Consider the following 144,179-nt stretch of genomic DNA (forward strand, 5'->3'; position numbering starts at 1 on the left):
CTGCGTTGAAGAATTTCATTAGTGATAAGAAAGTCATCATCACCACAGATGCCAGCAATGTTGGGTTAGGAGCTGTCGTCACGCAGGAACATAAGGGGCAAGAGATGGTGATCGCATTCGCTTCAAGACTTCTCAAAGGGGCCGAAAAATCGTATGCAGCTATAGAGAAAGAAGCATTGGCAATTAAGTGGTCAGCAGAAAAATTCAGGAGTTTTATTTGGGGCCGTGAAGTAGAATTCCGTACAGACCACAAACCATTGATTCATGTTATAATGTCCAAAGGGTTGGACAAAGTATCCAACCGAATCAGAAGATGGGTGATACTTCTTCAGGAGTTTAATTGTAATGTGCGATATGTACCAGGAAAAAAAAACATTGCAGCGGATTGCTTGTCACGGCTGACTAACGTTTCAGAAATTGTGGATGAAGATGATAATGCAGAAAATGTTCTAAATATTGAGTCCACGTCTATTTCAAGGATGGAATGGAGTGATGCTGTAAAGGATGACGATTCCATGAACAGTCTTAAGGAACTTATATGCAATCAAGATTCATGGAATAAGGCCATGTTTGAGAAAGCCAATCTTTCTGAATATTGGCTCATTGCTGATGAATTGCATATTCAGAATGATATAGTGATGAGAGGAGACAAAATCATTCCACCTAGTAGTTTGCGACGAAGAATCATCGAGTTAGGTCATGAAGGCCATCAAGGGATGGTAAAAACCAAGCAACGCATAAGAAATGATTACTGGTGGCCAGGTTGCGACCTGCAAATAGAGCGACATATCAGGGATTGTATCCTTTGCAACAATAATGACAAGAGCTGTGTGGGAGTGAAACAAACCATGGTGGTGACTGAAATTCCCGATAAAGCATGGAAAGATTTGGGAATGGATGTGTTGGGCCCAGTGTGCAGTGCGGGGATACAAAAGTATTGTCTGGTAGTGATTGACCTACTCACTAGATGGGTTGAAATACTTATAGCACCTAATATCACTGGAAATATTGTAATAAACTTCCTATCTAACATATGTGAGAGAGAAGGCTATCCTAATAGTATTTTGACAGACAATGGCACTCATTTTAGATCCAAGGAAATAGAGAATTTTGTAAAAAATATTCGATATTACACAAAAAAAGTGCCATTTACCACCCTCAAACCAATGGCACTGTGGAACGCTTCAACAAAGTGTTGAAACAGACCATCAGGTTGGCATGGTCCAACGGCATAGATTGGGAAACAGCTGTTAAGGAAAGAATTATTGCGCATCGTTTCACACCCCATTCCACTACGGGACTTTCCCCGTTTGAGTTGAGCAGGGGTAGGAAAGCATGCACTAAATTGGCGCCAATGTGGTTAAACAATAAGAACAGTGGAGTCAACAAGGACTTCGGGGTGGTATGTGACAATATCAGGAGCATGCAGTTAAAAAACAAATCTGTATATGATGAGAAGAGACCCATAGGCAGATTCGATAAAGAAACTGTAGTGGGGAAGATGGTAAGAGTTAATTTACCTCCTGTTCTTAGAGAAGGTCCCTGCAAGTGGTCCAAACCTATCAGAGTACTGGAGGCTTTTAAACATTCGGTTAGAACGGAAGATGGTAGGATCTGGAATGTTGAAAGAATATGGTTATGTGGTGATAGAAAAAACTCTGCCGACAACAGTGTTAGAGCGATGGTGAGACATGGGAATGAGAAAAAGAAAGGGCAAGGTGATGTAAGTAGTTGGAAAGATCAGAGGGCTGTATCCAGAATGAAAGACGTGCGGGATGAAATGTCCAATCAGGGCATTGTATGTAGAATGAAAGACGTGCGGGATGCAAGGTCTGACAAATCGGAAGTGATTTCCTTGCCAAGTCACATCAGCGAGATGCCTCGATGTTCTAGATCCGGGAGAGTTCATCGCAAGCCAAAAAAGATGGAAGACTTTGTGTGTTGTGTACATAGACGTTAATTTCAGTTGTTAGTTGAGTTTTTTGTTTACATACAAAGGAAGGGAGATGTGTAGCATCTGCGCTGCCTGGAGGAGAAAACATTCTTTAGAATGCAGCAGCCAGCCGAGAGCGTGCTTCAGCGAGAGGCAGGCGAGAAGTGACGTGACGGAATGTGGAAGGCTGGTTGAGAGTCAACAGCGGAGAGTCAACAGCCACAGCTACGGACATACGTCCTCTCCCTCCTCATTATATAGATTTGTACTTTTCAATATATAGTAAAATAATTAAAGCCATTATACTTTCTCCCCTTCGTGTTCCCTTATTTACCCACGTTCGGGCACTTCACTTTCCAACAGGATCATCTGATGTTTACTATAGATGTCAAAAGTCTATACACTTCTATACCACACGACCTTGGAATTGAAGCAGTAGAATGGCTTTTACTTCAATCACCGGATGTTCGAGCCCAAAAGGAATTTATTCTAACCCTTCTGCAATTCATTGCTGAAAATTCTTATTTTCAATACCATAACCAGTTTTTCCTTCAAGTCTCTGGTACATCCATGGGCGCAACTATGGCGCTGACTTACGCCAACTGTTTTATGTACAAATTCGAGTCGGACCACATTTTGAATAAACCCGAATGGAAGAAGGATATCTACATGTGGACTCGATACATAGACGACATTTTTGGCATTTGGACAGGCACAGATATAGCATTTGATGACTTCTTTGAGCACCTTAATAACATTGACCAACGAGTTCAATTCACTAGGGAATCATCACGGGACAAGATTACGTTTCTAGATGTACAAATAATAAAGAAAGACAATGGTTATAGTACCACCCTTTTCCGGAAGCCAACTGATCGCAATAATCTGCTACACCGCCTTAGCTTCCATCAGCCTAGCTTACTAAGGAACCTGCCATTTAGTCAACTTCTTCGAGTCAAAAAGATTGTAAGTGACCCCGAGGATTGTATTTCACAGCAACTGGCTATGAAAGAGAAATTTCTTGCAAGAGGTTACCATCAAGAAGAACTGGATTCTGCAGTTGAAAGGGTCAACAGTCTTGACCGTAAAACCTTACTATCCACTCCTAAGAAACCAACAAGGGACCTTAAATCACCAGTATATGTATCAAAATTCTCCACCCAGAGTAATAAAATCAAACAAACAATTAAGAAACACTGGAACATTTTCAAAAACGACATACGAGTACAAAACTTGTTTTCTGAATTACCTGTGTTTGCATATCAGAGGAGTAGGAATCTCAGGGACGAACTTGTACATACAAGACCTCCATTGAAAAAAATTATCACACAACGCACTGGCACGCTTCCCTGCCTACACTGCATTAATTGCAATTCCGTCATTAAAGGCAATGTAATCTTCCATCCACGCACAGGTAAGAAGATCATCCTCAAGACATTTGGCACATGCGACACTGCCAACATCATATATGGCATTAAATGTCCTTGCGGAAAATACTATGTCGGCCAGTCAACTAGAGCAGCCAAAATCAGATGGAACGAACACCGGTCATGTATCCGTAATTCCAACCCTAATTCGGCTGTAGCTCGCCACTGGGCCTTGAACAATCACAATCTTTCACAGATTAAGTTTCTGATTCTGGAGGTACTCACAAGAAATAATCCTCATGAAGATTTAGGTCTGCGCCTCAATCGCAGAGAGACATTTTGGATTGATAAACTCTGTAGTTTGGTCCCGAGCGGTCTGAATGAGGAGATCAATTACCATTGTTATATTTGATTGTGATACTACTGTTTTGCCTGTGTTAAAGGTGTATGCTTTGCCATGTTTTCACACATAAGGGTCTCTACTGTTCCTCTTGTGACTTTACTGTTTCTACTGTTCTTTCTGTGCTTGAGTTGTATACTTTAACATGTTCTCATACATAGGGGTCTCTTTGCCCTGTGCTCTAATTATTACTTTTTGATTGCATTGGCTACTCTATATGATGCTCAGAGTAATTTGTGAAAGATGTTCTGAACATTTGGATACTGTTCTTTTTACATTTCCACATGTTGACAGCCTTTGAGCTTAACTTGTTCGAATCACTCTACCTCATGTAGCCTTTTTTGCTTTATTTTCTTAATTATTGTCTGGCATATGTTTCCTTTTGTCTAATCATGTTTGGAGCATTCTAGTAACAGCCCTAGTGCATGTCCCGGACGGTCGTCTGGGACCCAAGGTGCCGCCCCTGGGCGACACCTTACGCACTGTGACTGTACTTCAACTGCTCATCTACGTTTGAATAGTCTTACTATTACCTTAGCTTAATTTCGTTAGGTCTTGCTGTCCAGACAGCTTAAAGACCTGTGACAGTATTTTTTATCTTTACTACTTTGTTATTTTATATATTTATTTGGAATTTTGTCATTACAATTATGGGCACCCATTGGTGATGTCCCATAAACACTTCATTTTTAATTTTTGTGGGCCCTGGCCGACTTTACAACAGTATTCGTGACCAGATAGCCATAGGACCTGTGACAGTATTTTTTCTATCTTCATTATTTTAATGTTTAATTTTTTTTCGGATTTTATCATCACAATTATGGGTACCTATTTATGATGCCCCATAAATACTTGGTTTGACATCTCTGTGGGCCCTGGCCTATTTTACATCATTATTTGTGACCACCTGCACAAATTTATCACTACTACTTTGTTTTTTCATAAATTTTTTAATTTGGGATTTTGTTATTACAATTATGGGCACCCATTTGTGATGCCCTATAAATACCTCATTTTTTATTTTTGGGGGCCCTGGCTGACTTTACAGCAGTACTTGTGACCAGACAGCCACAGGACTTGTGACAGTATTTTTTCTATCTTCATTATTCTAATGTTTAATTTTTTTCGGATTTTATCATTACAATTATGGGCACCTATTCATGATGCCCCATAAATATTTGGTTTGTCATTTTTGTGGGCCCTGGCCGATTTTACATCATTAATTGTGACCACCTGCATCTCACAGAAACGAGGTGGTAACATGCTAAACAAAAGAACCGTTGCCTAGACAACGGCTTCACACTGCAGTCTGAGTCACTGCCCTGCAGCTGCACAGTGGAGGATCGTTTCTCTCTGTGTATTACAAGGTAAGAATCTGATTATAATCCTTCTTTTTGACCAAGTATGAGTGTAAAACACAGTATCTAATTGGATCTTTTATGATCCACAGATTGGTTTCCTTGTAAGCACGAGTGGATTTTCTCCATGCCTTTGTGCATAATGTCATTTACAACCCACTGCTGAGTGGGCATGAACGCAGGACTTTCTGTTTTTCACCACTGACCACACCAATGAGGTAAATCCACACCTAATATTCTTTGGTTTTATTTATTTACCTTATAAACCACTTACGGCATTTTTCTTTTTCTTTTTCTTTTTTGCCATTGATATTTACCCATGATGAAACATCTACTGATTGGTATGTTTCCTTTCATTTTTTTCAATGTATGTTTCGTTTGAATTGTCACCATTATATGAATTTATGTTACATACTTGCATTTGTTATGTTATATACTTGCTTGCTGGACTTATACAATTAGACTCGCCCTGATGAAGGAAATAATTTCCGAAATGCATTGGCTTTTTTAGTCTAATACATGTGGATTGTGGCAACTGCTTCCTCACTAAGGATTATTAGTGATAGCTTTTTGTTTGAACTACTATGGATAAATCATTTTTGATATGAATCAGAAAGACTCATCTTCCTTTTTCTAAGAAGTATGGTATATTATGGATACTTGAATATATTGTCGTGAATCAGATATAAATACGTGCCCATCTTGGGCCCCATATGAGAGCGGTTGTGTGACCCAGTATTATTACTTGGTCTCCAGCGTGTGTTAAAAGAATGGAGCGGCGCCAGCTTTCAGGAATCTGCCTACTATCAATGATCTTGGCCCATAAAGGGGGATTTTGTATAATTACAATGTTTGGCAGGCAGTCGGAATCGGCAACTCTCAAGGGTTTGAGTTTATTGATGAAATGTGCAATGTCTTCCTCCTCACATGGTATATTACCAACCCTCCAGTCCTCATTTGTCTCACTATTTCTGTCAGCCTACTTTTTTCCCGCAATACAGCCTGCCGATATATCCCCGCCAACACTTTTCAGAGATACCGCAGAAGGTAAGCACATACTCTACACGCCACGGCGTGTTAAACATACTTACTGTTATAGGGCCGTTTTAATCGCCCGCCTGTTATTCATTGACAGACTCCGATTTCCCATCAAGATTGGAGTGTTTTTCTCATGCCCATGAGGTAACCTCTGCATACCGCGATCATTGTGCACATATATATTTGTTTTAATGATTCACATTGACATTGCACATTGGGTTTTGCAGATTTAACAGATGTTGACCCTTTGGTTATCTCACTCAGGTATTCATTATCAATTATTTTACCCACCATTTAGTCATATACTGTATCATTTACACTGCGTGTCATTTTTTTACTCTTTTCTCTTCTTTCCTTCTGTTTTTCTCCTACATGTACACGAATTTCTACCCAACCAGGTATGTATTTATCTACTACCTAGATATTCTCAATTGTTTTCTTGAATGATGAATTACATGTATTTGTGCATTTGTATTGCTGAATGTATTAATCTATGACTGTATCTAATAGGGCTCAGCCCTGACAAAGGAGTTTAACTCCGAAATGCATTGGCTAATGAGCTCTTACAGATGAGGCAACAGTTGGCCTCGCCTGTTTATGTTATTAAAACCTACACTTTAATGCAAGATGATCTTGGAATGTATTCAAAGGTTTTCAACGCAGAACGTATTGTCCACACAATTGCTTTAAGTGTGATAATCCTGTCTAAACTTACTTTCATACTACCAGCTCCATTGTGAGAGCAACTAGTTAACTGTGTGGTTTCCACTCAGTTTCTCTGTTACTATGGACCAACGTCTAATTTGCCATAAATGTTCCGAAAAAGTGCTGAGAGCCTGCGCGGGGGCAATTGCACAGGGAAAAGCGATGAAGAAGATGTGGAAGAATCCATATCTTGTGAGGGTGCTGCAGTGAAGTCCAATGGATAATCCACCATGGAGATACTGTCATGGTGATCAGCTGATGGATTGTCAAAAGATTTGGCTAAGAGAGATGATTCATCCTTCAGATAATATTTTTTGATGGAATTACAGCTGTAATAGTTGGCGTCCGAACTATGGAGGTAGATACCAAGTAAGAGCCTAGTGTACGAGAGATCACAGGAAAATATGCAGTCATTTGGCCGGCAGTCGAAATGGCATTCAGTGTTGAAGATTGACTGTCAGGGATGGAAGTGTCACAGCCTGTATGCTCAGAAACGAGCAGCAAGGGTAAGCCGAAAGGCAGAGAAAGCGGTAGAGGGATGTTTATCACTTGCAACATGTCCTGGTCTGTTATGGGAACAAGGTGGTGGGCAGGTACAGCGCCATTCGGTGCTCGCTGCGCAAGTCGTACATCAACGTGTGAGCAGAAGTAAGTTAAAAAAGGGAAGAGAAGATACAACAAAAAGTTCATCCGCTCACAGCGGTACTCACCCTTCAATAGGGGATGCTCGCCCACTGCAAACTTCCAAACTGCCCAACTGCACTGACACTCCTGTTGCACTCGCTTTTGTGCATGCTTTGCGCTAAGGCAGGTGTTATAAGGCTTTCAGGCAGGCAGGATTGGTGAACCCCGAGAATAATGATCCCAGGCTAGACCAATCTAATCCAGCACACTGAAAATAGGATTGAAGCCAGCAATAAAGCACAATGAAGATAGCCACAAAGCAAGTTCTCATAGACAGAGTACACTGTCCAAATGCACCGACACTCCTGTTGCACTCCCGTTTACGCATACTTCAATCTGAGGGAGGCATTATAAGGCTATCAGGCAGGCAGGATCAGTGAACGCCAAACAGACTGCTCCCAGGCTAGACCAATCCAATGCAGCACACCGCAAATAGGATTGAATATGGGTATAAATCAAGATGAAGATAGGCACAAAGCAAGTTCCCAGGGACAGGGTACACTGCCCAATTACACTGACACTCCCGTTGCACTCCCGTTTTAGGAAATGTCTTTAGAACGCAAATGAGTCTCCTAAAGGAAGATTATCTAGGCTTTAAGTTCAACCAAGCATCTCAGTATGGAATGCTGCTTCACAGGTGAATTTAGCCCCTGAACATGTTCAGTTTAACCATGTTTATATCAGCCATTCTCTAGGGGTTGTAACATTGTCAGTTGTGCTCCCAATGTCCCATCAGTCCTACTTCCCACAAGGTCTTAGCCATGCCACAAATAAAAATAAAAAAAAACTGCAAAATCTCAATCCCAACAACCAATAAAGGACCTGTACATATCAGGTAACGTCTGTTATTCAAGATCCCCTCCCTCTCCCCTTCGGACAAGGATGCTTTCGTTTCATCAGCGTTGCCTGAGCCACATCCTGAAACAGCATTATGGGGTAGTCACGAAACTTGACAGGTGCTGCTTTCATAATCCTTTCTTTTGTTTGAAAGAGGTGTACTCTTGTAAGCACTCCAGGAGTCCGATTGTTCTTCTGTTGATATGAGGTGTAAACTCTATGTGTTCAATCTAATATAATACTGTTACTCTTGGGGTCGTTCAGCTGATGTTAAAACAAGGCCAGCACATAGTACTTCAAGTCTGCGTCTGAGAGAGCTATGGGTATCCCTCAAAGTCTGATGTTGTTTCTTCTGGATCTGTTTTCGGAGTCCTCTTGTTTGTTTACAACGTATTTCATTTGCTGTTCAAGAGACTCCATTCTTCTGGCTAGCACCTTCCATTTGTGTCTCTGCTCACACAATGTCGTTTGTGTCTCATTGATCCGTTTTTCAACCACCAGCATTTGTTTGTTCAAGTCTGTAATAGATTTAGTTAGGTTGACTACGCAGTCTTTTATCTCCTTCTTGATCTCTGCCAGCCTGCCTTGGAGATCTGATCTCCTCGTGGGAGGGTCGTCCTCCTCCAGTTGTACATTCAAGTTTGGGGGCAAACTGATCTGGGATGCCATCTGTTGCGAACGCTTCAAAACATCCTGTCCCTGCATCATAGCTTTAATGTCACCATAAAGCAGGCCTTTTTGCTTGTCTGGCTGTTTGGCCATCCTCCCGGTCTCCTAGATTCGCACCTCAAGGCCCTTTCATCCTGTAATCGCCTTGTCACAGCATACCTTTTGGCTGAAGCTCAACTCTTCGTAACACCAGTGGTGGTCTGGTACCTGCTTAGGCCTGACTCTTTGCAGTGGGATGGGGTGTATATAGTGTGAAGCACACCAGGTTTTCAAAAGTGCAGTTCAGTAACGCTGCAGCATTTTTGGCCACAGCAATATTCATCAAAGTAGATTTTGAAGAATGTATTTTAACGTATTTTGATTAAAGTATATAGGGGAGGTGGGTTTAGGATAATAATGAATGTAGGGGGGTTTAAGGAGGGGGCTGTGGGTGGTCCTCCCCGCATATATTATTGGCAAAATCAACCATTAGAAAAAAAAAGAATTTGACCAAATCTACTCCGATAAAAAAAATTCAATGAAATCACACATAACGGTCCAGTAGCAAGGTGTCAGGTGCTGCGTCCAATACACTAAACCAATTAGTCAAGGTAGGTGTCTTTATCTCATCCGCTCCCCCATCCACCCGAGCGGTCACCAGCTCCAAGCCGCAGCCACCTACACAAAAGTTCAGGTACGCTCCAAAGGAGCAAGCCAGTGGATGCTTTTGTGCACCTCCCCTGTGTACTCCTGCCGCACTGCATCCCTTCCATTGCAAGTGCTAGCTGTCTGCTAGGCGATGCCCCCAGAAATAATGGAGGGGAGACAGGTTCTTCGACTCTCCTCTGATCACGGGGCCACGAGGACCAACCACTACCTTGTCCTCCCAGACATGTTCTTTGCCTACTGCTGATCTTCTTTTCAGCATGTTGCACTCCCTTCCGCAGCAAGAACTGCATTTATTTCAGTTGCACACGTAGCAGCTTATGCTGCTTCACTCACTGCGTATCGCGGGGAGACAGCCCACCTCGCTACTGGGGAACAGTGCACACATGTCCTTAATGGGAGCAATTCTGCTTCACCGCTCTACCGGGGAACCACAGCGTTCAACTGCTTTACCATCACAGGACCTTCATCCGCGGTCCATGAGCCGCAGCGTTCCCGGCCCCGCATCTGCATCCGCACCGGCTCCTTTGCGGACGCTATCCACAGGCAGGGGTGGAGGGGGGGAAGGTCTGCCTCGATGATCCGATGTGTGCCCAACGGTGCCCCACTCAGTGAGGCCCCACCACCACTCATCCAAGGGCTTAGAGACACTGTTGTCACCTTTGCTTGTGGACCCTGATAGCCATCCAACAATAGGGGTAGGAGCCGAATAGGGCATGTGTCATGTGCGAGTGGCACGTGCCACTGCCTGTCACTAGAAGTGACACATGCCATTGGCATGTGTCACATGCCATGTCAAAAAAATTCATAATTCAGAAAAAAAAAACTCAGATGTGCATGTCACTACATGCCAAACAATGTCATAAAAGAAAAAAACAACCTTAGATCTATCGTTTCAAAATGGTTATGCAAATCCATTGCTGGGACTCTCGATATCCTTCACCACAGAGCCACCACGTTTCTGTAGTAATGAAGCTGTCAATTTTCTTACAACCCATTTCCTTTGTGCACTGTCATGTGCTTCAATGTTCGTTCTTTTTCTGTTTTAAGTAAAATCCTCAATGTAAAGAACAGTTTCATACAAAATCTGTTACTGTGTAATGCTTAAAATGTCCAATTGTATTGTTTACATGTTTTCCAAAACAGTATGGTGACAATATTGAAGTGTGTGTTTGTGTGTGTATATTAATTCATACTTTTTACACTTTACTGTATGAAGTGTGATAAATACAGTACTACATTGTACTTAAAACATTTATAACTTATATTGCAGAGTATATGCAGATTCATGAAAATGTTTTCATTTGCAAATGTTGCAAAATCTTCTGATTTAGGTTAAACAGCACTTAAATATGATACATTCAGTCTTGCCCAATGAGTTTTCAGAAGCTCTGCAAGGTGATGTAATATAATTTTTCATTTCTATAGCACCTTTTCCCATTGGTATGGTCTCAAAGTGCTGTAGGTGAATGCCCTTGGGGGACTAAAGTCCATGGTATGAGAAATTTGTCAGATGAGTGTAGAATAGGCGTGTGCATTGTGGTGTGGTCTCCTTTAAGGTGCAAAGACGGGGTACGTCATTGCACCATTTCAATAAATACAGCATTGCATCAGCACGCATGGCAGTGCACAAGTGAAGACCATACACGCTCTGTTTGTGAGGAGAGGGCATTCGTGCATGCAGGCCTGCTGTTCGCATTGTGACACCACATGAATTATGGTGAATACGAAGGAGGTTATATGATATGATATATGATAAGGCATTTATAACGCGCCTATACACAACTGTTTCAAGGCGCGACGAGGCAAGGGAGGGGGAACAAAGGGAAGACAGACAACGATCCTACTAGGCCAGGTAAGGGTGACCAAGTCTCTACTAGCTACCCATGTCAAGCTAGCATGTGGATGACTGCTGTAGGATCGTCTGGATAGTATGCGCATGCAGTGTCCACCTAGACTGCATTTGTGTCATTGGGGATAGCTGCATTTTTATGGCAGATGTGTTGTGCATTGTGTCTTAAGAGTGGTGTGTGGTGTAGATGTGTGTGGGTGGGTGGTCTTGCCATCATTTATTTTTCATGAGCATGGAGTTTGATACGTACCCGTGTGCTCTGGCTTGTTTCCTGGTCTCGTAGAATTGGCGTGCATTCTGTCCTGTTGTCTGATGGAGTTTATTTTCTCTGGTCTCGGTACGTTTTATTTGCAGGTTCATTGCTGCCCCGGCCTACCTGAGAGGTTCTTGAATAACCCAATGCGAGGCATGGGTTTGGTGCCAGATCCAAGGTTTTGGTTGTGTTGGTAATGGAGTACTTTCTGTTGGAGGTATTCTGGGGCTTTCTGGTGGACTTTGAAAGCGACCCATCGCCCAACAGGAAGCCAGTGGAGGACACGGTGGGCAGGTGTTATGTGCTCTCTGGAGCCAAGGTTCAGGAAGAGCCTAGCGGCAGTGTTTGGGACCTGTTGGAGCTTTCTGAGTTTAAATGAGGGGCACCCAGGTAACAGGAATTGGCATAGTCAAGGCTGAAAAGGACGATGGCCATGATTGCGGTGACTGTGAGGATACGAGAGGTAAAACAAGATGCGTCTGAGAATGCAGAAGTGTAGATAGCAAGATTTGGGGACAGAGTTAATGTGGTGGGAGAGTGTCAGATCAGTGTCCATGGTGCATCCCAGGTTCTTTACTGCATTGGATGCAGCACAGGGAGGGCCTAGGGACAATGGGCAAGGGGTGGGTTCGGGGGAGAGGGCCGTCTTCCCGCAGATCAAGATTTCTGTTTTTCCTAGGAGGAGGTAGTTTCCGGAAGGTCTGTATGATCTGATATTTATTTGTATTTTTTTTGCATCACCCTCATACACAGGTGTTTCAGAGCTCGACGAGGCAACAGAGGGGAAACAAAGGAGGACGAAACAACAATCTTACTAAGCCCAGTGACATTGAGAATGTGCAAGTGCAGGGGCGAGGGAAGGGGGAAAGTGCTGAACATGTGATAGAACAACAACAGGTAGTGCAGCCAGCAGGTGATAAGGGCGAGAATAAGGTGTAGACAACAGGTGTGTAAGTGCTGCAAGGGGACTGTAGGGTTGCAGATACAGACCCAAGTGCAGGGATTACCAGGAGGCAGTGGGGTGTGTGGTGGGGAGGGCAGGGATCTGGCCCCGAAATCAGAGGGCAACCAGGTGCATGGTGCCAAAGCAGACAGATTAGCAGGGGAGAGGAAGAGCGAAAGCAGAAGCAAAGAGGAAGGTCTTCAGGTGCTTCTGGAACCGAAGATGGTCTCCTCAAGTTTCAGAGAGGCAGGGAGGCTGTTCCAGAGGGAGGCCCCAGCCGAGGAAAGATATCTACACCCAACTCGTTGCTTAGAGAAGCGAGTGACTCTAAGGGAGTTGGAGGTGAAGGAGCGAAGAGCTCAAGTAGGAATGTATTTACAGAGGGAGAGTTCAAGGTATTGTGGACCCAGGCCCCAGAAAGCCTTGTGGACAATGCAAAGGGTCTTGAATGTAATCCTTGCAGCCACTATGAAGAGATATCAGGGCTGGAGAGATACGATCCCAGGGCTTGAGGCCAAGGACAAGTCTTGCAGTCCTGTTCTGGATGAGCTGTAGAAGACAGTGGTTGAAGGCAGATTTAGAAAGAGACTGTTGCAATAGTCCAGCCTAGAGAGAACCAGAGCTCTGGAGACAGTGAGCTTCTGGGGGAAGGAGAGGAAAGGAAGAATACTTCTGAGGAGGTGCAGTTGGTAGACTTTTTTGAGAGGTCAGAGATGTGAGGAGAAAAGGAAAGTGTGGAGTCAAAGATGACCCGAGGTTCTTAGCCTCGCAAGTGGGAGCAGTGCGAGGGTCAAGGGAGGCCAGCCAGAGAGTGGCAGGAAAGGAAGGTGCAGGTGTCCCGATGAGGAGGATCTCTGTCTTACTGGCATTAAGGCAGAGGTTGTTAGTCCCTTGTCCTCCTTGCACTACCCAGAGCTGCGCTGCCCTGGCTGCATTTACTCAGAGCATTGCTGCCCTGTTTTCCCCTCCCCTGTCCCTTACACTCCCCTCCTCCCTTTCCCCTTGCTCTTCTCATTCTAGCACTTACACGATCTGAATGACACAAGGCCTAGTAAGGTAATTTGTCTTGTCCTCCCTCTGTCTTCCCTCCCTTGTCTTGTCCCGCCTAGAAACACTTGTGTACGACGCTTTATAAAGGATTTATCATATCAAATCTTACCATACTCAAAGATGCGGCTATATTCAGTACAGTGGCTATCCCCAAAAAATCTGTTAAAATTGCAAACAGTGGCGATAAGTCCTGAGCAGTGGCTATACTAAAAAATGCAGCTATATTCAACACAGTGGCTATAATCAAGATGCTGCCAAGTTCAACACAGTGGCTATACTCAAAGATGCGGCTAAATTCAAAAACAGTGACTATACTCAAAAAATGAAGCTAAATTTGACACAATGGAAAACTCATAAGTGCAGCAGGGGTTAAGGAAACTACTGTGGTAATACAATCGTTTTGGTAGATACAAGACAGTGTCAAGCGTTAAAAATGCTCCACTGGGAGGGCCACCGGGGGGCACAGAGATGTGGAAGTGTCCGTGAAGACCTCCTCCCCAAAGGGCCTCTTCGTGGATTGAGCCCCCCCACCACAGGCCCCCACCAGAGCACACTGACTAACCCATGGGACGCATAAGCACCTGCTGCACCCCCCGGTCCATTCCCCGGATCGGAGGGTGCATGGAAACGGATGAACGGCCAGAGAGAAGCCACAGCGAAAAACCACGCTGCTGAATGCCGGAACCGGGCACCGTGACTGCGACATATTGAAGGACGGGCTGATGCGGCCCGGCCCACAGGAAGACCCCAGTGGCCCTATCATTGTGGGGGGCCCCCCAGAGGGGAAGCAGCCGCCCCCCACAGCATAAACATCAACTGGGGTTGAATTGCTGCATTCTCCCCGCCGCGAGGAGGAGGAGCCCTGAAGGGTGTAGGAGGACCCGGAGGCTCTTTGAAAGAGTGGAGCTCTGGCCTGGCCCGTGGTTTGGGCTGGGGGCCCCCTAACATGCACACAGCAGCACACTCGCCCCCCCCCCCCCACACAGCGGAGCATAAGAGGCGCTGTGTGTTCTGGCAGGGCGGGGGGGCACTTGGAATAGTGATGAGGAGTAGTTCAGGCACTGGACAGCCTGCATGTCACGGACACGCTCCCCCCAACCCCCCACCGAGGACAGCTGTGGGAGACGGAGACGTATCTCCAGGAGCGCCAGGTACATGGCATTCAGGGTTGGAGGGCAGCGGGACATCCCCCCAGGTGCCTGGCAGTCGCTGCCCCCTCCACTTGGAGGGGTGAGTCGTGTTCCCCAGCAGACGAAGGATTGAGAAAAGCAGGGCCTACTAGCAGCAGAGGAGGCTGAGGAGGGGCCTAGCAGGAGGAGCCACCAGGCGGAGGGTGTGGGACTGCAAGGCAAGGGAGCAAGGTGTGGGCCCCCTGGATCAAGCAGAGGTGTGTGCCTGCCTCGCTCCGCCATAGACAAGAAGAGGACCTGCAGCACACTGAGCACCCTGTTCAGAGGAGCCCAGAGGAGCGCAGGGAGGCACCTTGACCCCTGGCAATAGGAACCACTAACAGGAGAGGGTGAATCACCAGGACACTTAGGGAGGGAGGTGGTGTGTGGGCCCCTCAGGCCAACACACTCACAAGCCCCAACTCCCACAGCAACACGATACCGGGCACAGACCCTGGCACTGAGGGAGGATGTAAATTAACAAGGGGGGTCCTGGGAGTCCCTCTGCCAGACATTAGTCCTGGTTACGATAGACTTACCCAGAGTCTTTAGCTCACTATCTTTCACAGAGAAGAAATATCCCAAACATATCAGTCTTTGTCCTGGCCTGGGGCAGTCCAGCACCGAAATGCTAGGTAATTCTCCTCTGAACAAGAGTACCAACTGAAACCCCAGACACGTGTTTCGGTCTGGTTGGACCTCATCAGTAGGGTGGATCTGTGCCTCTCTAAAAATAGTGAGCAAGGGGTCCACGTCTGGATTACCCTAGTAATTTAGGGTGAGACCCAAAGTTACTTAAATATGCCAATTAACAAGGGGGGTCCTGGGAGTCCGTCTGCCAGACATTAGTCCTGGTTACGATAGACTTACCCAGAGTCTTTAGCTCACTATCTTTCACAGAGAAGAAATATCCCAAACATATCAGTCTTTGTCCTGGCCTGGGGCAGTCCAGCACCGAAATGATAGGCAATTCTCCTCTGAACAAGAGTACCAACAGAAACCCCAGACACGTGTTTCGGTCTGGTTGGACCTCATCAGTAGGGTGGATCTGTGCCTCTCTAAAAATAGTGAGCAAGGGGTCCACGTCTGGATTACCCTAGTAATTTAGGGTGAGACCCAAAGTTACTTAAATATGCCAATTAACAAGGGGGGTCCTGGGAGTCCCTCTGCCAGACATTAGTCCCGGTTACAATAGACTTACCCAGAGTCTTTAGCTCACTATCTTTCACAGAGAAGAAATATCCCAAACATATCAGTCTTTGTCCTGGCCTGGGGCAGTCCAGCACTGAAATGCTAGGCAATTCTCCTCTGAACAAGAGTACCAACAGAAACCCCAGACACGTGTTTCGGTCTGGTTGGACCTCATCAGTAGGGTGGATCTGTGCCTCTCTAAGAATAGTGAGCAAGGGGTCCACGTCTGGATTACCCTAGTAATTTAGGGTGAGACCCAAAGTTACTTAAATATGCAAATTAACAAGGGGGGTCCTGGGAGTCCCTCTGCCAGACATTAGTCCTGGTTACGATAGACCTACCCAGAGTCTTTAGCTCACTATCTTTCACAGAGAAGAAATATCCCAAACATATCAGTCTTTGTCCTGGCCTGGGGCAGTCCAGCACCGAAATGGTGGGGAGGATGGCAGAGCACCCAGGGCTCCGAACATATAGCACGGGCCGGCACATCACTGAGACCCCGGAAGGGGGAAGAGAACCACTGCTCCACTTAAGGCATTGCTAAACCACTGCCCCAGCAAATACAGGCGCAGGGGGTTTGTAACCATTGAGGGGACTTCACCAAGGCGAGAAGTGTAGGACCGCACTTCACTGGACCTAAGTGGCAAAGGAGCGATGGTGGTGACCACCCACCGGGGTCATCAGAAAGGAGGAGCAGGACTGGGTGCTTGTGGACGGAGGTGTGGGCCCCCTGGGATGGTGCAGGGGCATGTGCCCGCCTCCCCCCCAACCGTAGTGAACCGGGGCCGCTGCAGCACTGCTCTCGGATGCGCCTCCCACGATAGTGGAGGGGAGGCACCGGGAGACACCTTTCATCCCGGGAGACGTGACAGGATAAGCCTGAGGTCACACAGGCCATCTTGCGGACCACAAGACATGGTAGAGGAGAGGAGTGGAGATTCATGGTGGACATAAAGCAAAAAAATGCCCCCTTCAAGTATCTCCCGCGAGCTCCGGAGAAGGGGACGCCCAACTGGCGCCAAGGCACGGAGATGGGCGAGGACGCTGGCGCCACCAAAAAGGACATGGCGGCCCTCCTGGAAGAGATGAGAAGCATGTGGGCGGACATTGGGGGACGAGTGGACAAAATCACCAATAGAATTGACAAGATGGAGGAAAAGCTGGTAGAGGTGGAACATAACCAGTCCTCCCTCAACACATTAGAGACCCAGATTGATGTGCGCCTCACTGAAGTAGAAAGGAGGGAAGAGGAAATCCTCCTAAAAGTGGATGACCTAGAGAATCGTGAGCGACGCAACAACATGTTAGGGAGAATTATCAGAAATGTGCTAATTTCCCTTAACTTTTGAGACCCCCAGCAACTTTGCTGGATTTCTAGGACTTACATTTTTATCTGGAAAGAGTGTGAGCCTTTTTTCCCCACTCTTTAATGTATTTTGATGTGTGTTTTACTTTTGTGTTCTTTGGATATGGAGTTTTTAGACAAACTCCATAGGCATCATCTTTTTTCTTGTTTGTCACACAGCACCTTCAGTGCAGTGGCACAGGGATGTCTTTCAGACTGCCCAAGGTTTAAATACCTTCTCTGGGACTGACTACTGTCTCCCAGTGTATGTAAAGTTAAATTGACTTTGCTAGTCTTTTTAAATTCATAGACCCAGCAGAAACTATCTTCCTATAGAGTGCTGGAGGGGTTGCCTAGCATCCCCTATGTCTAAACACTCATGTAACAGTCAAATGTTACCCTTTCCTCTTGAAATGGCTGGTGGCAGTGGTTTTAGAACAAACTACCATGATTTTCCCGACCACGAACACCGGTAGCTAAAAATCAGGTCAGCCATGTTTTTCAATATGGCGCCCAAGACCCCTCTGTAAAAACAGACTCCCGTCATCTTTTTTTGCAGTTTCTTTTAGGAAAGGTTCTTCTAGTGTTTGTTTCTGTGCGCCAAACCAGGTTTGGTCCCTTTGTTTGATGGCCTTTGGCGGACTTCAGTGCTGAAGCACTCCTCTGGTGCCTGAGTGTCTGGGTTAGATAGCATGTGAGGGAGGTGCCCGAAACTCCCCGTGCTTAGTCTCCAGGAGACCTGAATGCACTCTGGCGTGATTGGCTGGCTGACTGTTCGGCAAGAACAGCCACCCTGCTGGGTGAGTGACAGCTAGGCTGGAATGAATGGGAGAAAACTGTTTAAAAGCAGGTCTCTGGGACTTGAAAGGCAGAGTCGACCACTGGAACGAAATAACCGAAGACGAGCTGAAGGAAGACGACTGCTGCAACTCTCGGACCGTTGGCTTGCACGGTGAAGCCCTGCTGCAGGTCCGAATTGCCTGAAACTCCTTCAACATAGAAGCCCCTTCAAGGACGACTTCTTCCCTTGAGCTGGTTGAATTTTCTTCAGAGTGCTGTTGAAAACCGGAAAGCCAGTGAGAAGGATATTAGTTTGTGGACTTTAAGGCACTCACACCTTAAAACCGACATTTGGCCAAGCTTGCGGCTTCTTCCCTGGACAGTGTAGGAACCTCCCGACCTCCTCCTTGTCCCCACGACTGAAGCTCAGGAACAGTGATATCTGCAGAAACTGCAAGGAACAACATTGCTAAGCTACAGCATTTCTTCATCCATAAGGTACTGTGCAAATGCGGTTTGGAAATCCTTTCTGCCGTGGTGAAAGTTTGTGAAACTTTCCCAACTTTGGAGTCTTGTTTGCTCCTAATCCGACATCAAACTCTTTTTCTGGCAAACTACTTTAAGAACATTGGCAAAGACTTAAGCGTTTACTACCAGAACTGTGCTATCCTATCCAAGACACTGAACCATTGACTTTGGCCCAGGCCTATTGAATTGAATTGCCTCTTGTAGTGAACTGAAACTATTTGCCCTGCCTATGAAAGTAATTGTGTTTTGATTCTTATGACCTTTGTCTTTCTACCCCCTTTAAAAGTTACTGAAGTGCCATTTTGCTCCCACTTCAGGAGAGCCTAACTTGTTCAGAAACGTATTGGTTGTGTACTGTAGTGTATTATAGTGTGATATTGAGCTGCTTCTTGCTAGTGGAATGTTTTCTAACGAAATGTGTAAATAAATGTATATTATTTTACCAAGAAACCTTGAGTAACTGTTTGAACTACTGTGATTGCAAGTGTAACGTCTTGTACTGATCACATCCCTCTTGAGATAAATCTGGCTGCTCAGCCACTGCTACCACATAATTGTGTAGTACAGGCTTGTACCAAAGGTGAGATTGTGCTTACACCTTTAGTCTTAATTGTATGTAGTGTTCCCAAAGGGTACTGCATGTAATTCTGCCTAACACAACCTTCACTTATTCAGGGTCCCTGAGGAGGAAGGGGAGACCGAGGGAGACCTGCGTAGTGCCCTCTTCGCCATCACCAAACTGATCTTTGATAATGATGCCATCAACGAGGTCAAGATAGATCGGATACACGGGGCCAGGGTGCGACAAATGGCCCTAGATCAGTGCTGGTCTGCTTCCATAACTACAGTGATAGACTCGAAATCCTGGAGCGGGCAAGAAAGAAGAGCTCTTTGTTGTACGGCTCAGCAAAAGTGACAGTTTTCCAGGACCTGTCATCCCTTACCCTTGCCAAGAGAAGGCTCTGCGCACCTCTCACTAGGTGGCTAAACGAAAAGGGAATCAGGTACAGATGGGGGTTCCCTTTCTCCATAACGTTTGAAGTAGAGGGGTGCAAACACAGACTCTCTTCGGAGCCAGAGAACAGGAGGGTTATGAGTGAATTGATGGGGGAAGGAGAGGCCCCACTGTTAGGAAAGATTTCATATTGTAGGTAATTTTCCTTCCATGTGGTAACCCCCAAACTTTTTGCTGTTGTTTTACACCCTAATCTAGACTTTGCCAAAGAAGCACAGCCTTCCGCCGCACTCCTCTGGGCTTTCGCTCCATTCTTACGGGGAAACTAACATGCCCTTAAGACAGTCAGTACCGGGAAACGTTGTTTTCCGTAATTCTTTTCTCATGTTGCAGCTTTCGCGCAACATGGCACAAGAGGGCACTGTAAGCTAAGTTACTGCACTCTTGGGTCTCTAGTCATTCTACAGGCCCTAGAAACTCTCGATGGATTTATAACGAACTGTGCAAGTATGTCACGGACGGGACTGGTGGCAGCGATCGTTTCTTTGTGTTTTGAACTCCCTTTTGCCCTGTTAACCGCGCTTCTCACGTTTGGCCAAAATGGGTGGCCTGGCTTCCAAAATGGCCAGACCACGAGGTTCTTTGTCCTGTCCGCTGACCGTCTTGCCCCTCCACTTTCCCCAGGTCGAGCCGATCCGGGGCCATCCTTATTTGGGCATGTACTTTCCCGCGAAACACAGATGCTTTCGCGGGCTTCTACAGGCCTGTTGTGAGCCTCCAGGATGTGGGCTGGGATGTCTGGTCCCAATATACATCCTGGGTACCAGAAAGTCTGGTGTGTCTTGTGTGCCTGGGACCAACGTGGTCCGTGATAGGTCCACGTATGGTGTGAGTGTTTTGTGAGCAGATCTCCCATTGGGTCCTCTCAGTTTTGGCGCAAAGGGAACTCTGGATAAGAGGAGGCTGGAAACACCACTACCATGTCGATCTCCTGAGTTCTCACGAACGAAGGATAAAGGAGCCAAGTATCCTGCAACTAAGAAGCTGAGTCGAGGAATTGCTGGTGACCCGCTGAAGGTTTAGCACCCTGCACTGCTGTCGTCCTGTGAGACCCCTCTGCCTCTGATCGTACGAGGAGGCCTGTACTGGCGCTTCGACCCTTTAGAATAGTGGGAACAACTATTCTCGGCATCTTCACCAACTCCTGTACGTAAGCCTTCGGATGCATCCCTGGACCATCCAGCGGACTGACCAGCCTACACAGGACCTTGCTCTGTTACCGCCGTCTGGCTGCTGCTGAAATCCAAGGCCTCGACACTCTCACACGCTTCGTACACTTGGCGTTCCCAGGTCTGAAGTGAGACGTGTACATTGGGTCTGGAATACAAGCGGCTGCCGAGTTGCCCTGCTGTGGTAAAAACTGTGCGTGTTCGCTGCATTTGGGACACCCTCGACCCTGACTTCTGCTGCCGTGGCGCCAAGACGTCCCTCTGATCGCATCTGAACCTGCCAGCGAAGAAACTAACCCGAAGAAGCCTGGGTCTGCCTGCATCGGGGACCGGTGAGCAGTCAATACCCTGAACCGGTCTCCCTCCTGCAGGAGTCTGTGGCTTTCCCCCGCTGTTAAAAACAGCACCCCTTTCTCCGTACTCGCGCCCTGCTTCTGCCCACAAGTGGAGGCCGCGCTTGAGTAGCGGAGGTCTGTTCGCCATTGTCTGTTCACCTCTCTGAACTGCCCGATTTCTCCGAAGAGACACTCCTTGGCCCGTTGGCCCCCGCGTGTGCAGGTACTTTTGAGCACAAGGCTCCATTCTTCATAGGGCTCAGACTTCCTTCTAGTTAGGTGGCCTCTGATGTTGAACTGGGCCTAACGATTACTTGCACTGCCTGTTTTCCTCCCCATCTAGGTGGTCTGCATATTTTGTGCTTCTAACTCGTTAGACCCCTCGGTCTTGTATATATATTGTATTGATTGTGATGTGTTGGTTTACTTGAGTTTTATCATGATTCTTTACTATGGTCGATGTTACAAAGGCCTTGTAATAAATGTGTCTATATTTTTAATATAACACCTGCCTGGAGTAATTTGTAAGTGTCCTTGCTTTGTGTGCTCATTGCGGGCTTTCAGTTACCCTCACCCCTCTTGAGACCTAGTCTTGACCGCCGCCATCGCTACCCTGATTGGTCTGGCTTGTCCAGAGGTTACCCTGTTCCAAGAAACTAGGCTGGCCTTCTGAACCTCTGCCCCTCCAGGACAGAGTTCAGAAATCCATTTTAACACCCACACATCAAGGGAGAGGAAGCCGGACGAAGGACGGTGGGAAACACCAAGGGCAAGGAGGAGGCAAATCAAGGGCTCGCGGAAGATCAGGAAGCTGAACACTCCCCCGACAGAGGGGAACAGAGGCAACATGTGATGGCAGCCACCATGGGGTGGCAGAGTGTTCAATGACGAATGTCCTACGGTGCCCGGACCATGGGGCCCGGGTAACTTTCTCTGTCTCCACTTAAGGGTGGGGGCATCATATGTTATGGTTTCCGTTCTTTGAGGGGGCAGTTCATCTCATGTTGTACTTGGATAAAGGGGATGGGGAGAGTGGGGAGTGGGAAGGAACTTCAAGGGAGTAATTGACGTGAATGTTGGAAAGTAGGGGGGCTCAAGAATATGAGATTTGGACAGAAGGGGCCATCCCCAGGAGGGGGTTCCCACAGGTGGTTCGGTTTTCATCCGGTGATGTCAAAAGGGCGGAGCTGAGCGCCGGAGGGGGAGAAGGAGGGTTGAGGGTAATGGAAGGGGGAGGGAAGAAGGAGGGGGAACCCAACTGGTACTGGGTGTTACAGAGGTTGAGGCATGTATGTGCAAGGTTCAGGCCGATACAACGAGGTCCAAGCGGAGGAGGGCAGGCTACCCCTGTACAGAGATAACATGAGCATACAGCTGGGAAATAGACCGAGAGATGATTGCCTACGGATCGGCACCCTGAATGTGAAATGTTTGAATTCACCTACCAAACAATCTATGGTGGCAAAGGAATTCCGGAGGTAGGAGCTGGATGTTATGTTTCTCTAGGAAACCAAATACTCCACGGGGGAGGAAAGAAGGGTCCCTTGTGGGCGTGTAGGACGAGAATTCTGGGGCTCTGGCCCTCTGAGAAAGGCGGGGGTGGGCATTCTATTGCAGAAGGGTTTGAGAATGGAGGTCACCAAGGTTTGATCAGACGTCAATGGGAGAGCCTTACTGCTCTCAGGGGATATAAGGAAGACACGGTTTACATTCGCCACCGTGTACGTGCCCAACCAGGGTCAGTTACGTTTCTTGAAGGACACACTGGCAAAAATCCTTGTAGACAGCTTGGGGCATCTGATCACACAGGGGGACCTTAATACATGGGCAGTGGGGCTGTGTACAGTGGAGAAAGACTACCACCATCTTGCTTTTCTCTCCCTCTCCTTCCTGTCCCCTCCTCTTCTTCTAGAGCAAAGCACATTGAGTTTGATGTCAGAAGTGCAAAGTGAACTGATTTCGCAAACAGTGATTGGACCACTAAGGCAGGCTAGCTTTAGTCCAATCACCTGCAGACATTTACCTTTATGAGAAGGGGTTTCCCACTACTTCTTTGATTCTCTCTTGAACATAAACCTGAGGAAGAATTCCTTTGACCTCTTTTGGGAGAGTTGATGTCTCCAAAGTCCTCTGCCAGTGAGGTGAAAATTGAGCATCCAATGCAGCGGTGAGTGCTGTGTTCGAACCATTAGGGATGACATGCTGCTGAGATAAGACCTGCTTCTCTTCCAGCCAAGACAGTACCCATGACCTCACTGCATTGTAGGACTCCTGAAGATTTTGACCATTATCCCTCGTACTTGGGAGACAAAAAACAAGGTCCAAATCCTATCCTTGTGACCATAGACTCACAGCAACCAGAGGAACAAAACAGCCAGGAAACCTGCGTTCATAACTTGGAACCAATTAGAGCTGTGATTTGAAACCGTGCTGTGCCCTGAAACCCACACAAGCCATCAAGCTGCTGTTGGCACTCTAAGTCAACGAACCACTGTCCTGCATGTTTGAATCTGTTCATCGCCACACCACGTTAGTCAAGTGTGTCATTGCCTCCGCATGAACTACATGCTCAAAATTGCATCTGTCCCCTTTGAACCGCCAATCCAACTGTGAGCATTTTCGCTGCCAATTGACAACGCCAAGGACCCGACCCAGGTGGCTCATCGAGCCCTGACTAATGTACGCTGCCTAGAGTCGCTCAAACAGCACTGTGTATCCAGGCTCTAGCATCTTTGCCGTCAAACCAACCAACAAACTGACCCTTATGGCCCTTACCATCCACAGGTCCTCACGTGCCTGATCAAACTGATCCAACAGAAAAGCGAATCCAGGCCCGAGCATCTTCACAGTAGAACAAACAGTTGAACCTCTGCTGGTGGCACTTCTGATTCGCCCTTCTCAAGCATCATGTTTGAAATGCAGAGAGCCCTTGTTGAAACCCACCTGATCACCGCTCCTTGCTATAGAACAATGTGCCTGCTGCTTCCGAACCTCTGAACTGCATCCTCAAACCAGTTCACTTTTGCACTGCACCGGCTGAGCGTGTTACAGCCTGGCTAGAACATGACGCTCCTTGGTGCACCCACTGTCTTAAAACCTCCTTGTTCAACTGCAAGCATCTACACTGCAAATCTTCATAAGCAGATGACACTTACTGCCGGACTGGAACAAAACCACGGACTCAGTTGAACACAGTTTTTTTTTTTACTTGTTTATTTATAGTTCAACACACAGGATAACAGAGCATTAAAGATGCTTACATCTCACAGGGCATATCAGACCATAGTGTCCCGTCCCCCAGCCCCAAATTTCCGGAACGCAGTGATATGTGTCTCATTCGGCCTGGGCAGGCGGCGAGTCCTCCCGTAACGTGTGGAGGGCTCTCGCGATCAAGCGGGGTTTAAAGGTCAGAGCCGGGTAGTTCTGGTCATAGTCCAGGACCGGGGCCCAAATGTCGGTAAATCAGTAGAGCAGACCCGCTTTGGCTGCCGTGACCTTTTCTGCTATCAATATGTCCCATAATTTAAGCCACCGTAGGGTCATCAGTGGTCCGTCCGTGGACTTCCAGGTGCGGGCCACCGTGATTTTGGCGGCCAACAGAAGTAGGGGTATACGCCCGGGAGTGGAATTCCCAGGAGGACCTGCTCGGGCATCAAGGGGATTACGACCTGGGTGATGTCCCGAATGGTGGCCAGACACTGGGTCCAAAATTCCTTCACTCTAGGGCAAGACCACCACATGTGGAAGTAGGAGCCTGGGTTGCCGCAGAGGCGCCAGCAGTGGGGGTCCAAGGCGCTCTGAAAGTGGTGGAGGCGAAAGGGAGGGTAATACCAACGCAACAGGAGTTTGTGGGCGCCTTCCCGGTTGGTGACGCAGCGGGATGCCATGCGTGTTCTGGTCCAGACATCCACCCATGTGTGGTCCTCAATCGCATGGCCCAGGTCCGCTTCCCAGTGGCCCATATAGGAGGGCCTGACACAGAGGGGGTCTTCCAGCAATAGTTTGTAGAGGGCCGAAATCTTTCCCCGGGCTGGCAGGTCCTTCATTGTGAGCTCCAGTGGGGCCAGGGGCCTTGTTGCGGCTGCCCGGGTCTGGGGGTGGGAGCACCAGTGCCTCAGTTGAGCATAGGTAAATCTGTCTGCCTCCGTTAGCTGGAAGGTTGATTTACAGCGTTCGAAGGTGAGGGGGGCACCCCCTTCAAAGAGTTGCCCCAGAGTTTCGAGTCCTCCGGCCACCCAGTTCCTAAAATTTCATGGGCGAGCCCCCGGGGCGAAGGCGGGGTTGAGGAAAATCGGGGAGGATGCGCTGAAGCCTCCTGGGATGTCTCCCCGTTTGCAGGCCCACTCCCATGCCTTTATCAATTGCTTTGTGGCAGTCAGCACATCTGGCCAGGTGCGGCGTAGCGCAGTAGGAATGAAGGGGAGGAAGCGGAGCGGGAGAGGGGGGCAGGATTGTTCAATCTCTACCCATTTCGGGCATCCGGAGGCGAGGTCCCATCCTTGGAAGTGGGCCAGTTGTGCTGCTATATAGTATTTTTGAAGGTCCGGAACCCCGAGTCCCCCCAATCTCGTGCTGGCCATCAACGTTCTCTGAGGGATCCGTAGTTTCTTGCCCTTCCAGATGAAGCCACTGATTTTCCTTTGAAGCCGTTGCAAAGGGGGGAGGGTAATTGCGGTTGGGAGGGCAGCGCACATATAGAGAAAGCGAGGAAGGAGATTCATTTTGCTCGTCGTTATGCGCCCCAGCAGTGAGATCTCTTGAGTTTGTCAGCGGGCTAGGTCCTTTTCCAATTCCGCGAAAAGTGGGAGTAAGTTGACCTTGTAGACCTTCGTAGGGTTGGCGGGAATCCTGACCCCTAGGAATGGGATCGCTTGGATGCTCCATTGGAACGGGCTGTGGCTCTCAAGGGCTTCCCTATCGCCCGGGGGCAGGCCCACTCCGAGTGCAATCGATTTGTGGAAATTAATAGCGAAACCTGAGACTCTCCGAAGGCCCGGAATTCAGCCAGGGCCGCCCTCATGCAGTTTCTGATGTTTGTGATGGTCAGCAGTACATCGTCCGCATAGAGAGCAATTTTGTGGTGGGTCGTGCCGATCCTCAGGCCAGAGATCAGGGGATCCCAGCGAACTCGCTGGGCCAGCAGCTCCATGGCCAAGGCGAAAAGCAGGGGGGATAGCGGACACCCCTGTCGTGTTCCACATGTGAGCGGGATTGGGTCCGACAGGCGGCCATTGACTCTTTGTCGGGGCCTCGGGGCCTGGTAGTTCGCCAGAGCCATCCTCATAAAAGTAGGTCCAAAGCCGAAGGCTGCTAGGGCGAGAGACAGATAGGGCCAGTCAACCTTATCGAAGGCCTTAGTGGCGTTTAGCGCGATCAGGGCTAGCTGCTGGGAGTCCTTACTGGCGATTTCAATCAAGTCTAGTGCCCTGCGAATGTTGTCCTTCGTTGATCTGTGGAAGATAAACCCCGTCTGATCCGGGTCTATTATGCTTGGGAGAACAGGAGCAAGGCGGTTAGCCAGGACCTTGGAGTAGATGTTGGCGTCCAAGTTCAACAGGGCGATGGGCCTGTACAAGCTATTCTCTTGGGGGTCCTTTCCAGGCTTGAGAACCAACACCGTGATAGACTCCCTCATTGATGGGGTGTCTGTGCCAGAGGCCACAAACGAGTTGAATAGGCGGGTCAGAGGAGCCACCAGTTGAGGGCGGAAGTATTTATAAAAGCATGTGGAGAACCCATCCGGGCCAGGGGCCCTCGGCTTTAGACTCTTAATGGCCTCCTCCACTTCCTCATTGGTGATAGGAGTCTCTAGTTCCTCTCTCGCCTCTGGTTTCAAAAGCGGTAGCGACGCCTCCTGAATGTAGGAGTGCTGCTCATCTGGGTCCCGCCGGACAGCCGTCATTATTTCTGATTGGTGGGCGACCGCCAGCTGTAGTTTTTCGCCCTCCGTGTGGTGGATCTTCCCTTGTGCGTCGCGGAGACCCAGGATGAAGTTTCTGCTCTTTTCCTTGGCCAGCTTGCTCACCAGTAGTTTATTAGCTTTGTTGTTATGAGCGTAATACCACTGTTTGGTTCTGGTCAGCAGATTAGCTGTAGCATCGGCGTAATGCGCCTCGAGTCTTTTCCTTGCCATTTGTAGGACCCTATAGGACTTCGAGGACCAGCCCTTACGTTTATGGGTAGCTTCAGCCTCATGAACCTCCGCTTCCAAAGTGGCACGTGTTGCCCTCATCTGCTTGTGGTGCGCGGCTCCTTGGGCAATCAGCTCTCCTCTAAGCACCGCCTTCATGGCGTCCCAGGTATTAGCTGGGGAGGTGTCCTCGTCAGGGTTTTCCGCAAAGAAGTTTCTGATTGTTCTGGCGATCGTGTCTCTTGTCGCCATGTTCCCCAAGATAGGGTCGTACAAGGCCCATTGGCGGCGGGGAAGGGGATCCGGGTCATGCGCCCGCAGGGTCAGCGAGACTGGAGCCTGGTCCGAGAGGATCCGGGAGCCAATTATGACATCGTCCGTAAAGGTCAGGATCTGAGGGGAAACCAGTAATAAGTAGATTCTGGAGAAGGTATGGTGGACGTACGAATAGAAGGTAAAGTCTTTCTCCTCCGGTGATAGCACTCTCCAGGAGTCAACGATGTTCAGGGTGCGGAATAAGCAGAGCAGGGCTGTGCCAAGTTCAGGTCCCTGGCCATTGGGGAGTGAGATCTATCCCTGAGAGGGTCCGGGACCCCGTTGAAGTCACCGCCGACCACCACTTGCCCTTCGATAAATGGAAGAAGGGAGTCCTCCAAGTCCTGATAGAATCCCACCTGGTGCTCATTCGGGGCGTAGGCCGAGACGAGGGTATAAAGTTGGCCGAGGACAGAGCACTTGACCATCATAAAGTGGTCCTCGCAGCAACTCAGCGAGTCCAGGATCTGGGGCCGTAAGTCCTTAGCGAAAAGAATAGCGGTGCCTCCCTTCTTGGTTCCGTTGGAGGCTAGGAATTGGAGAGGATAGAGTCTACTTCGTAAGCGAGAGAAGTCTGCTGGGAGTAGGTGTGTTTCTTGTAAGAAAGCAATTGAGGTCCCCTAATTGTGCAGTCTTTGGAGGATGGATTTCCTCTTCGGGGGGGAATTCAAGCCTCTGACGTTTAAGGTGGTGAACTTTAATTTTAGGTGTGGGGGCTGATGCTCCAAGTCCAATTTCTGCAGGGGGGGGATGGGAACGGATTAGGTCGGCCATAACTGTGAGGAATATGCTGCATTGGGGTCTCCTGTGGCTGAGGGTTTTTTAGAAATGGTCTCCAACGGGAGATAGGAACTTCCAACGGTGGCCTCCAACGGGAGGGCCAAACTGTGACCGGGGGGGGGGCGATTTTGATCAGTCTGTGGCTCCCCCGGCCACTCCAGATGTCACAAAGTGACATCTCCAACATAGTTGAGAGTTTCTCCAGGGATAAAAAAGGTGACATCCACCCTGGAGGAGGGTATGGACCGCATTGGGTCTGCGGCGAGCTTGCAGGTATTCTGGTGGTTCCTGCGCTATGTGTGCTTCGGAGCTACAGCCCCTGTTATCTAGGTTTACGGTTTCTCTGCACCCTTGACCACGGGGTCCGCCTTGGCTTGGGCGAGGCGGCGTCTTGTCCAGAACTTGTCTGGCTTGAAGAGTGCGGTTCTGTAGTCCCAAGGGAGTCCGGGCGGAGGATGGATGCTGCGTCGTCCAGGTGACTAATGGGGCGCGGAGTGCCCTTATATGAAAACTGTAGTGCCGTGGGGAACAACCAGCGATAGCGGATCTGTTGGTCTCGCAGGAAGAGCGAGAGAGGGCGCAGCAGCCTGCGCTTCTGAAGGGTTAAGGGGGAAGAGATCCTGGAAAATCTGTAATGGGGAGCCCTGGAAGGAGAGTTCATCCTTTGAGCGGCCTATCGCTGAGATGGCCTCCTTGGTAGTGTAGAGGTGCACTCTTGTGATGATGTCCAGAGGGGGATCCGTATCCAATCCTCGGCGGGGGCGCAACCAATGAGTGCGGTCAAGCAGGAGCTGCGTCTCATCCAGGTCTGGCAGCAGGGATTGAAAAAAGAGGCTTATGTATCCGGGAAGCTCCTTATCAGTAATCGCGGAGGGGACCCACAAATTCGGAGGTTATTGCGCCGGGAGCAATTCTCCAAATCCTCCTGTTTAAACTCGAGGATTTCGGTTCTGTCCATTAGTGCCTGGATGTAACGCTGGACCTCTGTCAATGCATTAGAGTGATCCGTAGCCAGCTCCTCGGACTCCCCCAGCCTATGTTCGATGTTGCTGACTCGTTGTTCTCTTTGCTCCAGTTTGGTCGTTAATTTGGCCATGCAGGACCTGAATTCCGACTTGATGTCAGTCATGAAAGCCTGGAGGTCTTCTTTAGTTGCAAGCGACCCTTTGTCTTCGGTGGATTTCTGGGTGGTGAGTTTGGGGGAAGTCGGTCTTCTTCCCCCTCTCCGGGCCAGCAGCATGGTGGAGATGACACCAGATTTAGTGGTTTTTAAAGCTTTAGACATGGCTCCAAGGTGAAGGACCGCTTCAGGGGGCTCGCAAACTGCACACCAGGACTCCCGGCGCCAGCCGGAGGGTCTGGGGATAGCAAGGGCTAGAGAGGTGGAGAGGGCCGGGGCATCCCAGGAGGCTGTGCAGATAGTCAACGGTCAAATCCCCTCAGTAGTGGTCAAATACCTTGGTGGCGCCGCTCCCAGAGGCCGGGTGGTTGCAGGTCCGCAGGTCACCTTCCGTGGATTAGGTTGGATTGCAGGGGTCGTAGGTCTGCTCCCTTCGGCTGTAGGAACGGGGGTGGGCAAGTGGGCAGGGGTGCCCCAGGAAGTCAGTGGTGTAGCTTAGGCTGCAGGTGAAGGGGAGCAGCTCCTCTGGGCCACAGAGAAGCAAACGCCAAGCCGCACCGCTGGAGGGAGGCAGCGGGCGAGGGCCGGAAGATGGAGCCGGCCGTTCAGGCCCCGCAGGCAGGCTCGTGCGTGCGGAGGAATGCCGTGCCACCCCCGGGCCAAAAGTCCTGGGCCAGCCGAAGTTGAAGGGAGAGGCCGCTCAGCTAGGCAGCACCCGCATCGGCGTACCTCTGGTTGAAGCTGGAGGGGGTCCGGTCTCCGAAGCCAGACCCCGGCGGGCTAGATGCGGCCAACGAGCCGTGGGGGGAGGGGCGCACAGGAGCAGTCAGCATCTTGGGGGATCATCATGCCGGCGCCGGAGAGCCGCCCTCGCCGCGTTTCGGCAAGCCCGTGCCCGTTAAGTGCCCAGAGTGCGGACAGCGATGGAGGGGAGGCTTCCGCAGCACATCTCAGGTCGGTCAGGTGAGTGGCATGGCAGGAACCGGAGGAATCGTGTTAATGGCCGCGGACCCGTGCAGAGGCCATCAATGGAGCTGCCACATCGCTGGTGCTCCAGGCCACGCCCCAAACACAGTTTTAGCTGCTGGAACAACACACAAAAACCGGTGTGATGCTATCGAACCGACAAGAAACCTTAGAAAGTACAATTGACTCTTAATTGCACTCTTGGTTCAGTTTGGTCCCTAGAGACTGGTTAGGTCACTAAATCCTTTTACAAGAACATTGTGGTCTTCACTTACCTTACGCCCCTGATTCATTGGTTCATTTATGTAGCGTCTTTTCCCATTATTATATTCTCAATGCGCTGGTGGTGGGAACGGTCTCAGGGACTGAAGTGCAGAGTGTTGGAGGTCACAGAGTAGGATTAGAATGCGTGTGGGCAGTTGGACAAATAAGGCTTAGCACAGCTGGCCAGGCTCTGCTAGATAGCAACCCATGTGATCAGGCATGTGGATGGGTGCTGAGAGGAGTCAGGAGATGGCGTATGTTGTAGAGGCTCACTATGTGTCCAGCATGCCCGAATTTGTCATAGGTCTTTGCTGCATACTGATGCATAGGTGTTGAGGCATAGTCTGGTGTAGGTAGGCATGACAATTATGTGACCAGCGAGATCAAATTTGTCATAGTCATTGCTGTATTCTGATGTGTGCGGGTGGCCATGCCTGCGTCCAGTGTCCACCGGAGTGGTGCATTATACGTACCTAGCAGTTCAGGTGGCGAATTGTTGTATGTGTGCCCAGTCAGGTACTAGCTTCCTTTGTCGATTTCTGCAGCTGCGACAAAACGGTTAGCGACAGTCTACGGCTCAAAAATGGCACTGAAGGAGCATGAGCTATACTTACAGCCTCTTTCAATTGGCGCACATGGCGAATCTTCCAGATATAGCACGCATACTAAACCTTCACAATTCTTCTGTTTGTCATGGGTGGCCAGCCTTATAGTTCATCCAGGCGCAATACCGACCCGTCTTTTAAGTCCTTTCAGTGCTATTCTGGACTAGTTCTCTATTGCCTTCCAAGAGTAGTGCACAAAAAACCCTCAATTAGCCTTCTGGTGCGAGACGTGGCCATGACACACAAAATGTGTTCACATAATGGTGGTTGTGTGAACAAGGTCATGAATGGCGTTTGGTATTAGTGTGAGGTCGGGGTGCCAGATTGCTGCATTGTGCTATGTTTTCTTATTCTCTGTTCTTTCTTCAGTGGTGGGTTTTGTGCAGTGTTTGTTTATTTAGTTATTTTGTTGATGGTGTGTTTTATTAAAATATATATATTTTTTTCATACAACCTTGATTGGACATTTCCTTTATTTTAGACTGTTATTGTTTGCTGTTTGAGTCGCTACTGAAACACATTCAGACCCCTCTTGAGAGTACAGCCTTCCCTTTACCAGAAAAGTAGAAGGAGGTATATCTCTTAACTAAGAGATAGCTGCTGCTATTTGTGGAGGCCCAGGCTAGAACTTGGCTGACCCACCATCTAGAAATTAGGTCTTCCCTCTACTGGCAACAATCAGGACACAGTAGGGGGTTCCATCCAAGTAGAAGACAAGAACTAAGAGTGTTTACTTGTCTATTTTGTAACACTATGCTGTACATATTCACTAAAAAAGTTAATAAATACAAAATATTTCTGATTTATTCACTACTTGCGAGATTAAAAGTCTGTTTTATTAAAGAAAGGGAAATAAGTTTGGATTGTTAACTGGTCATCAATTCAATTCTTTATTGTATGACCTAGCTTCAACAAATGAAACTTTACACACACAGCAAAAGAGTAAAAACACAATCAGTTTATACATGTGTAAAACAGAATAAAAGATGTTAAAAATGTACATATCCAAATTCCTAATAATTTCAGTACCTTAAAATAAGCTAATTGAATCAATCACTATACTTTTTACAAAATTCATCAGAGTTATAACCAATTGATAGTGGGCTCTAAAAGAAAATTCCACCACAACATTTCCCGTGTAAGCAGTGGTCGGGTCTTAACGTATACAGTAAGAGAAACGTCCTACTGTGTGCACTTATCTAGAATAGATTTAACAATTAGCATAGTGTTTATACAATTAAAATTTTTAATGAATGTTTGAATATTCTAATTGAATATTCTCGTTCGCCTTCGCCGACGTGTTTCGACTCTAGGTCATTTTTAATTTGTGGCACAGTTATATACCTAAGGTCAATCTATTCTGCAGTGAATCAAATTACCCAGATGCAATTGGTAATCCCTGTGTTCATTCTGTCTCAGTAACAATTTGGTAAAATCCTTTCTTTGGTGTTGTTTTTCTATCGATGTATTATCAGCATCACAATAACTTGGTATTCTCCCTCTCCGAAGTGTAGTCCTGGAAGGGCCGGCAGCGTTCCATGTGGCCTTAAAGCATAGTTCAAACATTTCACTCCGCTCATTACCAAGTGCTGGGCATTCAATAATTATGTGCTTTACAATTTCTTTACATTTCATACATACGCGACATGCTTGTTGTTCCTTTGGCAGCTATATATTTAAGGTCAGTCTATTCTGCGGTGAATCAAATGACCCAGATGCAATTGGTAAACCCTATGTTCATTCTGTCTCAGTAACAATGCGGTAAAATCCATTCTTTGGTGTTGTTTTTCTATCGATGTATTATCAGCATCACAATAACTTGGTATTCTCCCTCTCCGAAGTGCAGTCCTGGAAGGGCCGGCAGCGTTCCATGTGGCCTTAAAGCATAGTTCAAACATTTCACTCCGCTGATTACCAAGTGCTGGGCATTCAATAATTATGTGCTTTACAGTTTCTTTACATTTCATACATAGGCGACACGCCCGTTGTTCCTTGGCAGTCTATTCCTTGCACCTAAAACATCATTAGTTAGCAGCAAGTTTAATTTTCCATGTCACCAAAACTCCCTTAATTGTTTAGACGGATATCTTCCCATACATTTTTGTATATGATTATGTGGTTTGATGTTAAAGGAGAAATGGTCAAAAATATGTATAAAGCTCGAGGCTTTGTCTGTTTGCAATCCAAGCATTTTCAAATAATTTCTTCTTAACCTTGTATGATCTATGCTCTAAATCCTCCAACGATATACCATTTTCCTCCAGAGTAGATAACAGACCTTTTATCCAGGCCGTCAAAGGAGCACAGTCGCCCTGTTTAAAAAGAGCATTAAGCTGCCCAAAAAGGGAAAAGGCTGGAGGAAACAAGATACTTCTCACTAATACAATTCTCCGCCAAGTAACAGTTATCTCCATTTGTAGGGCTGCAATAGGAGAACGCATGGGATGTGCCAACACTTGCTTCCTGATGAACGACTGAAGCCTAAGCCAGGACAGACCCTCTTCTCGCACCTTTGCCCCATAAGTCAATTTTGGGACAAACATTTGGTTATACATTTTCACAACAGGTAGAAGGGAAAAGCACTCATATTTCCTATCCAATACCCTTAATTGGGTCACTGCCGCAATTGCTTCAAGCTTGAGAGCCTGATTCGCCAGTACCAAGGACCTTTTTGCTTTTCATCAAGGTATTCAGTAACCTCTTCCATTCTGGTTCTATTTATATACCAAACGAAATTAGGCCTACCTGATAGAATCCTACGTTGATTCATAACAAGGACCGTTGGCTTGGGCACATATATGTCCAAGCCCAAGTCCCCAAAGTAATCAGCTACATTATTTAATGACCTTTGGAGGCCCATTGCAGTACAATCCTTAAGGACGAGATTGTCTGCATATAGAAGGTAATGCAGCTTCAGGGCGCCCAGACTAGGGTGATTAACCACAATACGAGCTAGAGCTGCCCCTGTGCCGAGGATATACATATTAAATAAAAATGGGGTTAACACACATTGGGCCTCATTACACGGACGGCGGTAAGGGTTAACGGTCACCGTTAATGGCAACGGTGACTGTTAACCCTTACCGCCGTACTACGAGGTCCCTTTGCGGGTTGGAGGAATTAACGCCTGCTTCTTGCAGGCGTTAAGTACCAACCCGCTAAGGGACCTCGGAGCTAATTACGGCACCGCAAAATTGCGGTGCCGTAATTAGCGCCTTCCCCATTCCCATAGAGCCCTATGGGGCAGAAATGGGAATGGGGAAGGGCAATGGCGGAAAGGGGATTTACCGCCCCTCCAACCTTGGAATGGGGCGGTAAATCCCCTTTCCGCCAAGGCGGTGCCGGTAATTTACCGGCATGGTCCAGGGTGCTAATAGCACCCTGGATTACCGCCTTCCGTGTAATGAGGCCCATTGTCATAAGCCTTGCTCAGCAAGGATCCAGCCCGAGAACAGTCCCCTTTGATCCAGCCTGCCTATGAGTCTAATGTCTGAATGTAGGTGTTCCAGAATATTAACCAAGGGTTCCGGACAGCCCCACTTCCTCTTCATCTCCCACAGTCTAGACCGATCTACAAAGTCGAATGCCTTTGAAATGTCCAAGAAAGCCAAGTACAGGCTTTGTTAGGTTTGCACTGCCTGGTTTGACAAAAGCTTTATCAACAAGCAATTCAAAGAAGTGCCTTTGCCCTTGCGGAGGCCTGACTGGTTTAGGTCATAACTGCCAGATTCCTCAGCCCAAAGTTCAAGGGCCTGCGATTTAAAGTGTGAGAAGATTTTGTAGGACGCATCAAGAAGGGAGATAGGTCTCCCTACTTGAAGATCAGAACAACTATCTCCTCCTTCCATGACTGGGGAAACTGATGAGTAGCCAGGATTTTCTGAAATAGCATCAGAAAAACTGAGTAAAGTCAAGAAAGCTTTTGTTCAAAATGTCATTTTTGAATATGTTAATTAGTGATGATATATATGGGCAATATTAGGGATGCTCCAAATCCTATATTAACGAAGGTAGGGTGTTAGAGTGCCTAATTGAAGATCAGGTTGATTCGGCCTTCTGTCTTCCTGCTGTCGACAGTTGTTCCGTCTATAGGGCCTCTGGGCTCCTCAGTGGCTGGCGGGGCAGCCCCTGCTTCCGTCAGCCCTGGCGAATACCCGGGGCGTGAACACTCTTTTTAACGATGTCTGGCCTTTATCTAGAGCAGCAAAGGTGCTAACAAATCTGGGCATGCCTTTGACGAAAGCTTCTCCAAACAAAAGCTCTTTAGCTGCTGCAGCGACCTCAGAGGAGGCCAACTCCCTGAGTTTCAGGTCGATCTTTACTCAAATTGATTGTCTGCACTCTGCTGTTATCGCACAGTAGGTGTTACCTATAAGACAAACCACTCTTTGTGCCCAACCAGCCAGAATAGGCACATCAATAGGCGAGCCCTCTTTGGTCTCTTCCACCATTTGTAAGATTTTGGCCAATGGGCCTACGTAATCGAGGAGTGTGTCCTGGCACGCTATCCATGAGCGGTCAATGCCCTTTTTCAGGTCCTTGGTGTACTTCTCCATGAATGTAAACATACAGCGGTCCACCTCTGGAGTGTCCGCTACTTTATCTGGCAGAGAATGTCTGGGACATTCTGCCTTCAATTTGCTCCTCACCTCCTTATTTAGAGGTGTGCGTAGTCGCTTGCTCAAGTACCTTGCAACCTTCGCTGGGGGATCCCATAACAAGGATCTCGGGTGGAGTAGCAGGTTTGGATAGAAGGGGTAGTCCAGGGAAATATCTCTGCATTTCTTAACGCACTTATTGAGCCTTTTGTGCAGTTCTCCTTCCTGAGGAGTGGCCGAGCTCACAGAAAAGTGAGAACTCCCAGTGCTGCTGGAATCCCATTCAGTGCCATCTTAGTCTTCCTCTGGGCTAGAACGCATGTCACCTTGTCCCAATGTTGGCATCCCACCACCCCAGGTGCTTTAGAGTGAGGCAAGCCCCATATGAAGAACTATAATAGACTAGGAGAGCGTTCTAAAGGTCCCCACACAATCATAATTTTTACGCAATTTAGATGTTTAGATATAGTACATGTATATGAGCAGACGACATTTTACAGATATTAAGGCCGTGAGTCTAAAGGGGAAATCTGAATAGGCCCAAGCGCTGACGAGCGAGGCCCATCCTGCTAACCTTTACAGAAACTCTTCTTTGTTCTAAAATTGTCGCCAATATGTGTGTTCTAGAAAGAATGTACCCTGCAAGGGCACGAGACAGCACTGGGCGTCTTGTTGTACATCTTATCACACACAGGCCAAATCAGGCCTCCGACCCCAACCCAGCCAACCACGAGTTCTAGCCCCTACAACTGCCCTAGTCCCAAGACCCATGAATCCCGTGATACCAGGTGGCCCCAGACCACCGATCATAACCCAATCCACCATAAAGATCTGTTAAGCTGTGCGTCTCTGGGGCGCTGCGTACCTGGGGTTTCAGTTGCTGGTCTCACTGGTGACGCCAGACTGGTAGTCTCCAAACCGAATGTAGATATCGCAACGCTAGGAAGCGACCCCGACCCAACCCTAATGGAACAGGGATGGATTGGAATCACCTCCCAACGCCACTGGCTCACCTCCCTGTGGATTACAGTGACGTCGGGACAGTGCAAGCACTGACAGGGAGGGGACTAGGTTGAGCTGGTGCGGTCCGGTAGAAAGCCACAACTGGAGGACGAGAGGTCTTCAGCACGATCCACCAAGGCAGTTGATAATCCGGAGGGCTGGCACCCAGAGCCACAGAGACAAAAGGTTCAAGGCAAACAAGGAGGTCAGGAAGAGAGAATGGACCCAGGAACAGGGAGACCCAAAGAGAGGGAGAAGGCCAAGATGGGAATCCCTCCCAACCTCCTAAGAGCCACGGAGCCAAGGGAGCTAATCCCAAAGGAATTGGACCCAGGGAAGGGAGAGGAACTGGCGGGTAGCAGGAGTAAGGCAGCCCGTAGCCGAGAAAAGGAAACAGGAACCAAGGAGCAGGGAACTGAATGCGGGTACCAAGCAACGGTAAGTGGGGACAAACCGCGTTAAGACGCGAACAGTAGAGGGCTGGACGCTATTTACAGCGTCCAGCACGAAAGCGAGGCGTGGACCGCTAGCGGGACAGCGCATGCGCGATGACCGAGCGGGCACCGGAACGAGGCTTGGAACACAAGCTTGCCTGCCCGTTCCTGGTTACCCGCGGGGCTTGCGTACGCAAGCGAGCGCCGACCCGCTGCCCACAGCCACGCTTCCCAAGCTGGTAACAGGGGTAGAACCGCCACGTCCGGGAACGGATGCGGCGAGAAGGCCAGGTAAGTGTCCTAACACCATACCCCCCCTCCGGAAAGGCCGGAAGAACCTGGCTTCCAAGGAAAACGGGCATAGAACTCCCTAACCAAACGAGGGGCGTGAATGCTCCCAACAGGCTCCCAAGTGCGATCACTGGCAGGATAGCCCTTCCAGTCAATCAAATACTGCAATTTACCCCTGAAGAGACGGGAATCGCAAATCTCCTGCACCTCAAATTCAGGGAGACCACCCACATCAATAGCAGCGGGCCGGGGGCAGGCACGATGGAAGGGATCAGGAAGACAAGCTTTCAAAAGAGACACATGAAAAACAGGATGGACCCTCCAGGATTCAGGCAACTTGAGTTCAAAAGCCACCGAAGAAATCCTCCTGACAATCGGAAAGGGACCCAAATACTTGGGGGCTAGTTTCAAGGGTATGTTACGTGCGGGCAAATGTCTGGAGGATAACCACACTAGTTCACCCACCCGGAACGGTGGCTCAGGGCTCCGGCGTTTATCGGCCTGTCTCTTCATGGCCTCACGTGCCTTGGCCAGGTTACCAGCCGCTCGACGCTGTAGATCCTGGATCTCGGTAACAAGGTGATCCGCCGAAGGAACATTACTTGGTAGCACCGGAGTGAAAGGTAGCAGTCTGGGATGAAGGCCAAAAGTACAAAGAAAAGGACTTAGTCCAGTTGCAGAATGAACCGCATTGTTGTACGCAACTTCGGCCATGTCGAGATGCGACATCCAATTGGTCTGGGAGGCATTGGCAAAACAACGGAGGTACTGCTCCAACGTTTGGTTCGTCCTTTCTGTCAGTCCGTTGGTCTGGGGATGGTATCCAGAACTGAGAGCCCTCCGGATGCCCAGATGCTGGCACAATCGACCCCAAAAGGAAGAGACGAACTGGGAACCACGGTCGGAGATAATCTTAACAGGCAATCCGTGCAGGCGATATACACAGTGTAAAAAGGCACGCGCCACTAGGGCAGCCGTGGGAAGTCCAGGGAAGGGTATGAAGTGGGCCATCTTGGTGAAACAGTCAATGACGACCATAATGCAGGTATGTCCTTCGGAGGGCGGACGGTCGACAATGAAATCAGTGGCAATTGTATGCCAAGGAAAAGGTGGTGTTTCCATAGGATGTAAAAGACCCACAGCCTTCAGGCACGGAACCTTGACCTGGGCACAGATGGGACAGCATTCCACATATCGTCTGACTTGCAGGGTCCATTTAGGCCACCAAAAATGCCGGGAAACAAGCTCCTGTGTAGACCGTATACCACGGTGACCCCCAATCTTGGAATCATGAAAGCTCTGTAGGATTGTCTTGCGTAGCTCATCCGTGGGTAGGTACAACTTGTTCTGGAAAAAGAGCAATCCGTCCTTCTCCCTAAACTGGCGACGTCTTACCAATGTATCCCGAGAAGAGTCCGACGAAGTGGCTTGTACCACCCTCTGCAGGAACGACGGCACGGCCAGTAGAAAATGCTTAGGAGCGATTACAGGCAGGTCCCGTCCCTCATGTTGCACATCAGCAGCCAAAGAACGGGAAAGAGCATCCGCCTTCACGTTACAGTTACTGGGTACATAGGTGATACGGAAATCATACTGTGAGAAGAAAAAGGCCCATCGTGCTTGGCGGGAGGTCCGACACTGTAAGGAACGTAGAAATTGCAGGTTTCGATGATCAGTGCGTACCTCAACTGGGAAACGTCCTCCAAGAAGGTGATGGCGCCATTCCTCAAAGGCGGTTTTGATGGCCAGTAGTTCCTTTTCGATAATGGGGTAGTTCCGTTCACTAGCCGTGAGTTTTCTGGAATAGTAGGCCACAGGAAACTCCATTCCAACGCTCGGATCCATCTGAAGCAGAACGGCTCCCACAGCAAAATCCGAAGAGTCGGCTTCCACGATGAACGGCTGGTCTTCTTGGGGATGGTGTAAGATGGGCGCGGAGCTAAAGGCCTTCCTTAGTTGCTCAAAAGAGGCGGCAGCATCGTGCCCCCAAACAAAGGTTTTCCTACTGCTGGTCAAACAGGTTAAAGGAGCAGACAGCAGTGAGAAAGACGGAATGAATCTCCGATAGAAATTAATGAAACCAAGAAATCGTTGAAGAGAATTCCTGTCGCTGGGAACCTTCCATCCTAGGATAGCACGAACCTTGGCTGGATCCATGTGTATACCCGACGCACTGATCACATACCCAAGAAATTCGATATGGTCCTGATGAAAATGACATTTCTCAAGCTTAGCGTAAAGGTTATTCACATGTAGCCGCCGGAGTACCTCCTTTACTTGGACAATGTGCTCTTCGAGGTTTCTTGAAAACACTAGTATGTCATCCAGGTATACCCAGACTGAGGTCCCGATTAAGTCGGAGAATATGTGATCCATTAAACGCTGGAAGACAGCAGGGGCATTACATAGCCCGAAAGGCATAACTCTGTATTCGTAGTGCCCGTTTGGGGTCTTGAAGGCCGTCTTCCACTCGTCCCCGGCCTTTATTCGTACCAAATGGTAGGCTCCACGGAGGTCAAACTTGGAAAACATCCTTGACTCACGTAAAGATTCCAGGATGGATCGAATCAAGGGAAGCGGGTATCTGTCCTTTCGTGTAATGTCGTTTAATTGGCGATAATCAACACACGGGCGCAGGGTGCCCTCCTTTTTCTTTACGAAGAACAGCGGAAATCCTGCCGGGGAATTAGAAGGGGCAATATACCCTTTCTGAAGACATTCATCGAGATACTCCTGCAAGACCTCCTTTTCTTGAGCGGTCAAGGAGTACACCTTGCCGTGTGGAATCACAGCGTCTGGCAACAGGTCGATGGCACAATCGAAAGGTCTATGAGGTGGTAAGGGTATGTCCTTAGGATCAGAGAAAACCTCATGAAAGCCAGCATATACAGAAGGAACAGAAGAAACAGAGAGTAAGCGTGGCACACCAACCCCTTCAGTCTGGGTGGCGACTGATGATTGCGTTGGAGAAGAACCGACATGGCAACAGTCCTGCACACAACGCTCAGAGCTGAAAACCAAGGTCCGAGTCTGCCAGTTGATGTTGGGGTTATGATGTAACAACCACGGCAGCCCTAAGATGATCGGATAAGAGGGAGTCTTGATGATATCCAAAGCGATCTGTTCATGATGTTCTTCAATCCATAATCCTAGTGACTCGGAATGTTGATGGACCGGACCCGAAGACAACGGGGTACCGTCAATAACTTCCACCACTGAAGCGCAGTTCTTTTCGATCAAAGTGATACCATTCCTGATGGCAAAATCTGCGTCCATATAATTTCCAGAGGCTCCGCAATCCAATAATCCAAGCACCCCTATGGGTTCTCTTCCTGACCAAGAGACCCGGAGCGTTAAGACCATAAGCACGACTGATCGCATGGGTTGCCGAACCAGTACCGTATCGGGAAGGACTGTAGAAGGAGAGGGGCCCATCGTCGCCTTACCCCTGGACGACAGGCCATTCAGTTTTCCGACCTTCGGAGCGGCCTTGATGGGCAAGCACTGAGATAATGACCAGAGGCCCCACAGTACAGGCAAAACCGTAGGTCACGCCTACGTTTCTTCTCGGCATCAGATAGGGGGCCTCTAACCGCTCCTAGTTGCATTGGTTCGGGGTTCGGTTCAGACGAGGTAGATGCTTTGGTTGGTACTGGGACGAATCTTGAAACCGTCCTTTCTTAACGGCGCCTCTCACCCCTTCTCTCCGATAACCTGTGATCAATCCGCATCACTTGTTCTTGTAATGCTTGCAGGGTTTCGGGTTCTGGTATATGGAGGAGTTCATCCTTATATTCATCTCTCAACCCCCTACGAAAAAGGGTCTTTTGAGTAATCTCAGGCCATAGTGAATCGGTGGCCAGCTGGCGAAAACGGCTGATGTAGGCGATTATATCACTGGATCCTTGCTTCAGGTCCATGAGCTGATTTTGCGCAGCAGCGGCAAGGTTGGGAGACCGGAATACTTCCAGAAAAGCCTTCTCAAAGGCCACAAAGTCCTCCAGGACTGGACTCTCGGCAGCCACCAAAGGAGTGGCCCAGGCCAAAGCGTTTCCGGTGAGATTTCCCAAAACGTACCCAATCTTAGCCTTATCTTGGTTGAAATGTGTAGGACGGCACAAAAAATGTATCCTACAATGATTGCAGAATTCAGCTACCCGTCTGGGGTCTCCGTCGAACTTTATCGGGGTGGTCTGAGCCATCACAGACTCTGCGGAGGTACCGGGGTGAGTCCCTTGAGCTACCAGCTGACGTAAGGCCACATTTTCCTGATGCAGTACGGTCATCTCGGCGCGTAGGGCCCTGATCTCATTCCTCAATTCTTCGGAGTCTTCCATTACAGAACCAGAGCTGGTTGTTAGGCGGCTTAATCAGTTAAGCCATGCGTCTCTGGGGCGCTGCGTACCTGGGGTTTCAGTTGCTGGTCTCACTGGTGACGCCAGACTGGTAGTCTCCAAACCGAATGTAGATATCGCAACGCTAGGAAGCGACCCCGACCCAACCCTAATGGAACAGGGATGGATTGGAATCACCTCCCAACGCCACTGGCTCACCTCCCTGTGGATTACAGTGACGTCGGGACAGTGCAAGCACTGACAGGGAGGTGACTAGGTTGAGCTGGTGCGGTCCGGTAGAAAGCCACAACTGGAGGACGAGAGGTCTTCAGCACGATCCACCAAGGCAGTTGATAATCCGGAGGGCTGGCACCCAGAGCCACAGAGACAAAAGGTTCAAGGCAAACAAGGAGGTCAGGAAGAGAGAATGGACCCAGGAACAGGGAGACCCAAAGAGAGGGAGAAGGCCAAGATGGGAATCCCTCCCAACCTCCTAAGAGCCACGGAGCCAAGGGAGCTAATCCCAAAGGAATTGGACCCAGGGAAGGGAGAGGAACTGGCGGGTAGCAGGAGTAAGGCAGCCCGTAGCCGAGAAAAGGAAACAGGAACCAAGGAGCAGGGAACTGAATGCGGGCACCAAGCAACGGTAAGTGGGGACAAACCGCGTTAAGACGCGAACAGTAGAGGGCTGGACGCTATTTACAGCGTCCAGCACGAAAGCGAGGCGTGGACCGCTAGCGGGACAGCGCATGCGCGATGACCGAGCGGGCACCGGAACGAGGCTTGGAACACAAGCTTGCCTGCCCGTTCCTGGTTACCCGCGGGGCTTGCGTACGCAAGCGAGCGCCGACCCGCTGCCCACAGCCACGCTTCCCAAGCTGGTAACAGGGGTAGAACCGCCACGTCCGGGAACGGATGCGGCGAGAAGGCCAGGTAAGTGTCCTAACAAGATCTAAGAGCATGGTCGTACCACCTTTATTTCATAGGCACATGATGTTTAATGCGAGGTACAGGGAGGGATAAATTATACATCAAAAGCGAGGGTGGAAGCCTTGAAAGCCGAGAGACGCGATCGGGATGAGTGAAGGATGTGTGGGTTAGTGTGAGCTCAAGACTCCCCCTGTGCCAGTCTGAGTGTGCCAGGGGCATTGTATAATGATAGAGTAGCACTATTCACAAATATAACTAATTGCTTCTTTGGCTTTGGTTCCCTGGAGACCATGAGCCCAGCAGATCCCACGTGATGGAAGACGGACAGACTGGGCTGCGACCAATGGCCTGGCATACCCTATGGAGTAGGCAGACCATGTATAGGGACGCACCAACCAGCCACTTGGATTTCCACTGAATACAAATGATGTGATCTATTATGCTGTGTCCCCTTTTTGGCCAATACATTTCATGGCAGCAGAGTTCTTTGCTGACGCACCTATTTTTGTAGAAATAAAACTTGTTATCCTTGCAAGAGTTTCCTGGGCCACCAGGAAACCACTGAAACACGCTGGCATCAACACATGTCCTACCTTCCCATGTTCCCACAGATGTCCCAACAAAAACGGTACCCCACATGTGTGGGTGCACTTATCTGGGCACAAAGGGAAAAGGCTAAACCACTGGTACATCAAAGGGCCTAGGAAGAGGAAATTCTTATGGTATTTGGTGTTGTGGATAACCCACAGATTTGAGCCTGGGGTGTCGCAGCCACAATGGAAAACGGGGATCATCATACATTTCTGGAAAGAGGACACCCGGTGGAAAGCTTGGGACTGAAGGTACACCAGGCAGCCAGTCAGCGAAACTGAGCAGAAGCAGAGGAGAGCAAGAGAGAGCAGAGAGAGGTGGTTAGCAGGGGAGGAGGAGAGAGAAGGAGGCAGCGAAGATGAAAGTCTTGAGTAGTTTCCAGAATTTCAGGAGATCCGGCTCAAGACAGATAGAGGCAGGGAGGCAGTTACAGAGGGAGGCACCTGCAGAGGATAAAGATCTCCCCCCAAGTCCTTGCCTGGAGAAGCGGGTCACCCGCAGAGAGTTGGAGGAAGGCGAGCGGAGGGCTCGGGAAGGCGAGTATTTAGGAAGAGAGTGTTGCAAATAGAGTGGGCCCAGGCCCTAGAACGCCTTGTGGACAATGCAAAGGGTCTTGAACTTAATCCTTGCAGCCATGGGGTGCCAGTGAAGGTATTTCAGCGCCAGAGAGATGAGGCCAAGAATATGTCTGCAGTTCTGTTCTGGGTGAGATGAAGAGGACACAGGGTAGAAGAGGGCAGGTTGAGAAAGGAGCTGTTGCAGTAGTCCAGCCTAGAGAGAGGACCATGGCTCTGCAGACAGTGAGCCTCTAGAGGAAGGTGATGAAAGGTAGAATACCTCTGAGAAGATGCAGTTGGTAGTGGGACTTTTTAGAGATGTATGTGATGTGAGGCGAGAATGAGTGCGTGGAGTCGAAGATGACCCCCAGGTTTTTTGCCTCATTGGTAGGTGGAGGCGCAAGGCCAAGGGGGGGGCGAACAGAGAGAAAGAGGGAAGGTCGGAGCAGGAGTCCCAATGAGGCCAATCTCTGTTTTACTGGCATTGATGCAGAGGTCGTTTGCAGCACACCATGATTGAATTGCGGCCAGACAGTCAAGTATGAGTAAGGAAGAGGCAGAGGGTAGCCTGAAGGAGAGCTGCGTGTCATCCGCGTAACACTGAAAGTTTGAGGTGAAGGTGGCTATCATACGGGCCAGGGGCGTCATGTAGCCATTGAAAAACCAGGGGGATAGGTCCGATCCCTGGAGGACACTGCAAGTAGAGCGAGTGATAGGGGAGAGGAAAGAGTCCAGTTCCACTTGGGATGGGCGGTCAGAGAGAAAGGAGGTTAGCCACGCCAGGGCCTGATCAGTGATGCTAAGGGTATCACGGAGACGTGCAATCAGGGTGTTGTGGTTCACTGTATCGAAGGCAGAGGAGAGGTCGAGTAGAATGAGGACAGAGGGAGAGTTAGAATCAAGATTTGAGAGCAGATCTTCACAGGTGTTCAGGAGAGCAGTTTCCGTGCCTCTGGATGCTCTAAAACCAGACTGGTGGTCGTGGAAGCAGCCAACAGATTCAGTGTGGAGTGTAAACTGGGAAATAGGCAACTTCTCCAGGAGTTTGCCCAGGAAAGGAGTGATAGAGATCTGGCGATAGTTTGCCGGAATGGAAGGGTCAGCAGAAGGGTTTTTGAGGGGAGGGTACACAAGGGAGTGCTTAAGAGTAGTGGGGAAAACTCAGGTGGCAAAGGAGAGGTTGCAGAGGTCAGCCAAGGCTGGGGTGAGAGAGTAACTGTTGTCCTTGATGGTATTGGAGGGACAGGGGTCCACCTGTTTAGAAGAGGCTTTCATAGACCAGACACGTCTAGTGACCTCCTCGGGTGTGACAAGGGAGAGAGAAGAGAGAAGAAGGTGAGGGGTAGAGGTGGTTGGTGCAGGAGGTGGTGAGGAAGAGAGGGAGCATAGGATAGCCAGTGTTTTTGAGGTGAAGTGTACAGCCAGGGCCAAACAAATTTCCTGGGTGGGTGCAATGGTGGAGGAGTCTGCGATAGGGTTGGCTAATTCCTTGCAGACTTTGAAAGGTTTGGCCATGAAATTGGATGTCGTGGAGATGTAGGCTTGAATAAAGAATCTTTTCTTGGACTTTATACTGGCTTTAAAAGGAGGCGGCAAGCTAGTTTTCCAGAGGGTGCGCCTGAGATATCCCATTTCCGTTTGGCTGCCCTGCACTTGCGTTTATGGGCAGCCAGTTCGGAGTCATACCAAGAGTTGCACTTTTTGGTGGGCTTCAATCGTACCCTCATGACAGGGGCACGAATATCAAGAGTGTTGGAAACAGAGAGGTTAAAGATTTTTTTAAAAAAAAAACATTTATTAAATTCCAACCAAAAATTACAAACCAAACAGGCAGTGCATACATCAGCAGATCCATTGTACATTTTAATTCGAGTCACTGCTTCTCCTATCCCTCCCCCCATTTCCAGCCTGTACAGCTTCACATTCCATTTCTACATCATGTGGCAGATTCTCCTCTTCCGTGGGTTCGTTGGGGTCTTGGATTGACCCAAACAGCCCTGCTATTAACAATTTCCAGGCCATCAGGGACTCTATGGGCCTCATTCCGAGTATGGTGGTAAGGGATAGCGGCCACCGGTAACGAGACCGGTGGCGGTGATCCCTTACCTCCATACTCCGAGTTCCCTTTGCGCCCTCGCCCTTAACGCCTGCTTTGAGCAGGTGTTAAAGTCGAGGGCGCAAAGGGGCCTCCAAGCCAATAACGGTGACCGTAATGAACGGTCACCGTTATTTGCATCTTCCCCCTTCCCATTGAGCCCTATGGGGGCTCATTTGGGAATGGGGAAGAGCCTTGGTGAATGGGGAATTACCGCCCCGCCAACCTTGGAATGGGGCGGTAATTCCGCCATCCACCAAGGCGCTGCCGGTCCGGGTACGGCGTCAACCAAGGCGTTAATAGCGCCATTGGTTAGCGCTGTACTCGGAATGAGGCCCTATGTCCTCTAACTCCCCGGCATTACTTGCTTCTTGCCATACTATAGATTCTGCCTCTGCCCATTTCTGTAAGTCTTTCCACCACACCTCCACCCTCGGTCTATGATGTGTCTTCCATCCCATAGCGATTCTTCTCTTGGCCAGCACATATGGCAGATCTTTCAGTTTGCTCACATGCTTTAGCTTCTTTGATCTTGGGAACCCCCCTAACAAACAGGCCCACACCGTATCCACTACGATCCTGACCTCTTTCTCAGCCAGGTTCCGTTCCACATCGCTCCAAAAACGTTCAATGACCAGAACATATGTACCATGCCCGCATTCTCCTCATCACACTTGGGGCATGCCTGCCGTCCTGCATTCTCAAACCTCGATATCCTTTGGGGTGTCATGTATGCTCTGTCCATGATATACAGTTGTATCTGTTTCAATCTCGCATTTCTGGAAACCTTCTTATGATACCCTTGTACCCGTTCCCACATCCCATCTTCCATCGGGGTTCCTACTTCCGTTTCCCAATCCAATCTCAGTTGGGTGATCTCTTTTCCCACTTTAAGCATCAGCATCTCATAATCTAGATATCTCATGTTCCCCTTCCGCTATGTGGTTCTTCCTCAAGCAGGGTTTCGGGCCATGTTTTCTTAACTCTGCACAATTCTATGATATGTAATATACTGGCCCGCATGTAATCCAGATTCATCCCGCAGCCCCTCAAAGGCAATGATTGAGCCCTCCTGCCAAATATCTCCCTTGGTTGCTAGCCCAACCGGCTCCCAGTGGTTTCTGATTATCTTCCTTAGCTGTTCATCCGCCCCCGTTAATGCAACCAGTGGTACCTGCGGGGAGCATGGAAATGGGTTTTCCATCATCTTGCACGCTCTTCGCCACATCTTCCACCCCAGCAGCATCATCCTGGGGCGCCCTTTCATTTCTGCCCTGGGTACCCACATCATTTCTTTCAAATAAAAGGGTGTACAATCTTGCCCGAACAGCCTGGATTCAGAGGTCTCTTCATCAGAAAGCCATTTGGCAACATATTGCAGTTGGCTCACCACATAATAAACCTCATAGTTGGGCAATTTTATCCCACCCCTTTCATAGACGTTCTGTAACTTCCATAATGCCACCCTGTTCCGCGTGCCATGTCACAGGAACTCCCTGCACATACCGTTCAGTTTAATGAAGAACTTTAGTTATCAGATATGGTATGTTCACAAAGTAGTGCAGGAGCCTTGGCAAGACCACCATCTTGAGCATCGCTCCTCGCCCCATCATTGCTAAGGGCAACCTCACCCAAAATCGCATGCAGTTTTCAATTTTTTTTAAAGCCGCCTCCGTGTTGTACCTATGCTCTTCTTCTACAGTGTGGTAAATGTCTATCCCTAGGTATCGGAACGTTCCAACCGCCCATGGCACCAGCAATACCGGTAACCGCTCCACCGGAATCCCCCTATACCTACCTAATGGGAACATGCTTGACTTCTGGGGGTTCACCGCTATACCGGAAAAGCCCGCATATCTATCCATTACCTCTAGGACATATTGGAGATTTTCTTCTGGGTGCCTCAGGTACAACAACATATCATCAACATATAGAGAGATCAAATGTCGTTCCTCTTTCACCTCAATGCCTATTGTATCATATTGGTGTCTCAAATATATCGCTAGAGGTTCCAGGGCCAGTATATAGAGCATTGGAGACCACAGACAGCCCTGTCTGGTGCCCCGGCTGAGCTGCCACCTTTCAGATATCACTGATCCGGTCTTAACTCTGGCCAGCGGCTCCTTATACAGTATTTTCGCCCACCGTACATATCCAGGCCCCAACCCGTACCCTTCTAGGGCCACCATCAGCCATGGCCACTTGACCGAATCAAAGGCCTTTATTGCGTCCAAGGACACTATCGCCATCTCACCTGTATTTTCGTTACCACTTTCAATGATTCGTTGGAGTCGCCTATGATTGTTAGAAATGTTCCTGCTTGGGACATATCCCGTTTGATCAGGGTGTATTAATCTACTAATTACTCTTTTTAATCTATTTGCCAAGACAGCCGTCAGTATCTTGCTGTCCTGATTCAGCATCGACAAGGGGCGATATGAGCTGCAGCTGTGCTCAGGCTTATTAGGTTTGGGTAGTGGTATTATGATCGCTTCTCTCAGTGACTCTGGCAACTTCCTGTCTCAAACGCTTCGTTCAACATTTCTAACAGCGGAGGGAGGACCTCTTCCATGTATACTTTATAAAATTCACTTGGGAGTCCATCCGCCCCTGGTGTCTTGCTAGTAGGTAACTTTCACCACTTCCCCCAGTTCTTCCAGGGTAATTGGTGCATCTAACTCTTCTTTTTCCTCCTCACTTATCTTGGGCAACCCTATGTCCTCCAGTGTATCTGTTATCGCATCTCGGCAGCTCTCCCCTTGGTCTGCATATAATATCTTTTAATAGTCTACAAACTCTTGGTTAACTTCTTCTTGAGTATCCGCTACACTACCATCCTCCCTTGTAATGGTCCTGATCGTGACTCTAGGGGTTTCGCTCTTGTATAACCACGCAAAGAGTCGTCCTGGTTTATCCCCCCCGCGTGCTGCCTCTCTGCATATTTTTTATAATTGAGATTACACAGTCTGTCCCAGTGCGCTGCACAGTTCTGCTGTAACATAAGTATCAATTCTAGTTTCTCATTAGTGTCATCATCACCTCTTAAGGCCTCCTCTAGTTTCCCTTCCATCTCCCGTAGGTCAGCTAAAATGCTGCCTTGTAATCCTTTAGATTTTGCTATGGCTGCTCCTCTTATCACAACTTTAAAGGCCTCCCACAGTGTTCCTGCCGAATCTACACTCCCAGTATTCACCTCGAAAAAATGTACAATCTCCTCCCTCATATCCTCTCTGAAAAGGGGGTCTCTCAGTGCCTCCGCTCGCAGGCGCCATGTCGGAATCCTCGCTCTTGGGGGGCAGTATCGCCAACCGAGAATCAGGGGCGAGTGGTCCGAAAGAACTCTTGCTTTATATTCTATTTGTGTTAACTCTGCCAACACTTCAGGAAGAAGTAAGTACAGAAGAAGTAAAAGAAGTAATCTAGCTTTGTGCGTAACTGCTGTGGGGCAGAGTAATGCGAGTACTGTCTCTCTAGGGGGTGGCACATTCTCCATGCGTCCTCTAGACCAAAGTCATTCAACAATGTTTGCAGTGCTTTAGCCGCAGGGGCGGGATTAGCCATCTTCCCATGCGACCTATCTACCCTTGAGTTGAGTACGCAATTGAAATCCCCTCTCCAAATCACAGCACTCCCCACACACTTGCTCACATTTGTACACACTGTCCTTATGTACGCCGCTGTGTTCTGGTTCGGGGCGTACATATTTACTATGCTTACTTCCCTGTTTTCCACCAGTCCCCTCAATGTGACCATCCTCCCGTCTGTCTCAGCCACCTCTTGTAACCGTTGGAATGGGACATGTGGCGCCGCTCAAATAAGCACTCCCCTGGCATAAGCAGAATATGATGAGCTCACCATCACCCCCTTCCACTTCCTAGCAATCATATCCGTTTTCTCAGGTGTCAGGTGAGTCTCTTGTAGCAGTGCAATATCAACGTTTTGCCTGCGCAGGTACAGCATGACCTTATTTCTCTTCAGATAACTATTTAGCCCCCTTGTTAGGGAGAATTCTCTGTTTAGGCTGAATTTCCTAACCTAGTGAGTCCCCCAGCAGCTTTGCTGGATTTCTGGAGTTTGTTTTTTTCTCCTGCCAAGAGTGAGACTCTTTTCCTCCCACTCTTGGGCATGATTTGTGGTGTTCCTTTGAATGTTAATGTGTTTCATGGGCTATGGGGTCTTTTACTACATAGGGTCTCATATGTTTTTTTCTAGGTGTGTTACACAGCACCCTCCGTGCAGTAACACCGGGATGTCATAGTGACCCCCCACCATAGACTCCATACCCTGGGACTGACTACTGTCTCCCAGGGCATGTAAAGTCACCATTGGCTTTACTAGTCCCAAATTACTAACAGAACCAGTTCAAACCATCATATTGTGGACGTACTGGTAGGGGCAATTCGATTGCCCCTGGGTCTGTTGTTCGAGGGGGCACTGTCCCATCCCCCCTCGTCGAGTTTTGGCTGGTGGCAGTGGATACTACTTTTTATATTCAACCGCAAACATATCTCTATGGGATTTTCCCATTGTTCGAGGCTAATACTTTTTTAACATAGCCTCTAACATACCGCCGGTTTATTTATTTAATATTAATTCACCGGTTGGTATTTTCTGCCAGAATTCGGTTTTAAAATGGCGTTTGTGTTCGCCTCTGTAACTCCAAACCAAAGGTTGAGCCCTTTGTTCCACTTTTGGCTGGCTTCTACACAGAAGCCCTCCAAAGTGGTGCCACTCTGTCTGGGTACCACAGGGAGTGTGGGAGGGGGTTTAGGCACTTTGGACTAAGTTGCCTTGCCAACTCAGGTCGCACTCTTGCGTGATTGGCCCAAGTGGTGAGCCACCCCGTTCACCACTTAGCATGTTTGATTGAAAGCCAGGCTGAATGAATGGGGGTTTCTTGCATAAAAGCAGGGCTTTGGGGACTGGAACTTCAGAAGTCGCCACAGGACCTGAAAATCCGACGAGGGAGAAGCTGGGCCGACCTGCTACGACGACACCACCGGTGGAGCCCTGCTGAACCGACTCACCACTTCCCAACGACAGAGGAGATCTCCCGGCTGGAGAGTCTTCTTCCCTTGACTGGTGGGCACTGTTAGGAAAGATTTCATAATTGTAGGTAATTTTCCTTCCATGTGGCAACCCCTAAACTTTTTGCTGTTGTTTTTCACCTTGTTCTTGACTTTGCCAGAGAAGTGCAGCCTTCTGCCGCACTCCTCTGGGCTTTCGCTCTTTTCTTACGGGGAAACTGACATGCCCTTAAGACAGTCAGTACCGGGGAATGCTGTTTCCCGTAGTTTCCTTTATCATGTTGCGGCTTTAGTGCAACATGACACAAGAGGGCACTGTAAGCTAAGTTACAGCTCTCTTGGGTCTCTAGCCTTCTACAGGCCCTAGATACTCTTTTAGGATGGTATTTTGATCGGTGCAAGTCATTCAGGGACTGGAATGGTGGCAGCGATCGTTTTGTTTATTTTGAGCTCCTTTTGGCGTTCTGAGCACGTTTTTCGCACTGAACCCAAAATGGTGGCCTGGCTCCCAAAATGGCCAGACCACGAGGCTCCTTTGTCCTGTCCACTGACCGTCTTGCTCCCTTCACCTTCCCCAGGTCGGGCGACCCGGGGCCTTCCTTATTTGGGCATGTACTTTCCCGCGAAACCTGGTTGCTTTCGCGGGCTTCTACATGTCGTTTGTGTGCCTCCAGGGTGTGGGCTGGGATGTATGGTCCCAATACACATCCTGGGTGCCAGAGAGTCTGGGGTGGTGTGAATGCCTGGGACCACCGTGGTCCGTGATTGGTCCACGTATGGTATGTGTGTTGATGTGCGGATCTCCCATTGGCTCCCCTCCGTTTTGGCGCGAAGGGAACCGTGGATAAGAGGGAGCTGGAAACACCACTACCATGTCGATCTCCTGAGTTCTCACGAACGAAGGAATACAGGAGCCAAGTATCCTGCAACCAAGAGGCTGGACCGAGGAATCGCTGGTGACCCGCTGAAGGAATCCTCCTTTGCACTGCTGTCGTCCTGTGAAACCCTTTCCTCCTTGGATCGAACCAGAAGGCCTGTACTGGTGCTTCGACCTTTGGAATAGCAGGAACAGCTATTCCCGGTGACTTCATCATCTCCTGCCAAGTAAGCCTTCGGAAGTGTCTCTGGGCAATCCAGTTGACTGACCAACTTACAAGGGAGTCCTGCTCTGTAACCGCCGCCAGGTTGTGTTGTATTTCGAGTCCTTGTCACTCTCCCACGCTTCGTACACTTGGCGTTCCCAAGTCTGAAGGGAGGAGTGTACATTTGGCTTGAATACACACGGCCGCTCCGTTGTCCTGCTGCGGCAACAAACTGTGCCGGTTTCGTCGATTGGGACGTCTTTTTGCTCTACACGACTACGAGGCGTTCCCTGCTCTTCTGAACCTGCCAGCTGCTGAAACGAACGTGGAGAAGCATAGGTCTGCTTGCTTCGGGGACCGGTGAGTAGTTTAGCTAGGATCTGGTCGCCCTCCTGCAGTATCCCATTGCTTTTCCCTGCTGTGTAAAAACAGCACCCTTTTGGCCGTACTCGCGCTCTGCTTCTGCCCGCTGTGGAGGCTGCGCTTGAGTTGCGGAACCTGTTCTCCTTCTGCTGTGCACTAACCCGAACTGCCTGACTTCCTCCGAAGAGCTTCCCCTTTTGCCCGTTGGCACCGGCGTGGCAGGTACTTTGAGCACAAGGCTCCACTCTTCGCAGGGCTCGGACTTCCATCTAGTTAGGTGCCTCTGAAGGCGAACTGAGTCTAAAGCGTTATCGCACTGCCTGTTTTCCTTTCCTTTCAGGTGGACTACATATTACGTGCTTTAAACGCTTGCGACTGTGTATTTGTATATATATTGTGTTGATATGGTATGTGTTGGCTTAGTATTGTGATATTGTGATTTTCTCGCTACGGTCATTATTTTAAAGGCCTTAAAATAAATGTGTATCTATTTTTGATATAACAACTGTTTGGAGTAGTTTGTCAGCGCTCTTGCTTTGTGTGCTCACTGCGGGCTTTCAGTCACCCTCACCCCTCTTGAGACCTAGTCTTGACCGCCGCGATCGCTACCTTGATTGGTCTGGCTCGTCCAGAGGTTACCCTGTTCCAAGTAATTAGGTTGGCCTTCTGAACTTCTGCGCCACCAGGACAGAGTTCAGAAATCCGTCTTAACAAATTGGTGTACAGCGGTGGGATACGACTGAAGGTATCCAGTGTTGCGCTCGAACTAAGGCATTTCAGGTTATTCCAACCAGTACACGTAGTGAATTGTTGTAATATAACTTTAAAAAGGCCATAGTCCTATCAAACAGTATGGAAACAAATACCTTGTTAACTTTAAATGCTTCCAAATCAGAAACGCTGAAAAAGATGTGTGCGGAGAGAGGTGTTTCCTCTCAAGGCACAAAATTGGAAATGATCCAAAGAATCGTGGCGTGGCAAGAAGCGCAGCTTGACGCTATAACTTCTGAGGACAGTGCGGAAGGTGGTGGGGCTGCTCTCACTGGTAGAACCGACGGTTCTGCCGCTGCACTGATCCATCGCGACCACGAGGACAGGGGGGACGAGATGTCTAATGTTTCCTCTGCCAGTGTTGATGGGGATGCTATGCTTGAATTCAAGAAGCAAGAGCTGCGGTTTAGGCAGCAGGAGCTTGAATTCAGCATAGCCAAACTAAAAATCGAACAGGCAGAAAAACAGAAAGACAGGGATCACCAGTTGGAACTGGCCAAGCTTCAGGTTGCAAATGGGTCCAAGGGTCCTGGACATGGGTCTGGGGCTTCCTCTCATCCACGGTTTCCGAAAGATCTGCTCAGTGTGTATGAAGAAAGGAATGACATTATGGACTGGCTGAATGCGTTTGAGTATGCATGCGAGGTTCAAGAAGTTGACAATGCTGACAAGATTGCGTGGTTGCTCAGTAGACTGCCCCATTCTGGCTGTAGTGCCATTATGGAAATGTCGAAGGCTGAGCGAGCTGATTTCGCAATGTTAAAGCAAACTCTCATTTTAAAGTTTGGGAAGACTCCGGCCCAATATTTAAAGCGTTTTCGAGAGTATAAGAAAAAGGAAGGTGGTACTTGGGTATCTTATGTCGCTGAATCTTTGAAAAACTTAACTGGCTGGGTCGAAGGTTATAAGGTTTCTACCTTCGAAGGCATGATAAATCTTGTCATGCTGGAACACATTTTTGCTTCTTCTTCCCCGGAGCTTAAGCAGCATTTGGCCGATTCGAAGGAGATAGATCCTAAGAAGCTGGCCATTGCAGCAGACTTATGGGTGTCACATCGAGTGTCCCATAAGGACAAAACTCATCCTGGTAAGCAGGAGGAAGGGAAAAAGTCCAAAGATATGGAGGGTGGGGAATCTGCTAAATCTTCTTCCCATAAGGGCCACAAAAAGAAAAACAAGGGTAAGACACAAGAGAACTCACAGGGTAGTGGAGGTCAGCCTCCGAAACAGAACTCGGGTTACAATAAGCCTCCCTACGTAAACAGACCCACTGGGGCTTGTTTTTCTTGTGGAGCAACTGACCACGTGAAGGGGGATCACCGTTGTAAGGTTAGACCTTTGGGGGTCCACTCCGCTAATCTGGCCTTCTCCTCCTACGAGGAAGAAGAGATTACAGGAGCATCCTTCTCCTCAAACTCATTTCCCAGCGGGATAGAGGCTGAGGTAGTTTTAGTGTCCCTGGGTTCCTGGGAGCCTAAAGTCGCAGAGGCTTATGCTAGGATTCCGGATAATACCAAGCACTACTTTAAAGACAGTGTGCTGATCAATGGAGTGGATACTCCAGCTCTTAGGGATAGTGGGTGCAGTCGCACTGTAGTGGATTCTACCTTGGTAGACTCAGAGGAAGTTGCCAGAGCTACTCTGATGCCCACTAAGTTGGCTGACGGCCCCCTCCGTATGTTTCCCGTAATACCTGTAAATCTTACTTTAAATGGTACAGCAGTCAGGATTCCAGTGAGCATTCAGAGAAACGTCCCGGGAAAGGTCTTGTTGGGTAATGATCTCAGAGCTTTAGGGCTCGTAGGAGACACTGCCGAAAGACCCTACACACGGTCTCAAGCACGGGCAGCATTGGCCAAGTCCAATACGCCGCCCCAGCCGAAGGGGAAACCCAAGGCGAAAGGAGTCTACAAGTCAAAACGAGGGAAAGAGAATATTCCCCCGAGCTCGCCTACCACTGCGGTGGAGGAAGTTGGTCAATCGCCCGGGCCTGACGAGGAGGTGGCGATGCCTGAAGTATTCGACCCCAACGATCATCCTGAACTAAAAGACTTGTTAGTTGAAGGAGGTCCTGATAGGGACGAATTCAGTAAAGGCCAACGTGAGTGCCCATCTCTGGAAGGCCTAAGGAGACAGGCCTGCTCCCAGCTTGAGGGTGAACCTCCTGGGAAGCATAGGATTTATTGGGAAGGTGGACTCCTGTATAGTGAGCCCACAGAGTCTACAGAAGGAGACCATAGGAGGTTGGTGGTTCCCCTTGCTGTTAGGCCCTTCCTCCTGCAGTTGGCGCATGAAGTTCCCCTTGCTGGTCACCTTGGTATGAAGAGGACCAAGCAAAGGTTATCCATGCACTTCTACTGGCCCAAGATGGGGGTGCAAGTAGAAAGTCACTGCAGGAGTTGTGCCTCCTGCCAGTTGTCTGGTAAGGTTGGCGCGACAATCCAAGCTCCGTTGGTACCGCTCCCAGTTGTGGGGGTACCATTTGAAAGGGTAGGGATCGACATGGTTGGTCCCCTTGACCCGCAAACATCCTCAGGCAATAGGTTTATCCTGGTGCTGGTCGACCATGCAACCAGGTATCCTGAGGCCATCCCATTGAAAACTGTAACTGCCAAGTCAGTTGCAGAAGCTTTACTCGGCAGATTTACTAGGGTTGGCTTCCCTAAAGAAGTTGTGTCGGATCATGGCAGCAACTTTATGTCGAAGTATAGGCAGGCTATGTGGAAAGAATGTGGGGTCACCTACAGGTTCTCTTCTGCATACCGCCCCCAGACCGATGGTCTGGGGGGGCGTCTCAACAGGACGTTCAAGAGCATGATTGGGGCTCTGGAGGAGCCTCAGAGAAGAAAATGGGATCTTCTTGTTTCATGCTTACTGTTTGCCTACCGAGAGGTACCACAGGAGGGTGTTGGCTTCAGCCCCTTCGAACTTCTGTTCGGTCATCCCGTACGGGGACCCTTAGCCATCGTCAAAGAGGGATGGGAGATGCCCACTCCCCCTGTTACTACCAATGTAGTTGATTATGTGCTAGGGCTCAGAAAACGGATGGTACTTCTGATGGGCTTGGCTAGTGATAAATTGAAGGCAGGGCAAGCGCTGGTGAAACCTTGGTACGACCAGAAAGCTTCCCTCATCAACTTTACACTTGGTCAGCAAGTCCTGATCATGAATCCCATAAGGCCTCGAGCTTTACAGGACAATTGGTCAGGCCCTTACCCAGTGGTGGAGCCCCTGGGTGAGGTTAACTATTCAGTGGACCTTGGAAAGCCTGGACAGGCTCCAAAAGTGTTTCCTGTGAATAGGCTGAAGGCTTTCGTCCCAAGCGGCGAAATCGCAGCACTGCTATTTGCTTCAGACGTTGAGGAAGAGGAGTCTGAACCTCTCCCCGACCTGTTCAAAGGCAGTCCTTCAGAAAGCTCTTTTGAGGGTGTCCGAGTGGCCCCTCACCAAAATGGACAAGGCTCAGTGGTTTACCTTGGACATGAAGTAGGTGGAGGGAGGAGACAGCCTCTACTCAGTCAGGTACAAGCAGTGCAAGACTGGCCTACCCCCACTACGCAAACCCAAGTGAGAGCCTTTTTAGGACTCACGGGGTATTACCGCAATTTTGTGGCAGACTATGGCACCATAGCTGCTCCTCTGACTGCCCTCACAACTCCGAAGAAACCCAAGAAGGTAACTTGGACCGACGAGTGTGAGAAGGCCTTCAATGGCTTAAAAGACTCCTTGTGCCAGGCCCCTGTCCTAAGGGCCCCGGATTATCAAAGACCTCTTATCGTGCAGACGGATGCCTCTGACACTGGGATAGGAGCTGTACTATCACAAGTAGATGAGAAGGGTAAGGAACACCCTATCGGTTTTATTAGTCGCCAGCTTAAGGACAGAGAGCTCAGATGGTCCACGGTAGAGAAAGAATGTTTCTCTGTTGTGTGGGCCCTAAGGAAGCTGAGGCCCTACCTCTATGGGACCCACTTCACTGTGCAGACTGACCATAACCCGTTAAAGTGGCTAATGAACATGAAGGGGGAGAATCCAAAGTTGCTTAGGTGGTCCATAAGTCTACAAGGCTTCGACTTCACTATTGAGCATAGGCCAGGTGTCCAACATAGCAATGCTGATGGGTTGTCCAGAATGTTTAACCGACCTGAACAAGAGACTCATCCAGGAGTGGATTCGTTCCCCCTGTCCATAGTCTGGGAGGGGCGAGTGTTAGGAAAGATTTCATAATTGTAGGTAATTTTCCTTCCATGTGGCAACCCCTAAACTTTTTGCTGTTGTTTTTCACCTTGTTCTTGACTTTGCCAGAGAAGTGCAGCCTTCTGCCGCACTCCTCTGGGCTTTCGCTCTTTTCTTACGGGGAAACTGACATGCCCTTAAGACAGTCAGTACCGGGGAACGCTGTTTCCCGTAGTTTCCTTTATCATGTTGGGGCTTTAGTGCAACATGACACAAGAGGGCACTGTAAGCTAAGTTACAGCTCTCTTGGGTCTCTAGCCTTCTACAGGCCCTAGATACTCTTTTAGGATGGTATTTTGATCGGTGCAAGTCATTCAGGGACTGGAATGGTGGCAGCGATCGTTTTGTTTATTTTGAGCTCCTTTTGGCGTTCTGAGCACGTTTTTCGCACTGAACCCAAAATGGTGGCCTGGCTCCCAAAATGGCCAGACCACGAGGCTCCTTTGTCCTGTCCACTGACCGTCTTGCTCCCTTCACCTTCCCCAGGTCAGGCGACCCGGGGCCTTCCTTATTTGGGCATGTACTTTCCCGCGAAACCTGGTTGCTTTCGCAGGCTTCTACATGTCGTTTGTGTGCCTCCAGGGTGTGGGCTGGGATGTCTGGTCCCAATACACATCCTGGGTGCCAGAGAGTCTGGGGTGGTGTGAATGCCTGGGACCACCATGGTCCGTGATTGGTCCACGTATGGTATGTGTGTTGATGTGCGGATCTCCCATTGGCTCCCCTCCGTTTTGGCGCGAAGGGAACCGTGGATAAGAGGGAGCTGGAAACACCACTACCATGTCGATCTCCTGAGTTCTCACGAACGAAGGAATACAGGAGCCAAGTATCCTGCAACCAAGAGGCTGGACCGAGGAATCGCTGGTGACCCGCTGAAGGAATCCTCCTTTGCACTGCTGTCGTCCTGTGAAACCCTTTCCTCCTTGGATCGAACCAGAAGGCCTGTACTGGTGCTTCGACCTTTGGAATAGCAGGAACAGCTATTCCCGGCGACTTCATCATCTCCTGCCAAGTAAGCCTTCGGAAGTGTCTCTGGGCCATCCAGTTGACTGACCAGCTTACAAGGGAGTCCTGCTCTGTAACCGCCGCCAGGTTGTGTTGTATTTCGAGTCCTTGTCACTCTCCCACGCTTCGTACACTTGGCGTTCCCAAGTCTGAAGGGAGGAGTGTACATTTGGCTTGAATACACACGGCCGCTCCGTTGTCCTGCTGCGGCAACAAACTGTGCCGGTTTCGTCGATTGGGACGTCTTTTTGCTCTACACGACTACGAGGCGTTCCCTGCTCTTCTGAACCTGCCAGCTGCTGAAACGAACGTGGAGAAGCCTGGGTCTGCTTGCTTCGGGGACCGGTGAGTAGTTTAGCTAGGATCTGGTCGCCCTCCTGCAGTATCCCATTGCTTTTCCCTGCTGTGTAAAAACAGCACCCTTTTGGCCGTACTCGCGCTCTGCTTCTGCCCGCTGTGGAGGCTGCGCTTGAGTTGCGGAACCTGTTCTCCTTCTGCTGTGCACTAACCCGAACTGCCTGACTTCCTCCGAAGAGCTTCCCCTTTTGCCCGTTGGCACCGGCGTGGCAGGTACTTTGAGCACAAGGCTCCACTCTTCGCAGGGCTCGGACTTCCATCTAGTTAGGTGCCTCTGAAGGCGAACTGAGTCTAAAGCGTTATCGCACTGCCTGTTTTCCTTTCCTTTCAGGTGGACTACATATTTCGTGCTTTAAAAGCTTGCGACTGTGTATTTGTATATATATTGTGTTGATATGGTATGTGTTGGCTTAGTATTGTGATATTGTGATTTTCTCGCTACGGTCATTGTTTTAAAGGCCTTAAAATAAATGTGTATCTATTTTTGATATAACAACTGTTTGGAGTAGTTTGTCAGCGCTCTTGCTTTGTGTGCTCACTGCGGGCTTTCAGTCACCCTCACCCCTCTTGAGACCTAGTCTTGACCGCCGCGATCGCTACCTTGATTGGTCTGGCTCGTCCAGAGGTTACCCTGTTCCAAGTAATTAGGTTGGCCTTCTGAACTTCTGCGCCACCAGGACATAGTTCAGAAATCCGTCTTAACAGGCACAACCAGTTTACCTTCTTTGCTCGCATCCCAGGACGTCTCGTGGTCGAATTGCCCGTGCCAAGCACCCCGGCAACCGGATAGCCACTTACCACTGGGCCGCGAATAAAAGGGACGCTCCTTTTAATTGAGAACTCCGCGGCTGGTTTCTTCCCTGGCAGTGCAACGGACTCCTGTTTTCCTCCACGACGAGATCCTCTCTTCCCTCGGATGAAGCACCGACTTGCACCCGCTGCCAGGAACAACTGCCCCTGCTGGAGCGTTCTCACCATTTTAAAGGTACTGTGTCCGCCAGGCCTCCCTTTCTAAAAATTTCTACAAGGTAACAATAACCCCTTAACCTTCTGAACTAGGCTGGCCGCCTTGACCATCTAACTGGTCCCTTTCTTTTTGGTCCAACTCTTTCTGAAACTTTTGCGAGACTTTTGGGCACTTTCAACCATGTGACCTTGGGCACATTTCGTCCGGAGCCTCTTAAAGTGGGTCCGGCCTTTTTGACTTTGACTTTACGGTTTTAATCTTCTTCTCCTACTGTGTTCTTCCGAAAGTGTTGGGATCTGTTTCTATCTTTGCTCTGCCTTTCTCTCCCTTTTAAACCGATTGATTAGAGTGCCATCTTTGTTAAGCGCTCACCGCTGTCTGAAAATAAGTGTTGCTTTACTTAAGACTTGTCTAATAATCGTTGAAGGAAGTGTGTATCTTTTAGTGACCGTGTTTTTGAACTGCTTAATATTAGTGCCAATGTGTTTCCTAGATGTGTTTTTAAATAAATAATTATATCTCTTTTACCTCAAGCTCTGGTCAGTGTTTGCTTGTCCTACTGTGTTCTTTTGACCTATTGTGAATACTCTGTACACTGCCTAACTCTTCTTGAGAGAAGTCTGACTGCTCAGCCACAGCTACCAGGTAAATCTGGGTGGTACAGGCTGCTACCAATTGGGTTTACTGCCAACCACCTTTAGTCTTAAATCTTTTGCAGTGGTCCCAGAGGGAACTGCACAGGTTTCTGCCTAACACCCCTTACATTCGATGTTATTATTTTAAGGTCCCCCATGGCTTCTCCAGGTTCCATTCCACCTCCCAGAGGCGCAGACCGACTCTAAGTTCCATGCCCTTCTATATAGGCTCATACCCAACTTCAAACTCCCTTTAACCAAAAACACACCCAACTCCCCATTCCCTCCCCGCTCCCATCCCATCCCCTCCCCTCCCCTCCCTTTCCTCAACTATAACACACCACTGCACAGAACCCCTTCCCTCCCCCCTTCCCACCTTACCCCAAAAAATGCCCAGCTCCATCCCTGGATCTCAGGCTCCCCCGCGTTTGGACCTCCCCTGGAACCCCAGGCCAAGACCCCAGCAGGGTGTCACCACACTATTGGTGACCTAACTAATCTCTAAGTGGGGGTGTGCAGACTAGCTCTGCAAGGTTCCTTAATAGAGCAATAATCACAGTGCTCGTGTCTCATTTTCTATTCCAACCTGGTTTTACCGGCCGACGGGCCGCATCACTGACTATAGTTAAGTCCCATAGTTCCATGCCGCACCCATTTCAGGTGCCCCCACTGCACATTACCTATCTCCTCCATCTCCTCCTTTCGTCTGGATGTCCGGCTCCTGTGGGCAACCTTGCTTATTGAGCCATGTCATGGCATCCTCCGGGGTTTCAAAAAATAAAGTTCTGTTTTTGTGGAAGACATTCAATTTCGCCAGGTAAAGCAACATATATTTATAGCCCGCTTCTCTCAGTCTCCTCTTAACTGCCCCAAAGGTCATCCGACTCCGCTGTACCATCAGGGTATAGTCTGGGTAGGCTGTTATATTTGCCGCTCCCCTCTGGATTGTACCACCTTTGCGAAAGTGCTCCAGTATCCTTTCTCGGTCCCGGTAATTAAGGATCTTGGCAATCACTGGCCTAGGCGGGTTACCCAGCGGCGTTTTCCTCGTCAAAGCCCTGTGTGCCCTCTCCACAGCGAACCCCTGAGACAGCGCCCCTGCGGGTATCTCCTGCAGCAACATGGATTCGATAAACTCTGTGGGGTTGTGTCCCTCTGCTCCCTCCGGTAAGCCCACAATGCGAATGTTATTTCTCCGGGCGCGTCCTTCCGCTTCCTCCGCCCTGCTTTCCAAATTGCCCACCCGCTGCACTAGGGCGTGTAGTTCGGATTTATGTGAAGCACAGTCTGCCGTGTTTGGGCTCACCTCTTTCTCAAGGTTATCAGTACGCTCCGCTAGGGACCTGACATCCTGCCGGAGAAGGTTCACCTCTTCCTGCACCTCTCCAACCTTGCGGTCCAATGCGGTTTTCAGTTCAGTCACAGCCAGTTCAAGCTTGACTTCTTAGGCCAACTTCAAGTTTACGATTGCAGCTAGGACCTCCCGATTCGTGCCCGTGGCAGCCATGCTACTCGCAGGGGGCCTGTCCTTGCTTCTGGCGCCTTCCGGGTCAGGCGAGGTTCTGGCATATTCGTCCAGCGTAAGCTGCTCCCCCTTGAGCTCGAAGGTTTATTGGACATGGTGCTACCACTATAGGTCGTGGGCAGCCCGGCCACTTGTGGTCTGCAGTTCCGCCAGGGGCAACCCGCTACAGTCTCTCGTGTTCAAGGAGGATGCCTCAGAGGTATTCTAGGCCCAGCTCCTAATTGCCGCAATGGATTCTGCTCTCCCACGTAATCATATGAGCCTTCTCTTCAATTCCTTCATACTTCCATGGAGATGCCCCTTAATTTGTGTCCGGATCACCAGTGGACGACTGCTACAATTGCAGGCCCCAGTTTCAGTCGTCAGGCCACACACATGGGCCTTGTAGCCGCTATTAGCACCCTAAATCCACCATACACCACGCTCGCTGGCCGACTAGCTCGCGGCCTTTTGACCATGGGCCCCGCTGTCTGTTGTCATTTACTTGGGCTACACGCCCGTTGGGAACATTGTGTCCTCAATGGCCAGCCAGTCTGCTTCTCCCTTCCTTCTTTGCTGTTGGGGCCTTATCGGGATATTAGCAATGGTCATGTGTCTGCCCTTAGGGTTTGCACCATTAAGTGTGTTGGGTTTGTGCCAGAAGGTATTGTTGTGCAGAGCAGATTGCTATAGTCAGCTCAGGTCTTCTGAATGCTGCACGATCAAGTTAGTGCATGCCAGCGTGCATTTATTTATTCAGTGCCCGGTTACTGTCACGTTCACATTTGCCTTTGCCGCTCTGTCTGGCTGGATTCCCTCTCCCTTTCCGTGTGGGCCGCTATAACTATTCGTTTGTGCTTTGCCCGTAGGCTCTGCACCTTTCAGCTGGAGCCGATGCCTGTCACGGTTCCCTGCCCACTCGCAGGCTGGAAAGAGCCCACGAGCGGGCGTCTCTGTCTCGGCGCCGCGGTTTCTGCTCCCGGCGGACTGCTCATTATCAAGGCGTTTCGGGGCAATCTTCTTGTTCGGGCCGCGGGGTCCTCTTTGCTTCCCCCGACTCCAGCGCGGTCCTAGCGCCGGCGGTCCCTCCGTCACACGCTGTCCTCAGGGTTTTTTCTCCCGATTACCAGCAGCCCGCAGCCTTCGAGCACACCAGTGGCACGCCTCAGGGTATGCTTCTTCACAGCTCCGCCTGCTCCTGTGTCCATATCCCAGTAATCACCACCATCGATCTGGTCATTTCTTCTTCTTTACCACGGTGGGCCGCCATCTTTTATTTGCGGATCCTCATCTCATCCAGACTTCGCGCGCCTCCATCAGCTGTTTAAAGTGTCATGCGGGCTCCAAACTGACACTGAGTGTTCCCTTCGTGTTCATAAGCTGATGCTTATGTTTTCACGCCCGCCAGTCGAGTGCAACTGCACTTTATCGAAGGATGTTTGTAGGATCACCAGGAGCCCCACAATAAGCACGTCAGCTCACATGGCCTTGTAGCCACACCCCCCTAACAGAGAGGTTAAAGTTCGAGAGGGCTGTGTCAGGGTGGTAGTTAGTCCCAGGAGTAGAAGGAGCAAAGTAGGTAGAGGCAAAGGCAGCTACAGACACTCTTTTCATGGGTCGGATGACCTTGTAAATGGGAGGCAGTGCCAGGCTTACCGATGCCAGAGGAGAAGAGAGAAGAGAGGAGAGAATGATCAGTCCAGGAAAAAGAAGTAGTGAGAGGGATAGATAGCTGAATATCAGTTGAGAAGAGAGCATCCAAGGTGTGGCCAGCACTGTGCGTTGGGCCAGATGGTAAGATGGAAATAGAGAGTTGCAAAGGTTGCGGAAAGGTCTTGAGGAATCAGGTGAGTCAAGATGGGTGTTGAGATCACCCAGTAGGAGGAGTTGGGAAGAGGAGGAAAGGAGAGAGGAGGCCAGGTCAGCCCATTCTGAAAGGAAGAGGGAGGGCTGACCAGGTGACCGATAGAAGGTGGCCAGCAGGAGTGAAGAGCTAGGAGAGAGAGCCTGCAGACCAGGCATTCAACGGACGAGTAGGCCTGAGTGGGAATGACAGACACAGGGATCCACTCAGGGAAGATCAATGCTACTCCCCCACCTGGTCTGTTTGGTCTAGTAAGAGAGAGTATCTTGTAGCCTTCTGGGAGATGTGTGTAAAAACGTGTTGTGATGCTGGAAATGCATTAGAGGGACAGGGCCTCTGAATCCTTGTCCTTTATTGCTTTATCATGTATGTTCTGACTTCTTTTCCGTGCAGGAGTTCATGGGGGACTCCTGGCTGTGCGGCTCTTCCCTTATTTGGTTTGGTGAACAGACCCTTGGGATACCCTTATGGCACCCATGGGTGGGAGTATGATCCTGTACTCCTAGTGTATGTTTTTGGGCTCCTGTGTGTGGCCCAGAGAGCAGTGTATGGGCTGGTGGCAGCTCAGTGCTGAATTGGCAGGTTCCCTGTGCATCCTTCATTATGGGATGCCCAGGACCTGTCATTGGAATCCGTGGATTCCTGATGGAGACAAGCTAGCCCATGGCCTCTTACCGTTCATTGCCTTTTACCTTGGTTTTCCCGAAATCCCGGGAAGCCCCGACTCTGTCCCTTCCCCCTGACTGGCTGTTGGGTGGAAGTGCCATATATGGTAGTGTGGGGAAGTGCCGACCAGACTGGCTGGAGCCTTCCCAACGACTGTATGTTGTGGGTACGGCCGTGGGGTGGGACCTCGGTGAATGGAGTGTGTGACAAATGCGCATTCTGTGTTATGGGTGTCTAGTATCTGGTGTTTGACACAATGACTGAGACAGCCCTGCCCGAAACTGGTATGAATGCAGTGTGTAGTGCTGAATGGCAGAGTATTTGTCCGAATCCACATTCTGTGTTGTGAGTGTCTGGATGGAGAAGAATGGCCTGAATACACCGTGCGCCTGATTGGCTGACTGACTGCCTGAATGCCTCTCTGAGTGATTGGTTGCCTAAGTGTGACCCAGCAGAGTGAATGGGAGATCAAATAGTATATCTGGGGGCCTCTCACTGCTAGAAATCGTTCAGAAGCTGAAGTAGAAATTGACATCGAAACTGACGCTGTTCAGAAGCTGAAGTTGAAACTAACGCTTAACTTTGAAGCCCACTGGAAGAAGAAGAACTGCTGCTCCTGTCCTTCGCTAACTTGAAAGCTGCTGTGCCTTCAACGAACTGATCCAAGAGAGGACCTGGCTAGGAGACCTCTCCCCGAGCTACAAGGCACCATTCTGCACTAGCTGATCTTTGCCAAAGCTCCCTGGTAGACAAACCTACGAAAGGCTGCCGACCAGAGACGGGTACCGCGGCGGAATCACGAAGAGAAGCACCAGACAGCCGTCCACTATCGCCGTTCGGAGCCGCAGTGCTCCCTTTGCCTAAGAACTTTTGATCCAAGGACTCCCTTGTTCATCCTCGTCGACCGCTTTCCTCCTGCCGGAGAAAGTCAAGGCTGCCGACGACCGAGGACAATCCGCCAGTGGGTTCCCACCACCCGAAGACCTCAGAGATGCTGACGAAGCTACAGAAGCCAGCCGTGGTCATGTCCCATTCGCCGACTCCAGATGCGGACGACTCGACGCCCTTGCTGGGCCAATGTTCTTCACTCTTTGCTGCAACAAACACTTGTCGTCAAGGTGCACCGCACGCCTCTTCTTCACAGGACGTTCACAAGCTTTCATCAACGAGCACCGCGAAGATCGAAACTGTTCCCTCGATGACCACTGTTCACCTTTTTCTTCATCTCGGATGTTTGACAACCCGTGGCTCCTGCCTGAAAGGGAGTGCACTCAAGAAGGGCCCGTCGATTCCCGACGAAGAACTCTACAACACAAGGTACATGTGGTTGCAGAATTATAGAAGAAGATAAGACTCTAATAGACAATATATAGACTGGGCTTGTAGTGCATCTTCATTTACAGGTTGCCCAGGTTGGGGGATCCTCATACTGTGCCTAGGTAAACGGGATCAGTATTCTGCCAATTGTCTAACCAACTTGTCTTCCTCCTAAGTCTACGGTTGATATCATTTTGCTGTGTTGATTTGTATGCAATTTGAACTGAGTACAGTTGATGCATTTTAATGGAATCAGAGTAATCGTGGTACCACCTAGAACTGTATATATTTACCATTTTAGAATTGTCGGAGCACAAAGTGTATTATCGTGATTGTGTATTTAACCTTGAACCTTATTTATATAAAGACTGTGTTTTAACTAACATAGTGTGTGGACATTCCTTTGTGGGTGCTTGGGGACTACACTGTACTTAAGAACCAGCCCGCAACACCTCCTGAGAAGCTAGGCCTTGATTGCTCGTCCATTGCTACCAACAATAGAGAATCTTAGCTGGGATACTCTGTGCCTCTCCTATGGCATATAGAGAGCAGGAGTACAGACACCCCCCTCCGGTCTTTACACTTGTGACAGAGCTATCCTTGAATCAGGTTTCAGTGAGGGCAAGAACATCAAGATACAGGAGTTCAAGGAGGTTGCAGATGTCAGAGGAGTGTTTGACAGCTGAGCGAGTGTTAAACGTGGCAATGTGGAGCAGATTGCATCAGTGAAAGACTTACGGGAGGGGGGAGCACAGGACAGTGGTCCCCCCCCCTAAGTGACGAGAGTGCCTGAGGGACAGAGGTAGAAGGGGGCAGAGGAGCCAAGGCTGGTACGGGAGCTGAAACCATAATGGTTGAGGAGGGAGCCAGTGCGGGAGGGGAAGTAGGGGGCAAGGGTGCCCCAGATACAGTGTTAGTGGGTGGCTGGTTCACCCAAGAGGAGGAGGCTGACGGGGTTGTCAATGTGTGGGGTGGTGGCAAGAAGGCCATGGCGAGGGTAGAAGGGTGGTTAGGAGGCAGCAAGGGAGCCAAGGTGGACACAGCTGGCAGGGTAGCCAAGGCTGCCGAAGGAGCAGGTGCAGAAGGCGCAGGGAGGTTGATAAGGTGGAGTAGAAGGTTCAAAGAGTAGAAGGTTGGGTTGAGGACCCTGGACCATGATGGTATCATTGCGATAGACATTGATGATGACCCTGGAGGTGGAGAGGGCAAGAAGGATCTCCCAGTAGGTGCCACCATGGACGGGTGAGGAAGAGAAAGGAGAGAGAAGAGCAATCATATGGAGAGGCCATAGGTCGGGTGAGGGAATGACAAAGTATGTCTGTGAGAATCTCTCTGGCAGAGGCAGTGACGTAGGTGCTTGCAATCGGAAGGCCTGGGTTTGAGCCCAGTATGTTCTTCTTGAGTTTCTTTCCTGCTGGACTTATTAAGGGGTAAAGGATAAGAGATAAGCAGTTTGAGAAGATAGAAGAGATAGAGGGTGCCATAGCAAACTGCATAGAGTGAGGTACTCTTAACCAGGCTGAGGCCACAGAGACGTTGGGAGAGCAGTAGGTAGAGGGTGGGGGAGACAGGGCACAAGACTGGGAGAAAAACAATGGGAGCTGGGGGAGGTAATATGCACAGAAAAACAGTGAACACAGAGGAAAGGGGGGAAGCGGATGTAGGGCTGAGGGGGATAACAGCACAGAGGGACAATGGGACTGAGGGAGGGTGAGGGAACAGCAGTGCCTAATTTGTTTAACTTGCGCTGAGCTTGCAGGCACCTGGCTAGCTACATGTGCATCCCACTCCCACACAGTTTTCTTTCTGGAGCTCAGGCTCCTAGCTCTGCTCCGGAGTCCAGGCATTTAGAATATAAATGTATATTCTAGTTTGCGCAAACAGCGCAGTGAAAGACAAGTCGACAACAGCCAATTTAAACAATACATTCTGTGTTACTATGCAGTATTTGATGAAATTCTGTATAGTGACATAGAATATATAGTTTTCATTGGCTGTTATACACAGCCAATGAAATTAAATATGGTCACGTGGGGTGGGTGATGGGTGCACAGCGCCACCTCCTTCTCATTTTACAGACTGTCATCTCCATCCTGACTGAGAAGAGCAGCCTGCCTGAGCCAGCCCAGCCACGTGCAGTTCGCACCACGGCCTAGATACTGGCTGCAGTGCCCTTGCTTTCAGTTTGGTGAGGAGGAATCGGATTGTGAGGGCAGTGGCCCACCCCCGGCCTGAATCATCCAGAGACAGTCTCCCAACAGCCGGCCGACTACTACAGTAAGGTAAGTGAAAGTGTGCTGCTGAGGGGTCGTCTGTGGTTGGGCGCTGGGGGCCGGGCCCAGTAACCCCTTATTTTGTCATATAAAGGGCTACTGGAGTGTTCTTTTCGGATGTCTTCCCTACACAGTCTCTGACGATGGTATCAATACGCCAGGTTTTGCTTCTCATTGTTCCATGTACTTGCATCTTGATGCCTTTCCTGCTTGAGGCCTCGCTTTCAGAGGTTGAAAATTACATATCTAATGTTTCCATTAAGTTTGCAATCCCCCTTATCCCCGAGCTCATAGTGGTGGGCATAATGGGGGGCATAGTACGCCGTTGTTGCAGTATTTTGGGTTACTCTTAGGCCAATTCGAGCCCCTGCCAGTTGATATGTAGCCGCACAGGGCCCACCTTGGTTTCTCTCTTGCACCCTCATGGCGCTATGCTTGCTCCTCTTAATCATCTCAACTTCACGTTGGCAAGGTTCTTCATAATGGGACCAGTTAGCTGCACCACCTTAACAAGAATCAGAGTTACAGAATCCTTCAGCCTTTTTAGATCTGTCTTAATTGAGGTAGTATGTGGTTTGCTGGGGCATGCACACCCACATTCCAGGGGGAGCTGAATTTGGTTCAGGCTCCTTGTTGTCTGTGGAGGAGTCAGTAGCTGTCCCAGGCCTGATTTCTTACACGCTGGTGACCTAACGCATGTAGTAGCTTGCCCATGGCCTGATCTGTCCCACTACATTCAATAGCTGTGGTATCTGCCAAGAAAACATACTCTGGACCTCCAAGCCCACTTCTGTTTCTTTTGGGCCAGGGCAGGGTACAGACACTTCACAAGGTGTGCTCACAAACTGCTAAATAATCTGTTGGATGATTTAATTCAAGTAGCAATTTCTGGCATTGAGACATGTACTTACAGAGTCATTTTCAGCTAGTTTCTTTACGCTTGGGGTATATATCTGTTTGGTCGATGCAATTGTATGCGCTAATCCAGTCCAACCAGGCAAAGGACTGTTCAGCTATTAAGACCCTAAACGAGGCGGGGGGCTGAACACCTTTCTAATTTGGGTACCACCGTCAGAGATTTAATGACACAAGAGTTTGCTTGTGCCTACACAGGAAGCTATATCCATTTCCCTGATCAAATGAAGTACCAGTGGAAGAAGTGCAGTTTCTCGATAGGGGCAGAACTAGAGTTTTTGTGAGCTTTATTGGGGTTTAAACTCAATCTTTGTGCACCATAAATGAAGTGTTTACATTGATTAGGGCTTGGGTGAGCACTTGATGTTACTCCCCTGTGTAGCATATGAGCACAGTGGCTAATTTGTAATAAAAAAATAAAGTTTCCGGGGGACAAATATGTTTAGCACAAGCGTGTCATGTCAAAACAGCAGCTCCTCACACACTCGTGCTACCACCCACTTCTGCTGCCCACATAGTAAATATACTCTGGTGTTGTAACTGCAACCCCCACCGGCTCATTGGGGGGGATTTTTCCACGCCCATTGCAGATGTGCAATTTCCAAATGCCATTGAACGTAACATAACAAAGTAGTTGTGTCTTGAAATGAAAGATTTTGTGAGAATCACCCCTGTCCCACGCAGGCTACATTGGCTTCCGTTCCAGGCCAGGATATTGTTCAAGACTTCATGTATCATCTACAAAGCGGTCACGAGTAGCACACCAGCATACCTGGAGGCTATGCGAAATATATGCGGTGGCACACACTCCTTGCGCAGCAAATCGAACAACCGGTTTAAATCGCAACTCATCTGCAAAGAGAGCACCTGCAAATAGCCCTTCTCTTGTCATGCACCCACCCTCTGGAGCTCAATCCCGGTGTGTCGGCTCGGAATGCCACCACAATTCTCCAATTTCACAAATCTCTCAAAACATGGCTTGTTTAACAACACCTGAACAAGGGCTAATCCCAATGAATGCACAGAAAGGAGGCACAGACCGCAACTCACAGTACTTCATTACTATTAAAAGATGCCAGCCCAATTGCTGACTACCCACACCCTGTAAAGCACCCCACTGCTCTCGAACTAGGTCTACACTTTAAACATTAAAATAAAATAAAAGTATTTAACTTCTTCTGAAGACACATCATCCTCATTATCGTTTTCTTCTGATTCTATAGGCAACAAGTGAGACATTTTGACCTCTTTTTACCAGTGATCGAAGTGTATGAAAAGTAGTGGAACAATGGCCCCTGCTGGCCTGTCCCCGCTCCCCACAATCCCATCATCACGCCCCCTCCCACACACAATCCAAACCACCAAACAAACACACCCGCTATTTAAGGGAATGTTCAGTGTAGTGCATGTTTCAACTTCTTCCTACACTTTTGCCTCTGGGGTGCTGGAACCACTATACCTACCATCACCATTGTTTTTCAACTTTAAAGCATTATACTTCCTCAACCCATGTGTGCCCTTCTCCATCCGTCCCACTACTAGCCTGTGCCAGCAGTTGCTGCAGCGCCAAACATGTGACATGGAACAGCAGCAGTGTGATGGGCCGATCTAGGTCTAGCACAGAACCGGCCTGGGCCGCTCGCACTGTGGGTGGCGTCCGCCGACCCCGGGGCCGGCATTAGAGGGCCAAGATTTTTTGGGCCCTGGCACTTATTTTTTTTTTTGCAAATTAAGCACTGGGAAACAGGTAGAAGACTAGACAGAGTACAGAGGGGGTGGACTTGGTAACACATTCTCATGAAAAGCAAGTTATGCACACAGCTAAAAACGAATTTAAACAGCAGCAGGACAATCAAGATGTGCACACAGTTAAAAAACGAATTTAAAAACCAATTTAAAGAGCAGCAGGACAATCAAGATGTACACACAGCTAAAAAACGAATTTAAACAGCAGCGGGACAATCAAGATGTGCACACAGATAAAAACGAATTTAAACAGCAGCAGGACAAACAAAGTGACATACATTTCACAGGAGTAATCCATCTGACCATGCTAACCAGAGCTTTCGCCTCAAATTCGACTGCCTCCGGTGTCGATGCCTGAAGACCTTGATGACCCAGCAGGTAGTCCATGGGGTTGCAAGCCACGGTTTCGAAGTAGACAGTGACCATGTAATCAGTTGCAACATCCAGTGCTCTAATGGGAGTGGTGTGCGAAGAAATTACCATTGGGAAATTGGCAGTAGGGGTTTTGGGTCCATCACGATCGTGATAGGATGATCAAAAATGTAAAGGTGGACATGATGACACCACAACAGAGCAAAGAACACCTCACACTCTATTTGTGAATGTGTAATTTCTGTTGGTTTCAGTGCTTTGGGAGCAAATGCCTTGGGCATCTCACCCAGTCATTGTCCATCTGAGCTAGCACAACCGAATGGCCCACAAGACTAGCATCAACCAATTTATCTGACTGTTTAAGAGGGTTGAAAAAAACCATTGTGGTATATTCTGCTAGAGCTGCTTTGGACTCTTCAAATGTTTTGTAACAACACTCAATACCCATTTGATGTTTTTGGAAATAAGATGACGGAGTGGTTACATTATTTTGGGCAGGTTCAGGATAGAGATACCACAGAAATGTATCTACACCAAGAAAGTGCCCTCTTGGTTAGTCAATTGGGCCTGCACTCTACCCTGTCAATCCTACCCCATAGCAGATTCTCTGACATGCATTGTGAAAGTATTTAAAATTGCATTGTGAAACCTAGGGGTTGTTTGACTCCATATGTGTAGAGCCATATTCTGGCTGTTGCTAGTTTTAGTATCGCCTTCAGCCTGTGGAATTGGACCGATGGCATCTAGTTGACTGACACCCAGGCATTTTTTTGTTGATTTTTGTCACTTTGTGTGTGGCTGTGTGATTGCGCTCCGAGCGCCGTTGTTTCTTTGTTCCCTCGCTTCATTTCCTGGTCCCTTCTCCCTCCCGCCTCCCATCCCACCCACCTCCCGTGATTCGTGTGTCTGTCGTTCTTCACTGTCCCTCCCAGCGGCTAAGGGCCCCTAGGCAAAGGGCGGCTCCAACAGAGGCGGCTCCAGCTGTGTCTGCAGGTGTCCGCAGGGGAAGCCAGCAGCCAGCAGTCTACCAGCAGCAACTTACAAGGTAGGAGCAGCCCTGATTAGTCTCTTGGGCCTGCACTCTACCCTGTCAATCCTACCCCACAGCAGATTCTCTGACATGAATTGTGAAAGTATTTAAAATGGCATTGTGAAATCTAGGCCTTTTCCCCTTTACAGGACTCTCAGATTTAGATGTGTTTTTAGGTATTTTCTCTCTATCTCGTCTGCTTGCATCCCACCCTGTGTCCTTCCCTTATGTTCTCCACTACCCCCTCCCACTCCCTTCCTCTTCTCTCCTCTCCTCTCCTTACCTACCCTATGGTGCTCTTTGTCTCTCTTATCTTTTCTAACTGCTTATCTATTTACTATCCTGCTCTTCTCACTAAATCTGGTAGGAAGAAGTTTAAAAAGGATATCCTGGTCTCCAACCCAGGCCCCCCTATTGCTGACACCTACACCAGTGCCGCCTCTAGGCAAACCTTCACCGACATACTCTTTGTCATTCCTTCGCCAGACCTATAGATTCTTCATATGGTCTCTGTGCTTTCTCCTTTCTATTCTTCTCCCATCAATGGTGGCACCCGGTGGGAGGCCCTCCTGTCCTCCTTCCACTCCTCTAAGGTCACCACTAATGTTTACTCGAATGGTACCATCCTGGTCCAAGGCCCTCAGGCCAATCTTCTCCTCTTTGATAGATGCTTTCCGTGCCTCATCAATTTCCTTCCTTCTCCTGCTGTCCCCTCTCTTCCCTCCACGGCTTCCTCACCTTCCCCTGCTTTCTCCTCCATGTCTACACTGCCCTCTCCTCCTTCCACTTCTATACCTCTGCAGGGCGTACCTCTGATTTGTACCCCTCCCCGGAAGTCTTTCAAGGACGACAACCTTCTCCATATTGCCACTCTTAATGGAATCGTACAAAAATGTCGACCTGAGAATTGCGACGGCCGAAAATGCTGATTTTCTTTTTTTTTTAAACACCCCTTACACCACATATATATGTGGGGGGTATGGGATATTATAGTAGTATGGGATGCGGGGGGTCTCCCCCTGCATATCTATGTGGTGCAAAGAGGGTTTAATAAAAGGAAAAGTCGCCATTTTTGGCCGTCGCAATTATGTGTGGTCTCAGTGATCACATAGATCCCTCTTAACTCTTGCTCAGGTGTCAAACACTCCTCAGACATCTGCCGCCTCCTGGAGGAACTTGACCTCGATGTCCTAGGCCTTACCGAGACATGGTTCACGGCCAGCTCTGTCACAAGCTTTGACACTCTCCTCCCTGACGGCTACAAGATCCTCTCCACGCATAGGTCCAACTGCTCCGGAGGGGGTGTAGCTCCGATCTTCCCCGAGTGGATCTCTGCCTGTCATTCCTATGCAGACCTACTCCTCTTTCAAATCCCTCGTCTGCAGGCTCTCTCTCCCTCCTAACCATTCGCTTACTGTGGCTACTATCTATCGGCCACCTGGTCAAATCTCCTCCTTCCTCTCTGAATGGGCAGACCTTTCCTCTTCCCTCCTGGTCTCGACCACTAAACTCCTCCTTCTTGGAGACTTTAACATCCACCTGGATGCTCCCTGTCCTTCCTCTGGACTCTTTCGTGACCTCTGCGACTCTCTCTCACTCTCTATTCTCCCCTCTGGCCCGACTCACTCTGCAGGGCACACCCTGGATGTTCTGATCACCTCAGACCTTCCCCTTTCTATCCCTCTCATCACTCCTTTCTCCTGGAGCGATCACTTTCTCCTTCCCTCCCAGCTCACCCTCTCTTCCCCCAAGGCTAAGCAAATTCCAGCACTGCCACCCACCTTCTCGGTAATCCGACCCATGAAGCGTGTGTCAGTTGAGGCTTTTGCTGCCACGTTCTCATCCCCCCTCCCCTTTCGCTGACTCTCACCCTTACACAGCTCTTTCCATGCTCCACTCTGCTATACCTGATACTCTCGATGTTCTTGTCCCTGTCATGAGGATCCGCTTGAAGCCCAAAGCCAAGTGCAATTCCTGGTACGACTCTGACCTCATCACCCTCAAACGCAAGTGCAGTGAGGCTGAGCGGAAATGGCGTGCCTCTGGGACATCCTCTGACAAACTGGCCTGCAGCTTCCTCCAAAGGCAATACCGGCTCTCTGTCTGCACGAAGAGAGCTCACATCCAAGCCAGCGTCTCTGCGGCATCTAACAACTCGGCCATACTCTTTAAAATCTGCAATGAACTGGCTAATCCTGCTGCAGTCTCTATCTCTCCTGTCCCTTCCCAGGCCCTCTGCACGGCTCTGGCTTCTCACTTCATCTCTAAAACTCAGGAAATCCTGTCCTCTCTCTCTTCCTCTCCCACTGCCCCTTCTACTCCCTGCCCTTCCCCTGGCCCCTCTTCGGCCACCTCTCCTCGCTCCTTCTCTGCCTTTCCCCTTTTCTCCCCAGACAAGGTTTCTAGACAAGTCTGATCTATGAAAGTCTCATCAAAACGGGTTCACCCCTGTTCCTCCAAAACTATCAAGGAACACATTGGCTCCCTGGCCCCTGCCCCGGCTGATTTCTGCAACCACTCCTTCACCAGTGGAGTCTTCCCTTCCCCACTGAAGCACTCCCTTGTGCACCCTCTTCTTAAGAAACCCTCTGCCGACCCGTCCTTCCCGGCTAACTATCGCCCCATCTCCATCACTCCCTTCCTGGGCAAACTCCTGGAAAAGTTGGCCATCTCCCAGCTTAATATTCACACTGAATCTGTTGGTTGTCTTCATGACCATCAGTCTGGCTTCAGAGCTGCCAGAAGCATGGAAACTGCTTTCCTGAACATCCGTGAAGACCTGCTCTCAAACCTTGATTCCAACACCTCCTGTGTCCTCATCCTACTTGATCTCTCTTCTGCCTTTGACACGGTCAACCATGCCATCCTGCTCAACCGTCTCTGTGATAACCTGGGTATCACCGGTCAGGCTCTGGTGTGGCTGACTTCTTTCCTCTCTGATCGACCCTCCCAGGTCCAACTTGGGTCCTTCCTCTCCTCTATCTTTATCTCTACCTGTGGTGTTCCCCAGGGGTCTAACCTTTCTCCCTGGCTGTTCAACCAATAACTGGCACTTCTTGCCCACTTCATTGCCGCTCTCTGCCCCAACTTTCAGTGCTATGCGGATGACACTCAGCTCATTTTCAGGCTTCCTTCGGCCACCTCTTCTCCGTCTCTCATCTCTGACCGTCTGCCTGCTATCCAGGAGTGGTGTGCCGCCAATGTTCTCTGCCATAATGCCAGTAAGACTGAGATTTTCCTCATCGGCACACCCGCTCGCTCCTTTCCTGTCACTCTCTGGCCGGCCTCTCTTGGCCCTCTTCCTGCTCCCACCTGCGAGGCTAAAAACCTCTGGGTCATCTTCGACTCCACACTCTCCTTCTCTCCTCACATCTCTGACGTCTCTAAGAAGTTACATTACCAGCTACACCTCCTCAGAGGTATTCTTCCTTTCCTCTCCTTCCCCCAGAAGCTCACTGTCTCCAGAGCTCTGGTGCTCTCTAGGCTGGATTATTGCAACAGCCTCTTTCTAAATCTGCCTGCTTCTACTCTCCGCCCTCTGCAACTCATCCAGAACAGGACTGCAAGACTTGTCCTTGGCCTCAAGCCCAGGGATCGTATTTCTCCAGGACTAAAATATCTGCACTGGCTCCCAGTGGTTGCGAGGATTAAGTTCAAAACCCTCTCTATTGTCCACGAGGCCTTCTGGGGCCTGGGGCCTCAATACCTTCAGCTCTCTCTTCCTAAATATCTTCCTTCTCAAGCTCTTCGCTCATCCACCACTAACTCCCTCAGGGTCAGTTGCTTCTCCAAGCAAAGAGTTGTTGATAGATCTCTTTCTTTGGCTGGGGCCTCCCTCTGGAACAGCCTCCCTGCCTCCCTGAAACTTGAGGAGAACCATCTCTGGTTCCGGGAGCATCTCAAAACCTTCCTCTTTGCTTCTGCTTTCTCTCCTCTGCCCTGCTGAATTCCTGGCTGAAACTGTACTGGTAACCTGGCCACCCTCTGATCTCGGGCCCAGGTCCTCCTCCCCTGCCAGTTACACACCTGCGCTGCCTCCCTGGCAACCCCTACAATTGGGGACTGTTTCTGTATCCCTACAGTCCCCCACCAGCACTTGACACCTGATGTCTGCACTTACCCTTGCACTTGCCAACATCTGGCCCTACGTCTCTTACTGTTTATTTATTCTATTACCCCTTGTACTGCACTTTCCCCACCCCCCTCCCACTCTGCACTTCTCCTCCTCCCCCTGCACGATCTGAATGACACTTGGCCTAGTGGGATCGCTGTCTCTGTCGTCCCTCTGTTTCCCCCATCCCTTTCCACGTCACGCTTTGAAACACTTGTGTATAGGTGCGTTATAAATGCCATATCATATCATGTATCAAACAGCACTGGAACACTTGATAGGATAATTAAACAGACTAGCGCAATAGCAACCGACTAGCAACAATATACACTAGTTGAACAAAATATGAGAGAAGAATCATGAAAGAGCCTTGTTAGCACTGATAGTACAGTGATAGAGTATTTAACTATTGTCGTGAAGGGTGATAATCCACAGTCATCTTTTATTACATTTTAATATAAATTGACTTTACATTTATTCTTGAATAGGATTCTTTTCAAGTTAATTTGTATTTTCTGCAAGCCTTGAAATAAAATAACCTTTGCAAATCTCAGCAAAACAGGAGTCCAGGTTTTCTATGAGAATGTGATTTAAACATGCAATTGCTGAAAGTTATGTAATATAAGACAAGAGGATAAGAGGAGAGATGTGCACAGAATTAGTTGAAGCAAACAGAAGGCTGATTTAAAGGTGATAAGCACAGAGATGCCAAGGCAAAGACTGGGTTTTGCATCTCACAACCAGCCACCATGCCGACATGGAAAAATCTTGACTTTAAAGGTATATTTGTTGCCAGCTATGGCACCTCAGTTTCCCATTGCCCTTTGGGTGCTATTTCCCCGTGTGGCAGGCTGCTCTCCCTCTGTACTTCCTCCTCCCATAGTGAGGGTGCCTCCTGCAACCCTGTGTCCCTTGTCTAATGCATTCCTTGACTCAGTTCCCTTGCTCTGAGCCTCCACTCTCTGCACTCCCTATTCCATGGTAAAGGGCTTTCCTTTTCTTATGTAGCTCGTGAAATGCCTGGCCTGTTTAATATACCAGGGGCCCCAGGCTCCATCTAGCCCATGTATCCCTGGAAATATTCTTTTTAATTAAACCCTGTCACTTGTTTCTTCTATTCTTTGACCCACTCCTGAGATCCCTCACAGTAACATGTAAAATGTGACTTGGAAACAATGGGCCTCCCAAAATGAACGACTTATCAAAATGCAACAACTCACACACATCTATGACTCCAAGAAATCAGCTGTCTACAGAAGGACAAACATATGATACATAGATTTTAAGACAGAGCTATATTTCACTTGGGCCTGCAGTATAAGAATATTGTTACTCTCTTGCCAACATGTACTGGACTAGGGGAAAAGCCATAGAATGGCTGCCAATTCTTCCATAAAGCTGTGGGCCTTTGGGCAGTTGTCCATTTCAGGCAAGCCTTTGAAGGACAATAGAGGTCAGGCAGAGTGTGAGACATACAAGCCACAGCGACATTCAGAAGAACCAGTCTGTTGGCAAGTGTCTGGATTTTCATCGAGCTGAGGCTTAAGGGAAGTGGATATTAAGGTGACGTAGTCCCTCCGTAAAGCCTATCCCTTGACGTTGACCGGGGTCCGCAGCACTGACCTGGTAGAAATCAATAAGAGAATTGCAAGATCCTCTCCTTTCCCGATGTAACATTAAAAAACTAAAAGTCTGCCTTAGAAACCCTTAACTGTGCTTAAGATGAGACTGCAGGATGTGGTTTCTAATCCAATTTAGAAGAAAAGTAAAAATATGTCCTGTCAGACATTACAGTCATGTTTGTGTGCCAGAATATGCCTGTCAGACCATCACACGGGCTGTTTAGCCTCTCTCACACCACCTGTGCTGCAATTACACACATGATCATCTCATCTATCCCATTTATCCCCCTTTATCCAAAGTTGCCAGTTGGATCAGCTGAAAATTCAGCAGTCGAGGTTTACAGGACACAGCTTAGCCCCAGTCAGACCAGCATGTGCTGTGCAGTGCTATGTTCAACAGTGTGTTATGTGGGATGTTTTTACCCATGCATACAAGCCCTACCATAAAACTGTGCAGTACTGGCATGGAAAACATCATGATGGCCAGAACTCCCCAGAGAGTGCACAGGGAAAACATGAAGAATAGGCTGCCACCCATTTTTGCCTATGTTGTGAGCACAGGAGGGCACTGCCTAAAACCACCGTTGGGCTACACACACAGTAGCCTGAAACCATTGGGAATGGCAATGCTGATTGCCAAAAAAGCAACTCAGAACTGTGGGGAATTCATTTTCTTAATCCCAAAAACGGTTGCATTACCAGTACTCACCACTATCAGAAAGCCGGCGTTTTAAAACCACCAGACTTTTGTGTAAAACTGATCAAATGAAACAAAACCAGACCAAGGAAAGACTTGCTAAGAGGTGGAAGAATGTAAAACCATATTCTGAAATGACTTGAAGGAAGTAATTATTTAATGTATAGGTAAAAATTGTCAGTTTGATTTGAATGTAGAAAACTGGGAACAAAAAGTGACATTTAGCTGAAACCTGGCTTAATGAAACTGGATTCTGCCTGACAACTACCCCCGACAGGAGAAACCTGTTCAGCCACTCTTCCCAGGCCTAGCTGCATCCTGCTGCCCCTTGCCAAAAGGAGTTGTCACCTCTCTGATTAGATTAGGGGTGGAGCACCTGGGAACTGGAAAGAACAGAACAATGCAACTTCCTTGACTCAGGCAAATGTTATATTGGGGGCGTCGTAAAATAGCTTCCTCTTGGGAGAAACTGGGGGGCAGCTGTGCCTCTGTGAACAAGCTGGCTTGGGGGAAGTGGATAAACCAGTTATTCCACCCTGTGATGTGGGAAGCCACACCCGTTTGACCAGGGCATAATTTTAAAAAGATAGATAACTCATAGTGCGGACTTGTCAGAATTATTTAAGTAATATCATTATTTTTGTGATTTTTCTGTGAACATTTTAAGAGGCGTGAGGACCCTGGGGTGTATTCTGGGGGGTTGCTAGCGGAAAATAGGGTCTTACTCCAAATGTCTGCATGTTAAAAATCTGACACTTCATCAATTAATGTCCATACTCCTTGTGCACATTTGTGTAATTTTGGGTAAATGTCCGCTATTGCAAAACCAGTAAAAAAGTGCAAAATGTTGTCATTTTTGAATGCAAGCCCCCAGGAAGATCAGAGGGGGACAAGCATAGACCATAAGGTATATATAATGTGTACATGTAATTTCAACAAATTGTATATCTGGGAAAGATGTATTTGAATCAAATATAGATTTGTGGGCAAACTGACCAGGGGAGGATCCTCTGACCCATAAACAGACCTCATCATGATGACAATCCATTTCCTTCCCCCCAATCATGGGAGAGGGGAGAATTGGGCCAATGACAAGTAGAGAGGGGCAGGCTTAGCTAGGCCCAGGCACACACCCATTTCCAAAACACATAAAAAGAGACTGCTGGGACAGGTAGAGACATTCAATTCCATTTGCTGCGGAGCATGCTGACCGACGACTTCACATCCAGAGATCCAACACTTAGACTTCCAAGCTAAACAGAGACTACAGAACTTTGAACCAAGAAGGCCCACTGCAAGCAAAAGTATTTGTCAGCAGGCCTCAAAATCATTTGCAAACTATTCCACAGCCAGGTGAGCTGTCTGAATTCTTTTGCCAAGAACTCTTGCCAGTACCCAGAAAGCAGTGTTACATCCAGAATCCACTTGATCCGGACCGGAAAGCAGAGCAGTATCCAGAACCAGAGGCCGCTGAATCCAGAGAGGCTAGAACAGCAGAGCAGAGCTGACCCAGATCGCTGTGAGCAGAACCGGTGCCTGATTGACCCGCCGAGCAGACAGAACCGCAGCCGGACGTGTTGACCAGATCCGTGACGAGGCCTAGTTCAAATTTATATTGTGAGTACCTAGCAGAACTGTGCAGAACCAATCTCTTAGTTAAAATAATCTAATCCAAACTATTTTAACCTAAGTAGAACAGCCTCCTAGAAATCGTGTCATCTGTCATTTGTAAAGCTGCACAACTGTCACCTGTCAATTCTGAAGCTGCAAGCTGTCACCTGTCATTTTGAGTTTTACTTTAAATCCGAAAATCTACCTTTATTTAATCGTCCGTATCTCTGGAACCGTTTGGGCTAGGAACGAATCTAAGCTTTCCAACGAACCTAAAACCGACTTGCTACTCCTTATACTTTTGCCGTAATCGCGATTCACGCACTCGCGAATTTTGCCGCGATTTGCGATTTGGCCTGATTTTTTTACCTGTAAAAAGATAGCAGCTTTTTGCTTTCCTGTGCTAAAAATTCGTTTGTCTCTTAATAACCATCCCTGAATCATTGCTAAGGTGAGCCTGAGCTCATCCCAAGTATCTCTCACTCACCCTGAACCTCCTAAAGGGAATTAAAAGCATTTTCAGCATATTTCTCACTTCACTGCCACCACATTCAAAGCACTTGGGCCTGTGTTTTAAAACTCATACCTGTTTTCTCTAAGCTTGCTGGGGTGGGAATTGAATTTCGTATTGTATTTGATTACATTCCTGAGAACTGTGTGCTCCTCTGTCCATCTCCTTCCATTTCTTACATTGCATAGGGGAGAGGGGTGAATTGCCAGAGAAAAAGTGATTATCTTATCTTTTGCTAAAATCATATCAAGTATTTCTGTACTGCGTTTTATTCCTCATTGCTTTTCCCTTGAAATCATAAAAGTATTTTTGCTACTTTATCCATCCTATACTAACTCCTCATTGATTGTAAAGAAGTGTGCTAGTGCCAGATTACCCATTGATGATCAACATCATGTCTAAGTGTACTATCAGATATTAATTTATTATAAAGTGTGATATATATATATATTGTTTAAATTCTCAAATAAACCTTTTAATTTGCAAAACAAACCTACTTCTTGGCTCAGTGGGGTCAGGGGGATTCTAAGAGGGGGGTGTTATACAAGGGTGGTCATCCAGAGTACTGAACTAGACGTAAAAATACATTAATAAGGTTTTTCCTCAGCATCCCAGACTAGGCATTGACTTGGCTGTAGTGTTGATTGAATATCGCTTACAGTTACTTACTTCTGCCCAGCGTTACCAAAAACAAATTGACTGTCTGAGGCGCAGCTGAAGATCTTGGCAGCTGTAGAAAGAAAATCCTATTCAAACACGAGAGTGCAGGCCTCTGTTTCCTTTTGCTAGAGACTCCCGCGATTTTAGGGAGACTTTGCAGCTCTGTTGACAGAGAAATGTAAGGGCCGCTCCATGACACGATATCGAATACAGTGACAGAAAAAAGGGACTAGCCAGAAATGCTGTCTGATGGTAAACTCCATTGTGGCAGTTACTACTGTGGTAGAGAGCAGATTTTCCATACTAACTTTCAGGAAAGTCAAGATTCTATTCAAAACACAGAGGCTTGTATTATGCTTAATCTACTTTATTGAAACTCAAGAAGCAATCTTAAAAAAGAAAAAAACATTCAACAAAAATCAAAGAAAACAACCATTTTCTGTGACAATGTAGTCTTTGCAGTTTGAAACTCCTTTGCCCTCAGGCATGACACTTGCCCTTGTCATGACGTTACGGTTCTATCACCGCACAAGTCTTCCTCCCAAATTACACTTTCTTTCACTGTCTCGCTGCAGCTTCCTAATGAACGACTCCATCTCGAACAGGGTAAAAATGAAGAACAAACCCCATAATGAATTATACCACCTCCAGATCCGGCAGGGTTCTGCCCTGTGTTGTCTGCCTGTTTAGTGTCTGCACCTGCTGTCAGGTTCCCTTGGAGGTTCAGCAGATTCCCTTTGAGGCATCCTGTTAGGAAGAGGCTAGTGGCTTAGTTTAATGTTGGGGTCAGGTTGGCTTGAATTGTACTTCTCCTTAACCATGTAATCAGCCAGCTTCAATTATCCTAATCCAAGATGGAGTATTGCGTGCCCAGCAATGATTGCTGCAAAGCCTGCTGTGAGGTAGTTTGGAACCGCTGGAGAGGCTCTAAACTGCCTTTCATTCTGGTTTCTTCCGAGAGAGGTCACAGCTACAAGAAGCTCCATTAAGAATAAAAAGGAGAACTAAAGTAACCAGAGATCTGAAGTATTTCAAGACATCTAGCAGCTGGTAAATCCAGTGAAAACTATCTTAGATAAGTGACTGTAAAATTACTGATGACATATGATTGATGGAAAATTGATCAGTTAGTTAAAATAACTTTTAAACAGAAGAGGTGATTGAGCAAACATAAGACTGTCAAGTAAAGTAGTCTTTAATGGAAAGTCAATTCTGTGATGTTTCAAATGATTATTCATTTTCTACAAGGGCAGAGACAGTGTTCCAGCTTTGAGTCTGTGATAAACCACAGGAACTCCATTCTCTGCTGTGGGCTGGTCTCAGATTTCTCCCAAATGATGAGAAACCCCAGCTTCTCTAGGAGACCCGTCGTTAGGACCATTTGCTCTCACAGCCGCATCAGATCCTGCACCATGAGACACAGATCGTCGATGTATACAATCATTCTCACTCCTGAGTATCTTTGTGAAGCACCACAGTGCTGAAGTTAGTCTGAAAAGGGAGACACATAAATGCCCACCTTTGCAATCAGCAGAGGAATTCTAACAATCGCTGGTGCGTCTTGGAATGGGTATTGCTAGATAGGCATCCCTCAAATCTATGCAGGCTAGCCAGTGTCCTTTCTGCAAATTGTCCCTGAAGAGATGGATTTCCTCCATCTTGCAGTGTCGGTACACGAGAAAGGTGTTGAATTGTCTGAGATTGATCACTGCCTGACTTTTTGCTTCTGTTTCACCTGGAAGACATTGCTTAGGAAGCTTTGCGCCACCTGCTGTGCTGGCCTTATCACCATTTTCTTTAGATGCTCTCCTGCTTCCTTGTTCATGAGGCTTTGTTCCTCCTCTGAAATTGCGAAAGGTTGTTGCAGTATTGCTTGTCTGTGCTTTTTAAAAATTACAGACAAAACCCCTGCACAGTCTCTGAGACCCAAGAGTCCACAGTAAGCTCCTCCCAAGTGCTTATGTGCGCCGCTAGCCTGCCACCTATCGCAGGAATTGCATTGCTTGCTGCTGCGCTGTGTACATACAACTGTACTCTTACCTGCTGCCACAGCGCCAGCCCCAGCCCCTGCCTCTTCCACAGGAGGGGAAGAAAGGATTCAGCCTTCTGTCTTCTTGCTGTCACCAGTTGTTTCCATTATAGGGACTCTGGCCTCCTCATCGGCTGGCAGAGCCGCCCCTGCTTCTGCCGTACTGTCGAATACGCAGGGCACTAACACTCTTTTTAACAATGTCTGACCTTTGACCAGAGCAGCAAAGGTGCTAACAAATCTGGACATGTCTTTGACAAAAGCTTCTCCAAACAAAAGACCTTTAGCTGCTGCAGTGGCCTCAGAGGATGCTAACTGCCTGAGTTTCAGGTCAATCTTTACTAAAATCGATCGTGTGCACTCCGCTGCTATCGCACAGTTGGTGTTACTTATAAAACAAACTGCTCTTCGTGCCCAACCAGCCAGAATGTGCATATCAATAGGCGGGGCCTCTTTGGCCTCTTCCACCATTTTTAAGATCTTGGCCAATGGACCCATGGAATCGAGGAGCGTGTCCTGGCATGCTATCCATGAGCGGTCAATGCCCTTTTCAGGTCCTTGGTGTGCCTCACCATGACTGTTAACATACAGGGGTCCACCTCCAGAGTGTCCGCTACTTTATCCGACAGAGAAGGTCTGGGATATTGTGCCTTCATTTTTCTCCTCGCCTCCTTATTTAGAGGCGTGCGCAGTCGCTTGCTCAAGTACATTGTGGCCTTAACCGGGGGCTTCCCCTCTGAGGATCTCGGGTGGAGTAGCAGGTCTGGTTGAAAGAGGTAGACCAGGGAACTATCTCTGCATTTCTAAACGCTCTTATTGTGCCCTTTTGCACGGTTCTCCTTTCTGAGGAGTGGCCGAGCTCACGGAAAAGTGAGAACTCTCAGTGCTGCTGTAACCCATTCAGTGCCCTCTTGGTTTTTCTCTGGGCTTGAGGGTATACCACCTTGTCCCTTCCATCACACCTTTCCCTTAGCATGCTTCTCTTTTGTGTGTCCTTTGCGTGATGCGGACAGTGGTTCGCCACTGGCCTTATGTTCCTCCTGCCATTGTCTCTTGCAGGCTCTGGGCCTCACAGCTCTCGGCCCTTGCGAAAAAAGGCAACCCAGCCCAGGAGAAAGTCCAGTTTATGGGATAACAGCCCTAGGCCTGCCCATGCTGCATTCTCCATCAGCTGTCCCAGAGAGGGGTCCTGCAGAATGTTTGAAGGCCCTTCTCTGCTTTACTCGCTGTCAGAGGATTCTCCTCCCACCCAGGCCATATTGTGTAATGCACATGAGACAGACAGCTAGCTGCCGCAAGGTGACACACAGGCTTAATTGGGACCTGTACCTGTGCAAAATTACTCTTGGGCTTCCACCTGTATTAATATAATCATACACCCGGCCTGCAGGGAGCTCTCTCACCCGCAAAGCTCCTTACCTGCTCATAAAAGTCAATAGGCTTTCACGCACCAAAAACAAAGTCTGGTGTTTTCACCCACCCTGAGGCCATAAAACGTTGAGAGCTATGTATAATATACTACAGGCCTGTGTTGAGCAATGCTTGTGTGCTGTACCAACCTCAGGAATTCTTGAGTCTGCCACGTTCCACTTAGTGACGTGCTCTCTCATTGTTCAATATGGGCAATGCCCATGCACCGCTTACTTTGTGGAGCACTGTCAGTAAATTCGGAACTGCCTATCAGTCACCTCAGCACAATCCGCACTGCCTGCGCTGTATGTTTTTGCAGCCAGTAGGTGGCATTGTCACAGGGATGCAGAGTTCCCTTTCATCGTGGCTGTTGCCGCATACCTTTAACGCAGATGGTTCGCTGTACGTAGCAATCAACCGGCTGCCTTACTGATGCAGGAAGACAAAGCTGCGACGTCTGGAATTGTCAAGAGTTCCGAAAACATAACCGTTTCACTTCAGTCAGTCGTTGTTCCACAGTTATGTGCTGCCTCCTGTAAACAAACCACTAACCAAGAACAAGAAAAGTTACTCTGCAATCCTAACTATGTGTACCCTGTGCTCTAAAGTAACGCTGTAAACCAGTCAATCGGTCACACACAAGACAATCAAAATAGTAATTCTGCTACTCGAGCAGAAAATAAAGGGGAAGTGGGGAGTAGGACACGTGAGAGGATAGGCCCGTAACATCATCATTGGTGGACTAGGAGACGTGTCATGCCCGAGGGCAATAGTTTCAAACTGCAAAGACTACATTATCACCAAAAATTGTGTTTTTCTTTGAGTGGTGTTGAATGTCTTTTTCTTTGTTAATATTGCTGCTCCAGTTTTAGTGAAGAAGATTACGCATAATACGAGCCTCCGGTCTTGACATAGAATACAGGGCTATGATGCAATAGGTTCAGAGTTCGAGTGCACTGACAGAATTATTTGTATTATTAAATTTGATTTATAACATCTCACAATGGTTGTGAGGCTATTTATTCACTTGTTTAATGTCTTTGAAGTCATTTAAACAGTACATTTTACATCGGCTAGTCCCGAGATTGGTGACATGCTGTGGCATGCTGGTGTTCCAAGTACTTTCAACCATTCAATTGCTGAAATTTATTTAATATAAGACAAGAGGCTAAAAGGAGAGGTGCCTGCAGTACTATTTGAAGCAAGGAAAAGACTGATTTGAAGGTGATAAGAAGAAATATCCAGGTGGCATGCCACATATGGAATACATTGACATTGAAAAGGGACTAGCAGACCCTGCTGTCTGAAAAGGTAATAAGAATTGGCTCTATGGAATTTACAATACAAAGCATTGGCGCAATGGTAGAACATCCAACTCAGGGCATGAGGTTGTGAGTTCTAGGGAGGGGTCTGGAATTTGTTTTCTTTTTTTTGGATTTATAACATCTCACAATGGCTGTGAGGCTATTTATTCACTTGTTTATTGTCTTTGAAGTCATTTAAACAGTACATTTTACATCAGCTAGTCCCAAGATTGGTGACATGCTGTGGCATGATAAGTGCTTTAAACCATGCAATTGCTTAAAGTGTTTTAATATAAAACAATTCCACAATGAATAAGAGGGTATTTTTCACTTGATTAATGTGTTTGGAATCATTTAAACCCTACATTTTACATCGGCCAGTCCAGAGATTGGCAGCACGCTGTGGCACGTGCCAGATGAAACATTCGGCTCCTACCCCTTCTCTCAGCCGATGCCTCGTGTGGTCGTGCACAACAGTGCAGTTGGTACAAAAGTGGGCCCGGGCTGGGAGAGTGTATTGCTCGTTGGCCAGCAGTAGTACGGCGTGGGCTGCAAGGCAACACTTCAGTTGGCCTGGAGTAGGTCCCGGGACAGTATCAGGAAAATAATGCTTTTCTCCCGGATACCAGGCTGACATCTATTACTTGCGCCGGCCATCTTGGGATCACCAACAAATGCGTTCACATGGCAGGATCTCTGCCGTTCTGGGGCCAAATAGGCTCAAACTTGGGGTGATTGCTCTGGAAGGGTTCCAACCCCATTGCTGCAATTTTGGGGTCGATTTGGCCGCATTCAAAGGGATTTTGGGCCCATGGGTATGGCTTCAGGCTGTGGAGCTCACTGAGGCAGCTTCAGGCAACATCCTCAGATGATCATTCCCCCACCTTTCCACTACTGTTTTTCTACCTCCTTTCTGGTTTTCCGCCATAGTCTCCTCTCTCCACCAGTGCCTCTCTCGACCAACTCCTAATACCCACATTAAAGCAGCGTTCACTATAACCTGAGGGTAATAAGGGATTTGGGACTGTAATGGGCCTATTAGAACTCACTGCTTCAACAAATATGATGGCAATGTGGTCCTGTGGGACTGTGATGGAACACAAACCACTCTCAAAATGATTGTGTGCCCTTTTGTATTAGTGCAGTCTGCATGCTGCCGGGCGGACAGCAATCAAGCAGCGTTCTAGCATTCTGCTATTGTGGTATCTGTGTTTCACTGTACACTGCAAAACCAGTCACAGGCAATCCTTAAGCAATAGTAAGTTTACAGCTGCTCTTATGTCACATGGGCTGATCAGGAGCTATAATGCTAGCACAGAGAACTCTACAGCAGCAGAACGGATTATACCTTGGGGCATCACTGTAAGGACCTGGAATAACATGGGCATGTTTCTTGTGACAGTACTCTGCCCAGAACTGGGGCACGGTGGAGTAGTCCATGGGATCCCACACGTACTGCCTTCAGAGCCAGCATCACGCAGCACGTGATTGCACCAGACCCCTGTGATCACCCCATCCAGTAGCTACAAAGAAAATCAGGAGACTTTGTCACAAGAGCCAGGCCCTCAAGCTGCATTAAAAATGGCAGAGTTGAGTGATGTCTCAGAGATGATGGGAAACAGAGTTCCAGAAAAACATGTCTTAAACTGCAAATCTTCTGCCGCCTATTATAAATTACTTTTCCATAGAGAAGGTACAGAAGATTTGTAGGGAAAGATCATGTTGGACAGATAGTCAGGGGCATTTCCATGCAGTGCTTTGTAGATGAGAACTTGGAGTTTAAACATACATCTCAATCTGAAAGGGAGCCAGTGAAGTGATTGGAGGGTCAATTGTATATGTCCCATAAGAGTTGATGTTCGCAATTAGTAGAGGTGCAGAATTTGGAAGCATTTTGTGTTACTTTATGGAAGTGGAATTGGCTCCTTGTAGGATGGAACTTCAGTAGCTTAGGTGCAGTGAAATGAGTGCAGGCAATTCTCATCCAATTGGAAAGGAGCAGGAGAGGTTTGTAAGAGTAGCACATGCACACACCTACAGTGATACACAACTGGTGTAGCTTTTGAAGTTGTCATTTTCTATCATTATAAGTGTTTACTATTGTCCGTTTCTATAGACTTTTTTTCTACTGTTTATCTTAAAGGTAATATTGAGCAAAACATCTAGTTTCACAAAATATATTGGTATGCTTTATAGAAACATTTAGTCATATGAATGGAATTTAAATACTAAAAGTAAAGAAATTCCTATACTGAGTTTTAGTACAAAACGTGTGATTTGATCGTGCAGTACCTACTGAAAACTAGAATTTCTTTTACTGAAGTTTGATTTACTCCTCAAGGAAACTCTAATGCATGGCAGTCCTTTAAAATGTTTGTTTTTCCTATTAAGGCATTACAGGTTATACTATTTACACAACACCTGATCCTGCTTCACCATTAAAAAAAAACACGTGCAAGATGTTTTTGTTGATTTTTTTGTTTTCTTCCATATAATGAAATTAAATAACAGGGATTACTAATTCTAATTGGCAAAGTCCTAAAATCTCATGGTGAACACATACTTTCACATATATGTGTTTCCAGTTTGTTACAGTATTAGAAAAAATAGGTTTTGAATAGGCATTTTAATTCATACCTCAGGGCAAGCCTCTACATGACAATCTTTGTTTGCACAATGACCATCCGGAATCCAGAAAGGACAGGATCTTCGTAAATTCACCTGCAACAAAAACAAATGCAGGCCTCATGTATAGTTGATGAATAACACAGCCGATACAGTAAAGAATTGTTTAAAAAATGATGAATAAGTGAAGTTTCCGACCTTTAAACATGATTCTCCAGAGTTGGCATGCACGTTAAATTTCTATTCTAACACTTTGGGCCAAGCTAGCATATCCTGGTGGAATAGATCCGAAACTTTCTCAAAGCTTCCAGAAATCAACACACTAAACACCTTAACCAAATTCTACAACTTCAGGGTCCATGCTGTCAAGTTTGTGGATGCTAGCTGTAACACAGAACATTCCCCGGTTTCTTTGACATGAGCAGGATGCTGACTTATAGCTTTCCATGAGGCACCAGAGACATATTAAAAATATCTCAAAAACAAATCTTCCCGTGCCTAGTTAAAACTATTAGTAGTTTATGGCCTTAGTCAGCCTGAACTTGTGGAGGATTCTTTATATGAGAGGGGTAGGGGGTTGTCCATCTCTCCACAATCAACAACTTGTCAGAAACTTTGGAGCAAAACTAATGTCCTAAAATACAGTTAACTGAAAAAGGCCTTTCTGAAAGAGCGAGAGACGCACCAGTTGCCAATAATGCCATTTGTTGGAAATGTCTGCATCGTGCTCACTGTTATGACACTGTTATCATGGTTTGCCATCTGTCTTCCCTCTGTCAGCTGTCAACTTGAAACTGCTGTACCTTTGTGTGCGTTGCCTCGCTCAGAGTGTGCTTTCGTGCTCCACCTTTTATTCGTGTGGGGAAGTCTAGTGTGAGTGATAGTCAATAACTGCCTGATCTCGCCTGACCACAGTAGCAGGACATGTCAGATACACTGCTCGGGTGTGAGTCTGTTTACTCCCAGAGCAGGCTGTCCGTGTGAAAGTGCTGGGAAAGGGGGGGGGGGGTAAGGTTCCCACATATCCTACTTGGTAGGAAGTGGAAAAGGTGTTGCAGGGGGAGGGATACCGCATCTCACCATCTGGTGTCCCATTACAAGAAGACCCCTCACCCAGGTGATACTCCCTCACTGGCCCACCCCCATAGTCTGTATCCAAAGGCGATGGCTGTGCCCTGGCCACCTGTGAGAGAGATCCGCTGGGACTAGCGGGTGAGACACCTTCTGGTTTCTCAAATCTGTCTCAAGGCAGAGGTAGTGTCAAAAATATATATATATTGCATGTACATCAGACAGAGGAGGATTATGGAATATGGGGAGATGAACATGGAGGATTCACCCGAGGCAGATCAGAGACCAGTCCATTGGGAGAAAGAGGTCTATGCTGGAATTTGGGTTCCAGATAAGCCATCTGAAGGGAGGGTTTGCTCAAGGAATGATTTCAGCCTGACTATATCCCTGGTTGACTCTCCAAAAATCAGAAGCCACATTAAAGTGGTATATCAACCCCTCTTGAACCTCAAACTATCCAGATATATTAAGAGGGGTCACATCTGGAAGGATAAAGATAAGGGAACTGTGGGGAATGCAATAAAACAGGAGCACAGGTGCTGATATCTCAATGCTCTGTGTTCCCCCATCAACTTTGCATTGAGAAATGAAATTTAAAATGGAATGCATTTTGGTGTCACGTTAATGTGGAATTGCCTTTGTAAACTTAAGTACTATTTAAATTGTAATTAAAGTACTTCTTAAATTATAATTAGTGGCTTAAGCTGGTCTGTAGTCATCTTTAGCTATAGCGTAATTGCAAAATACTATTACCTAGGGTGATATCATGCCTTCATGTTTAGTGAAATTTACACATGCACAATGAGTGAAAGCTGTACCCACATATTTTGAGAACACTGTATGCATGTGGGTTCAGGGTAGAGTGGACATAACCCTGAGATTCTTATTTCAAATTCAAACGTACAGGAAACAAATGTAAGTTGGCCATTGTCTAGTCAAGTGGCCTACGGCTTGCTTACAGATATTCACTACCTCACACCTATATTAGGTAAGTACATCTATTGTAAATCTACTCGAAACATCAAGTATTCAAATACATTTCTCCAATACCAAACTTGTGTTGATACTGGAGAAAATGCAATGTTTTAAACATGCTTGCTTCATCTTGAGCCACTAGCATTGAGTTTAAAAACATTGGGGGTCATTCCAAGATTGGAGGTAGCCATGGTGCTATTAGCACCATGGCTGCCTCCAATACCGGGTCCGGGTCCGGTCTAGGCTGAATGGGGACTTACCAGGTCATTCCGACCCTGGAGGACCCGGTAAATCACCATTCAGTAAACCATTTCCCATTCCCATTTGAGCCCCCAGAGGGCTCAATGGGAATGGGGAAGGCGCCAATAACGGTACCGCAAATTGCAGTACCGTTATTAGCTCCAAGGTCCCTTAGCGGGACCCGCTAAGGACGTGTGGTCTGACCACACGTCCTTTGCGGTTCCCGCTAAGGGACCTCGGAATTGGGCGGTAAGGGTTTACCGGCACCAGCATCCTTACCGGTGCCCGTTAACCCTTACCGCCCAACTCGGAATGACCCCCATTGTCTAGAGAAGCCAATGTAGATGAGAAATGTTTATAATGTCAAGTATGTTTTAGAATGAAAACTATTTACATGATGACTATTTGCAGTAAGAGTGAATGATTGTATGGACTAACAATAATGTGATTCATATAGGCGAGTAATTTAATTTTTGAAAAGATTTTTGGATTTGCTATACATAGGCCCTTCATTACGAATGTGCCGGTCCGGAAAAAATGTCAGAAAAAATGCTGGTAATTCTGGTTTTGGCATTTCTTCCGGACCAGTACACTTCAAGTTTGCCAGTACAGTTCAGGCCCCTAATAGCAAATAAATCACTGGCACCGTTAGTAACAGTGCTAGTGATTCAGGAAATCCCATCCCGTGGAGTCCTATGGGACTCCATGGGAATGGGAATTTACCGGCTGCGCAGATGGTAAGGCAGTTTTGCCCGTATCCCGCTGGAATTACTGGCAAGATACCAGCAAACCTGTAATGCGCGCCATAGCCTTCTATTGATCTCCATGGTGTAAAGCTGAAGAGCAGGCTGTTTGAAGTTACATTATTCTTTAAAATATATTTTAATTTCTGACTACCTCTTTGTCTGTTACTTGCCCAGGTAGGTTTGTATAAATGGGGATGGGAGATTGGCTTGCCACCCCTCAGTGAGACAATAATTAAATACATAAATGGGGGCATTGTTGAGCCAAGATGTTAGGCTGTTGACGTGACCAATGTCCATACATTAGTATATTGAGTAACACAGAACATACACAAAAGCATACGTGTGAACGATTCCATTAGTGCACAGAATTAGATGGTCCCTTTTATTTGAATGTACAGACAGTATCGGTTATTTTGATTTTAAAATTGAAAGTGGGAAGTTTGTTTTTGGAAAAGGTATTTTTTATGCTGATTGAAGGGTGGTAAATAAATTAATTGATTAGATTTCTATATATGCAATATAGACATGACATGACAGGATGTCAGGGCAGATTTAGATGGGACTCTTGACCATGTGAAATCCAGATAATTCTTGCACAGTCAATGGCAGGGATCTATGTCACCATTGTAGCATTATTGAAACAAGGCATAATACAAACATCAGAATCCCCATTTAACACAGCCATGTACCCTGTGAAAAAGCAAAGGGCTCAAATTTGAGAATGTTCAGGACTTACGTCTGTTGAATAATATTGTAGAAGCAGAATTTACAGTGGTCCCCAATCCCACCACCAACCTTTGCAATGTTTCCACAGAAGCAACCCACTTCACAGTAATAGATCTCAAGAATGCATTTTTCTCTGTCCCATTACACCTTGACTCTCAATATCTTACAGCATTTACCCGTCAAGGGCAGATATTTCAACACACTAGATTACCTCAGGGGTACGGTGAGTCCCATAGCATTTTTGATAGAGTAGTGCAAATGGACTGAGTAAATGTGCAAGTACAGAGCACAGCGATTCAAAATGTAGACAACCTTTTGGTCTGCAGCACAACAGAGCAGCAATGCAGAGAAGACTCAGTAAAATGTTTAACTCTACTAGAAAAGAAGGCTACAAGGTTGACAAAAGACAAACTTTAGTATTGCCAGAAGGAGGTGGTATACTGTGAGAAACATCTCTATATGAATATTTTGTGCTGTCTAACAGAATTGTGATTGATCTCCATTGTTCTGTGTTTTCTTTTAATAATTGGACCCACTGGGCTCAATATTTTATGAAGATGAATAAAATTTAATATATTTATGGCAAAATACTAGCTTATGTTGTTATATCTTGTGATATTTGCTTCAACACAAGATTTTTTCTAAGATGTGCCAAATCCTTGTCTAGACCTAGAGTCTAAGTGTGTGACACCAATAGGTAGCTTGTTTTTTGGGAAACTGTTATTCTCACTATGTTCTGACCACATCCCACTAGCCCCTATCAAAAAAGTGGTCTTTTGCTCATTGAATATCCATAGTTACACAAAGGACAGCAATTACTATGATTCAAACAAACACTGACTCAAGGTTTCTGAGTAAAAGAATATACATTTATTTACACATCAGTTGTATAGCATTTCACTAAAGTAAAGCAGTTAAAACATAACACTCTTAATACACTACACCACTCCCAATAGGTTCCAGACAAGTTAAGCTCACAAATGAAGTGGAAGCAAAATGGTACTCCAGAAATTTAAAAGGGAGGGAAAGACAAAGTTAGGCAGAAATTGAACAGCACCAACAGGTAAGTAAGCAGGGCAATCTAGAAAGGGGAACTACAGTTTTTGATATGAAATTGATATGAGGCCGGGAAGCCCAAAGGAAACACACCAACACAGGTTACAAAGAACATACAAAGTGCTTTATTTAAAAGCTGCAACAGTTACCAAAAAGTCAATTGACAAACGGATAGCTATTCGGCTCTCAGAGTAACAGAACGAACTTCAACGAGAGTTCACTGCGTTAGGGTGAGAGACCGTACATTGGGATACTCGTGTTTTTATACTCTTTATCCTGCTCTGGCCAACCCCCTCGCGGGTTAACCATTCTTAGGACCAGGCCTAGGGTTCCTTGCCAGGTCAATCCCATAATGTATGCATTTTGATCAGTTCCGCTGATACAGTTGTTCATTTACACATAGGTCAGGGATAGGACAAGTTCTCAGTTCGCGACCCCAACAAGTGGCCTGCAGGCATATTATTTATTCATGTGTGTGGAGGTCACAACGGCCAGAATCCCACTCGAAATGTCATTCGGCCTCCATTTTGGTGTTCAGGGTGACTTCCACAATATAAGAGAACCTAAAATGGCGGCTAAATCCAAGATGGCGATTTACACAGTACATTAAGGTCAAGACCTTGCCGCGGAATCTATTTACACAATGTTTTAGACAACTTGGCGTAGGCCAACACACATTCAAACAATGCAATAGGAGGTATAATATAATTTAGATTCCAACAGACCCTCCTTTAGGCCTATGCCAAGTGCTTACATCATTCCTAATACTTTTGAAAATAACTCCATGTGTTATCATCCATAGATTCCGAATCATTGTCTGTAATGTCTATAGCCATTAGGTCGTTTATCGAAACCTCTTGTAACATGAATTCTTTAGATGCTGTATCTGGGGCATATATTTTATACCCTATTGTGCTCACTGCTTGGGCACAACATCCCCCTAGCATTCCACATATACTCGGGAGGCATTGAAAACAGCAACAAAGGAATAGCAGGATCCCTAAGATAACCAGAATAACGGAAAGCACTTTCCAACCCCAAGATCGTAAAGAATACCAGAACCAAGTGCTAAGTTTCCAATCTCCTACAGGGATATGTACTTCAGAACTAAGAGTATGCAAGTTCTGTATTGCTTTAAAAATTGTTGGCGAGGAGTCTGGTACGAAAACACAACACGCGGACCCCACTAATTTGCATACTCCACCTCGTTCTGCCAAAATGACATCTAATGCCATCCGATTTTGGAGTGCTACCAATCTTATTGCTGTTTGCTCTAAGGTCATATTGTAGAGTATGTCCGTGGTCCGGTTGATCGTTCTCTCCAGTACCCTTGCTAATCCCCTAATGTTCTCTGAGTTTGTTATTTGTCCCCAAAAGGGCACAACTGATTTCGCTATGTCTCCCAATACTTGCCCAGGGGTATCTCCGTTCTCGTCTCGCCGTGGGTGAGCCTTAGAAACCTCCAATGTACAAGCTACAAATACCCCGGGTAACAATATTCCTAAATAACAGGTTCCCTGCCAATCCTTGGGCAACCAGGGAAATGCTAAACTACCACAAACAAAATAAACAGGCCCCCCTACGTACAGAGGCCTGTTTTCCCCAGTCAAATTTACAATGTTTTTACAACCTTCAAAATCTCTCATTGGCCTAGTGCCATTTCTCTGTACACAGAAGGGAACCGAGTCAGGACTATGATTTATAGAATAAGAAGGAGGTACAGCGTCCTTATTGCCTATCGGAGCCATTTTAAAGGAAACCAAACTTTGAAAAGGAAGAGATTGTTTATCAGACGGCCTAATAGAAGCGACGTTAGGTTTACTTCTATTTGCGAAAAGCGAGCATCCCAGGGGAGTCAATTCACGTTTCTCGAAATCATTCAGATTAGTTCCATCAAAGTTCCCTGAGATGCTATCATTCCATCGGCCAAAGAATAGTGCTCTAAGAGAGGCATAGCAAGCAGTCGTTAAAGGTAGAGGATGTATATACCATCCCAGTCCCTTGTTCCCATGTTGCGGTAAATGAGTACAAATCCAACAATTACTCTTATTAAAAATGGCATGAGTAGCATTCATTACTATCATCAGAGTGTTATTATGATATTTTTGTCTATGTTGGGAGTCTCTAGGGGACAGAGTGTGAAGGTGTACAGAGGGAGTCAAAACAGTTGGTACAATCTCGGTCGGTAGTAAAGGTTTCAGAGGATAGATTTCTTCGAAATACCAAAGTCCTACAGCAGCAGTTGCAAAAATAACAATTATCATTATCAACACACAGCAGTACGTTTTCGGGGCCCAGGCACATTGTTCATTGTCCAATTTGGTCACCTCCTTATTCACAAGTCCAATGCGGGGGGCAGCAGCGGAGGTGGCAGGCATCGTAGTTCCTCAATCGACGACTCCAATGTTCGTTGCTGGCGACGCTACGGTCGCGCAATTTCTTAGTCCTTCCCAACCCTAGCCAGCAGAATCCCTTTTGTTCAACAAAACTTTCTCATAACAAGAGAATTTCCAATCACTTCCTTTTTCCAAATGCACGCAAAACTTGTGCCATAGTTCTATTTCCTTGGTCGAAGGTTGTACCTGGTAGTACCCAAAATTGTCTGGTCCGGAAGTAAAGTGTCGTCACTTCCTGAGGGAAGCGACGTGTTGGAGGCGACGGAAGTCGCAGAGCTCGAAACAGTGTTTTCCGGAAGTGATTTTTCAAGAGAGTGCGGAGACGAAATGGACTGTTCCCCAAGCTCCTCGGGCTCAGAGAACTTCTCCGACGCACTCAAGCGCTGTTTGCTACTCCAAGATCAGAGACTGTAGCATTAGCGAGGGGTTCTGCTTCTTCTGTAACATGTGGCGTCGGGTGAGGAAGTTTCTTGACGTGCGTCGCGTGAATCCAGTTCTTCTTTCCAGCCACCCGTACTGCTGTCCTGGTGACCAATAACACCTGGTGGGGTCCCCGCCAGCGAGGCGCGAGACAGGAAGACCTCTCGTAGGCCTTCACTAGGACCCAACTTCCAGGCTGTATATCGTGTCCTGGGCACGTGAACCGTACAGGTAAAGCCGAGTGCACCTGGTGATAAATGAAATACAGGTTTTTAGTTAACTGGTTACAGTAGTCTACAAGCAATACATTTTCCACCTCTCTCAGGGCTTTAGGTTTTGGGAGACCCCAAATGTTAGCAGGTCTCCCCATCACTACCTCAAATGGAGATAGCCCCGTTTTAGTCTGAGGTGTGGTACGCATAGCTAATAACACGATAGGTAAGGCATCTGGCCATTTTAGTTTGGTATCAGCACATGTTTTTGCAAGCTTATTCTTTAAAATACCGTTGTGTCTTTCCACCAACCCAGCGCTTTGAGGATGTCTAGCTGAGTGAAATCGTTTCTCAATACATAGGGCTGTGCATATCTGCAAAATTACTGCTGCAATAAAATGGCGACCATTATCCGACCAAATTATCCTCGGGAGCCCAAATCGAGGAAAAAATTCTTTTACCATAATCTTTGCAGTGGTCATGGCGGTAGCATCTTTAACGGGGAAAGCCTCGACCCATTTACTGAAGGCACAAATAATTACAAGAACATATTTTAGATTATTACATCGTTCCATCTCAATAAAATCAAAGTGAATGACCTCGAAGGGAACAGAAGGGGGCCCAAAGCTTCCCCTTGGAGTCACTGTCCCCTTACCTACATTGTGCTGTAAGCAGATCATACAGTTCTGGACGTGCCTCTTCGCAGTTTCCAGAATCTTGTCATTTACCCAAACCTGTTCTAACATTTTCGTGATCTGCTGGGCACACACATGCGTAGGACCGTGTGCCATTGTAACCATTGCCAATACATAAGAATCAGGGAGCAACCATTTCCCTTCAGATGTATCCACCCAACACCCTTCATCATCCAGTTTCCCCATTCCTTCAGCCCACCTTTTAGATTCTTCTATTGTGGCATCAGTTTGAATATCTCTCACAGACCCAATACCTTCATCCATTATGTAAGCATCGCTCATTTCCCTCGAGGCATACATGTTCGTGCTAAGGTCTGTGGCCGTTTGTCTGGCTATCAAGTCCGCAAAAGCGTTCCCTTTGCTCACATCATCTATGACCTTCCGATGTGCTGCACATTTCATGATCGCTAACTGTTTAGGGAGTGAGAGTGCCAAGAGTAATTGCACTATCAAGGGGCCATGCTGGATCTTGGTCCCATGTGAGGTCAGGAACCCTCTTTCCGACCAGAGCCTTCCAAAGTTGTGAGCCACCCCAAATGCGTACTGACTATCAGTATATATATTTACTCTACGCCCTTGGGAAAGTTCACAAGCTCGGGTCAACGCTATAATCTCTGCGGCCTGCGCGGAGTTATGCGAAATTCTCTTAGTTTCGACAACTTTGCTCAATGTAGTAACTGCATAAGCAGCTCTAGATGTACCATCTGAAAGTTTGAAGCAGGAGCCATCGCAAAACAACTCCCCTTCTGCATTCTCCAAAGGAGTATCTATGAGATCTATCCTGCCCTTTGTTTCTTGTTCAGTGGTATACAGGCAGTCATGTAATTCTTCGTCACCGCAAGCAGTGTTTTGCGGGAAAGGTAAGAGTTCAGCCGGATTAAGAACACAACACCTCTTAATTTGGATGTGAGGGGCAAACAGAATTAGTTCATACCTTGTTAACCGCGCAGAGGTGAGGTGTTGCGTTTGAGTTTTGTTCAATAAAATATCAACAGAGTGAGGTACCATCAAAATCAAATCATGGCCTAGGACCCCTCACTCTGTTTTACAGATGCGGCAGCAGCAGCGACAGCGTGCAAACATCTTGGCAAAGCGCATGCGACAGGATCAAGGGCGGAGGAGTAGTAGCCGCACGGCCTATTCTTCCCTCCGTGTTCCTGTGTTAACACAGCCAAAGCACATCCATCACATTCATGCACAAACAACACAAAGGCCTTGTCATAATTTGGAGTACCCAGAACCGGTGCAGAACATAGCGCGGTTTTGAGAAGCTCAAATGATCGTTGATGTTCCGATTCCCATGGCAATGGCAGAGAAATGCCCTTCTTCGTCAGAGCCAACATCGGTTTTATCACTAGTGAGAAGTTCGGGATCCACAACCTACAGTAAGAAGCCATACCTATTAGGGCTCTGACTTCCTTCTGTGTATTTGGAACAGACATGCCAGAAATGTGTTTTATTCTTTCAGGTGTCAATCTTCTCCCCTCCTTTGACAGGAGGTAGCCTAAATAGGCGACCTCCTGACAACAATATTGACATTTTTTAAGCAAAGCTTTGTGACCATTTTTAGCTAAATGAACAAGCAACAGTACAGTGCCTTCTTTACAAGCACTCTCAGAGTCTGCAGCCAAAAGCAAATCATCAACATATTGGAGCAGCGTACAAGTAGGTGGCAATTCAAGGGTGTCGAGCTGCCCTTTCAAAGCCCTACTATAAATGCTGGGACTTTCAGTATACCCTTGAGGTGCCCTTGTAAATGTAAATGAGCGTCCCCCCAAGGTGAACGCAAACAAATATCTACTTTCTTCATGTATAGGAATACTAAAGAAAGCGTTTTTTAAATCCACAACGCTAAAGTGCGTAGCCGTAGCAGGGATCATTGTTAATATCGTCGTCACATCGGGCACAATTGGAAATTGTGGGGCGACCACTCTGTTGATAGCACGAAGATCAATTATGAACCGGTATGGAATTGCATTGTCACCTTTCTTATATACAGGCAAGATCGGACTGTTACACAAACTACCTGTAATCTCCTCGATCATCCCACGATGCACAAAATCGGAGACAATGCATTTCAAAGCACGTTCGCCCTCAGTTGATATTTTATACTGCGGAATGTGTGGCAGTTTCACCCCATGTTTCAGTACTATTTTAACAGGCTCAATCTGTAACACTCCGACATCATTGTCGTCCACCGCCCACAAACATTCCGGGACAATGCTAAACTCAGGAGGTAAAGGTCGAATCAAAAACTGAGAATTAGGAAGTTGCTGTGGTGAAATCGTCAGCCGTACTCCATCAGAAGAACAATGAATTACTGCATTCAATTTCTTTAACAAATTCAACCCCAGCAAATTCTCTCCACAGTTTGAAGTGAGAAGAAAAGGGCAATGGTCCGTAAAGGGACCCAAAGAAATGGATACCGGTGCAGAAACCGGACAGACAGTTGGTATACCAGAAAACCCTACGGAAACATTTGTTTGCCCTGACAGTGGGATGTTTGGAACCTGAGAATGATCAATGGAGCACTTCTGCGCTCCAGTGTCAATCAAAAACTGGTGTTTCCTATTCCCTACTAATAATTCAACGTAGGGGCCTTTCTGATTAACGGGAATAGGTGAAGGTTCCAAACCCTGCTTCGGGCAATCCTAATGAAATAGAGTATTGTCGAAAGGAAGCTCTTCAGAAAGGTAGGCAGCAGAAGGGTGATCAAATATGTTCCTCGAGTCCACACTCGAGGTCTGATTTTCCTGTGAAAAAGGTTGCTGAGGATCTTGTAAAAGCTGACCTCTATCAGGGCCCCCTGCTCCAGGGCGGCCCCTAGGTCGTCTACCCATACCCCCAACAGTGCGCTGTTTGACCTCTGGCAGAGGACAGGGCACTGTGCTCGCCAATGACCTTCCTGGCGGCAATAAGCACATTGATTATTATTCAGAGGACCTAAAGGAGCATTTCCTTTCGGGACATACTGACCTCTAGTCTGTGTCGTGCCTCCTCTGGGGTTTCTAACAATTTGCTGTAATAATACTTTGGTTTTCAAATCTCCCTTCCTCTTTTCAATCTTTTCCTTCTCATTATTAACACGGTTCTCATAATACTGAGCCATGTGCAAAACCTCAGATTGAGATTTTGCCTGCCAAGCGCTCTCAGAGGACATAATCTGTGACTGGATGTCAGGTAACAATCCACGTACAAATTTGTCGACGAACAACCTTTTCCCCGACTCTGTACCTAAATCCTGTCCACTGAAGTCAGAAAATACCGGCTCGAATCTATTAAAAAATTCGGTGGCGCCTTCAGTTTTTCCTTGGACACAGGCCGTAAGCTTGTCCCAAATAATTATTTTCTCTGGAATTATAGTTTTCAGTTTTGCGACAATTCTATCAGGCAAAGTAAGTATTGCCTGTGGTGGTTTCTCACCAGCCGGTCTTTCCCCATCAATTCTAATCATATTAGCCCACGTATCTCCCAACCCCGGCACATCGTCTATTGTCCGAACCTGTTTCCATACATCTACGGGTAGGAGTACAGGGAATAACAAGTCAATGTCACTCAAGGTGAACACAGAGGACTGCAAGACGGACTCTATTTCTTTGTAAAACCCCGTCGGGTTTTTCCTGATATCGGGAACTGATTGTCTAATTGTGTTCACTTCCTGTCGTGAACAAATTGCGATACATAATGTGCAGGGATATCCACAGCGGGGGCACCAGTCCCAGCGTTGGCGGGGATCTCAACTTTTGGGACAAAGGTCGGAGGAACCTCTCTCATAGGCAACTGAGATATAGGTACCTCCAGCCGCTTACTAAGCAACAGGGCCAGATCGAGCGCTAAGGCAGCTGTAGAAGTATCGGGCGAAAAAGCCCTTTTACAAATCCCCAATAATTCTATGGGGCAACTAACCCTCTTTCTTACACATTCTTCTTGCAGGTGCTGTACCATCACCTGAATTACCTTTCTTTGCATTTCTACTGTATACTGACTATACGTGTCATATAGTTCATCTGGCGGAATCGATGAATCCGAGATCCATCGAACCGCATCTTTAGTACAAATTCGTACTTCCTCAGGTGCCGATCTACGGCACGGAAGGAACCGTGTCTGTACATATATTCTATTGTCTTCGTCGTCCTCATCTCGTGACTTTTCAAAGTCTTTCCTAAACTCAAACAATTTTTCAACATGCCCATATACTTTCTGCTCTGTGTCCCTCGAAAGTGCCAAAGCATTCAGATCTCTCACCCCTTGTGGAAGATCCGAATTTTGTAATCTACCCCACATCACACACAAATGAGTCCCCAAACCTTCGATAAAAACATTTTTCTCTGGAAAACTATTCAAATTAGATAATGTGGAAAAAACATTAACTTGATCACCTTTCTCCATGCAATGCTTAGCCCATGCAAACAATTCTTGTTTCTTATCTGCAGAAACAGTACTACGAGTCACAATCTTTGATCCTGCACCTGGATCGACTTCAGTCAATACGGGGCCACTCGGGAGCGGAGGTATAGGTAAATTTAATAAAGGTGCAACTATCGGTGTAGAAGGAAGGGGCGGTGCGATAAGTGGAGGAACAACAACCAGAGGACTAGGAACAATAGGTTGTACAGGGGGAACAGGAATAACAACAGGAGCAACAGCAGGAATGGGCAGAGCGCCCAAAATAGGAGCATACGGAGGTGGCGCTGAGGCATCAGGCCTGCGTTCGTTTAATAACTTCTCGATAAAGTCCTCAGAAACATGGAAATCTTTAGAGGGGTACATTTTCTAGATCCCGAGTGAAAAAGTTCTATCCATATTTTTAACTGATTCTGAACGTTTTTCTTTATCATATAATAATGCTTTTTCGGTGTTTGTTTTATGACGAAGTACATGTTTATCCCTACTTTTAAGCTGCTGTAATGCTTCTTTTTTCCAATTCTGTAGAACATCAAAGGCTGCTGGTCTAGCCTTTTTCTTTAACAAGATCGATTCTAAGTATTCAATACGGGGGATCTCAAAAATACCATTGATTGGCCACTGAAATTCGGAGGCATGTCTGGTCTGTCTGTGCCAAATATCATTAAATACTATACTTCCAATGCCATACTTACAGTACATAGTACATGCCGGCGACCCCTCCTGTGGTGCCGGGCGGCTAAATTCCAAGGATTGTCGATCGCTGCGGAACAGAGCCCTAAAGCAGCTAGACAATTTCCCAGGCATTTCACAAAATATTGGTGTTACCTGGTCAATAATTGTGTCTGCAGATACAATACGCCAAATTCAAATTGTCAGGGTTAAATTAAGAGCCGGGTCACGACTGCACCTGACCAAACCTAAGGAGGACCGTACGGGTTATCAAAGAACTTACCTAACGAATTTTACCTTGTGTTTGGTGGTTTCGGCAAATCTGCCCGCCTCAAAAATTGGACCCTCATCAAGATGCCGTGTCAGACCACACGACTATCGTCCAAGGATCGGATCGTGCAGCGCTGCCGAGGTATCGCGTCTCGATCGGTCGGGCCCGCAGAATCACACCGTCCGATCCCGGTTCGATAGTCTGTGTCAACCTTCAATGATCCGGCATCAATCTTGAGGGTCCCTATTCGGGCGCCAACTGTGAAAACAAAGAAATTGATATGAGGCCGGGAAGCCCAAAGGAAACACACCAACACAGGTTACAAAGAACATACAAAGTGCTTTATTTAAAAGCTGCAACAGTTACCAAAAAGTCAATTGACAAACGGATAGCTATTCGGCTCTCAGAGTAACAGAACGAACTTCAACGAGAGTTCACTGCGTTAGTGTGAGAGACCGTACATTGGGATACTCGTGTTTTTATACTCTTTATCCTGCTCTGGCCAACCCCCTCGCGGGTTAACCATTCTTAGGACCAGGCCTAGGGTTCCTTGCCAGGTCAATCCCATAATGTATGCATTTTGATCAGTTCCGCTGATACAGTTGTTCATTTACACATAGGTCAGGGATAGGACAAGGTCTCAGTTCGCGACCCCAACAAGTGGCCTGCAGGCATATTATTTATTCATGTGTGCGGAGGTCACAACGGCCAGAATCCCACTCGAAATGTCATTCGGTCTCCATTTTGGTGTTCAGGGTGACTTCCACAATACAAGAGACCCTAAAATGGCGGCTAAATCCAAGATGGCGATATACACAGTACATTAAGGTCAAGACCTTGCTGCGGAATCTATTTACACAATGTTTTAGACAACTTGGCGTAGGCCAACACACATTCAAACAATGCAATAGGAGGTATAATATTATTTCGATTCCAACACAGTGATGGAATCAAATCAAAAAGGCTAAGGGCCAAAGTAAATAGGACAAAAGTATTTTGCTCAAGATCACACAGTTCAGGGTAGTTTGCGGTTAAGTCTTTGCCAAGAGTTCCGGACGAAGTTGGTCGGCAGAAAAGTTAGTTTAAAGAGTAGAGAAGGACAAGCCCTCGGATTGGAGAAAGATTTCACACACTTTCACCGCGGTTGAATGACACGAACAACCAGATTTGAACAGTACCTTTCAAATGGAGAAGAAGCTGTAGCTGAGGCGGACGTTCCTGGCAGTTCCTGCAGGCTCACGGTTCCTGAAGCGACTGTTGGACTGACATGAAGTAGGAAGACTGGAGGGTCCTGCACTGCCCAGGGAAGAAACCAGCCTCAGAGCAAAGCAACGAATAAAAGGTGCGCTCCTTAAAACCCAAGCAGGGTCTGATCTTCCTGGCTATCCGGCCCACTGTAGCTCTGTACAGCGAATTTGACCAGAGGAGGGAGTCCTGGCTTGCAGTTTGGGCAAACTGGTTGGTCCCACCAGCTCAGGGGAAAAAGATTCCTGGAGGATCTTCTCTGTCGTTGGAGTTCGAGGATTCAGACCTGAAGCAGGGCTTCACCGGGCGGTTCAGTCATGGTAGGGGTCCTCTTCCATCAGCTCCTTGTCGGTTCTTTTGTTCCAGTGGCGACCCTGCCTTTCCAGCCCCAGAGACCTGCTTTTTATGCAGTTTTCCCCCATTCACACAGCCTGGCTGTCAATCACAAAGCACGGTGGCTGTCCCGCCGGGACAGTCACCACAGCCAATCATTTTAGAGTGCAACATGGGTCTCTAAGGAGACCCTGTGCAGGGAGTCTTAAACCTCTCCCTAACATCCTGTCCCCCCCCAGACATACAGGTGCCTAAGGAGGGCTTCTTCGTAGAAGCCTGCGAAAAGATGGTGAACAAAGGAATCAAACCTGGTTTGGCGCGAAGAGTAAAACACGAGAAAGACTTTTACTAAATGAAATGGCAAATAAACCCAGCCGGAACCAAAATAAAACACATGGTCTAGCGGGTTTAAGTTCGAGGCTACCAAGATAGCCTAAAACAATACCAAGGTTATTTAAGATAACCATGGTAGGAAAAATAGGGTAGTTACCACTGCCACCAGACAAGTCTTGATGAAAAGGGAGCGAAACACTGATCCAAGAGAAGCAGACAAAAAGGGATAAGTATGAACCCTTTCCAGTACTCTATTTAAGATAGGGTGTACTGAGTCTGTGGTTTTACAGAGGCTAATTAAGTTAATGGCAACTTTATATGTTCTGGGAGACAGTAGTCAGTCCCAGAAAATAGAGTCAGAGTTGGGAAGTCTAAAAGACAACCCTGTGTCACTGCACTGAAGGTGCTGTGTAACACACAGTAAAGATGATGCCTGTGGAGTAGGTGATGCTCCACAGTCTATGAACACGAAAATGTTAAACACACACAGCAAAACACATGTAAGAGTGGGAAAAAAGGCTCACTCTCTTACCAGGTGAAAAAAAAAATCCTAGGAATCCAGCAAAGCTGCTGAGGGACTCAGTAGGTAAGGGTAATTAGCCATTTGAGTGGGATTGGATCCTCCGACGTATTCCATATCTATGACAGTAATCACCACAGCTGTGCTGCTTGAGAAAATCTTTCGGCGTCTGCGTCCTGCGTCGATGACGTCGATACGCCGCCCTCGAGGACCTCCTCCGACGGCCGACGTCACTGGATGTTATAAGTAGGATGCGCGACGCCCGTAGCCTCAGTTCCGTTTTTTCCGCGAACGTGCTCGCTTCTGGAATCTCGGCGCGCCTCGACTCTTTGGAGTTTCTGTTGTTTCTGGGTTCTTCGAACCTGTTCGTTTTGTGAAGTTTCTTCTTCGTGAAGATGTCTACCTCGTCTTCCACCCTGCGTCCGGGATTTAAGAAGTGCGGGGACTGTGGGTCCAAGATGTCAGTTACGGACTCGCACGACGCCAGCCTCTGGTGCCTCGGGGAGGCCCATGACACGGATGACTGTGTCGACTGCCAGTCGCTCACATCTAAAGCCTTGTGGCAGCGCAAGAAGTTGTTATCGGTAGGTAAGGTGTCTAAGCCACGGATGTCTAGGTCTGCAGGGCTTTCGACCAACGATTCGAAAGGCGACTCTCTGCGTCGTCGTCGGAAGTCCAGTGGGTCTCAGTCCCGGAGTCGGTCCCGCCACTCCTATGCCTCTTCGAGGCACTCCCGGAAGCGCCGTCATCGGTCGCCTTCCCCGTCCTCTTCCGAGGACTCTGCCCGTCGGCGGGTCGCTTACCCTACCAAGCAGGTGACGCCAGAGGAATGGCCTTCCTACGGGAAGAAAATGTTAGCGATTCTCGAATCGCAGGGCACTGGTCCGTCCGCTCCTCCGAGTGGGGTCGGTCGTGATCGGTCGAGAGACACTGCTCGCACACATTCGGGCTCGGGTTGTCAGCACGATTCGCGGCAGAGGTCCCGCTCGGACAAGGGGAATCGTTCTCGTCATGCCCGGTCCAGCTCCCGGTCCTCGACGCGCTCGAGACTGTGTGAACCTGTGATGTCTTCGAGGAAGACGTTGACGCCGGTGGCGCCGAGGTCCCCGACGGACTCTTTCGAGACCCCGCCTCCGAAGAAGTCATTGATGCCATCGGCGCCCAGGCTGTCGAAGGACACGCTCAGGGCTGCGGCCTCGAGGCCTGTGTCGACACCATTGATGCTGTCGGCACCGTGTTCGGCGTCAACGCCGATTGTCTCGATGCCCTCGACGCCTTTCGTGGCTGTGTCGACGGGGGTACCCAAGGCTCGGTGGAACCCCCTAGGAAGGCTCTGGCCAAGGTCAAGCATAGCTTTGGTTCACATTCTGTGCCTTCTTACCGCCATCTTGAGTTTATTTCAGAGGTGGATGAGGGCTCTGATGATGGCATGGTTCCTAATACGGTGCCAGACGAGATTCTCTCCGGCCATAGCCAATTTTAGGACCTGAGACAGTCCCTGCACGATGCTAGTGGGCTGGACACCTCTCCGGAGGTGGAGTTTTGTAGGCCTGAGCCTGGCACTCATGCCGACTCCTCGTACCGGCGCCTTATGTCGAGGGTCACTGAGTACTTGGGATGGTCTGCTCCCCCAGTGGAGTTTCTTCAGGATGACCTTACGGATATCCTCGACCTTGGTCCACCAACTGACCCGGTACTGCAGTTTCATATGGCTCTACAGAGGAGGGTGGCGGCGGCTTGGACTGCTCCGGAGAGTCTCCCAGCAGTGGGCAAGTCTTTGCCACGAAAATACCGCCCAGCCAGTAGCGACCCCTGCTACTTGTCCAAGCACCCCACTCCGGAGAGTTTGGTGGTGCAGGCGGCTACGGCCCCGGCAAAGCAGGCGTCGTATCCTACCATCCCTCCTGATAGGGACAACAAGCGTTTTGACTGCTGGGCGAAGAAAGTGTTTTCTTCAGGGGGTATGGCGCTTCAGGCGGCCAACTCCATATGTGCCTTTTCACGTTTCACGCACACTCTATGGAACTGTTTCCTTAGCGGCTGAACATAATCCCAAAGGGGACGAACAGGATGGTTTCCTTGCCATGGTTCAGGATGGCAAGGATGCCATGTGTGAGGCCGTTCAGTCGGGTTTGGACATGGCAGATTGCATCAGCCGGTCCATGGCGGCGAGCACCGTGATATGCAGGTTTGCGTGGTTGCAGAAGTCAGGGTTTGCTCCTGATGTGCAGGCCCTGCTCCTCAACATGCCCTTTGACGGGGAACATCTTTTTGGCAGCAAGGCTGACGAGAGCCTTGAGAGGTTGCAGACCTCAAAAGCTGCAGCGAAGTCGTTGGGCGCTGCAGTTCAACAACCCCCACCTTTTCGTCCTAGGGGACAGCAATGGAGGGGAGGTTCCTTTCATTATTACTCATCCTTTGGTAAAGCGAGAGGAGCTGCCAGTCAAAGGGGCCACCGTAGGAGTGCCAGAGGTGGAAAACAAGGTACTCGAGGTGCCAAGGCCGCTCGGGCTGTAGCCTCTTTGCCCTCAGGCAACGCCGCAGCCGCTTCAGCTCAGTCATGAGGCCATGTCCCATGGTTCGCCGGTTGGGGGAAGACTGGCGCAGCATCTTGCAGAGTGGTGTGCCATTACTTCAGATGTGTGGGTTCTGGAGATCATAACCCACTGCTACTGTCTTCCTTTCCCGCAGAGGCCTCAAGACAATCCACCGGGGAATCTCTCTTTGAAGAGTCCGGATCCGCTCCTTGCGCAGGAAATTCAATCCCTGCTAGAGAAAGGCGCCATAGAACTGGTGCCTGTAGTGGAGAGGAACAAGGGATGGTATTCCCTTTATTTTTTGATTTCCAAGAAAGACGGGGGATTGAGACCCATCATGGACTTGCGCGGTTTGAACAAACTCCTCAGGAAGGACAAGTTCAAGATGGTTACTCTCTCTCAAGTCCTCCAGGCCCTTCAACTTCAGGACTGGTTGGTGTCTCTCGACCTCAAGGACGCTTATTTTCATGTGCCGATACATCCAAAGCACAAGAAGTACCTGAGGTTCGCGGTTGGCGACTCTCACTTTCAGTTTTGGGTCCTGCCGTTCAGATTGACCTCCGCCCCGAGGGTTTTCACCAAGCTCATGGTGGTGGTGGCAGCGCACCTCAGGAAAGGGGGGATTCACGTCTACCCCTACCTGGACGATTGGTTGATCAGGGCGCGCTCTCCCAAGCAAGTCCTGGATCATCTATCAGTCACCTGCCACTCCCTCCACAAGCTGGGCTTCTCCCTCAACTTAAAGAAGTCCCATTTGACACCAACTCAGAGGCTCCAGTACATCGGAGCAGTGCTCGACACGTCCCTGGGGCAGCGTTTCCTCCCCAGGTGAGGGCTCATCACATTCAGCAGATGGTGCACAAGTTTCAGCTTGCCCAGAGTCTCCCAGCGTTCGAGTTCTTGAGATTGCTCGGCCTCATGGCATCCTGCATTCTTCTGGTGCCGGAGGCCAGGTTGCGGATGAGATCTTTGCAATGGGCACTCAAGCTCCAGTGGTCTCAGTCCTCTGGCAGGATGTCGGACCCTGTTCAGGTGCCGTCCTCGGTTGCCCAGGACCTTCTGTGGTGGGCCATCGAAGACAATCTGATGAAGGGGGCTCCATTTTGGCTACCCTGGCCGGAGGTGACGATCGTGACGGACGCATCCCTCACGGGATGGGGAGCTCATGCCAACGAGTTGACAATCAGCGGTCGTTGGTCTCCGTCGGAGTCCAGACTCCATATCAATCTGTTGAAGCTGAGGGCCGTCAGGCTAGCCCTGAAGGCTTTTCTGCTGACTGTGCGAGGGAAGAATGTCCTGATCCTGACGGACAACACGGTGGCCATGCACTACCACAACAAAAAGGGGGGGGCAGGGTCACTTCCTCTGTGCAGGGAGGTGATGCAGCTCTGGTTCTGGGCAATCCAGCAGGAAGTTTCGATCTCAGCAGTTCATCTGGCCGGAGACGAAAACGAGACGGCGGACTCTCTGAGCAGGCAGAGCGCGATCTCTCACGAGTGGGAGTTGGCTCAGGAGATTCTCCTGGAGATCTTCGCCCTTTGGGGGACCCCTCAAGTGGATCTCTTCGCCTCCAGTGTCAACCGTAAGTGCAAGAGGTTCTACTCGCGAGAATTTCCTCCGAAAGGAGCCTTATGAGACGCGTTCGTGGTGGAGTGGTAATTCCCACTGCTGTACGCGTTTCCTCCAGTCCCCGTCATTCTGCAAGTGCTGCGGAGGTTACGGAGGTTCGGTTCCCAGATGATCCTCATTGCTCCGGCGTGGGCCCGGAGGACGTGGTGCCCGGACCTTCTTGACTTGTCCATCTGCCCTCCACGTCGTCTTCCCTACCGAGACGATCTGCTCTCACGGGAGGGGGGTCAGGTTCTCCATCCAGAGGTCAGATCCCTCAACCTTCACGCTTGGTTTCTGAAAGGTTGAGGTATAAGGATTGGGACCTCCTTGAAGACCTGATGGAGGTGTTGCTCTGGGCCAGACAGCCAGCAACAAAGTCCCTGTACCGTTGCCGTAAGTTCTGCGACTGGTGCAGGGTTAAGAATGTGGATCCTTTTGCATGTGACATTCCCATGGTTCTGTCTTTTTTGCTTTCTTTGGCCCACGGGGGCCTTCAAGTGGGTACCATTAAAGGTTACCTGGCGGCCCTGTCCATATTTAAGCGCTCGTCTGAAGAGTGTTCCTATTTTAAAATTCCTTTAATTTTTCAGTTTCTGAAAGGGCTCACTAATGTGTTCCCTCCATCACCTTTCCAGGTGCCCGGTTGGGATTTGAACCTTGTTCTCAAGTTTCTGATAAGTGCTCTGTTTGAGCCTTTGCGTTCATGCCGTTTGAGACTGTTAACTCTTAAAACTGTGTTTTTGGTTACGGTCACTTCCGCTCGCAGAGTGAGTGAGTTACAGGCACTTTCAGTTAAGCCACCCTTCACTGTGTTTCATAAGGACAGGGTTGTCCTTAGAGTTCGTCCTTCCTTTCTTCCGAAGGTGGTGTCGGAATTTCATTTAGGCCAGAAGGTTGTTCTTCCGGCGTTTTATCCTCCTCCACATCCTGGTAAGGAAGAGGAGAGGCTCCATAGGCTTGATCCTAGGAGGTTTAAGCTTTTATGTTTCACGCATGTCCCGGCTCAGAGTGGACGATCAACTCTTCATTGGTTACGCTGGTAAGCGTTTGGGACAAGCTGTGATGAAATAGACTTTGTCTCGCTGGATTATTTTGGCTATCTCAGAGTGTTACCGCTTGGCGGCTAAGGACCCACCGGTCGGCTTACGGGCCCATTCTACCAGGGGTATGGCTGCCTCTACTGCCCTACAGAGGGGTGTTCCTATTCGTAACATCTGTGATGCAACCACCTGGGCTTCGGTACATACTTTTGTACGTCACTACTCCCTCGATTCCATCCGGGGGCAGTATCTGGCCTTTGGCAAGGCGGTCCTTTACTCCGCAATTTGATTGGGCATTCTAAATTTGTTTTCTGAATTATTTTCCCACCTCCTTGCATTGGTACTGCTTTGGGAAGCTGTCAGATATGGAATACGTCGGAGGACCCAATCCCCTCAAAGAACAAGTTACTCTCTTACCTGGTAACGTTCTTTCGATGGGATGGTCCGACGACGTATTCCATATCGCTCCCTCCCTGCCTTCCCCGCTACAGAATTTCTTATGCGATTGCAGCTTACGTTTCCACAAGACTTTGTGTGGTCAGACTGGCAGAAGACTGGTGCCACACGTTCTGGGAAAAAACAACAACTGAGACTACGGGAGTCGTGCGTCCTACTTATAACATCCAGTGACGTCGGCCGTCGGAGGAGGTCCTCGAGGGTGGCTCATCGACGTCATCGACGCAGGACGCAGACACCGAAAGATTTTCCGAAGCAGCACAGCTGTGGTGATTGCTGTCATTGATATGGAATATGTCGTCAGACCATCCTATCGAAATAACGTTACCAGGTAAGAGAGTAACTTGTTCTTTTGGAGAATTCTCCCTAACACTCGCCCCCCCCCCCCCCCCAGACTAAGGGACAGGAGGATTTTATCCTCTCCTGGATGAATCTCTACCTCTAGTCGGTTAAAAACATCCTAGAGAGACCATCAGCATTTTGGGGGTGACATCCTGCTCTGTGCTCAATGGTGAAATCAAACCCTTGCAAGCAGATTGACCATCTCAGATGTTTTGGGTTTTCCCCTTTCATTTGAATTAACCATGTCAAGGGTTGGTGGTCTGTCTGAATCACAAAAGTAGATCCATACAAGTATATTCTAAACTTCTTCAGAGACCACACAATGGCTAAACATTCACGCTCTATGGTTGCCCACCTTGTTTCTGGTTCCTTCAGTTTCCTACTGATGAAGCAAATGGGGTGCTCCCTACCTTTCTCATCCAGTTGACTAAGGACTGCACCTATACCTGTATTGGGGGCATTTGTCTGCATAGTGAAGGGTTGGTGATAATCATTAGCTCTTAGGACTGGAGCTTGACAAAGGGCTTTCTTCAGGTTTTCAAAGGCTTGAGTGCACTCCTCATTCCATCTGACCTTTTTAGGGAATTTCAGAGAGGAGATCACATTCAAGGGAGAAGCTAGGGTCCCATAGTTCTCTATGAAATTCCTGTAGTACCCAGTGAGACCTAGGAAAGCTCTCATTTGGGTTTGAGTAGTAGGGGTGGCCCAGTTTTGTACAGCTTGTACTTTGCTAGGCAATGGCCTTATTTTACCACCTCCTACCTCATCACCAAGGTAGACCACTTTGCTCTGCCCAATTTCACATTTACTTGCCTTTATGGGCAGATGGGCCTGCTCAAGAGCCTGCAAAACATATCCTAAGTGATAAATATGTTCTTTCCATGTAGGGCTGAACACTGCAATGTCATCCAATTATGCCATGCAGAAGTCATCCATCCCATTCAGAACTTGATTGACCATCCTTTGGAATGTAGCAGGTGCATTCTTTAGTCCAAAAGGCATAACCTTAAACTGATAGAGGCATGCTGGGGTTGAGAATGCAGCCTTCTCCTTGGCATGGTCTGTCAGGGCTATTTGCCAATAGCCTGACGTCAGATCATATGTACTGAGGTACTTGGCTGAACCATGTCTATCCACCAGTTCATCTGTCCTTGGCAAACGATGGGCATCATTCTTAGTGACTGCATTTAGAGCTCTATAGTCCACACAGAATCTCAACTCCCTGGATCCTGCCTTTGGTACTAGAACAACTGGACTAGACCATGGACTTGTAGAGGGCTCTATAACCCTGAGATCAAGCATCTTGTTGACCTCTCCTTTGATGTGGGATCTCACATGTTCTGACATTCTGTACCCCCTGCTTTTGACAGGTAAACAGTCACCAGTGAGAATATCATGCTGGCTCCAAGGGGTCGAGCCTGGTGAAAGTGAAAACAGGGAGGTAAACCGATTTAACAGAACATTGCACTCCTCCTGTTGGTCAGATTTCAGCTGAGAAGAGAGATTGACTCCTACTATTTTCTCATCCAAAAGTTGGCCTCTGACGAGGTCAGGTAGAGGTTCACTCTCCTCCTCCTCTTGAGCTGAAGCTAGAAACAAAGCTCCCACTTCTGGCCTCGAGACATATGCCTTCAAACGGTTGGTGTGAAAGACTCTGGGAGCCTCCTTAGGTCTGCCTAAGTCCACCAAATAGTTCACCTCTCCAAGTTTGCCCACAACCTTGAAGAGTCCTATCCATTTGTCCTGCAAGGCCATCTGCCTTGTTGGCGCCATAACTAACACCAGCTGGTCTTGAGTAAACTCAACCAAGTTGGCCTTCTGGTCATGCCAATGTTTGACCAGAGCCTGACCTGCTTTTAAGTTATCACTAGCTTCTGCCATCATGTGTGACATTCTCCTCAGGAGACCTATCACATAGTCAGTCACTCTAACTGGCTTGGGGGAAGGAGCACTCTCCAACCCCTCCTTAATCAGGGCCAATGGACCTCTGACTGGATGGCCATAGAGAAGTTAAAAGGGGCTGTAACCAACTCCCTCCTGAGGGACCTCTCTATAAGCAAAGAGAAGACATGGCAGTAGAATGTCCAACTTTCCTTTAAGGGGTTCCTCTAAAGCACCTATCATGCTCTTCATAGTATGATTAAACCTCTCTACCAGTCCATTTGTCTGTGGATGGCAGGCTGTAGAGAACTTGTAAGTGATACCACAGTTTTTCCACATGGCTCGCATGTAGTGGGACATAAAATTGGATCCTCTGTCGGATATCACTTCCTTAGGAAACCCTACTCTGGTAAAAATACCAAGTGGACCCTTAGCCACATCCTGAGCCGTAACAGTTCTCATAGGTATGGCTTCTGGGTATCTTGTAGCATGGTCTACTACAACCAGGATAAACCTGTTCCCTGAAGATGTGGGTGGGTCAAGGAGACCAACAATGTCAATGCCCACCCTCTCAAAAGGCACTCCCACCACTGGGAGAGGCACCAGGGATGCCACATTATTGGCTCCACTCTTGCCAGAGGTTTGGCAAGTGTGACAGCTCCTACAGAACTTTTCAACTTCTGAACGCATTTTAGGTCAGTAGAAGTATAAGGAGAGACTTCCCTTGGTCTTTTTGAAGCTCAAATGACCAAAGGTATCTCATGGGCCAACTGTAGGAACCGGAGTCTGTTGGCAAGGGGCACTATAATTATTTTGCAGTCCCCAGGGATAGACTCAGTCGGTTCACTGTAGAAGAGGCCATCTTCCCAGCTTAACCTATGCTTTCCAACTTCTTGCCCATCAAGTTTGTTAGCAGCCTGTTGTCGAAGACCCTCGAGAGTAGGACACTCTCTTTGTCCTCTGCTGAAGTCTGCCCTGTTGGGTCCACCTTCTGCCAGTAAAGACTGCAGCTCAGGATGGTCAACAGGGTCAAGATCTCCAACTAAAACAGTGTCTTCTTCCAGATCTGCTTCTTCAGAAACTGGCTCAACCACACAAGGTTGCACCTCACACTATGCCTCAGCAAGTGGAGGGGTCACAGGTGTGATCCTGGATAATCTTGGGGATGTCCTTGTTGGTAGCACAGGGCTGCTGTCTGACTTTTTCCTTGAGGTCTTGGGTTTCCCCTTTGCCCCATTCTCTCTAGACATAGCAGTGAGCAACTCCTGTGGAGTGGGAGTGATAGTTTCCTCTATCAACTCCTCTGGAGAGCCCCTCAAGGTCCTGTCTCTTGCAGGCCTAGTGAGCACCTGTCTCCTCTTACTGGGCGGCCTGGGCGTTCTGGACACAACTCCAAGAGTTTTCAGGTTATTACCCAACAGGACTCTCCCAGGCACTTCATCCTGCACACTAACAGGTATTTTGACAGTCATATCATTACACTGGATGAGAGCTGGTAACTGGGGTAGCATTTGCACAGGGCCTCCAGCTAACTTGGTGGGGCGTTTGGGTGCCCTAGCAACATCCTCCACCTTGAAAAGTGATACATCCACCACAGTTATGCTGGCTCCAGTGTCTCTGATGGCAGGAGTCTCCTGACCATTCACAAGAACACTATCTTTATAATACTCTTTAGTATCATCTGGGATGGAGTTATAGACATCTAACTTCTGTTGTTCCCACAGAGGAGGGAGTCCTGGCTTGCAGTTTGGGCGAACTGGTTGGTCCCACCAGCTCAGGGGAAGAGGATTCCTGGAGGATCTTCTCTGTCATTGGAGTTCGAGGATTCTGACCTGCAGCAGGGCTTCACCGGGTGGTTCAGTCGTGGTAGGGGTCCTCTTCCATCAGCTCCTCGTCGGTTCTTTCGTTCCAGTGGCGACTCTGCCTTTCCAGCCCCAGAGACCTGCTTTTTATGCAGTTTTCCCCCCATTCACACAGCCTGGCTGTCAATCACACAGCAGGGTGGCTGTCCCGCCGGGACAGTCACCACAGCCAATCATTTTAGAGTGCGACATGCGTCTCCAAGGAGACCCTGTGCAGGGAGTCTTAAAACCCCTCCCTCACATCCTGTCCCCCCAGACATACAGGCGCCTAAGGAGGGCTTCTTCGTAGAAGCCTGCAAAAAAACGGTGAACAAAGGAATCAAACCTGGTTTGGCGTGCAAAGTAAAACACGAGAAATACTTTTACAAAAAGAAATGGCAAATAAACCCAGCCGGAACCAAAATAAAACATATATGGTCTAGCAGGTTTAAGTTCGAGGCTACCAAGATAGCCTAAAACAATACCACGGTTATTTAAGATAACCGTGGTAGGAAAAATAGGGTAGTTAACACTTCCACCAGCCAAGTCTTGATGAAAAGGGAGCGAAACACTGCTCCAAGAGAAACAGACAAAAAGGGATAAGTATTAACCCCTTCCAGTACTCTATGTAAGGTAGGGTGTACTGGGCCTGTGGTTTTACAGAGGCTAATAAAGTTAATGGCAACTTTATATGTTCTGGGAGACAGTAGTCAGTCCCAGAAAATGGGGTCTGAGTTGGGAAGTCTAAAAGACAACCCTGTGTCACTGCACTGAAGGTGCTGTGTAAAACACAGTAAAGATGATGCCTGTGGAGTAGGTGAGGCCCCACAGTCTATGAACACAAAAATGTTAACCACACACAGCAAAACATATGTAAGAGTGGGGAAAAAAGGCTCACACTCTTACCAGGTGAAAGAAAGAAATCCTAGGAATCCAGCAACGCTGCTGAGGGACTCAGTAGATAAGGGAAATTAGTCATTCTAGAGAATTCTCCCTAACAACAATGATATAAAATCATCAAGGAAAAAGAGAATAGGTAGCTCGGGGGAAGATTCCGCCATTCAGCAAGTACACCAGCTTACCTCACTGCTCACACATGCCCGAACGAACATGCTCAGAGTAAGAAGGCTGCACAAGAATTAATACAGAGAATAGAAGAAAATGTATAATTGAAAGGAAGCATTGACACACAAGGGAAAATTCTTCATGATGCAAAGTTAGAGATTAAACAAGAATTAACTAGCTGGTACAGGATTCAGCAGATGAAACGCAGATCTACCAGCAACCAAGACTCATTTATAGAAGGAATTGCAAAATATGAAAGAAGTACTTGCTTCCAAAACTAGGGCATTTGATACTAGTTAGACTAGTTTTAATGAGTCTAGGTAACAGCTAACCTGTAATAGACAGCAGCTAATAAATGAAATAGATCATAAGGGTAGATTGAGACAAGAAGTTAAAGATGTCCATGCCACTTTGGACAACAGTCTAAAACTCACAAACAGATCAGTTTTATGGAGCAGGGGAAATTAGCCCCAATCCCTGAGACTACCTCTCCATTTTCAAACATTTCCCAGAGTCATGCTAGTGGTTTTGGTGCAGCTAGATCTAGTCAGGATATAGAGGACGCCAGACGCAGCATATCTTCTTCCCAAACTCACCCAGGTAGACAGGAAGATCTAATTTCCCTGTCAGATTCAGAAGATGACAGAGAAAGCCAGGTGAGAGGAGAGAGGAGTGGCACACTTAGCATGTCAGGGGTGCGCAGGAGAAGGGGTGAGGGTACACCCAAACAGAGAGTTAGTGAATCAAGAGATGAAAATGAGTTAAGGTAACAAGAATTACAGCACACGATTCAACAGAGAGACCATTTAGCCCACTTGGTTGACATTGAAAGACAGAAAATGCAGACTAAAAAAAGGATTACAAGTATGCCGGTCTGGAAATAGCAGTGCCGGTCGCTCCGTACCGGCACCTTTTTCCATACCGCAAACTCCGAGTCGTGATGCCGCAAATTCTGTCAACGCAAATGACCTACCGTATCCGGCAGCACCATGAACGGAATATGCAAAATTACGCGTTGGTCGGGCCTGAAACACCGGCTCGGTGGTATTATGTGCACATTCCGAGTAGCAACTTCACGGAAACACCGCCATAAAAGTGGCAGTGGCATCGTGATGACCGTGCCGGAAACACTGGCATTGCGGACCAGGCGTTAAACAGAGTCAGGTGTGCAGGAACAGGCCACAGGTGGCCATAATCAGCCCAGGTGCCCACCACGAGCACTGTAAAAGCACAAAAGGACCACACCCACACCCCTTCCAACACAACCATGCTTGCAGCAGCAGTAGCAGTAATGGAGTTTGAGGCTCTGTATGCAGGGATACAACCGGAAGAGGCAGAGTGGCAGAGGAGGTGGCAGAGGCACAGGATGAGAGATCATGGCCATGCATAATAACAATGGCCAGCAGGTGGCACCCCCCAGGCAGCCACCTATACCCTGCATAAGGTCCAGACCCTTCAACCTCAGGTAAACACAGATCCACACCTTGTACCGGCTAAGAGACACCATCACCTCCATAGTGGACCCAATCCACGATGACCTTGTCTGCCTCATCCAGATCCATACTGCCATCTCCCCTTGCTCAAGGTAGTGTCTGTGCTACATTTCCTTGCCACCGGCATCTACGAACACACTCTGGGTGAACTGCATGTGCTATCCCAATCCTTTTTCTCGAGGGTCCTTTTTCAGGTTCGGGATGCCCTCCTGCGGCACGTGACTGATCACATGGCCCTACCCAGAACACTTGACCAGGTTAATGCCATCAAAGTCGCATTCCATGCCCTGGCCAGCATGCCCAATGTGATTGGTGCGTTGGACTGCACACAGGTGGAGCTGGTGGCCAGGCATGTCATTGAGGCAGTCTACAGGAACCGTAAACTTTACCACTCCCTCAATGTGCATATGGTGTGTGATGCACAACACCTCATCACCCATTGCTGTGCAAGATTTCCAGGATCAACACACAATTCTATGGTGCTGAGGAACACCATGCTGCCAGGTTGCATGGCACGTCACAGCGGAGAGCGAACCTTGCTGTTGGGTGAGTGTAATTACCAAAGCATATGCACTGAGGAATTGGGAGGGCGATAACTGTCTCCAGTGCATGTGTGCAATACAATGTCAGACACACAAATTGCATGCATGAGTTGAAGGGCATGACTTGCATATGTGAAATGGCCAGACGGAGGATGCGCATGCATAAAAGCAAAGCTGTATTGGCACAGAAAACGCACTACGGGTACCAGAATGCATCACACCAATGGCACACACCCTTGCAAAAACACTTTGAGCACAACCCCCACCACCTGCATCACAGACAAGTCATTACAATGCAGCCCACCACCCCACCTCCCAACCACTAGCATACCCCACAGCAGGTAGCCAGTTCATCTACCTGTAACAAGTGCACATGTGAAATGAATGGCAACAAAATAGTCGGTCATATGAATGGATGGGTGATATGACCATCATACGACATGCAAATGAAACTCAGATTGGCAGATGCATTTGTCAGAGTTTTCGGTTGCAAAGGCATAGGGTCATAGGGCCAGGAGGGTGTGAATGGGCAATGGGAATGTGACAGCAAACCACCCATTCACCTTGTATCGGGACCAAGGATATTGGCTGCATGGCAATCGTTATAGTGCCATTGTCTTTTCAATCAAATATAATCCTTCAATACTACCTTTCTGTGTATATATCCACATTGATCATTTTTCCTGATTCATAGATGATCATCAACCACTCCAATGCAGCATATCATGTAAATCCAAAAGTAAGTATGAATGCACGCATGTAGACATTCCCTAAATAAGAGTAATTGCAATTTGTGCACGTAAATAAATGTTAGCTCCTGTAACAGGTCTGCCTACCAGGTCTGTGGCGCCCGGCAGAGTCAGACCTGTTGGGTACAACAGCTGCGGCAGGCAGATTTGTATTTTGCCGGCCGAGAAACAAGCCACCTGGTAAGGCCACTGGCACACTTTGACCTGGACAGGCATAATTAACAGTTTGACCATGTCAAAATTACGTGTTAGTCGTGCCTGAAACACCGGCGCGGTGGTAGTATGTGCACATTCTGAGTATCAACTTCACGGAAACACCACCATAAAAATGGCAGTGGCACCATGATTACCATGCCGGAAACACTGGCATTGCGGACCAGGCGTTAAACAGAGTCAGGTGTGCAGGAACAGGCCACAGGTGGCCATAATCAGCCCAGGTGCCCACCACGAGCACTGAAAAAGCACAAAAGGACCACACCCACACCCCTTCCAACATAACCATGCTTGCAGCAGCAGTAGCAGTAATGGAGCTTGAGGCTCTGTATGCAGGGATACAACTGTAAGAGGCAGAGTGGCAGAGGAAGTGGCAGAGGCACAGGATGAGAGATTGTGGCCATGCGTAATAATAATAGCCAGCAGGTGGCACCCCCCAGGCAGCCACCTATACCCTGCATAAGGGCAAGACCCTTCAACCTTAGGTTAACACAGATCCACACCTTGTACCGGCTAAGAGACACCATCACCTCCATAGTGGACCCAATCCACGATGACCTTGTCTGCATCATCCAGATCCATACTGCCATCTCCCCTTGCTCAAGGTACTGTCTGTGCTACATTTCCTTGCCATTGGCATCTACGAACACACTCTGTGTGAACTGCATGTGCTATCCCAATCCTTTTTCTCGAGGGTCCTTTTTCAGGTTCAGGATGCCCTCCTGCGGCACGTGACTGATCACATAGCCCTACCCAGAACACTTGACCAGCTTAATGCCACCAAAGTCACATTCCATGCCCTGGCCGGCATGCTCAATGTGATTGGTGTGTTGGACTGCACAGAGGTAGAGCTGGTGGCCAGGCATGCCATTGAGGCAGTCTACAGGAACCGTAAACTTTACCACTCCCTCAATGTGCATATGGTGTGTGATGCACAACACCTCATCACCCATTGATGTGCAAGATTTCCAGGATCAACACACAATTCTATGGTGCTGAGGAACTCCATGCTGCCAGGCTAAATGGCACGTCACAGCGGAGAGCGAACCTTGCTGTTAGGTGAGTGTAATTAACAAAGCATGTGCACTGTGGAATTGGGAGGGCGATAACTGTCTTCAGTGCATGTGTACAATACAATGTCAGACACACAAATTGCATGCATGAGTTGAAGGGCATGATTCGCGTGTGTGAAATGGTCAGACGTAGGATGCGCATGCATAATAATAGCAAAGCTGGATTGGCACAGAAAACGCACTACGGATACCAGAATGCATCACACCAATGGCATAAACCCTTGCAAAAACACACTGAGCACAACCCCCACCACCTGCACCACCCCACCTCCCAACCACTAGCGCACCCCACAGCAGGTAGCCAGTTCACCTACCTGTTACAAGTGCACATGTGAAATGAATGGCAACAAAATAGTCAGTCATATGAATGGATGGGTGTATTGATCATCATACGACATGCAAATGAAACTCAGATTGGCAGACGCATTTGTCAGAGTTTTCAGTTGCAAAGGCATAGGGTCATAGGGCCAGGTGGGTGTGAATGGGCAATGGGAATGTGACAGCAAACCACCCATTCACTTTGCATCGGGAAAAAGGATATTGGCTGCATGGCAGTCGTTATAGTGCCATTGTCTTTTCAATCAAGTATAATCCTTCAATCCTACCTTTCTGTGTATACATCCACATTGATCATTTTCCTGATTCATAGATGATCATCAACCACTCCAATGCAGCATATCATGTAAATCCAAATGCAAGTATGAATGCACGCATGTAGACATTCCCTAAATAAGAGCAATTGCAATTTGTGCACGTAAATAAATGTTAGGTCCTGCACCAGGTCTGCCTACCAGGTCTGTGGCGCCCGGCAAAGTCAGACCTGTTGGGCACAACAGCTGTGGAAGGCAGATTTGTATTTTGTCAGCCGAGAAACAAGCCTCCTGGTAAGGCCACCGGCACACGTTGACCTGGACAGGCATAATTAACAGTTTGACCATGTCATTCCATTGACATTGATGAATGCAGACAGAAAGTCGGCAAATCACTGATTCAACGCCCAACTATCCGTACAATTCAGACACAGCAATTTCCATTGACAATGTGCATGGTACCAGAGTCATCTATGACATTTGCTACGTCTTGTGCCAATCGCATGCAATAAGTTGCATTTGTAGGCAACCAATATACAGACTTCACCAACATGATACTGGCACCACAATGATTTTGCCCCCTTTCTATCCATCCCGTGCAGGTGATGCTGGATACCCCTTGATGCCATGGCTGATGACCCCCGTGAGGCAACCACAGAATCAGCACAGGCAGGGATACAACCGTGCTCACATCAGGACACATTGCACAATTGAGCAGACATTTGGCTTGTTAAAGGCAAGGTTCCGCTGCCTAAGCAGATTGGGAGTTGCACTGATGTACAGCCCCATGAAGGTGGGCAAGATAGTCATGGCCTGTGCCATGTTGCACAACATGTGTATTGCGTGCAACATACCACTCCCCTCGGACATGGACATGCACTCACCTGATGCAGAGGATGAGAATGACAGTGATGAGGAACTGCCATTGGCACATCGCAGGGATGCCATGGATGGCTGTGATGCACGCAATGCACTGATTAATCACAATTTCTGAGCACATCACACAAGCACATGGCCTAGGCCAGCTAACACACTCAGCACTGTACAGGAAATTAAACACTCACTCACACTAAAAATGAATGTCCAGTCATGATTTGTATGCAACACCAAGTGTAATGTAATTAATGAAATGCAAAACAAATATGGAACTACACCCACAAACCAAACTATCCCTCCCCAACCATCCGCCCCACTCCCCAACTATCCCTCCCCAATGCCCCTCCCAAACTTTCCCCTCCACAACTCGTGTCACGTCATCCATGTAGTCCCTGCCAGAGAAACATCAAGGGCACATGTTTGCTGTCGGCCTATTTGCATGCCCACTTGCCATCTGGCGTGCAACTGTGTGGAGTGGATGACAGGCACATCGAACAACGCCTTGGGCTGCTGGGCACAGAACTTGCGGGCGTGAAGCTCATTGGTGGCATGTGTGTCTGCTCAGTGGGCTGTCTCTCAAGGAATGCCTGAGGCACATTGCCATGGTCTCGGCAATGGAGAACATTATTCTATTGTCCTCGCATACCCTCCTGGCCATCAGGACAATGGCAGTTGTGGCACATCCAAGGGCACGTGCATTGCGCTGGCCACTGGCCTGTACACTTTCCCTCATCAACTGTGCCTCTTGGAGGTGCTGCTGCACTAGGGCAGTTAAGGCATCCTGCCGTTCCTCAATACAGTGGAGTCAGCCATCTATTTCCCTGACACTGGGCAAAGGCGGGCGTTGTGGGCTCATTAGGTTTATCAGGCTGAATTCTGCAGGCTCCTACCTGCTGTGGTCGCTGCTCTCCCCTTTGGTGTCCTCAGCACTTGATTGAGGCCCATGTGCACATGGCTGCTGTGATGGTGGTGTAACAACAGCAGTTGGGGCTGACTGGATGGGTGCAGCAGTAGTGACTGTGGCAGTTGGGGCTGGCTGGATGGGCTCAGCAGTGGTGACTGTGGCAGTTGGGGCTGGCTGGATGGCCGCAGCAGTGGTGACTGTGGCAGTTGGGGTTGGCTGCAGCAATGGTGACTGCAGCAGTTGTGCCAGTGGACGCTGCAGTGTCTTGGGTGGTGGTGGTGGTAGTGGTGGTGGTCCATGCTATCCGGCGGCGGCTGGTGCCCCTTGAGGTGCTTGCATGGCCCACTTCACTGTCAGGTGATGTGCCTGAAGGAGTCAGAAAGGCATGTTGTCAGTGAGCAGTGTGGATTCAGGAAGCACAGATACATGCATTATGTTGGTCGTGGCAGTGCTTTCTCAGGGACATGGCATGGTACATGGCATGGTGCACACATGCTTGTGTTCTACGTACTGAGCTGCAGGATGTGTAGATGGTAGACTGCACTGGGGATACTGTTGTGGTGTACTGCCACTTGCTGGGTATAGTGTTAGGGGGGGCGTTCCCGCAGTTGAATATTGGGGGGTGGGGGGGAGTGTGGTATGGATGGGGCAAGCATGGGCTTGCTGCCTGGACCAGTTACAGGGACAGTATGTGCATTTGTGATCAGGGGTCGGGCTCGCTGGGACGAGGTGGACACATGTTGACTGTGTGCGACGGTGGTCATGTGTGGGTGGAGCTGGGGCTCAGCACTGATGTGATTTTGTGTCAGTGGAAGCACAGCGAGCACAGATGCATTATGCTGTGGCAGGGTGATATGCATCTGTGTGGGAGCAGATGCTTGAACAGTTGGCAGTACAGGGTGCCGGTGCAGTGTTCAACTGGTATTTCAGGCATGTGTCATTGTATGGTGGCCAGGGTGTATGTCCATGTATGCACCCAGGATGTTCTTTCTTGGGGGGGTGCATGGAGGGTGTTTTTGGGGGTGTGGACGCTGCAATTCCCATTTCTGTAATATGTTGCTACAGTGGTGCGAGAAGAGTGGCCAGGGATGTTGATTATTACATTGGGGTTACGGGTACTCACCAGCCTCTTTGGGTGTCCCGGCTCCAGCCAATGCAGCACCAACCCCTTCGATTAACTGCATGTGCACAACACAGCTGCACCTCACCTCCCAGCGCATCAGGCATATTTGTGATGCCTTCCCGCCACCTGTGGCCATGCCCCGTCTACGCTGGGCAGAGCGGAGGTTCTGTACCCTCAGGCGTAGATCATCCCAGCGCTTGTGGCAGTCACGCACTGTGCGTTATGTTGTCTCCACTGCTGACACCTTCTGTGCCACCTCTTCCCAAATGCTCTTCCTGCGCAGCTGTGTTTGCCTGCGCTGGTCATTGCTGAATAGCTCTCCGGCATGCTGGACAATGGTGTCCACAAGCATGTTGAGCTCGGGCTCCGAGAAGCGTGGCTTCTGCTTTGCGGATCTCACACACTTGAGATAATATGCTGCTTGTGTACTTTGTCTGGTCAGGAGGGGTGGATGTCACCTGTGCTTTGCAGATTCCGGCAATTACTTTGTTTCCGGTCACGGTAATAGCAGTACCACAGTTTCCGGTGCTGCTGGGTGTGGCATCACTGTGCCGGATTCGGGGGCACAGGTACCAAGGACAACGGTGTTGTCAATTTTTACGAGTTCTCATGGTGTTCCCGTGATGCCGGTACTGCAGTTTCCAGCATGCCGGAATGCGCGTGTTTGACAAACCGTAATCATCCAATGATTACGGAATCATGGGTTGCCAGAAACGGTGGCACCAGCATGACGGTAACTAGGAAAACTTCCCAGCAATCTTGTAATGAAGCCCCATGTCTATGTCAGGTACTATGGTGATGAACCAGAGCCTCTAGGTAGAGGGATAAATACTGCGGTTCACAGAAATTGGCCTTCATTACAAGTTTGGCAGTCCGGAAATTACAGTGCCGTTAGCAACGTACCAGCACCCTTTCCAGACGGCCAAATTGTAAGTTTGCCGGTAGGGTCACGGAACTCCCGGCAGGCCTGTACTGCAGGGAGTTCAGGTCCCTACCGGCATACTTTTCACTGAAGCACCAGCACCGTTAGTAACAGTGCCAGTGATTCAGGTTTCCCATTCCCATGGAGTCCTATAGGGCTCCATGGGAATGGGAAATAACTGTTCCACCGCCTATGATATCCCGGTAGCACCGGAATGTCAGGCGGCGAAAACAGTGTTACAGGGTTGGCAGCAACCCACCAGCTACAGGTGGGTTGTACCGCCAACCTCGTAATGAGGCCCAATGTGATGAAATTCCATGTTATCGAGCCCCTCCGAAAAAATTTGAGGCCCATAAACCAGAAGATAAATGGGAACAAGAAATGAGAGAGGGTCCCCAGTTCTGTCTACATAGTCAACTGCCATAAAGTCATTGGGCCTCATGACGAGGTTGGAGGTAGCCATGGAGCTGTTAGCTCCATGGCTGCCTCCAAAACCCTTCCGACTCCGCCCTGGTGAATGGAGCAATTACCGGTCCATTCCAAGGTCAGAGGGACCGGTAATTCCCCATTCACCAGGGCCATTCCCCATTCCCATTTGAGCCCCCATAGGGCTCAATGGGAATGGGGAAGGCGCTAATAAGGGTACTGCAAATTGCGGTACCGTTATTAGCTCTAGAGTCCCTTTGCGGGTCCCGTCCTTAACGCCTGCAAAAAACAGGCGTTAAGGAAGGACCCGCAAAGGGAACTCGTAGTAGGGTGCCCTTACCGGTGCGGGTAATCCCTTACCTCCCACCTCATAATGAGGCCCATTGTGACAAGGGGGGGGGAAATATGCAAGCAGGGAAGGGGATTCAAGTAGTGGCTCGTATTCTGATGAGGGAAACTGGATTCAAGTAAACAAAGACACAATCAGGCAGCAAAGTGGGCTGTTTCCTGCTGTTTTGATGGAGGAGGAGAAGGAAGTCCCTGCCGACACTCTATGCTCTCAACACGGCTGATGGTTAAAACCCCTTGAAGCAAAATGGAGCGAGCGGGCAGCTAATCCGGCTGTTCCGTGGGTATTCTCGAGTCCAAGTAGAAACTAAAAATTACAACTCTCACTGTCCTTCACCGGCCCTCATTGGCCAATGATATTAAGGTTTTCCGCACTCCTGCACGAATTTACAATACCTACTGTATTTACTATGTTTTTTTCCTGCATGTGCTAACTGGTTCTAATTGCTGCTGGCACTGGTGCAGTTGGCTGCGGGAAGCCAGGATGTTTTTAGGACAGATACAGGTGGATTGTGGTGGATAGATGTGGAAAGCTGTGGAAACCTGTGCTCTACTCTGGAATGGGCTGGAATTTACCTGCATTTTGTAGGGATGCAAGTGCAACGTCCAAGACGTGGGAGGAGGTACAGACTGGGTACATTCTATAAGCAAGGAGGGCTGGTCATTTAGTGTCAGCATTGTTGCCATTTAGTTCAGCATTTCTGCACACATGCCATTTGTAGCCAGCTTTAACATACTTTAGAAAGCATTACACAATGAAAAAAGGAGCAGCAGCAATATTGCTCATTGTATTTAGAGTTTAAGCTATTATTATTTAGTTTTGTTATTTTGACACATCAGGCCCTCGGATGCAAGAGACTTTGTAGAAAAGAGACGTAAAGACGAAAGGTCCTGATATCGCTGAAAGGAACTGTAGCCGTGTGCTGGAGAAGCCCAGGAGTGTGCTGTGCTCAAGAGTCCCGCCTTGTCCCATGCTAAAAACATGGGGTAGGGAGACCCCGGTTATTACATCCATGCTTATCATTTGTGAACACTTCTTTCTTTTCTTGTGAACACTATCCCACACTGTTTTGTAACTTAGCGGTAAGGATTGGCAATAGTTTTTTTTAGTATAGCCCTTTTTATTTGACAAGATGACACTAGGACTGCCTTATTTTCAATTCATGGTAGATGCTTGCTCCCATCTTAGATTTAGGTTTAGATAAGGCGTTTTTCCAACCTGAATGCAGTTTAATAAACACCCTTGAACTGGGATGACTTGTGTCTGTCTTTACTGTTGCCACCATGAGTACCTTACACATCTTGCAGGAGGAAGTTTCATCATGCATGACTGGCTCTTGGTTCCCTTATCAGTCCTACAGGGTCCCAGGCCCCCTCTGCCCAGTCCTCCCCCACCCTCTTCCGAGAGCTTTAACTTCTTTTCATGGCACTTGCCCATAGGCCTTTCCGCTACACCTGTACTCCAAACTTCACGCTTCCCATCCAACCTTAGCACTTCTTTGCGCTGACATGCACTTCCCCCTCCCACCTCCCTAGCACTCCTTGTTCTGCACTTGCACAATCCGAATGTCACAAGGCCTAGTAGGGCCATTATTGTATCTTTCTCCCTTGTTCTCCTCCCCCTTTTTGTTGTTTTGGGGTGTCTTGAAACACTATAGGTGCCTTACAAATATTAGATAAATAAATATATGAATAAAACTGGGAAAGGAGAGCTTCCCAAGCAACAGGTCTTTTCTGCGAGCCCGAACATAGAAAGAAATATTACTTGGGAGATGCATACGGTTGATTTAAACCATGACGGGAAACATACTTGATAGTTCACCAGGTACCGAGTTAAGAGTCTGGAACGGGATCAATAAAGTACCCAGATGAGGAAAATGGTACAGAGGGCGAGGGGTCTTCTATTTTGGACAAATGAATCTGATGGAATTGTTTTAATGTGATCGATGATGTGCTTAGAGAAACGAAAACAGTAGCTATCTATCTAGGTTTTTTTCTATAGCGCCACTAACCCGAAGGCCTCAGGGCGCTCACAAAGAATCACATTAAGAGACAATGATATAGGCCTAAGAGCAGAAAGAGGAGAAGAAATCACCCCAAAAAACAAGCCAACAGCTAGCAACAGCAGGCGTTGTGAGGGAGGCTTGTTTAGGGGGTGGATAGAGAAGGTAAAAATAATTATCCATGTCCAGCATCAAACAGAAAGGTTTTCAAATGCTTCTTGAAGAGGGCCGCTGAGTCGCAGCTGGTATAGTAAAAGAAATGGTCAGTACTAGCACTTCCAACAAATCACATTTCCAGTTCTAATAGAAAGGAGGTTTTGTCACGATCAATGCCTCCAAGAAAATAAACTGTTAACTAAAGGGTTACGAGCTGGGACCAATAAAAGATCAGCAAGGAGGAGCATAGAACCATCAAAGGATACTCCCATTTTAAGACTCACTGATACACTGAAAAACACTGGCGGTCCATCTTTTAGGCATTATAGTAGGCGTCGAACCTCTTATCAAAGAATAATCTAAATCTATAGTATCAGTATAATTATAATTGTTCTTTTATAACGCGTGTAATACCTGAGACCAGTTTCTAAGCACAAGACTGGGATTCGAACCTGTGTTGCCATGCGTTGTCTTGCTTCCAAAACTAACGCGTTGCCCCTGAGCTATCCTCCCAGCCCATTGGTTAATAAGTCAGCCCATTGGATAAACACCCACTTGCATGGTCTTTGTATTAATACTCATTCTATTCTTGGGGTGGGAAAAACTAACATCCAATGAGGGGGGCTGTATTGTATTGACCTTTGTATAATGGCAAGCTACTTCGTATGTGCTTCATTTAATTTGACCTACCTGTGACGAAATATCAGAAAAAAGTTTGTACAATTGGAAACATTCTCGATTATGTGTTACAATGTACACACCCTATTAGAAGGTCTAATAGTACCCCAGCACCCCATTCCACAACTAGACCCCTGGCACATAGTCCCAACTCCGCTCTATAGTATCCTGGGTGAGGAAGGAGAGTCCAGACAGAGGGCCTCATCACGACTTTGGCGGTAACCCTTAAATCCGGCGGTCGCGCTATTACTGCCGGATTTAAGGGTCAGCCAAATCAGGACTTCGGCGGATTTTGCCCCAGCTCTTGGCTGGGGGGAAATCCACCGAAAATTTGCGCTATTACCGCCGCTGAGAAATCCGCCGGCGGTAAGAGCGCAAATTTTCCCCATTGAGCCCAATGGGGAATGGGGCATTCCCGAATGGGCTCAATGGGGAATGAGGAATTACATTAGCGCCAAACTCTTGATCCGGTGCTATTAGCACCGGGGAGTTCGGCAGTAGGGCTAACACGGCCAGCGGTAATACCGCCAGCGTTACCGCCAAAGTCGTGATCAGGCCCAGAATGATGAAATCTTAAAAGGCAAAAACTCACTGATAAATCCTAGGGAAATCCAGGGTGCAGGTGACCTGGTTTGGTAAAATAAGTTTTAACTCCTAGAGTCATTGGAAGATATTAATTGACTATCAAAGAAAACTAGGATACTGAGTGCTGAGGTTTCTATTAGCCCTGAGGTAACCCTGACCTTGGATCTAAGGCCATTAAATACTTGTAATAGCAGGGACACGAGCAATGGAACAATTACACAACCAGCTCTACATAAGCAATCGATTGTCTCTTGGAATATAGCAGGTACAAAAGTTAATTTGGCAGACACAGCTATTAAGGCCCTCCTCGACGATTATGCTTTTATATTATTACAAAAAAGATGGGAGCAGGAGGACTTAATCTTAGATGGGTTTTTGGCCTATCAAGTTAAGATGAATAAAGGGAAAAAAGGAAGGTCTTATGGTGGACTTGCAACCTTTTTGAAATGTTCACTCAATTGCAAGATAACCAAATTGGAGAGACACCCAGATGTCTCTATACAGTTGTTTGAGCTAACTCCTAAATAAGGTAAATCAGTGCACATTCTTAATATATACAGTAGTCCCACCTTCGCTAATTTGTTGGATTCAAACAAGTTAATCAAGCGTGGAGTTAAATAACTTTTTAACCGCTCACCCAATAAAGATCTGCTGATTCTTGGTAGTGGGGATCTAAATATATACAGGCCGATTCATGGAATTAATGTGCCCCGAAAATCGCTGCAAAAGCGTGCGAATCGCAGTGCAAGCGTAAAAATCGCAGCGCAAGCGTGCGAAAGCCACGCACATCGATTCATGGAAGTCCTTGTGCGTGTAAATCCTGGGATGTGCGCTAAAATCGTGCGTGGCGCACGTGGGCGCACATGTCATCAAACGGCATGCGCTACGCGCACAGCAAAAGCGCACATAACAAAGGTGGGTGGAACATGGGGCGTAACACGCGGAATGGGGAACAACGCGTGAAAATGTGGGCGTTACAGGGGAAGTACAGGAGGTAAATGCGCGGAACGCCCACACGCGCGCCTACAACACGTATTCATGGAACGGAACAGGGGAAACACGTGCACCAAAAAAGACGCGCTAATCCGGAAACACGTACGCCAGCAGGAAGCAGGCGTACACGGCCCCGCGCAGCATAAAAGTGCACGCAAACAACAAACAAGCTCAGACGCTACAATGAATATACCTTTCCTCGCTGCAGTGGTCGGGTCGTGGGACACCGCAGGAGGAGGAGGATAGCCAAGCCCAGAATTTTTACACCCAGGACCAGCCTTTTTGGGATGCCTGATGACCAGGTGTATAGGAGGTACAGGTTCCCACCACACATAATACTCGACCTGGTCAGTGAGTGGGAGAATGACCTCACATCACCCACCCTGTGCTCCCAAGCACTGAGCCCCTTGGAAAAGGTGCTCAATGTACTGCACTTCTTGCCACTGGTTCATTTCAGCGGACAAGTGCCATAGTGCGGGGGTGTCACAGGCCACGCAGTCACGCTGCCTACACCAGGTGTTGGCCATCATGACAGCACGCTCTTCAGTCCGCAGGCAGATATACATGCCCAGAACACCTGCAGAAAGGCAGGCTGCCGTCCAGGACTTTTACGGGGTGGCAGACTTCTTCAAAGTGCTAGGTGCCATTGATTGCACCCATGTGGCTCTACGTCCTCCCAGGGCAACTGAGCACATCTATAGAAACTGCAAGCACTGGCATTCCATCAACGAACAGGTAGTATGAGATGCAAAGGGAATCATCACCTCAGTATATGCCAACTATCCAGGGTCCACCCATGACAGTTTCATTTTCAGAATGTCACCCCTAAACCGGGACCTAGAAGCTGGGCGGCATGGCGATACATGGCTGCTTGGTGAGTATAAATGCCTCTGCACATGCATGCATGTCAGATACTGAGTAATGTCACAACCCCACTAATGATGCCCATCATCACCTCCCCAGGGGACAGTGCCTATGCTGTGAGCACCCACATGAGGACGCCAATTCGGAACCCCACCACACCACCCGAGGTAAGATACAACACAGTCCATATTGCAACCCGGGGCATAGTGGAGGGCACATTCGGAGTGCTCAAGTCACGCTTTCACTCCCTTGACCGCTCTGGTGGGCAGCTGCTATACGCGCCCCCAGTAGTGTGCAGGATCATAGTGGCAGCATGTGTCCTGCACAACCCTGCAACCCGCCGGGGCCTGCCGGTGGACATGGTGGTGCCCCCACATCCCCAACCACATGCACGGCCGCTGCGCATGGGAGGGGAAAGGGCACGTGGTGAGGCAGCCCGTACGCAGCTGTGGGCTAATTACTTCACCTAAAATCACACCCCTGTGGAGTGCACACAGCCCTGGCACATACCAGCTGACAATTAATGATGATGGCATAAGGGACAGTCAACTGTCACAACCATACCAGCCTGAGATTGGTCACCTGGAAGTGTTACATTGTGTGCATCCCTACCTACTGAAAGACAACCAATGCTGTGTCACAAAAAGACACACATTTATGCTGCATGAATGACTACCCTGTCATGATGCCTACCCCCGGGGAACCAGACCAGGTCCAGCAACCCCGGAAGCAGGCATCAAGTTATTTTGAGCAAGCCCAAAAACCCCTGCCCCTAGCTGTTTGGGTGCGGTCCTGGCGCCTATGGCGCCAGGCTCATATGGAGAGTCAGTCCAGGCACCATAGGCGCCAGGCTCATAGAGTAGAACTTACCTGATGCAGACCATGCTTCAGAGCTCCAAGCCAAATGAGGCTTGGAAGGGACTATTTTACTTAGGGACTATTTTTTTACTCGGGTGGGGCTGGGGAGGAATACTTACCTGGGACTACTTTGGAGTCTATTTAAAACACGCCCGAAGAGCAGCACACGCTTCGCGTTATTCTGCATCCAGCAGCGTAACGCTCACCGTGTCTGCAAGCCTGCATCCAATCTTCTGCCACGCTCGCCTCGAGTCTGCAGCTCCTAGAAAAAGGGAGGAACAGAAGGAGAAGAGGTTAGAATAAGAGCAAAACCTTCGATCCTTACCTGAATTCCGGATCCATCGCACCTTCGAGCTGGAAGAAAGAAGCATTTTACGCGCGCAGCCTCGCCTGCTGCAGTGCCACGCAGAACTCACCGGCCTTCGCAGTATCCTCGCGATCCACCGCATCCTTCTGCACGTTCCCACCGCACTCTGGCACCTAAGGGGTACACAAGAACAGCAAAGGTCAGCCAAGGGAATAAACAGAGGCAATAGTAACTAGCCCCATAGACTTACCTGATTACCGCCGGGGGTACTATTCCTCTTCACGGGTCGGCGCAGTCTCCATTGCATCCTCGCCATACCCTGGCCTCTAAGGGGAACAAAAGGACAACAAGGTGAGACAAAGGGACAAACAAGGGGAACTCTTCTCACCCCAATAGACTTACCTAATTTTACCGCCGGAGGCATTATTCCTCCAACTTCATATTTTCTCTCCACATCTGAATCAGGGAGCAAGCAACAGGTTACATTCTGGCCTTATTTTATTGAACTGTGTAGGATAAGCCAAATCCTTACCTGAACGTCGTCAGCTACCACGAGGAACTCTTCGCTGGGGTCAAGCTGCAAACTGCAAGGAATCGGACAAGAGTGAAAGTCAGACATGTGAACTCTTACGAACTACATACTTTTCGGAGTCAATATTGTTTTGGAACTCACCAATTCCTTCGAGCCAGTGAAGCAACTGGTTATCAACGCGCCCCTGCGCTCAATGCAGGATGGAGAGCTCATCTTTTCAAACCATCAGGTGAGACTATAAGAGGGGACATCAAAGGTGATCTGTGGGGAGAACAGCAGGGGTGGGGGGATTTACGCTCAACTCCACGGGTGGTTAATCCCCTTTCTCCATTTGCAGAAGAATATTCCTACGCACCAAGCAAACAAAGCTAGGTGGGCCAGTCCAGTCCGTCATCTCGGCCCTACGCGTCACATTGGTGGAGACCGCAGCTGTCCAGTTCAGATCGATGCCTCTGTGGGAGCCAGGTGAGCGTAACAGAACGCGAAGCCTACCCACAAATTCCCACCCGGGCGTTATGGATACCTCAGAGACTGACTAATTGGCCCAATTACTAGGGGAACTGAGGGCTGAAGTGTATTCCGCCCATCAAGAAACCAATGCTCTTAGGAGAGAACTGATTTTGTTAAAGGAGCGAACTGATGACCTTGCTAGGCAACTATTGCAAAGCCAGGCTGGACAAGCACCCCTACCTGGTTCCGGGGGAAATCCAGCTCCTGTGTTATCGAGTAACCCTGTGCAAATAAACCTACCAGGAAATATTCCATTAGCTCCACCCGAACGCTTTGCCGGAGATCCCAAAAGGTTTGCCGTGTTTATGAACCAATGCCGCTTGCACTTTTTATGCAGACCTGGAGCCTTCCCAAACGATCAAGCCAAGGTAGCCTTTGTATTGTCATATCTCAGCGGCAGGGCAGCTGATTGGTCATTTCCACTAGTTACTCAGGATGACCCAATTCTTTGGGATTTTCAGGGCTTTCAAACTAGCATGGAAAGACTATTTGCCCGGCACTCCCAAGGACTGGCCCTGGATAACAAACATTTGTCCCTACGACAGGGTAACGAGGACCTTCTATCCTACATCGCGACCTTTAATAGGTTGATAGTGGAAACTAGATGGCCTGCGGTAAAACGAATCGCGTTCTTTCATCGAGGGCTTCGAGGAGAACTCAAGGATGTCTTGGCTCAAGTCGTGAACCCACCGCAAGACTGCGCTGAATATATAGACTTAGTGGTCCAGTTAGATCACAGACTTCAGAACAGAAGGGCTGATCAAGCCAAGTTTGAGAATCGGGTGTTGGTCAAAACCCACGCTAACCCCAAAGGAGCAGATGCTTCAGAACCCATGCAAATCGGAGGGGTTAAAGGACCCTTAACCCAGAAGGAAAGAGAAAGGAGACGGCAAATGCAATTGTGTCTATATTGTGGAACTTCTGGGCATTTTCTACGGGATTGCCCTATAAAACCACCCAAGAAGGTTGTAGGAGCTGCTGATAAAAGCCATATGGAGTCAGACTCGGGAAACGACCACGCCCGACAAGCGTAGAGGTCCGCTTGCCGAGCTTGAAGAAGGATACTCAGACCTCGCATTTCCTCATACCAATGGTCCTCGTAGATCATGGGCAGCCATCGCGTATGCACGCAGTAAGGGCATACATTGATAGCGGGGCCATAGGAAACTATGTGGACTATGAATTGGCTTCTAGGACGAATCTACCTCTCTGCCGAAAAACAACCTCAGATGTCATCACCAGAGTCGATGGAACTGAAATTGCCTCTGGGCCTGTAACTCATTCCACCGCAGAGATGACACTATTGGGTCAGGATGGGCATCGAGAGACTATTGTGTTTGATCTAATCAAAGCCCCACAGTTCCAAATAATACTGGGGATACCTTGGTTGGAAACACATAATCCTTGTATTAATTGGCGAGAGAAGAGAATAACCTTCCCGGATTGTGCACAAACCTGTTACCCAAAGAAAAATCAGAACACAGGCCTGGCCACAGTAACCACATCAGTCATGCAACTACCTCCAGAATACCAAGAATTCCAGGATGTCTTCCAAAAGGAACAGACAAACACCTTACCTCCTCACAGATCGTACGATTGTCAAATCGATCTCATACCCGGTGCACAACCCCATGTAGCAGGATCTATGCCCTTATGGAACTTGAGAACCTTCACCTACAACAATACGTAGACCAGTACCTTGCCAATGGCTTTATTTGCCCATCCAAGTCCCCTGCATCTTCAGCTTTGTTCTTCGTGCCCAAAAAGGAAGGTGACCTCAGAACGTGCATAGACTACCGCGCATTGAACCAGATAACTGTTAAGAACCGATACCCATTGCCTCTAATCCCTGAACTACTAGACCAAGTGAAGGACGCTTGTATATACACTAAATTAGATCCCCGGGGGACATACCATCTGGTACATGTAAAAGAGGGCAACGAATGGAAGACTGCTTTCCGCACTAAGTATGGGTTATTCAAATACCAGGTGATGCCTTTTGGGTTGTGCAATGCACCAGCAGCCTTCCAATACTTCATGAACCATGTCCTTCGTGAACTCATTGACGTTTGTGTTGTCGTGTATATCGATGATATTCTAGTATACTCCTCTTCAGAATCTGACCATGTGAAGCGCGTCCGAGCAGTCCTTGAGAAATTGCGCCAGCACAAACTATATGCAAAACTAGAAACATGCGTTTTTCATGCCACAGAAGTTGAATTCCTTGGGTTTATCCTGACCCCAAAGGGAGTCTGAATGGACTCACGAAAGGTGGACGCAATCCTTAAGTGGCCATCACCAAGTTCAGTTAAAGGAGTACAAAGCATGCTCGGCTTTGCCAATTTCTACTGCAGATTCATCCCAGATTTTTCACATGTCGCACATCCCATCACAGCACTCTTGCGAAAAAATAAACGCTTTATGTGGACTGAAGAAGCTGAAAAAGCCTTCCAAGCCCTGAAAGCAAAATTCACGTCTGCACCTGTGTTAGAGCACCCGCGCCCTGAACTTCCATACATAGTGGAAACTGATGCATCCAGTCTAGCCATGGGAGCTGTCCTGTCTCAAAAGGACCCTGACACTGGCCAGCTTCACCCAGTAGCATTTTGGTCCAGAAAGTTCTCGGCACCCGAGTTAAACTATGCGGTTACCGACAAGGAGTTATTAGCCATTAAATCTGCCTTCAAGGCTTGGCGGCACTATCTTCTCGGTGCCAGGCATACCATTACTGTGATCACCGATCACCGGAACTTACAGTATTTAAAAACAGCCAAGGCCCAATCGTCACGTCAACTCCGATGGGCATTGTTCTTTGCCGAGTTCGATTTTGTGATAACCTATCGACCAGGTTGTAAGAATGGTAAAGCAGACGCCTTATCCCGAATAGGGATGGGAGAGGCAGAAGTGAACCCAGAAACAGTACCTATAATTTCCGAACAAAGGATTCTTGGCATGACTACTCTACAGACACTAGAGGACATTCAGCTAAAGATCCAGCAACTCTTTGATCCTACAGCCCTGCAGGACAGGGTAATGAAAGGCCCGGACTACTCTGTCACCAATGATCTGCCTTATTACCAAGGGCGGCTATTTCTGCCACACAAGGAACTACAAGAGCTAGTCATTTCCCGTTATCATGATACCCTAATGGAGGGGCACCCAGGTATTGCAAAAACTGAAGCTAAAATTAAAAGACAATTCTGGTGGCACACCTGGTGAAAGGATATTAAATCATTTGTGATGTCTTGTGGCATTTGCGCCCAAAGCAAAAGTAAAAACCAGCTGCACTCTTACAACCTTTAGATATTCCGCCTACACCATGGCACACCTTATCGTTAGACTTTATTACCGATCTACCTCCTTGTAATGGGTTTAACATCATTCTAGTTATTGTGGATCTTTTTTCCAAGATGGCCCACTTTATTCCTTTAAAAGGACTACCTTCAACCTGAATCCTGGCCAAAGAATTCCTCGAAAACATTGTTTGCATACATGGATTTCCGTCCGTGTTGGTCTCTGACCGGGGCAGTCAATTCATTTCACATTTTTGGAAGAAATGTTGTCAATTGGCGCAAATCGACGTGAGATTATCGACCAGTCACCACCCCCAGACCGATGGTCAAACGGAGAGGACCAACCAGACTCTTGAACAATACCTGCGTTGTATGTTACATCAGACAGAGCAATTGGAAGGACATTCTTTGGATCACCGAATATGCATACAATAATTCAGTACATTCTGGAACTGGACAAATCCCCTTTTATACCATATATGGGCACCACCCTCGATCCTCAGACCTTGACTCACCCCAACACTCAAATGCCTGCAGTGGACCATCTACAAGCTACGATTACACAAGCCTCTAAGGAGGCAACTGCACATTTAAAAAAGGCTAAGGAGAAATATAAGAAAGATGCTGATCGGCATAGAAGTGATACTCCACAGTACCAGATAGGGGACCAAGTATGGTTGGCCACTAAACACATACCTCTCAAGGGAATGTGGACCTTTAACCCTAGATATTTGGGACCTTACTCTATTAAGGCCATTATCAACCCGGTGGCCGTCAAGTTGGACTTACCTGCTAATGTGCGAATTCACCCCGTCTTTCATGTGTCACTTTTGAAGCCAGTGCAACCAGGGACAAGACTAACCAAGCCACCAGACCCCATCCTTATAGACGGGGAACCCGAATTTGAAGTTAAGAACATCCTGGACTCCAAGATGGTGAAGTCAAAACTTTATTTAATCGACTGGAAAGGTTACAGATCACAGGAAAGGTCTTGGGAACCTAGTGACTACGTGCATGCACCTCGAATGGTGAAAAGATTCCACCAAAATTTCCCAGACAAACCAAAACCACGGGGAAGAACGACTTTAGGAGGGGCCTTTGGGGGGAGTGCTGTCATGCCTACCCCCGGGGAACCAGACCAGGTCCAGCAACCCCGGAAGCAGGCATCAAGTTATTTTGAGCAAGCCCAAAAAACCCTGCTAGGGGCTGTTTGGGTGCGGTCCTGGCGCCTATGGCCCAGGCTCATATGGAGAGTCAGTCCAGGTGCCATAGGCACCAGGCTCATAGAGTAGAACTTACCTGATGCAGACCATGCTGCAAGCTTACCTGCTGCAGAGCTCCAAGCCAAATGAGGCTTGGAAGGGACTATTTACCTAGGGACTATTTTTTTTACTCGGGTGGGGCTGGGGAGGAATACTTACCTGGGACTATTTTGGAAGCTATTTAAACCACGCCCGAAGAGCAGCACACGCTTCGCGTTATTCTGCATCCAGCAGCGTAACGCTCACCGTGTCTGCAAGCCTGCATCCAGTCTTCTGCCACGCCTGCCTCGAGTCTGCAGCTCCTAGAAAAAGGGAGGAACAGAAGGAGAAGAGGTTAGAATAAGCGCAAAACCTTCGATCCTTACCTGAATTCCAGATCCACCGCGCATTCGAGCTGGAAGAAAGAAGCATTTTACACGCGCCGCCTCGCCTTCTGCAGCGCCGCGCTGAACTCACCGGCCTTCGCAGCATCCCCACGATCCACCGCATCCTTCTGCACGTTCCCGCCGCACTCTGGCACCTAAGGGGAACACAAGAACAGCAAAGGTGAGCCAAGGGAATAAACAGAGGCAATAGTAACTACCCCCATAGACTTACCTGATTACAGCCGGGGGTACTATTCCTCTTCATGGGTCAGCGCAGTCTCCATTGCATCCTCGCCGTACCCCGGCCCTGAAGGGGAACAAAAGGATAACAAGGTGAGACAAAGGGACAAACAAGGGGAACTCTTCTCACCACAATAGACTTACCTAATTTTACCACCGGAGGCATTATTCCCCGAACTTCATATTTTCTTTCCTCATCTGAATAAGGGAGCAAGCAACAGGTTACATTCTGGCCTTATTTTATTGAACTGTGTAGGATAAGCCAAATCCTTACCTGAACGTCGTCAGCTACCACAAGGAACTCTTCGCTGGGGTCAGGAATCGGACAAGAGTGAAAGTCAGACATGTGAACTCTTACGAACTACATACTTTTCGGAGTCAATATTGTTCTGGAACTCACCAATTCCTTCGAGCCAGTGAAGCAACTGGTTATCAACGCGCCCCTGCGCTCAATTCAGGATGGAGAGCTCATCCATTCAAACCATCAGGTGAGACTATAAGAGGGGACATCAAAGGTGATCTGTGGGGAGAACAGCGGGGGTGGGGGGATTTACGCTCAACTCCACGGGTGGTTAATCCCCTTTCTCCATTTGCAGAAGAATATTCCTACGGGCCAAGCAAACAAAGCTAGGTGGGCCAGTCCAGTCCGTCATCTCGGCCCTACGCGTCACATTGGTGGAGACCGCAGCTGTCCAGTTCAGATCGATGCCTCTGTGGGAGCCAGGTGAGCGTAACAGACTGTCACGCCACTTACCTGGAGACCGGGGTTCTCCGCACCTGCTCGCTCCCCTCCCTCTTGGTGGATCTACCCGCGCTTTTGCTTGTGGGAATCCGCTATGGGGAGAGCTTCGAGGGTTCCCGTTAGGTGTCCTCTGCGCATGCGCGGGAGACCACAGTCTCGGTTCCGCGCATGCGCAGTAGATTGGGCCCTCGCCACGGCGAGAGCCTGCGCTCCAAGCCTCGCTTTGGATGTGCCGGCACCCGGCAACGAGACGGTTTGCGTCTCAAGCCTCTCGGGTGCCGGTGATCCCATAAAAGGAGCGTCGATTGGGGGCAGGTCGCGTCTCAACGCGGTTTGTCCCTGATCGTGTTCTACGCTCGCTTGTTTTGTCCAGCGCCAGCCTTGTTTTCTTCTGCCCGCTCCTGCTTGGTACTTCTGCCTGGATCCTGTCGTCCTCTCTGCAGCCCTCGGCCCATTCCTTCCTCTTGTCCTAGCTTGGAGGTCCTTTTGGGTCCTGGGTCTCCCTTCCCTGGGGTGTCTCTCCCTCTCTCCCGGGTTCCAATTTCAGTCCTTTCCCTAATTCAGTTCCTGGGTTTGATTCGCACTCTCCTGCCTGTGCCCCTTCTCGGTTCCTTTTGGGACTTTTGGACTACCAGCTGCTGTACCAGTCTGGGCTACATCCTGCCTGCTATTCTCACTTCCTCTGTGGTTAGTGGGATTATTGATTCTACCTTCAACTTCAGCCTCACTGTACCAGCTCTGCAGCCATACCCAGCATCAACACAGCGTTCCTCAGATCAGAGCCTTTGGAACCCATCTTCGGACAAGTACTTCGGACTCTACAGTTAAAGGACTCAAAACATCTGCCTCTCCTGTCAGTGCTTGCACAGTCCTGACGCCACGCAAATCAGGAGAGAGCGTCCCGTGGCGGTGGGAGTCGGTCCATCTTCCACCCTGTATCAACCTTGGGTGGTAGAGAGACCGGTACCCCGCGTCACTCACGCATCTGAAAACAGTCGTCAGTCTGGCTGCCACGTCAAGATCCTCACCCAAGTCTACAGGTTCGCTATACGCTCGTGATTCTCACCTTAACACAGACCCCCTTGAAAAATACAACATGAAAATATTGCCATGTCACCAAACCCCTGCCCATCTCAGCTACCCAACACACCATGGCATGTCATGCAATTTGAAAGCAACCAAATGAATGCACGACACATGACACAAGTGTCACAAAGTGCACTGTCCCAAATGGAAACAGGCCACAGACAATATGCTCCCAGTAATCAATAACAAACAGCACACATGAACAAATACTTAACAGCAACACAATACAGCAACACAGGATCAAACAGTGGCAAAATATGACAGTACAAAATCAAAGTAGTGCAAGTCTTACAACCTGAATAAGCCAGCACATCGACCCCTTCCAACTGCAGAGTGTTGCTGTCAGGCAAATATGTCAGTGTCCTGCATACAACATGAACTGCATCTGCAAAGGAGACAGCCTTGTGAAGACATGAAGAAGGTACCAGTGAATAAGGAGGAAGACATGGATGCACAAGCACATATCAATACACCATCCAGTGTTCAATACAACAACATTCCCCACTAGGGATGTCCACACAGTTTTGACTACAGACTGCCCACACAGCTCATGGGAGCCCAATCTCCCTGTGTAAGTCACTGTCACTTGGTCACACCCTTTGCAAGCCCATGGAAAGGGGAAGCAGGAGGGGTGTGTGTGTCATGAACCCAAGCATCTAACCCAAAGACAGGACAAGCCTGCATGTGCCCAGCTGGAATACACAGTGGATGCCCACTGGAGCCACACAAGGCAACACACTGTAAAAAAAAAAATATTTAAAAAAAATACAAAAATCAAAAATAGCCATGTGTGGACCAGGGGGGGAGCCTCCCAGAAGGTTCGAGGACAGGGTGCACCCCAACACCCACCTGCGTGGATGTTGCGGAAAATAAAATACCTCCATGGCTCATGGCCTGCACGGCTACGCCAATGTGGGAGAACTGCTGTCGCTCTCTTCACCCTCTGATGCTACATCAGGAGGTGGCGGTGCTATGGGAGGCAGCCCACGCAAAGCCCTGGTATGGTCCTCCATGGCAGCAAGCATGCGGGTGTGGAAGGTCTGGTTCTGGATAATGATAGTACGGAGATCCCCATGCAGCACCTCACGGGTTGCCTGCATTTCTGCACGCATGGCCTCGCGTGATGCCCGGATCTCCTCACGAGTTGCATGTAGCTCAGCTGAGAGCAAACGTGTGAGCTGCTCCAGCTGCTGTTCGGACCTAAAATTTCAGGAAGCCTCAAGTTCACCCAGAGTCTCCCTAAGGAAATGGAGTTCTAACCTCAGGGCTTCCCTGTGGCCCTGTGACTCTACAGATATGGCTTCGTGCAGAGTCTCCAGTGCCGCCCGTCGGTCCCTGTTGGACGCCAACATGTCTTCCCTGTGTGATTGGCAAATGGAGTCTGTTGCCTGCTGTTGTTGCTCCATCTGCCTTTCAGGGGGGAGAATGGAAGTAAGTGGCCACCCTCTCCATTGCCTGAGCCATCATTTCAACCGATGCTCCCTGTTGTGCTGCTATACTGTAAACTGAGTTTTCCCATACAGTATTGTCTGGTGGCGTACGGCCACCGCGTCGGTGGGTACCACACCTGTTTGGGGCAAGGCGATATGCACCTTGCTGTGCTGGCACTGCCTGAGGCTGCAGGACCGCATTCCCCCTCTGATCTGCTGGATTAGGAACAGGATCAGATGTAGTGGAGTGTGACCCTGCATCCGTAACCGCCAAAGGCGGAGTTACCAACACTGACATCCCCATAGAGGGGCCTACCCCAGGTGCATGTGGGTTGTACAGAACAGCATCCCTGCCAGAAACACTCACCTGTGACAGCACATAAGTCCCACTGTCCGATTCAACACCTGAATCATAGAGGTCTGGGGAGGTGCACCCAGAGACACCCGTGGACAGTATGGTCTGCAGGAGGATAGGGTTTTCACCCACCACCACACCACGTCCTCCACTGTGCCCGGTCATGGCTGAGATTCCTCCTGGGTCTGCACCATCTTCTCCACCTCAACAGCATCAAGCGCATCATCACCTGCAAAAACATGAAAGACAACAAATGGAAACAGGCATGAGCACCATAGCACATACATAGGCCTGACAAGGCAGAGATCCAGTATATGAACACCACATGTCCCACACGACTATAACCCTGGCGTGCATGCACTGTCAATGAGTTGGAAAGGGAGGCAAAAAGCAGACACTGAGGACTCCAAGATGGAAAATCAACACATGTGCTGCATGCTGGATAGCACTGGCATCACAGATTAGCCTGTGAGTAGCATGGGCAATCCACATACATGACACATGCCAGCACACAGATGGCACGTAGCATAGCCATGGTACATTTGACAAGTACAGCCATATTGTCAGTGAATGAGTACTGTCACCCATCCATGTGAGATATACATGATGAGATGAAAAATGCAAAATAGTGTGACAAAATACGCATGTGCCACACAGTGCAACACATCCAGTGTGCAATAATACAGTGATGGCAGGCAGATGGATGCATCAATTGTTGGTCACTTCAACATGACAGGAAACAACAATCATATTCCACATTCAAACAGGCCCCAAAAATTAATGTGAGCAGGCCCTTACTCAATCAGCCTGAATGGTCAAATCATTCCCATAACAAGGTAATAAATGTGGGCCAATGTGGGTTGTAATCTATGACAGAAGCATGTCACATATGTGGCATTAGGGCAGAAAAATGCGTTGCAAAAATGGGAGGATTGAAATAATCAGGCTGAATGAACACTGAAAAATCAGAACAGTGTTGTTGCAAGATGACAGTTTAAGGGCAACTGCAGTAATGTGGCGCTAATTGGCTACTGTGGTCAGAAGGGATACTGTCATACCCAAACCCAAGGCCGGTGAATGGTTTGGAGGAAGCACTTGGGTGACCCATAGCACTCAGGAGTACACACCCTCACCTGGCACTCAATCATTACACATCACCCAAGAAACATACACATGGATTACACACACTTGCATGGGCACTCACCGGACAATGCCTCAATCTGGTAGGTCTCCCACGCCTTGGATCTGTTCCTCTGTGACGAAGGTTCCAGCAACAGACTCATGTTTAGTGAGTTGATCGTCCTCTGGTGTAGACCCACGGCCAGTCACCAGAGTAGAGGCATGATTGGAAGCCAGCTTGTTCTTTGCTCTGCGTTTAAGGTCATTCCACCACTTGTAGCAATCATCAGCTGTGCGCCTCACAAATCCAAGGGCACTAATGTGGTCCGCGATGGTCTGCCAGTGGGCCCTACGTTGAGCAGTCGTAGTCTTACAGCCTGCAGTCACCAACATTTCGTGGCTATGTGCCGACACATAGGCCACAAGTGCATCAAGTTCAGCGTCATTGAAGCTAGGCTTCCTTGACGTGCCAGAATGTGTAGCCGTGTCTGGGGTCTCAGCCTGTAGTGCAAGAGCACCCTTCTTCTTCTTCTTGGAAGGTGGTGCGGATCCTGAGTGGCTTACGCCGCTCTGGTCAGTAGGGGCAGAAGCGCAGGTGGACTGGGTACTAGAAGCCTGTAAAGGCACAATGACCATAGGTCTTGGTGCAGGCATTGGCTGCAGGGGGATGTCGGCAGGGCCAACGTCGGTGTGAGGGACCTGGACCGACACTGTCCTGGCTGGGAGACTCGGAGCTGGGGTGGATTGAGCTGCAGCTGCCCCTGCAGCCACCCCACCCTGCCTACTTGGGACAGCAGATGACATTGCTGCCCCAGATCCACGTGGCCTGGTGACAGCAACTTTCACCGCCACACGTGGATTAGACTTGCTGACCTGGAAGTCAGTCTGGGAGTCATCCTGTGCCGGTTCAGGTGACAAAATGGGCCGGTCCAACAAGGGCTGAGCTGGGATGGTGTCAGCTACATTTCCCACAACCATTGGAGGGGGCACAGGTGGCCCCGATTGGTCCTCCACACACGGGGCTCTAGGAGCACCCTGCAAATCCTGGCCACGTCCCCTATCGCGCCCACCACGCCCACCTTTTGGAGGTCGGCCACCTTTGCCTCCCTTACTGCTTGGTTGCCTCCCAACCATGGCACTGATGTTGTTGTGCGTATGGGAGTTGCAGTAAACAATTGTCCTGGGCAATTGGGGTGAAAGGGGTAGGGTACTAAATGGAATTCGTACCCTAGTGCTCTAGCAAGGCTGTATGTGACCCCTGGGGGAAGATGACGGGTCATGCAACGCACAGGCACCCCAAAAACAAAAGTACACATGCACGCAACCCCTGGTAGACCACGTGCATGGAAAAATGAACCCGCACTACGCTGTGGCACCCAGAAACACAAAAATAAGCATACGTGTGTTACACGCAGCCTACAATGACCTCTGAAGGGGTGCGCGACACACGGGGGCAACCACAGTTG

The sequence above is a fragment of the Ambystoma mexicanum genome, chromosome 4q (genome assembly GCF_040938575.1).
Source record: "Ambystoma mexicanum isolate Mex_15411 chromosome 4q, UKY_AmexF1_1, whole genome shotgun sequence".
In the NCBI taxonomy this organism is placed as follows: domain Eukaryota; kingdom Metazoa; phylum Chordata; class Amphibia; order Caudata; family Ambystomatidae; genus Ambystoma; species Ambystoma mexicanum.